Here is a 115272-nt window from a genome sequence, read left to right on the forward strand (position 1 = left end):
TAAATCCCCTCTCTTTCTTCAGATGTGAAAGTTGTGGACAAACCTGTCTAAGCATTGTGAAATTCCTGCAGCACAAGAGGCAATAGCAAAAATAGTAAGTATATAAATCAAGAAATTAAGTCGACATAAAGCAAAACTTTCAACTATTCGTCTAACCTCAATTTCCTATTATTTATTCACAGGACAACTGTAGTAGAAGGAGAGATATCAGAAGTCTGGCGATATATCAGTGACAGTGTGATTCCAAGAAATATAATTAGAATACTTTATAAATGTTTGCAATAGAAGAACAACCTATGGATGCATGCAAAGACATTTGACCCTCCGGTAGAGTTGTGTATGGCCCCTACATCCTGCAAGGCTTGAAGAAAACAACTAAAAATTCCAAAGCGTAAGATTGCATAAGCGGTCCTATTTGTGAAAAGGCACAAAACATGCCAGACATATTTAAAACAGCTTTGAAAAATGAGGATTACGGGTCACTAACTACACCTGTGTAATATTTGGTTCGTCAACTTTTGGTAGTAGCCTACTATAGAAGAAATTCAGGAAAGGGTATATTCATTATTCATGATAAAATACTGTTATATATTTTGGACAACTTCAATCTAGGCCAGGGATGTCAAACTCGCGGATCCAGACAACTTCCAGTGCGGCCCTCGAACGCTTAACAATAATTGTAATAGTATTTTGGAAGTTTTTTTTTATCTAAATGTAACAGATTTTTCACACTTTTTAAAGTGAAATTGAATATTCACACAGAAAACAATTTACTGAAAGTAGTTTTGAAAAATTATATTGGATCATTTTGACCCATTTAGGAATACACATCAAGCTAGCAAAAGAATACTTGAATAAAACACTTGAGTGATTAAATTAAACGCGAAGTACATGAAGAAGGTGGCATTTTCGAAGAAAATGGGAGTTGCAATATTTCTGCATTTCACAAAATTCTCTGAAGCACATTGTTTAATTTGTCATATTTCCATCAGTACAATGAAAAAACACAATAAGCTCAGCAGTCAATATGACAAATTCGAAGACCAACTTAGAACAGAAAATTTCCATGTGTTTGTATATTAATATAATTATACAACGACTTAGTTACTAAAAATCAATATCAATAATAATTCAAGCAATCATATGCCATGCAATGTGGCGCGAAATGTCTTGTCGAAAAAATCTGTCATTTGTTTTTTTACTGATCTATACTTGAAATGATAAAAGTAACTTTTTTGCATTACTGGAATTAATTAAACATTCGCAAAGATCCAGATTAACCCATGATCATGTGACCTCGTTAGTTAGAGTTGGTACTATAAAATCATTTCAGCCTGGTTAGTATGCTGGTGACAAAAAAAGATGCCAAACGTCAGGACAAATGTAATTAAAAAAACATTGAGTTTATACTGTAATATTTTTATTAATTTTAAGTCCATATATTTAGATTAAGTCATTTTTTTAGTGTATGTATTATTCTTTCCTTATCCAAAGCTTGTTCAAAAATGATTTTGATGGCTGTATATAGAATTTTATGATTTTTTGTAATAAATACAGTGCAATAATAGTGGAATGCAAATATTAATATGTAATTGCGTTTGAAATTAAAGAAAATAATAAAACTTAATCCAACTGTTTAGTTGCATCCCAATATGTGCCACAAACTAAAACTATCTTGAAAATATCTTTCAAGTATACATTATCAAAAACTGTTTGCGGCCCTTTTTACAATTTCCAACATGCAATGCGGCTCTCGAAAACCCATGAGTTTGACACCACTGAACTATTCTAGACGATTAAAGCATTGCTTTGGGAAATAATATCACTTCAATAAAATTGAAAAAAATCTCGCTGTATTAAATACAAAATCATTGCTATCATAAAGGTAAACCAATTCAGCAACTCGGAATATATTGGCCTTCACAAAGCAATGGAGGCAAAATTGAGAGTTCATGAGCTATGAACTTTTGTTCTTTACTTTGTCTTGAACTTTTCATATTCCACAGCCCCTATTAATTTTTTTTTAATTTTAATTACCATGTGATGGTCATACATATATTTAACTTGTATTTTCTGTCATGATGTATTATCTCAATGTGTCAAACTTTTAATTAGTGTGCATATTTTGCTTCCAGATGACATAAATGTATTGTCTTGTTTATTATCTCAGCTTGGAGTTTTGACAAGAAAAAGGTGCCAGTAAATTACGTAAATTTTTTTTAACTCTCTGTTATAATCAGAATTCACAATTAATAGGAATTATAAGCAGCCAACAATCAATGAGAATTATATGCGAAATCCCTCAGAATAAATTTGTCTTCTAAAATCGGAGGAAGGCAAAACATATAGTTAGTTTCCATTCACACAAGTCTTTCAAAAAGACTTGTTCGAGCCAAACTAAATGAGCATCGTCAGGTGATCGGTAAGGCTGCAAGTTAAATCAGCCCTGCAACCTCCTGCATAGAAGATAATATTAATTAGTGTGCTATGAGCTAAATTCCTGAGTTTACACACATACCTATCTACGAGGCATTATGTACCAGCAATGTTACCTACGATTAACTAAATATGTAATATGTCTAATAAATTCACCAACTAAAGCAAGTTCGATAGGTGCAAACTTTTTGTTATGGAATTGTATCACAGCGCCGTTAAGAGAAGTATAAACAGTTTTGCTGTTTTGTATGACACCCTCTTTAAATGAAATTTCAATGTTTAAACGCAAACATTAAAATTACTAACTTTGAACTTTGTCATTATCTGCAAAATGTCCCACACAAATCTTCACGCTATCGCGTTTGTAATCTTCTAAGATAAAAAAAAAAAACGTCTATGATGTCCAGAATTACTCTTTACAGCTTGTCTGCCATTCCGGCTTTCCAAGTGAGCAAAACTTCTTAGATATAGAGATTATTTACTTTTGTTACAGGCGCAAAAAGGCAGGTACTACACGTAAAGAAGACGCCGAGTAGCAAAAGCGTGCGGAAAACGGTCGCGAAAGGCGACGAGAAATATGTGCATTGAAGCGTATCATGAAATACAATCTTTCGCATGCAGTCTTATGGAGTGACGTCAGAGTTGCCTATCATGTTGTTTAATGTCATTGCTCAGACCAATGACAACAAACATTGCAAATATTTAGGCTTGTGTAGGGCGATAGAGTGGTGCGTTTCTCGTTTCAAAGGCCTTCGAATGGCATTTCACTGGTGATGGCGGTATTTTCGTGCTACTAAAGTTATAACATATTGTCAAGCGATCTATTATTAACGTTATTCCGTCTTCACATTGCCGTTATCGTACCTAACTTAGTTCCAAAAGCCTGTTTAACATACAGAAATGGAATTCACTCTGAGGTGGCTTTTCTATGACTTGGTTCTCCTTTTCATTGAAAGGTTATATTTAAACTTATATGGTTGAAAAATGTCAGAGGACCGGGAGACCTGCGTGATTACCGGTACCGCATCCCATGGTTCATAGACTAATAGGTACCGGTAGCGTCCAAGTTAGGACTAAATTGGTGGGTTTAGTATAGAAACAAATGAAATGCAGGGGCAGTTTAAAAAGTCTTTTAAATACATTCTTGGAAACATTGCACAAATTAAGCAATATGTAATTAGGAACTGATAAATATTGTTTCAGATTTATTAATGATGGTTCAGTCGTCAATCTTGGTTCAACGCTAGATTTCAAAGCCAAGTGCTATAGATAAGTTCAGGAGTCTCTGCCACCACATCATCTTCAAATAGTGGTGTCGCTGGATAGTCACCAGGTCTTTGATGCAATTTGTACATGCTAGGCACTTAAGTTTATGTCGTATCATAGAAACACAGATTTATTAACTCAGTAAGATGGTTGCAAATATACTATTGAAAGATTAGATTCATCAGGTTTATTGAGGTATTAAAATTGATTACATACCACATAAAATTACAGGAACAATAATGTTATAGTGATAAACATGGTTTAAAAACTGTTACATATTCATCAGAACTACTGATGCTTGTTGCCATAACGTTGGACTAACCAAGACTATCCAACAGATGAAATTGATGGGAATAAAAGATTTTCTGCTGAGCCATGAATGTACAGACCTTCCCCAGCATTGGTAACAACCTATATGAAGGGAACAAAATAGATCCAACAGTTTTGTCGTCTGTAGTTGCTGCTAAGCCCACAAAGTTGGATCTAGCCAGAGTTCCAATCATAAAGGTTCAACCAAAAACAGTCTGATATCTGATAGGTTTTACAATATAGTTTATTCATTCAGTGTAGAAATAGAGTATAACGGATTATATAAAAAAAAAGATGATGAAGGAACAAGCAAGTAAATCCAAGCAAAAGACTACAAATTATACAGTTTTCCAGATATTGTGTTGTATAGGATAAAAATACACACCAGATATATGCTTATATAGGCACAACAAACAAAAACCATGAAAGCAATGGAACGTCAAAATATTAGAATTAAATTCATTTCACAATTCCATTCACAGACGTAATGTATCACAATGATTTTACTACTGAGTTATTTTATTGAGCTGCCTGGTTTCATCTCCTGATAATATGGAAGAATTGCGCTCACTGAGCACTATCTCATTGTTATATAGACAGATGGGCAAATACCAACCACTTGGTTCGGTTCTAAAGTTATGAGGTGATTATGAACAAGTTGTAATTTCTATGACAGTGATGAATGCAAAACAACCTAGCAAAATAATGATATTTATCACACACCACAGTTACTACCAAGTGCAGGGCCAACTTCTGGTATCAGGAGCAGCTTGGTGTGACTTTGCAGTTCGCACAAAAAATGATATTGCAATCACCAGGGTCACACCGGACATGGCATACATGCGAAGCATCCTCCATAAAATAACATCATTTTATTACCAATGGATTGTAAAAGATTCTGCATCAAGTCACAAGTCTTCAATATTAATTTTCTTTTGTTCATCATCTTTACAGTTAGCAAATATGACACCAATGCTGGAAGAAGTATGTGTTTTCTCACTTTGAATTATGTTAAAAGTGTTGCCCGATTCTGAATCTTGTTAATTCTTTCGTGCCCTTTTATTATTATTATTTCTTTTTCTGTTAGGTAGCCGCGTACTTTTTGAAATCTATGTTAAGTTATGCTCAACTTCCAGTTTTCTCTGCATTTTGTTTGTATGTTGACTTTTTGTGTTGTTTTGTTGTTGAGGACCAATAAAATGATGATGATTGAATACATTTTTCTGCTGTCGGACAAAGCGCTGTCATTTTCATCAGCGGCACTTGTTTCAACTAAAGAGTCTGAGGGCAGATCTGGTTGGATCCCTGACAATCCTTTCTCACTTTCGTCAGATTCGCATGTCTCTGTATCAAATGAAGTATCTGGTGACAGATCCTGTTAAATTATGATCCAAAGTTAAATTATGATATACGTAATCCTTACCTCACAATTTGCTGGTGTTTTTTTGTTGGGCGACAAGAATCTGATATAGGGTCAGGGTATTCATCAGTTGGTCCATCGCCTCCATTAAAAAGCATGATAGAATGCATTGCTTGTATGAAAATTTATTTTATGTAAGAATTAACATATTGAATATATCATAGGTATCGAAAACAATATTTATCTTGGCCTACCTTGGTACAAACGTAGGTATTTCTGATGATTTTTCCTAGATTGAATTGACTGCGAGGCCTGTTGCATTGCTTTATCCACCTCATTGCTTTTTAGCGGTCAATATGTGGCTTCGGAAAAGGCATAAATCCTACTCCATTTGAACGGCAGGGGTACAGAAGAGGTTGCCAGACCGGCAAATACCGGTACCATATGCAAAGCGTTTACACATACCGGTAGTTAGTCAACCAAAATAATTCACTAATAGGCTAGATTCTGTTTAATAAAAATGCAACATCGTATCGAAGGCGAATTCTTCAGTACTGACATACGGTAGGCTACCGGTACCAGTACCCTTGATTGCCTCAGCATGTCTGTCTACTATTTTTTGGTTCGAAATAGCAGTTGGTTGACCTGTACGGTACCTTACCTGTAAGGCAGTAAGGTGCCCTTTTTTTGTATAGATAATTAGATTTCGTGAACGTGATTTGCAAAAAGAAACATACCCGTACAGTATTACAGCTTTCTAACTCTCGTAGCCCTGTGAAAAAAAAAAGGGACAAAGATCTGCCTAAACCGCCAGCAACCTGTGCGGAACGCGTTTAAAGTTTTCAGCGGAGAATGTTTGTTTACATCTGCTCGCTTGTGATTGGTTGAGAATACGGATGTTTTGATGTCGGGGAAAGGTCCATTCTGACATATGACTCTTTTCTGTAGTGAGTTATTGATAAAAACGTATTTTTTATTGTGTGTGAACGCTCAGCAATCTGTCTGAGTGATGTATTCTATGTTTTTGGTAATTTATGTGTCTGGAGGACCAAATACAAGAAGAAAGTTACATACAATTATATATCTCCCAAGTATTCGAGATTCGATTCCAAAAAAAAATTCGATTCGATTCTGAAATCATCAGGTATTCGAAAATGCCCAGCCCTACCTACCAGCAGGCTTGACCACGGAACTTGTTTGCTGATCACGTGATCAATATGTGTTTGCGGAATCGCCAGGTGGTGGTAAATTCTGATGACGTCATAGCTCAAAATAAAAACGAATCTCATGAAGCTCACAGGAATATTTGAAATTAATAAACGTAATAGGAATCTAAAATAAAATTCCCTCTTTAACTACTGAAAATTTCAAAGCGACGGACCTTTCCCCGACTTTTGACCCCCAAAAAATTCTTCCTATACTTTACCATTGCAAAATTTTTGGGGCTATTTTAAGAGTGGTTTTGCGAGTTGGCGCCTGTGAAATGGGGTATGTGTTTCAAACCATCATTATGATTCATCGCATACAACAATCTGTACCGGTAAAGAATTTTAGCCTAGTCTATCACAGCTTTTTCTACACTGATTTTTAATTACTGAAATTACATTAAAACTCCTAGGAAGACAGAGTGATCATTGAAATATCTGATTTATATTTAAGTTACCGAGACACAACTGAAAACTAACGAATAGAATTCAAAAACAAGGTAATGTTTACGACCATGCTTGAAAATATGTCCGAGTGAGAAAAGTACCTGAGCGGACGCGGAAAGGGAGCATTGTTAGGTCACTTTTGCATCTTGCTTGTTGGCCAATGTCACGAAGTAAACAAGGAAGTCGACGCTCGGGGAAAGTTCCATCGCTCCAGTAATCAAGGAGAAACGCGACTTTCAAAAACGCGTAACAGAACAAGAACATAATATTGAAACGATTGTTATGTCCACTGACGTGTCCAATAAAACCTCGGCGGCGTGGCGCATCGTGCTAAGCGTTAGGAATACGCTTGCAACCGGATCTGTGGGGAATAATTAAGTGCGAGAGGATTACAGGACTTCGCGCCATTGTAGGGTAGGCCACGTAGCCTCTGGTTGGTGTGACGTGTCGTTTACTACCTCCCCCGGTGAGCAAAAAAAAAATGACAGACACTCTTTTATCAATGGCACTGATTTTATTTTGTCATAAATACATTTTCTTTGGAACGAACTTTATCATGATTGGAAGAATGACGTAACAATATAAATTCAATAGTGACATAACAATTTCACAACAATGCTTTGATGACATCACACGTAGAAGTGATGTCACAAAGCCAAGATATGAAGATTAATCCTAATTTGGTCCAGTAGTAGTCCAGTTACGAAAATATTGGGGGAAGGTTTATTCCTAAATACTGCATTTTTAATACTACAAGATATATTTCATTCCACAAATTTCACTGGGCAGCCACACGCAAAATGATTTCAATTTATAATTCATTTTTAATTTGTCCTAAGCAAGGCCACAGGAACTCACTCAGAAGTAAATAAGACTCATCTCTGAGTAAAGTTACGGCACTCACTCAGAAATAAAGGAGACTTATCTATCTCTGAGTGTAAAGTTATAGGCACTCACTCATCTCTGAGTAAAGTTACGGCATTCACTCAGAAGTAAAGAAGACTCATTCATCCCTGAGTAAGGTTACGGGCACTCACTCGGAAGTAAAGGAGTAGTAAAATACGGATTCCATATGGAGTAAAAGGGCAAATAACACCAAAATTAAGAAACCCCATTTTTTAAAATATAACACATTCTACCTAAAATTTCATTTCACCAATTTCCGAAAACTAATTATATAGAGAAGACTTCTACAGACACGAAAGTGATTTATTTTTTCAATTAAAACATCTTTTTCTACAATTCCTGGCCCAATGGTGCCATCTAGCGGGAATACCCAAATTCCGATGCATCGTCAGCAGTGATGTCACCGTATCTCCAGAGATTCAGCTGTGAGAAAAAATTTATAAATATTAGAACGACTAGGATAGAATTTACATATTTATTCAGTGGGAGAAGAAGGTCGACAAGACGATTTAACCATATGACGTTTCTTGGCCTCTCGTCCAGTTACCAGTCTATGTCGATTATGGGCTTCAGATGCGTGGCCTGATTAGACTGAATACTTTATTTTTTCAAAAGTTTGCTCTGCCACAGACCATCACAAGCAAGACTCTTCTGGTTCATTTGACATAACTCAAAAAATATGTATTTGTTTGGGTATGAGGGAGATAAAAGCTTATATAAGTAGTTTAAAAAACGCCTCAATCTTAGAGTTCTTAATTGAAAAATGAAATAATTGAATTAACCTATCATAATTACACTAATCAAAGTGCTTTGATCATAGAATATTTAAAATTGGAATCAAAATGAATATGCCAACTTAGTACCGGAACCTAACAATATGGAAAGATCAAACTCGATAACAGGCATACATTCCTGATAGTCCAAAATTCGGCACTCCCGTAGTATGTGTACCAAGATGACACACAACCTGAATCCTCACCATCACCAGGTACACATACTATGTTTGAGTTGTGCGCCATCTTGGTACACATACGTCGGGAGCGCCCAAAATTGAATACAGTAATATTACTGAGGACACTAAAATTAAATAGTTCATTTAGGATACACGTTGGCAATGTTCCCTCTAATTTTTTGTGGTATGCGTGTGCAGAAATTTTGGTGTCTGCGCACTTTTTTGGAAATGACTAATATTTGTGTAAAAACCAATGAAGAAATTTTGGCGTTCTGACCAGGTAATGGGTGGGCCAACAACAAACTTTCTCAACATGCCAACCGAGAACAGTGTTACATTACATCGAAATACTTCTGTGCGCAGTAAATCTATGCGTGTGCGCGGCCTCTGAAAGCTGTGTGCGTGCGCACACCTTAGAGGGAACACTGCCCGTTGGATATCTTTAATAAACACTTTGGAAGTCCATTCGACTTTGAATAAAAATTTAGGGGTTTCGGCAAAAAAAGGTTGGGGAGCCCGGTATTAATATTAGAGGGCACTTTGTGTCTGTCTTAGGTGGGGGTAGAGGGGGAAGAAAGGGTGCTCAGAGTGAAGGGGGGCAAAAAAAATGGCAAAATTTGTAGATAATTATTTAGAAATCGAGGGAGGGTAAAGGGATGAAAAAAAATTAAAATTCTTACATGGGCCTTCTTTGCCTTGTCCTGTTCCTCTACATACTCAGCGACCAATTTCAAGAGACGTTTCTCCCGTCGTTTAGCCACTGTGCATAAACCTTCCGATATCAGTTTCTTTCCGACGTCAACTCGATCGTCCTAGATGGAAGAAAAAGTTTAATGAATGATTTCTCACATATTGTCACAGAAGAGGGGCCATTCCTAGACCAGAGCTACTCAACCGGCGGACCACGGCCCGAATCCGGACCATTAAGGTGCTAAATTTGGATCGCGACTACTTCTTGAGGTGATGTAAAGCATTTTTTCTCTAAACCACAGTGAAAAATTGTCATTGTAATATGAGTTTCTCAGAGCATCGAAGAAGATGTCAATGTCGGTATGAAAACTAAAGTTTTAGTGGCTTCTTGGATACATTTTTAACTGTTTTTTTTAGACATGGTGGTGAACATTAGCTTGTTTTTGTAGTATATATATTCGGACCCCGGTGATTTTAAAAGTTTGTGTACGGACTTTTGATGAAAATAGTTGAGTAGCCCTGGTCTAGACCACACATGGAATGCTGGCTCGGCGGTGTGCCTCATCATGCTAAGCGTTAGGAAAACGCTCGCCACATCTCCTCTGATTACCCTGCATGTGCTTGCAGGTTCAAAATCTCTGGGGAATAATTATGTGCGAAAAGTCCCCTTGTTGCCGTAGGGTGGTTCACCTAACTGCTGATCGATTACAGCAGAAGTCGGCAACCTACGGCCCGCGGAGTGATATAATCCGGCCCGCGACGCTTCACTGAATTATAGTAACAAAATAGCTGTTTTGACGATAATATTCATCAAGTAACAGAATTAATTGAGAGACACGGGGAGACTAAATTATATTATAATTTATCAAATATATAATTCAAATTTATTCGTTTAATGAGAGACAAATGGCAACAAAACGCAGAAAAGTTGATGCTAAGTGCAAAGGGTTTAATGGCGCTGAAAATATTCAAATGGAATTTTATGAGATGCAATGTGGAAATAAATGTATATTCTATTCGAGAGATGTATCACTGCTTGTTTTTTTAATATAAAAAGTATCATCCGTTCGGTTTTCAACTGAAAATATGACGGCCCGCCAATGACTTGCAGCCCTTATTTTGGCCCGCGAGCAACAAAAGGTTTCCGACCCCTATATTACATCTTCCTCCACCATTAAGTACATTCATCTGAAACAAATTACCAGGAATGGCTCCCCAGCATCTTCTTCCCTGGCCATGCTTATGCTCCTTTATCAAGAACTTTTTATTGAATTCTAATTGCGAGTCCTCTATAAAACCTATATTACCTGTCTAAGTAGAGTGACATGCTCTATCCCATTGTCGGTATACTCAGTGTTGATCACAAATTGAGTGTTTGCAGTCATGTCGCATAAATAGTGGAATGCATCAAGTCGACTGTCTTCCTGTGAATGTGAGAAATAAAGGTTGGAAAAAGCTCCGTCTGGTATGAGTAGCATTGGGGTGGGGGGGATTGTATTCGAATTTTCATTATTGGAGGCTAAAAATAAAAATTTACTTTATTGTGGGGGAGATTTACATTTTTGAGAGAGGGATCATTTCAGTTATTGAAAATTATTTTTAGAGGGGCAGGGGGGGTTAATGAGCGGGGAAACTTGAAAAGGGGGAAGACATTATTGCCGGGTGAATTCAGAATATGGATCAAAAGAAGACGTGATTTAGATTATTGAAAGGCGGGCTAATTTACATAAATAATGGGGGAGATGGGGTGATATCAATGGGGGGGAAGTGGGAGGATTTAATAATTGCAAATGTGGAACTCATAAAAAGGTTTAAAATAACCCATCAGGACTTCCATGATTTATGGGGTGGTAATCTTAAATTAATGAAAATGGGGAGGCAATTCACATAATAAGGTGAAATTCGGTCATGATATTTAAGCAGAAGTCTCAGTGATTATTAGCTTTTCGCACCACGATATAGCACTAATTGCAATTTTTTTAACCAAATTTCAAAACTTTCGCACTATTATGAATAATTTGCACCCCCCCTGGGTGAATCTCAGCCTATCCCTTGTTGAAAAAAGTTGTGAAAAATGACTTACATCCTCCGGAACATTGCACAGCGCAAGCGCAAACTCATGGGCCTGTGGGTAAAGTGCTTGAGTGTTGAATTCTGCTGGCAGGGAAGCGAGTCGAGCTGTTGGCACCGTTTCTTTCTGAAAATACGAGAAGGCGAAATAATGTTGGAATTGAAAATATAAAAGTGAACATTGAAAACAATCATGCAGACTGAAGTAATGACAGGATTTACATGTTTATCCCAGGTGAGAGGAAAGCTTATAAGACGGTTTAACCCTCTCGTCCAGTTACCAGTCCATGTTGGGTATGGGGTTAGTCAGCCAGTTATTTGTTTTTGGAAGCATGGACTTGATGGAGGAAGAAGAATTGGAATACTGCCGCACTAACTGTTTTATATCTACCCCAGGAAAGCAATGAGGCGAAATTGGTCAGAATAATCTCAATATTACAGAGTAGTAAAACTGCTGTCACTTCATGCTTCAACAAATAATACACTTACGTTTCCATAATCAATATAGACAACATTAATTCGTTCAGGCGATTCTATTTTATCAATTCGAGCTCTGTACCATTCCCCATCTGCAGTGAAGCGTGACAAGCAGAAATCAGCCCGACGAGGTTTGTAAGCTCCTGGGAGAGGTGGTTCAGCAGCAAGCATTCCTCTCATCTGAAAAATGATCGTTAATTTTTATAAGATTTTACACACTTTTGACTCTGATTAATTAGTCCACTGGTTCTCAACCTGTTTTCTTTTGTGGGCCATTTTTGTTGCACAAAAATTTCTGTGGCCCATTAACTTTTCATGCGAAAACTTCAAGAAAAACATAGAATTCTTTCTGCGAAAAAAGACACTTTAAGTTTAATAATAATTAAGTGAAAATTATCACACTGTAGCAAAAAACTGCATTAACCATTGCTACTACCATCAAATTTACGGCAACTAAATTTCTCGATAACTCTAGCAATTTTTAATAGGTCAGTCGCCCACCTGAAATGTATCTGTGGGTCATGGCCACCACTGGTTGAGAACCAGTGATTAAACTCTAGAAAAGCAGAAATTTTAAAAATAAAAGAAGCAAATCGATTGGGTTTCTACAAGACCAACTACTTTTTCGTTTTCTATACATTTGCGTCGGAGGATCTGTATGCATATCATGCAAGGATGCTGTAGCGCGAGTAAAGATAACTATCCTGAGTGATTCAATAAATAGGTATGTCTGAGGAAGTTTGACCTTGGTCAGACAGGAATATTTTTGTGTTAGTGTGCAGCAAGACTATGTATTGAATTAACTAAGAAAAAAGCAGGATGACATTTATGCATGAAAATCTGCGTCTCTGAACACGGCTTTTGACAAGATGCTTTCTACGGACTTTATTAGTCCGACATTGCCTCCCCAATTTATCAAACATGGGGTGAGGTGGGTTTAAACCCAGGAACCTGCGATGTCACACAGATAAGTCAAACGCTTCAACCACTAGACCAGGGGTGAGCAACCCCTGGCACGCGTGCCAAACTTGACACATAATCGTTTGTTAATAATTCGTTATTTCTTTAAATATTTTTTTGTCCCTTAATGACATAAGGCTACAAAGAAATACATTATTGTAACGATCAACCTTTTCCTTTTTTGAATAATAATGTCATGGGTCATTAAACAGCTATCATGATGTCACATAGATGTCACGTGACAAGAGCCCGCGTTTGACCGACTCAGACTCAAGGTCAGCCCGTTGTTTCAGGTTGCGCTTTGCATTTGGCAGCGCTGTTTTAGATTAGAATATTTAGGTCTCTGACTTTGCTTTACCGTCGGTATAGGCCATTTAGGTTCATTGATTAGTAAGTAAGCTCCTTATTTACTTGGTTTAATGTTAATGAAGCATGTTTGTCCTACAGATGTAGACTTGTAGTTGGTAGCCCAAAAAATTCTTTAAATATACGGTATACGGCACACGGAATTAGAATATAATATACAGTACACCGTATTATCTTTCGTTACTCAATAAAAGAACTGGATTAATTGGTTTCAAATAAATTTAACACATTGCAAGTCAGTGGCAATCATATTGGACGAAGGAATTTAGGAATACAGCCAGCTATATAGTCTACAGGCCGGCCATCTCGGTCGGGACGTATTTGTCGCCTTCAAATATCATCAGGTTAAAGGGCGTCACTTACAATTATGACGTAACAAATGAGTGAGCTCTCGGGGAAATTGTCGAGAAGAGCACAGCATTCATTTGACTACATTCTTACGTAATATAGTTCGTCTGTGCCACCATTTTTGTTCATTTCTGCTCGATTTATGAAGTTGTAGAGCTCGTGTTGGTTAGAGTTATTTGCTAACTTACTGTTATAAATTGATTTCGACAGAAATATACGAGATTAGGGGAAGGAATACAAGAGAGAAGTGCAGAAAACAAACTATTGCGTGATTGGGATGCCATTCCCGAACATTTTTCGTGTCTTATAAACTTTGCAACTGCATTACTTCGTGTATTTCTTTGAAAGTTACAAAAGAATAACCCAATGTAAAATTTCTATCATCGGTAATGCAGAAGCAGAAGTCTCACTGATATAGAATAAGAAAAGTAATCGAAACTATTTGCCGGACTGATATTTTCCAGAATAGTGAATCTGTCTGTTCCTATTTGAAAGGTTTATTTTTGCGTTGAAAGTAGCAAAGAATTGTTTTTTAATTTTGGTCGGCACGCGAAAGAATTTTGTCGTTAAATTTAGCCAATTTTGGCACGCGAGCCGAAAAAGGTTGCCCACCCCTGCACTAGGCCAATGCGTAAATTTCTCTACCTTTTCAGTGACTTTGTCTAATTGTCGATTGGCGTCCAATATTTGACAGAACATATGCAATTGTGGAGTAACCTCGGTAATTCCGACTGTTTTATACGAGGTTTTACGTTCAGTGTCTTCCACAACAGCAACTTCTTTGGGCTCTTCAAAATTTTGCCAAACCTGAAAAAATAATTTAAAAATCTTCGTTGAAAAATGGGGGGAGGGAGGGGGATTTTTTCTGAGAGATAGGAAAAACCTCACAAAAGTGTCCCATCACTAATTAATTAATACCTCGCTAATTATAAGACATAATTCATCCAAAATCAATAGGCTTCTGGTCCGAGATAGGATGAATGCACATGCAAAACTTGGAGCAGATTCAACTTGCTTTTGTGAGATATCGCGTAACATACGAAAGTGTCTAACAGACAGACAAATACCTATCAACATACTGACCGTTCGAGAACGATAAGTGATAACAAACAACCAATATCCAACACCAGAAAAACAAAAAAGTTCAAATACATCATCTCATTTTTACAGAAAAATTACTCCAAATCCAACAAGTCAAGGTAAGAATGGGAGCGACACACTGAGACAATCTTTCCGCCTCTCGTCCACAGTTGGTCATCTCTCCTCAAAGAAAAATAAAATCCCCCAAATCTTACCCCCATTCTTGCTGTTTTGCATTTCTCTTCCGCTTCACTAAGCTGCTTGTAGTATCGACTTCTTTCCGCGGTGAAATGAACCTGAAAAAACAAAAATAGGAGTTAGGATAGGAAAGCGCTGCGAAGGCTTAACCATATGCCAAGCCACGGCTTCTCGTCCGGTTACCATTCCATGTCAGATATGGGATCAGTAAGTCAGTTATTTGTTTTCAGAGGCATGGACTTGATGGTGGAAGAAGCCGTAACTGACTGGTGGCTACGTGAACCAGCCCACAATGGCAAGGAGTCCAGAATACTCTCACACATCCGGGATTCGAACCTGAGCAAGGTAATCGATGGTGCTGTGACAAGATTCCTATCGCTTAGCGCAATGTGCCATACCGCCGAGCCATTCCAGTTCTCACTCCAATGATAACATGGACACTCGGGATTTCATAGCTGTGCGGGGGCGTGTCTACAGGGGGCCTGTTGCTTAGTTCGATGATCCAGTTCATAATACAAACACTTCACACTTACTTGACCTTATATTTATGCATCCTCATATACAAGGTGTTAAAAAAGTTTTGCCCGATTATAAAGTCTTTATAATCAAAATTTTTTTTTTTTTTTGATTTTGAAAAAGATTTGTTGCCAACCTGTTTCTTATTGGATGTTATAGATGTTGAATGTTATAGTCTCCATTAATCATGCAACCAAATTTATTCAAATTTGCAATTGATATTGCTATGGAATCGGACGGAACTTCTCGGACATCCTGTATAATATCTATAATTTTGTTTAGCCCCCAAAATTTTTTGAAGAGGGGGGCGTTATTATCAGAAACTCGCCCCAGGTAGCAGAAAAGTTAGCCCCCCCCCCACAGAACCAAGATGACAAAGATCGGCGCTATTGAAGTATGTGCACCAAGATGGCGTACAACCTGAACCCTAACCGGGTACACATACTGTGTTCAGGTTGTGCGCCATCTTGATTCGCATACTTCTGGAGCTCCCAAAAATGCATATAAGATTACCTTAGATAATCCTCGTTGCACAAGTTCCAGAGAAACGTTGACACCGTCAACAATCATCCATCCAATGAAGTTCCCAGCTCTGTCAATTGCTTCAACTTCTACCATTACCTGAAAAATATGAAAAAATTAGAGGGAGTGAAGACAAACGAACATTAAATGCGATGACTATCGACAAAACAAGTTTTGTAAACATCAGTAAAAAAAATGCAGTAAACATTAAACAAGAGTATCGGTCGGAGACCAAAGACTTATCGATCGAAACTGTGGTTTCGATTCATGACTCTATAGTGACACCGTGTGTCCCATCACTAATTAATTAATAACTTGCTAATTATACAACATAATTCATTCAAAATCGATAGGCTTCTGGTCCAAGATATGATGAATGCACATGCAAAATTTGGAGCAGATTCAACCTCGCCTTTTTGAGATATCGCGTTCATCTAACAGACAAACAGACAAATACCTATCAACATACTTACCGATCTCAAGATCGATAAGTAATTATATGCCCATGATAAGCCCATTAAGTCAGTGATTCCTAATTTTTTATGGCTTGTGGCCCCCTTTTGGAGGCTTTTGGCACTCTTGTCCCACTGTTTATCATTCCGATGGTATTTATAGTGTTATTTCAATTGGTAGATTTTAAATCCCATTATGTTAAAACAATTCATGCTCAATAAAGTGCAAATACCCCGTGAAATAATCTTCAAGCAATGAAACTAAGAAGAACTGGGGAGTTCTTGTCCAGGGACAAGTAAAATCCTTTCTGCGCCTAGCATTGTGTAAAATAGTACCCAGACTTCCTTCTTGTCTAATACCAAACCATTAACGAATAGGGATTCCCTTAAGCAAACAGCAAAAGACAGGCAACAATCCCATACTCGGGAATTCAAATCAATAAAAACGTAATTTATCTCCGGCAAGCGCTCAAAATACACGCACGAAGAGAAATTAAAAAAATTGAATTGTGCCGGGTTTACATGAGCGCGGTAGGAGAAATACGAAGTTATCTACAACAATGATTACGTCAATTATGACATCACACAAATGATAATTACGATGACGAAATATGACGTTTCCAGGCACAATAATAAATACTATGACGTCATCACAAAATGACATAAAATATTACATAATCGTCAACGCAATAAGCGGCAAGGTTTTCTATAGACAATTTGCTTCAACACAGCTTCGCGATATACCCAACTCGGAACAGTGGGGCAAGTGGGTAACAAACGTGGGTCGAGTGGGGCACGATATTTTTGAGGCACTGATAATTTATTGTAAGTTGTTTATTTTATTCGTTATCTGGAATATTCTATGAGGAAACGATTATGACGCACCAATCGATGAATTAGATTAAACAAGATTGAGAAAACTAATTATGACGTTTGAATAACTGGAAAAGTCATTTTGGATTCGCGCCAGAATTGATTTGGCGGGACGCTAATATATATACCGCAAAGACTTCAAAGATGTATTAAAGTGAATTAAATATCCGTTGCTGGTGTAATAAAACTTTTTCCGGAGGGCGGACTCCTTCGAACACAATTGCTTATCATCGCTTGAGTAGGTACTTATAACAGATGATAGATATTTCACTTTAACTGTGACATCACATTAAGTAACCAGATAACACGTTGTTACGACTCAAAGCCTCTGCTAATTTATATTATGACATCACAGATAAGGCGAGAAAATATCGAAATTATGGCGGCAAATTGATCTTCGCGCGGTACTAAGTGGATGAATATGTCATATATGACAAGCACTTTGACGAAAAACAGTTTTTAAGCGAAGACTAATATTTTTTCCGGTCTTTCGGCGAACATACTTTCAATGATAAATGGTGTACATTGACCACTGATATAAATTAAAGAAGTTATGCAAAGTGGATATCACGAAATCCTAATTGTAAAATTTCGAAAATAACCAATTTCAGTTATATTCAAATATCGGCCATTTTCGGACATGTAGAAACTTAAAATATCGAATATCCGATTAATTCTAATCTAATTCGATTATTTGACAACTCGAATATTCGATTAATTCGAATTCGACAACTCTGCGTTTGTACTAAATGGGATATACAGTGTGACCTTCAAAAAGAACCCAAGGTCATTTGGAACATATTCTAGCGAGAACATAACTTTCGTGCAAAGCGGCCTAGGTTACTAAAGCTTTCGGATGCAATTATACAAGAACAGAAGTAAAGTATTAAATGAATTTACGAGTAATTACGAAATTTAACTTTTTTGTAACGCGTTTGAAAATGTTTAAGTACGGCGCACATTGGAACGGTAAAATTTAATTGATTTTCACGCTTTCCATCGGTCCTAGAATCTCTACCCTGAGAGAAATTTACCGTCTGATGACATTCACTAAGATATTATGAAGACCTCTTAAACTATCACAAATCGTTGTGGCGTTTAGAATGTGGTACGCAGCCAGGGATTTTCAAAGGACTCTGATATTCCTAATTGCCACGTTAGATCGTGAGTCAGAGATCGCCAGACTTTTTTTTACATATAAAAATGGGGGGGAAGGGGGGGAGGTGAATACTATTGCAAGTAACAAAGTACACGACAGACGGTACACGGGAGTCGGTTGTATATTTTACCCGACACCTCAACCCTGCTTGACACGATATCCTTGCAATCAGTGTCGTATCTACGTAAAATGGCGCCATGACAATGTTTAAAATGCGCGTTTACACATTAAAGCAGTCGTTCTCAAACTGTGGAGCGCGCTCCACAAGAAGGGCGTAAAACTAATTTAAAATAAAATTTTTGTTAGATTCGATCTTTCCCCTTTATTTTGAATATTCACGTTCCATCCACACATTTACGACGTGTTTTTCGAATAAAACATACTTACACCAAACTATCTGTTATTTGTAGCTTATTGTTAGCAAGGTATTTTTGAGGCGAGACTTGTTGAATTCTAAAAAAAGCGGCGTGGCTTAAAAGTTAGAGAACCACTGCATTAAAGCCATTCGCAAAATTAATTACTTCGCCGCTCATTCCATAACAATTCATCGCGCAGGTCTCGTGGGTGCGCGGATAAGCCAAACTAAGAGAATGCAGTAAAAAGAGTTTTCTTCGTAATTAAAGTGAGGGACTTATTTAAACGGATTTAAAGGAGGAGACATTGATTTTTATTTAACGACGAGTTACGGTCGATACTTTGAAGGTAATTGCTTCTAAGCTTATTGGGTGAAAGTAGCCAGGTAGATAGAAAGAAATTGGAACAGACAAAAATTGTTTTGGAATTAAGATCAAGGGATGTATTGTTTCAAAGGCGAAAATTTTATAAAAATAACCAAATCTCTTTCCGCGAAATAGCAAGTATGTGTTTGTGAGCTTCGGTTAGATTATACTCTATAGTTAGTTCATAGTAGGTCGCCGCTGATTAAGTTATATATTGTTTTGAAGAGGTTAGCTTTTATCTAACGCAGTGGTTTCCCAAACTTTTTAGCCGCCGTTTTTAGAATTTGTCAAGTCTCGCGCCCACCTCAACAATGACTAGCTAACAATAGGCTACAAATAACAGATAGATAGTAAGACTAAAGTATGTTTTATTCAAAAACCACGTCGTAAATGTGTGGATGGAACGTAAATAAATGCAAATGTAAATATTCAAAATAAGGTGGACAGGATCGACTCTATCAAATATATTTATATATTTTATATTTAAAAATTTATCTGCGTTTGTGAACCACTGATATAACGAAACTCACAAACATACTTTATATTTCGTGGGAAATTTTTATTTTATTTCTATTTAAATTTATAATACTTTCTCGTTCAAGCATATTTGTGGCAACGGACACGTAATGATACAAAGTAGATTGTGAATAAAGGTTGTTGCACAATACCCTAGTACGAAACTATAACTATGTATTTCGTGTAGCTCTACCGAAAACTGTAAAAAAGAAAAGGCATAGTGCTATAGCTGAGAGCGTCACTAGGTTGATAAAATGATGGCAACCACAGGAATATGCCGAAATTATTCGATAGAGGGGGAAAGGAGTAAAATGTACCGGGAAGTTTTTAGAAAAGTATAAACTGAATTAGATATGTTCCAGTGATTAGTTAACAAACTTTTTCGAGTGGGCGGACCCCTTCGAACACAAACTGAAATATCTAATTTCCAAGTCAGACCGTAACAGCTAGCCAGGAAACGTGAGTTTTCACAAGTCTCGAGAGTGTAAAATGAGTTTCGAGTTACGAAATAAAATGCTTTTTTTTTCTCGTTCCAAAAGGACGACCCAAACTTATCCGACCCAAGGAACAGAATTAATAAATCGCATCAGAAAGCCAGTGGTGGGACGACAACTCAAATCATCCGACCAGAAGAAAGAGAGAGACAGGTAAACATAAAGTTTTCAATAAATGAAATCCATCCATATTCGCAGAGAAGGGCCGCTGTCGTACGCTGCCAGAATTTTACTATGAATTAAAACGCAGAGCCTATTCTAATTCAGGTGGTCTAAACCCAGGCCCGCGGGCCACATGTCTACCATAATCTGTGGCCCGCGTTACATTTGCTGATATCGGTTACAATTAGTTGTAACAAAAAAATAGCATTTTGATATTGTTTCGTCATGAAAATAACCGCAAAAAAATCTTCTGACACATTGTTACATCACTATCGTCGTTAAATTTACTTGTGACATGGATAGCTGAGACAATCAGTGAACAAAAGTGATTTTGGTAGGGTAATTGAATAATGTACTTGGCCAGCCTCGATCTGTCGTATTTTTGTAATCAGCGAATCCTATATAACTCAGGTTATTGGGAAAAAAAAATCGAGAAATAATCTTTTTTAATAGGTAAACCGACAGTAAACGGGTGACGAACGACCGAGTTTGAAAATTTTGCGAAAACGTCTCCTCACAAAATCTTTAATTATCTATTCAATGAAAAATTCACGGCGAGAAAAATCTGCAATTCTGCGGACGCTAAACAGACTATAATCTGTAGGTACTGACACGCGAAATCCTTTTACGCGTGCCACAGACGACCATACTTGTTAGTCGCATACGACAATGTTTTTGCACACGTAGTGTACCCTATGGATCATTTTGTTATTATGTTGTTGTTGTTTTTTGCGGTATTTTCAATCCTTGTGAAAAAATCGCCTTTTTCATTTACTACTGGACCAATTGCTTTAAAATTTTCAGTAGTTAAAGATTGATTTATTCGCTAGGTTATTACTTTTATTTATTTCTAAATTTTCTACGATTTTTGATATTTCATCCAAAATTCGCTGTATTATTTTTTACTCATGGGGAACACTGATTTTAACTCTTTTTAAGCGGTTACGCGATCAAATATCAGGCCTACAGCTGCAGGTACTCGTAAGCTACCGTACCACATATGATTTTCGGGGAATCGGTGATAAAATATTTTGTTTTGCGTGTCCATATATTTGAGCATCGCTCTCTTTTTAATAAAAATAAAATTAAACCGACGGGGAGAAATCATTACCAATAGACTTAAGTAATTCTTTGTGTTCAACTTTCAAGATACAAGATTCTTTACAGAGCGAATAGACTAAAAATCGTTTGAGGTCCTTGTTATTTTCTCCAAGACGATTTTTCGTTTTCCAAGCATGGGAGAAGTATAAATACCGCCTTTTAAGGTTATTTTATGCCCTGGCCAACCTTGGTACCATCGAAAATTCAATCTATTTCCCAATTTTCTAACCGCTTGTCAGTTCTGAAAGGCCGCGAGGGAAATTACATCGAGACGTGGACGATCGATAGACATTCGTAAAGTAAAGGATTAAACATGTCAATTGTGAGATCATAATGAACTTAAGAAAAAAGAAAACGAATTTTCCCGCCCTTAACGTGATGAAGACGGCTTTTCCCGCCTATTCGACAGTAAAGAAGTTTATGTCAGCGAAGTCTTTGAAAATGTTTTTTTTTTATTGAGGGTGGGAGGGGGGTTAAAATAATAGGTAGGTAATAATATCGGTATTTGGAAGAGTAAATTCAAGTACATGGCGGAGTTTCCTAATCAGGGTAGAATTCCATTGCTTTTTTGAAGATCAAGAGTTTTTCGTATAAATAACGTCTTTTCGTCTTTTTTTATACGGTAACTATTTAGTATTTCAACACACGCATTATTAACTATTCCAACGGCGAGTTCGAGTTGTGCATAACATTAGCTAAGAATCTATTGAGGATTTACCAAAAAGCGGAATTTTCATGTATTGCGAGGGGTGGATTTAGATACGTAAAATTGGCGAAAGGAGAAATTTGTTGAAAAATGTCGGAAACAGCCCCACTATAAGGTACAATGAAAAGAGCATTTACGAACTACTACAATGAAACTCGAATCACTTAATGACTTAATTTGATTCCTTTCTCCACGGGACATCGCAACCCAGTAATCCTCTATGTGCGCGGGCTTGCTTAATCAAAAGAGATTTTGAGAAAAAATTGTACTTAGCAATCGCCAAGGAAATCAAATTTAGGGTTTCTCAAGAGCACGAAACCTGGGTAAAAATCCCAGACTTGTGACGGCGGCAATCAAAGTTCAAATATTTCCTACAAAAACGTTATGCTGTAATAATAAGAAGCACAACGTAACTATCTGGGTCATTATGACGATATTTTCAAGGGAGATTTATATCCATAAAAACTATAGTCGTAATTTCAGCTTACACAAGTGGGCCAGATGAAACATTTCGGCAGGCCGGATCTCCTTGACTTAGACCAGGGGTCTGCAACCTACGGCCCGCGGGCCGGAGCAAATGGCAACAAAACGCAGAAAAGTTGATGCTAAGTGCAAAGGGTTCAATGGCGCTGAAAATATTCAAATGGAATTTTATGAGATGCAATGAGGAAATAAATATATATTCTATTAGAGAGATGTATCACTGCTTGATTTTTATTATAAAAATCCGATCGGATTTTCAACTTTCTGAAAATATGTGCGGCCCGCTAATGACTTGCAACCTTAATTCTGGCCCGAGAGCGACAAAAGGTTGCCGACCCTTGACTTAGTCCACTTTCATATTTTCACGTTGAAATCCCAGCATGTTTTTCCTAATCCCTGTCTCCCGCTTTGACTCGACGATGTTGTTATTCGAAGCAAGTTACAAGCAAATTGCGACGGTGACTTAAAACTAATTTACTTCTTATGTTTTCGGGTAGAAATTTTTTCGCGCGTTTTTCTGTTTTTTCCCGCTCATTTTAGTTATCTATTATGAGTCCATAAGACTTTATGTGCGTGATAAAAAAATTTGTTGCCGCCATGACGTAGTTTGTGTTCACGTGGTAGGTTTAAAGCGGCTTCTGCGTTGAAAACTCATTACTGTGTTCTGGTTAGGATAGATATAACGCATGTGACGTCACAGTTAGTACTCCCATCGGCCGTGTCGAATTACTTGGGAAGTAACCGGATTCATAGTTTAGATGTTTTTAATAAATTTCGCAAATAAATAAGAATTTTGAATGCAGTTGTAAGATATTTCACAATTTTTCTAAGAGCAGGGGGCAGGGGGGCGCGGCCGCAGTGGGCCCATTTCCGAACTTGGCCGCCGTAACTCGGTTGAAAATTTCGGTACTCCGGTAGTATGTGAACCAAGATGGCGGACACCGGAACGTATTATGTGCACCAAGTTAGGCCATAATTTTATTCCATTTTTTCGTTCTATTCCGAGTTCGGACTAGCCAAGTGACTCCCGTAGTATACGTATGTATCTTAAAGTATGGCCTAACCCTAACATGGTACACATACTACGTTCCGGTGTCCGCCATCTTGGTTCACATACTACGGGAGTAGCGAAATTTCAATGTGACAATATTCCCTAATCGCTCACACGAGATTAAACTCCTGTCGCTAATGAGTTCGATATCGTCTCGGTATCGAGGGAATAGTGGGTCGGTGGTTAGACCTACTAAGCTAAGAAAAGCGATTTTTCACAACTAGTCTGCCAGGCTTGCTCCATGTATGGACCTATGGTATAATTAGTCGACCAGGCCTGTTTTATGTATGGCCATAATATGTGTATAACAAAAATACGGGTAATGAGTTTAGGCAAAAAATTGAATGATAGCAAAGTTTTCGTGATTTTATGTTAATTTTACCAAGTGCATTAATTTCAACTGAAGGGAAACAAGTGCGGTATCTGGCAGATGGGATCTTTGAGTTGCAGGGAATAAAAATCTTTGAGTTGCAGGGAGAGAGCAGGTTATAGAGGCAACATTTTGCCGTTATGTTGGTATTCGAGATACAGCTAGGGGTTGCTAATACTATATTATTTGATTTCTTTTAATAACAGGACTTTGTAATGCTTGATTCATGCAAATTTTCTCAAGAACATACCGTCACAGATTCTAGCAGACTTTAGTCTGCATTTTGAAAAAAATTGCAATTTCTTAGTTTTCTTTATAGAGGTAGAAACTTAAAATAAAAAGGAATCCAAAAAAAATAAAAAATCAGTAGAGAGGCAATATTAGGAAGGAACTTAGGTTAGAATATGTTAGGACAGGGCTACTCAACTGGCGTACCGCGGTCGGAATCCGACCCTTTCAGTATTTCATTCGGACCACACCTAATTCTTTATTTTGGATCATTAGCCCCACTTTTTAAGTTTCCTTTTATAAAATGACTTTTAGAGTTTTGATTATATATAAAATTAACTAAACACCATAATAAACAATCTTGATTAGCTGATAAACATTAGCCGGTCGCGGAAATGCGCGTTTGAGGATGCCGAAATATAATTCATGGAAAAGCCGGATCCAGATAATTTTGAAGTTTTGTATGCGATTCTTCGGTAAAATTGATTGAGTAGCCCTGCGTTAGGACAGTTCCTCCCAACCTTTTCCAGTTCGCGACCCCCTCTTATTGCTATTTCTTTGTCCACCCACAATGAGATGTTAATATATGAGAAAAAGAAACAATCCATCCCCCCCCCATTCAATTTACAAATTAATGCGAAATTGCATATTTAATATTACCAGATCAACGGTATGTAACATTTGGAAATACTTCGCGACCTACCTTGTATATAGCTTCCATACCCTCACTAGTTTTAAAGCAGGGGTCGGCAAACTACGGGTCACGGGCCAAATCCGTCATGCCGCGGAACAATATAATCCAGCCCGCGACGCTTCACTGAATTATATTAACAAAACAATTGTATAATTATATTCTTTACGTAACAGAATTTGTTTTGAGACACTAAATTATATTATAACCTAACAAGTATATAATTCACAATCACTCGTTTAATGAGCCTATAAATTGATTATAATTAGACAAATGGCAACAAAACGCAGAAAAGTTGATGCTAAGTGCAAAGGGTTTAATGGCGCAGAAAATATTCCAATGATCAGTCTCCCCGCGCTGCTTGAAATTTAACTGAAATCTGTGTGAAAAATGCGATTCATTGGCCATTCCCTTGGATTTTAACTTTTTAAAAATACGTGCAACACGCCAATGACTTGCAACCTTTAATCTTGGACCGCGAACGACAAAAGTTTGCCGGCCCGTTTTAAAGCAATAATGGTGTACTATTATATATTGGGAATAAGTAATTTTGAACCGGAAAGTTTCGAGTATTTCCTAGAACAGTTGCACTTTGCGACGCTTGCACATGCACTTAATAAAATAATAAATACTGCCTATAAAAATGGAAATATTACTGGTCTTTCTTTCATTTTAAGGTATTTTAAACCAGTTTCTTAAGTGTTAATTCTGCCGCAAAATACAGCGTGACATGACGTTTGTTTCAAAGCAGAGGTGTTGTACATTTTCGTCGGTGGGTGTCATAATCAACTTTAGACATCCAGTCGGGCAACAAAAATGAATGCCGACCTACTGGTTGGGAAGCACCGAGTTATGGTAACATCTAGTTCAGTGGTCCCCAAACTGGGGGGTGATTCCCCCCCAAATTGATAATTTGGCAATTTCAGGGGTAATCCAGACGTTCGCTGTTTTCACTATTTCTTTTGTAATCTCGTACTTTTGACAAGACTGCGGTCCTAGCCACCATTTCGTAGGGACATAATAACGTAGGTGTTAGTATCATTGTCATTGTTGGTCAAAAAAAAAAATAACGATATGACTAATGTCTTTTTCATGAGAGAGGTGATGGAACTTTTGGTAATACGATATAGGGGTAACAATATCAAAAAGTTTGTGAACCACTGATATTACCTTAACCTGAAATAAACAGGGTGAAAGGAAAAAAGATCTGGAAGGAACCTAACCTGAACGAACTTGATTTAAACAAACAAAAATTAGGGGCGGTGCAATAACGGTATAGTACAGTGGTTCTCAAACGATGGAACGCACCCCACAAGGGGGGCGTAGACATTTTTTTGAGGGGGGGGGGGTCGGATTTGACTTTTCCCGCCTTTTTTTAGGTATTTACATTTATTTATTTTGAATATTTACGTTGCATCCACGCATTTTCAACATATTTTTTGAATGAAATATACTTTTGCCTTACTATTTGTTATTTGTAGCTTATTGTTAGCTAAGTATTTTTAAGGGTTATTAATTATTTTAAGTGAGAAGAGAATTTTACTGTACGCCCTATAACACAAAGCATTTCTTTGACGTCCGATCCAACCAAAATCACACTATCGCTAATTTTTTTTGTAATATGACGTAATACGACGATTACTCTCGCCTTTTGCGTCGAACAAGACAAGATAAATGCAGTCACTGATATTTAACAGTATCTTGAAAAACCCCTAAGACTAGTATCGCATGGCTTATCGTTGGATATCGATAGCAGCTTTTGCACCGCCTTATTCAGAGCGAAAACTTGAATAATTTAAGATTCAGATTCTAAGTAACGAGGCAGCGGATATCACGCTTCATTATGCAAAGGAGGTATTTCAGATATAAACAGCAAAGTATGACTCGATGAATAATATTGCGAGACGAGACGTCAGGAGGGGCAAATGCAAGTAACTGGGTGAAACCCATGGCGACGGGCCACACCTTTATTTAACATAGGCTTTCCAGTAATTGCAGGCACAACAATTTACGGCAAGACATATCGGCGTATCTCTAGTATTGGTACCGGTACGGCAAGACATATCGGCGTATCTCTAGTACCGGTATCGGTACGGCAAGACATATCGGCGTATCGCTAGTACCGGTACCGGAACGGCAAGACATATCGGCGTATCTCTAGTACCGGTACCGATACGACCAGACATATCGGCGTATCTCTAGTACCGGTACCGGTACGGCAAGACATATCGGCTTATCTCTAGTACCGGTACTAGAGATAAGACATATCGGCTTATCTCTAGTACCGGTACCGGTACGGCAAGACATATCAGGTTGGGGTTATGCCATAATTTTATTCCGATTTTCCTTATTTTAGTTCTATTACGAGTTTGGGGACTGTTTGCTTTAGTCAAGTGAATATCGCCCTGCACATAGGTTTCAGTCCCTTTACACAACTTGATGTAAAGTAGGCGAACAAAATTAGTTACCTCCATATTGGTATACAGACTTCTGGAGCGCCAGGAAATGTAGTTAGTATCACGTAATCCCATCTGATAGTGAATTGCGTATTAATTTTTCAATTTTTTTTAACATTAATCACAACTTAAACCATCGGTGTGGAAGATATCCATTGCCGCCTGATTAGACAAGTCTTAAAATAACGGCGATCGTCAATGACAATTATTTCTCGTTGAAAGGAAACACGCGAACGTCGAGAGAGAGAAAAGAAATTCCCGTATCGGAATCTGTATACATATTAAGAGGGTTGATGCACACTAATATAAATATACAATGTGTCCGAAAAACTCCGTCCGATTTCATAGTGATAACAGTTAAAAATTTCTTTGTCTTTGTTTATTAATAGTTCCTATTGTGCTTGTTGTTCTCATTTATCATACAATAAAATTTATTTTAACTTAGAATTGTTATTTCGGGGCTCCCGAAGTATGCGAACCAAGATGGCGGACATCGGAATGTAATATGTGTACTAGGTTAGGGTTAGGCCATAATTTTAGGTATAAATACTACGGGAGGCTCTTGGCTAGTCTTCGAACTGATAATAGGACTAAAACAAGGAAAATTGGAAAAAAATTATCGCCTAACCCTAACCTATTACCCATGTTACGTTCCGATGTCCGCCATCTTGGTTCGCATACTTCGGGAGCACCGTTATTTCTATAAAATCAAACATCCTCAGACATACATAAGGTAATTATATCAGTGGTCTAATTTTTTTTGTTGAGTTCCCCCCTTGCCTATTTCTCCCTCGCTATTTAATAGATTCTTTGCTTGTGTTATTCGCAAAACGCAATCCCGCTTTTGTTCAGTCAAAGTGTTTTATTATGTGTTCATGAGGTATTGTAAGTATCAATTATCGTGTTAATATTAAAAAACTAAAGAATCTTAGTAATGCTACAAAGAATAAAAGGCGCTCCAGAAATGTGTGTACCAATATGGAGGTGTCTTAATTTTGTTCGCCTACTTCACATCAAGTTGTGTAACGGCAATGAAACTTATGGGCAGGGAGTATATTCACTTGGCTAACACAGACAGTCCCCGATCTCGTAATGGAAAAGGCACAGACATACTGATTCCCAATTATATAAAGAATTATCTGTGGGTCACGTAAAATAGAATAAGAGTTCAAAAGTATATAGTTCAGCTAGACAAATAGGATTTAGACATCGATCTTTAAAATACGATACCTGTTGAAAAAATAGGAAGTTCCACTAATATTTTATTGTAATTGCAGCAAGTTCGACGATGTTCTGTCAACCATGGGATAATATCATCATCAAACCACTCGAATTTTTTTTTATTTAAATTACTATGAGATTGTAGTAAATTTAGATATTTTGTTAATAGCCTAGAAATGGGGTTTTACTCAAGGCCAAGACGGCTATTTTTGTATATAAATTCGTATGCTTAATAACAAGCCTGTGCAATTTAATCGTTGTCTACCAAAAGTCTTGTCACGTAGACGGCCCATTTAAAATTATGTTCCTTCAGTTTAGACGTTTCCGTATGATTAATGTTAGTTTCATTATTCCAGCATAAATATTTAATTCTATAAACAGTATGAAGCTGGAATAGTTCTATCACCATAATTGCATCACAAAGGAAAAACGTGGACTTTATTTTGACAAGGGTCATCTTTTTCCCGCGCGCGGGAAATAAAATACCTAAAATATGAGAAGTGGGAGTTATACGTTGGCACGAATTGGCAATGAATATTTCATTATTACATCACAAACGAGGCGCCTCGTTGGCAGATCTGTCATAAGGAAACAGAATCGTTTCGGAAGCGTCCGCGATATTCATTCAGGACGGATAATTCGGTCGGAAAGACGTCACATCAACTACCTCAGAAGACAGAAAAGTCCTCAGTTCGAAACCCCAAGGAGAAGAACGTGTCGAAGCCTAATATATCGTTTCGAAGACGTCCGATATTCTACTGGCAACGAAGATCTGCGTTTCGAAGGCGTCGGAAATCAGATAGAAGATTCGCGTTTCGAGGACGCCCGACATTGTTCTGACAAAGACGAACTGCGTTTCGAAGACGTCCAAAACTGCATTCTGAACAAAAATTCCCGTTTTGTTCCGACAGAAAGGTCAAGGGGCATTAAAGAACTGGATTTCATTGAGGAACATTGCTTCGTTCAAAACTGCTTCAGCCCCAATTTTGAGAAAAGTCAGCGAAAACTTGACAAAATAGTTGTTTTGAAAAATATACAACGAAAAAGAGGAAAAGCGAAATTTCGTGTTTCATCGAGACATATTAAACTGAGCAAACCATTGCGGAACCGCGGATGTCATAAAATTCAATCGATAATTGGCGGGGGAAAGACGACGGTTAAAATCCATAATATTTTGATATCAAATGAATCATACTTTCAGTTCAAAAAGCCGAAAGTAGCCAACATAAAGCGGGATTTATTTAAATCAAAAAGCGAGATAACAATTGTCATCATCATCAAAAAGGCGGGAAAATATCTTGATTATAATTGTGATGTAATAATTGTAAAATATTACAGCGATTTCCACATCACAAAGGATAATTCAGGCTCAGCTGAACGACAGCGCCTAACCGCAGTCCGATCGATATTCCAAAACTCTTCGCTAAAAGGCAAAGATATCGCCAGGAAAAATCGAAATTCCTATTTTAAATCAGAAAGCGCATTAAATGGGACATTTACTTTAAGAATACTTGAAAAACGTCTATCAAGAGGCGCGAAAAAAGCGCCCGAAAATTACACAAAACAAGACACTTCGGAAAAGGCTGTCACAGACAATATACAAATAAGATTTGGCTGCGGTGAGATCGCAGCCTTGAAGTCGGAAGAAAACGTGGACCGCGTAAACAAAGTGGCTGCATACAGAAGATCGGAAATATTCGAAAATACTTCGAATTCGAATAAACTTCAAGAGGGGGAAAAGAATTATAAAATAAAAACCGGAAATATCGAGTCGAATTTACAAGAGAACCAAGAAAACCTGACGAGAAATTCGGATTCGAAGCAACAGAAGGCAAATAAAAAATTCGAAGAAACTCGAACCGAACTTTGCCGAACTCAACCCACATCAAAAGATTCGAAATTCACATCGAGAAGAACACGAAGCAAACGAATCCGAACTACTTCGACAATTTTATCGTCATACTGGAAGCTCATTATGGCGTCAATAGTGTGGTGGTGTTACGACACAGCCAACTGTGTGCAAATGAAACAACAACCGGAATGCCCAATGGATTGCGACTGTTACGACGATTTTCAGGTAAACACTGAATTAATAACGCTTAATATTCTAACATAGTTTTCCAACCACTATTTTTTTAACAAGCGAAGGCCATAGTCAAAAATATAAGATTGTAGATTTATTCCAAAATTCAAGTTGAACCGAATAATCTAAAATTGGGAAGACACTGATTTTGTCAGTAAGGACACCTTGGTCTATGCCAGCGGTTCCCAAACGGGCCCCGTGGCCATTCGAATGGGCCACAGAGCAGTCAGAGGGGAGCCACAATGCTAGGCGCAAAACTCGTTTGTAAATTCAGTCCAAAACTCTCTGTTATTCATAGTTTCATTGCTTGATAAGGTTATTTCACAGGGTGTTTTCACTTTGTTGAGCATGAATTGTTTGAACATAATGGGATTTAGAATCTACCAATCAAAATTTGCCATGAGTGCCAAAAGTCTCCGAAAAGGGGCCACAAGCTAAGAATGGGAACCACTCGTCTAGAGACTCTTTCCGAGCAAAACCTTCCAATGTATTACAGGAGATCTACTGTGATAGCAAAGATCTGCGGATGATTCCCCCGGATATACCAATAATGGCGCGAAAATTAAGCTTACGTAACAATAACATCGATGAATTAAGGACAAATATTTTCAAAAACTCTGGCGCCCTGGAAGAATTAGATTTGAGCGGGAACTCAATTGTGGAAATACCGGTGAGTTGAAATTTATTGTGACTCAATAATATTCGTAATATGACATCATAATTCCCCAAAATTTCACATTTATTCAATTTAAAGGAACATTTTTTCTTCCGCCACGCTTGTCCGCGATATTTTCAGTAAAATCGAACGACGTGCCCAGCGAAGGCTGTACTGGTACCGATGCGGTACCGTCGTCTATAAATATCTGAGCATCGCACTCTTATTATATGTCTAAGAAATATTCATAATTATTCTGAGACCGACAGGATCGATATTTCACTCATAATTTAGGTACTCCCGAAGTATGTGAACCAAGATGGCGGACACCGGAACGTAGTATGTGTAGTTGGGGTTAGGCCAGGTACAAATACTACAGGAGTCACTTGGCTTGGCCATAATTTCGATGTTTTATTTCAATCCATGGGAACCTTTTTAATTCCGTCAAGCTTGTCCGGCTATTTTTTAGTTGAATGCCGCGGTTCGCAAACGGAGATTCGTTAACTGCGTCCCGAAAATCAACTTAACTAACATATCATTGAATATTTTACATATTATTATCTTTGTTTTATTGTTTCTTATTTTGAATGTTGCCTTTCTATGTCGTTACTTTCTGTTATGATCACAAAATTGAGTTTTATTCAAAGTCAGCATCTTTTTTTCCGTGTATATGCGCCATGAGTTTTTTCTTTGATAACTCGGTGCCTTCGGTCGTAAAAAGTGAGTGTTTCTTGAAATTTCTTATTTTTACATTTCAAAAGGGCTCTTTTTTTTTAACAGTAATTTCGGCTCGAATTCTCAACGGACGAATCGTGTTATTGTTTTTTTGAAGTTAATTTAGTTCAACTACGTAGAATTACTTTGGCATTGGAAATCGATGAAGATTAGAATTATTGGAAATGAGTTAAAGTGAAACGAATTTGCGGTCTTGGCCTGGTGCAGACAAGCAAGCGGATCGTGAGATACATTAACAGGACACGGTTTACAAATCTAATACCAGCGGTGTGCAACCTTCAATATAGCAGGGACTGATATTAATAACAGGGTAAAACCGCGGGCCGCACCTTTATTTAACATAGGCCCTTAAGTAGTTGCAAGCACAAAAATGTTGGGTATTGATCTATTGATGACATGTGTTGTTCGATTCCCACAAGCTAGCTGTTAGGGCATTGTAACGTCATAGACATAGATGATAACTCGCACGTACTGGTTTAAACTAAATAAAAAACTCGTTTTTCTTTACGGGCCGCATTTGGCCCGCGGACTGCAGGATGCACACCCTTGATCTAATACATAACCTTCGAAACGCCAACTATATTGCTATCCGTTAGATGCCGTGCACGTTCCCCACTTGCGTTCACAATGCTTTTATATGGCGGATATTTGGCTCTTTAACACGACCGTGTATAAAGAACCAATGTTATTAGACGATACGTAAAAAGCTATTATGACGTACAAGGCTACAGGCTAGCCTATTATGACGTACAAGGCTTTGTACGATCAGCCACTGATATCCAACTATATGGGAGGGGCTACTGGGGCCGAAGTATTTTCAATTCGGTATTGTCGACCCATTATATTATTGTTACTCCCTGTGTGAAGTGGCGGGAATTGCATTTGAACTCGAGATGTGTAACTACGATGACAACGCAGCTATGTTTTAGAGCAGGGGTCGGCAAACTTAGCGGGCCAAAATTAAAGGTTGCGAGTCATTGGCGGGCCGCACATGTTTTTAGTAAGTTAAAAACCGAAGGAAAGGCCAATGAATCACATTTTTTCACACATATTTCAGTTAAATTTCAAGCAGTGCGCGAAGACTGATCATTTGAATATTTTCTGCTTCATTAAACAATTTTCACTCAGCATCAACTTTTTTCCGTTCTGTTGTCATTTGTCTAATTTTAATCAATTTAACCTCATTAAACGAGTGATTGTGAATTATATACTTGCTAAGTTATAATATAATTTAGTGTTTCAAAACAAATTCTGTCACGTAGGGCAGTGGTCGGCAACCACCGGGCCGCGGCCCATTGCCGGTCCGCGGGAAGATTACTACTGGTCCGCAGAAAGGTGACACAAAAAACGTACAATGCCCTAATAGCGTTGAACGTAGGAAACACGTTATACCTTTGTTTTTTGAATGTATTGTTAACATAACTTTTCTAGCGCATATAATTTATCAAATTACACCAGTTCGTCTGTAATTTGTACAAGGTGTTCCGCCAAAATTTTGGTCAGGCTTTACCGGTCCGTCACTGAAAAAAGGTTGCCGACCACTGACGTAGGGAATATAATTGTCAAAACAGCTGTTTTGTTAATAAAATTCAGTGAAGCGTAGCGGGCTGGATTATATTGCTCCGCGGGCCTGTCTTGGAGCTTAAACCAGTGGTTCTCAAACGATGGGGGAGACAATTTTTTGAGAGGACGTGAATCTAATTAAAAATAAAAATATTTGTTAAATTTTATCTCGTCCGCCTTATTTTGTATATTTCAATTTCTTTTTTTTTGGATATTTACGTTCCATTCACACATTTACGACGTGTTATTTGAATAAAACATACTTTCGCCGTACCATCTGTTATTTGTAGCTTATAGTTAGCTATTATTTTTGACGTGGTCTGCGAGACTTGACAAATTCTAAAAAGGGGGCGCGGTAAAAAGTTTGAAAACCATTGATTTAAACGCTAGCCTATCGCGCCCACAAAAAAGCTATCGCCATTTTAAGACATGGTGGACGAAGCTGTTTTGAGCTTGACATTATTGTTAGCGCATAATGTTAGATTGTTTGACGACAGGATTGTCAGGGGGTGGCTTTGGCAACCCGTGGACATAGATTATTGAAGCTCCACTGGATTGTTCATTTAATAGTAGTAGTTTCGATTCAAATATTATCCGATATTCTTCAGGGCTTGCATAATTATATTCCGGTTCTGTTGTTCAGTAATCTCGTGCTCCCGCGCAGCAAATTTTACCGAAGAATAGTGAATTTTAACATCAATGGCGGAAAGGCTGTATTTTTGTTTAGCGCCGGCAAACGGTAATGTAAGACGACTTTATAACCAGACATTTATGACCTAACAAAACATGCATGAACGAGTCACTGTTGGGTCACAATGTCGGCATTGTGACTCAACATCTAAAGCAATTTAGACAATTCTTACGTATGCATTATTTATTACACACAAGGTCGCATGTCAAATTAAATGGAAGCTTCGTTTATATGAAAGTAGAATGGTCGAAAAAATTGAGTAAAAACGAAATTCAAATCAAAAACCTAAAAATTTCCTATTAGAGTTGTGTATATATATTAAATTCCGCGTTTGATTGAAAACATCTTGCAATGCGTTTTGCTCCGAAAAAGGCCCAGACAAGCACCATTGATATTTATATAGATACTATGTTTCGAAGTGCGGGAATATTTTCCGTACAGTATCGTCTATCCAATTTGTTACACCCTTGGTAAAGTGGGGGTCATGGTATTTGAACCCGGGGATTTCAAAAATACAAATGACGTCACAATCGTCCAGAAATAAGGTCAGTCACGTCACTGGCAATTTGTTGTCAGTCCAATTTTACTTTAAACCTAGAGTTAGTCCTGACAATTTCGGTCCCTTCTGTCAAAATTGTGACGTCAAACGAGTCACAATCTTCAAACAATTCATACATTATTCATCACAATGCCTGCAGTTTGGCGTCGTTCGCAGGGTGAACACGAGCGTCGACGAGAGGCCAGCGTTCCTTAAGAAACTGTTTCGCAACAAATATGCCGAAAAAATCGTTAGAATTGTAGGTTTGTTTAATAGAATTGGCTTAAACACGATTTTAATTTGCAATTGGTGAACGCGATGGCCGAGCGGGTAAAACGTTGTACTTAACTGTGTTGGCATTACAGGCTAAAAATCCTGGGTTCAAATCCCCTGTTTCCCACTTCATCCAGAGTAAAATCGAAAAAAGTCCAAATCCTCCTCAACATATTAAGCTCCTTGCATAACATTAAACATCAGTGGATGCTTGCACAGGGCCCCCTTTTCACCCTCTTTTGAAAGCATCAACTGACTCTTACACTCCCGTTCTAGAATTGCTGGAGACAAATATAATTCTCATATGTAAATATCACATTATTTCAATGTTTAGTGTATCTGGCACAAGAATCAATTAGTTTTACAATAGCACAACCTTCAATATATTACAGCATATCACTTTCTGTGTGTTTACAGCTTTGTCCTCAGCAAAGAACTAAAAACAACTCATGAAAAATGCGAGAAAGCTAAATCTTATACCCCTTAGAAACACAAAAATTCACTTTTTTAAACCGCACATTTTTTGGGCTCAATAACCTAATTACGAAAACTAAAGGAAACTCCTTTTTGTTCATAGAACAGCGCATTATTAAATATTATACACAAGAAGGAAAAAATACACTTTTCCAAACAACCGCACATTGTTTGGGCTCGAAAACCAATTTATCTTTTTACTGAGTAATTTAATTGATTTTAAGTCTCTCTTTTTTCACTTCCGACAGTATCATGTCTCGATGATTGTGTGTATGTGTGTGTGCGTGCGTGCCTTAATTAATTTTTTTACTTTTGGGTGAGCGAACACGTACTACTTCTTTTATCAATACCTTTCCATCTAAAATCTGTATGCTTCAAACCTTACTCGAGGTTTTGTTCGCTCTCCCAATTCTATAATCAGTTACTTTTACTTTTGTTTTTATCTATTATTTCATCGTCTATTGCTGATTATGGAGTCAAAATAAACTTAAACTATTGCAAAGTTTTTTTTCTCACAGAACGGAGCAATATATGGGCTAAAACTGAAAATTAACAAAAATCCCCCTTTTTTTACAGAACGGTGCATTTTTCGGTCTGGAGAACCTCAATGATCTGGATCTTTCAGAAAATCTATTGCAACGAATTCCTACACTGGCATTTAAAAGTCTCAAAAGCATAAAAAGTATCAAGTTGAGACAAAATCCTATTGATCAAATTTTATCCTGGGATTTTATTCAAGTACGGACAACTTTAGAAAAACTCGATCTGAGAGAATTATGGAAATTGAAATTTTTATCCAACGGTGCGTTCCGAGGTCTGGATAAATTGAAGGTAATGTTTTATATGGTTCCATTACATTCGAACTCACGTACATCTGAACCCACGACAATTGCACCTGCATACTATTGCACCTACGGAAATTTTTTTTTTGTTTTACGGATATTTGAAACCATACTAACCCTAACCCATGGGTTTTAGCACCCGCATATAGATTGAACCCGAGGATATACGCATGGGTTCAAATGTACGTGGGTTCAAATGTACGGTCACCTGTTTCAAATAAGTTTACTCAAAAATGGGGAGGGGGATTCCCGTTGTTGACGGACATTTCACACAAGTTTGCTCAGAGCAGAGACCCAAAATCTTGTTTAAAGTGCAGTGATAAAATAGTTGTGAACAATCACTAACGTATCAAAGTATATCCATAGGTTTTTACTTATCGATTTTAATCGGTAAGTATGTATTTGTCTGTCTGTCTGTTAGATGCACGCGATATCTCATGAAAGCGAGAGTGAATCTGCGCGAGATTGAATCTGCTCCAGATTATGCATGTGCATTCATCATATGTCGTACCAGAAGCTTATTGATTTTGGGCGAATTATGTCGTATAATTAGAGAGTTATTGAATTTATTCGGTGATGGGACACAAGGTGTCACTATGGAGTAAGAGCGCTGTTTAGGGGATCCCCTAACTTTCGATCGACAAGTCTTCGGTCTCTGACCGATATTCTCGTTTAAAGGTTTGCTCAGTCCCGAGCCTTAAACTTAAAAGCGGAAAGAGTATCAATTAAAGGGTTCCGGGCTACTGCTGGAAGCTATAGATCAGGGGTGGGCAATTACTCTTCTTAATGGGCCGGTTCGGGATAATAGACTTGCTCACTGGGCCGGAAGCTCAATATGAAACTATTATTGAAAACAGTTTATTCAAAAAAAAGCTGCGTAACAGGCAATGTACAATAAACAGCTGGTGTACCAAGTCGCTGAATGATTAATTTGTCAAATTGCCCATTTAAATCAGGCCCGAAGATGCTATTAGTATTGCTTATCGGTATTGGCAATATCGGCCATTTTTTGGTATCTGTATTGGTTTTGGCTCAATTTAGACCGATATTTCCAATATATTCAGCTTTTCAATCTGATCCAAAATTTATAAAAAATAAGTTTGAATACGCTTGTTGAAATTAAATTTTGCGTGGAGGGATCATGTTCATGGTATTTGCCTCGTTAACTCTGAACAGAAAACGGCAACAGAATTCTGACCCTGTATCGGTGCTTTTTTATTGGTATTGACTGATGACAAAAGTGGCATCGGTACATCTCTAGTTCAAAGTAGGGTCTCAATCATTTAACTGTAAGTGCAAAGTGTACTATGAATTACAAGCAACAACCAAAAAGAGCTCAAGTCCAAAAAACGGCAAATATTGACGTATATAATAGCTGACAAAATAGGGTATATAATTGGAAAAAATCCTATTTACGGTAAGAAAAAGGAAAGCCCTATAGATTGGTCAAACAGAACAGCTATCATCCACTAGTCTGATTCAAGCATGAAAATATCCAGTTTAACACCGCGAGGACGATTGCCTGCACTCAATCAAAATTGTCATTTAAAACAATTTTAAATGTCAGTTGAATAAATGAGTTTTATGCGTGATAAAGTGCCGAAACTCTGACTTAGAAATCGAGTTTAACTTAATCAATGTCTTTTAAATCGATTAGATCATGCCATAGGCATTAGAAGGGGCGCTCCAGAAGTGTTTGCACCCGATAGGAGGTAACTAATTTTGTTCGCCTACTTTACATCAAGTTGTGTAAAGGGACTGAAACCTATGGACAGGGGGTATATTCACCTGGCTAACACAGACAGTCCCCGTATAATTGATATACACATGGTTTAATTGTGATAATGACATAACAATTGGCAGTATCTAGAACGCAAAAAACATGAAGTGTTATACGGTATGTCACTTGAGCTATGCGGGCCATACTAAATTGTTACTAATACCAGCCCACAGTTTGGGAAACACTGTATCAGAGTGATATACTCTTGAATATATTAAAAAACCTCATTTTTTCAATAGTTATCATTAAGCTGTATTATCAGCTTTCCCATCCTCCGGGATAAATATGTAAATCCTAAACACGCTATAGATGTTGGAAAGGATGTACAAAGTTGGGCACGCAATGCGAGGCGGATCTTGCCCTTCTCATTTTGGATATTTACATTTCTTTAGAGATCGCAATTTCATCTACATACTTTCACCTTACAATCTGTTATAAGTAGCTTATTGTTAGCTAGTTATTTTAAAGGTGGGACTTGACAAATTTAAAACGAGAATATCGGTCAGAGACCGAAGACTTATCGATCGAATGTTTGGGGATCCCCCAAAACAACGCTCTCACTCCATAGTGACACCTTGTGTCCCATCACTAATTAATTAATACCTCGCTAATTATAAGACACAATTCGCCCAAAATCAATAGGCTTCTGGTCCGAGATATGATGAATACACATGCGAAATCTGGAGCAGATTCAATCTCGCTTTCGTGAGATATCGCGAGCATCTAACAGACAAACAGACAGACAAATACTATCAACATACTTACCGATTAAAATCGATAAGTAAAAAGGGGCGCGCAGCTTTAGAAGTTTAGGAACCACTGTTTTATGAGCGTTATACTCTTAATGAATTAAAAAATCTCATTTTTTTAGGAGTTATCAATGAGTTCGACCCTCTCACAATTTCCAAACCTACAGCCGCTAAAAAATTTGAAACGAGTAGATCTCTCGAACAATCGATATAGGAGCGTCGACAATTCAGCTTTCCAAGATCTCACTAAACTAGAGTACCTGGACATCTCAGCGAGCGGTGTTAAATCAATCACAGAAGGGACGTTCAATGCATTGGAATCTTTAATGGTGAGTGTGTGTAAATAATGTATAATAATTAATCTAAATTTTTTAAAACAATTTGTTACAATGTTGAAGTGTTGGATCCTTCCCCCCCGAAATCAAGTCACATGTCATTAGAGTTTGAAGTCAACCAATCAAAAAGTTGTCTCTCTCAGTTGGTTTAACTATGTTGAAACGTAAGTACCTAAACAACCAGGTCAAGTCAGGTCACAGGCAATCGGAGTCAGTCCGAGCAAATCAACAAGTTAGGTCTCACTGTTAGTTAGTTGAGCACAAACAGTCATTTAATCTAAATCCCGAGTCACTTTGAGTACTTGATAAATTGTACTTGAGTTCACTCCGAGTTTGCTCAACATTTTAATGTCGTACAACTTTGTTTCAGGACATTAATTTATCCTACAACAATCTGACAAGTCTACCTGGAGGAACGTTCACCTACAATCAGCGAATACAGCGGGCACAGTTGCAAATGAATCCTTGGTCATGTTATTGCGACCTGTGGTGGCTTGTTGAGTGAGTCTTATAATTTAATCTTGGACCTCCAGAAGTATGCACACTAAGATGGCGCACAACCTGAACTCAGATTGTGTACCAGGTTAGGGTTTAGGTTATGCGACATCTTGGTGCGCATACTTCAGGAGTACCTTATTCTTAGTATAATATATGTGATAAAAATGTTTTACCAAGAGTATTTCCCCTCCCTCCACAAGTTATGATATCACATATAATTGAACTGTATTTTAGTATTTCATAATGAAATGATTTTAAGATATGAAATTTGAGGATATCTCCCCCCCCCCAAGGTTATGTTCTTTATGGAACAGTTATGTTGCCACATTTGTTGTGGTGTGGTGTTTTCCCTCCACTATCAAGTCCATGCATCTGAAAAAAATAACCGATACAAGAGGCCGTGGTTTGCCATATGATTAAGCTGTCTCATCAGCATTCCCCTGCTTGGAGATATTCATAAAATTTCAATCCTTATTTTTTTAGTTGGCTACAGAACAATCCTTACGTATGCAGCGGTAAAACGTGTCCAAAATGTCGTTACCCCCCTCAACATAACGGAATGATGTTGTCAAATCTCTCAGACATTGAAGACGCACCGTGTGGTTTAATGATCATTGAGGATAATTGTAAGTAACACTTCTTTTCGTAAAAGTACCGTATATACTCGTCGATAGGTCGGGCCACCGTATAGGTCGCACTATTAGTTTTGTGTTTTAAAAGTTTAATTTAGTGTTGACTCGCACATAAGTCCCACTGAAAATCTAGAGATTTAAAAGGCCCTTTCCCCAGCTTTTTTGCATAGATAACTTCCTATTTTTTTTTTGTAGAGCTTAATATAATCAAAATATGTTAATGACACCTGTGACTGTGAGCGATAATAAGTGCATGTACACAAGCGCAGACCATATGATTTTCATGAATAACCAACTGGCTACAAACCTGTATATCATTGACCCCATAAAATTAGGTCGAAAACTCCTGAAAATCGGCTTATTAGCCGGAAAATACGGTATTTGCAATAGCCGAAAACTTTCAATTTTGTTCCGATTTGGCGATTTGCACTTATGTCGAGCGGATTGGTCGCACCTATATATTTTTTTAAATATAAGGGAAAAATTGCGATCTATCTGCGAGTATGTACGGTAGTATCTCTGGGGACGGGAAAGCCAATGAGGCGACTAAATCATATAGTAAACAACGACCTCTCATCCAGTTACCAGTCCATAACAAGTATGGGATTAGTTGGGCAAAAAAGGTAGTTGGTTTTCATCAGAGATGCGGTGGAGAGTGCATTTCGAACTATCTCTGTAAGGAAAGATGGTACGATTGTTCAGGTTCGGAACCTCTCTTTCTGAAGTGCAAAAACAGCATTTCTCCTATCCTACATAGCAATGTTTCGTAGCTTGAAATGCTTTTAAAACTTCAAGACTCTTGAAAACTTGCGTTTTCCGACCTTACCCACTAACTGTTAGGGTCAGAAATTTCAGAACCCTCTCCCTCCCCCTATACAGTCAGTACACATTTTGAATAAATATTTTTTCAACAGACCCGCCCAGCGTGAATGCGTCAGTTGGCACAGGAGTTAAAATCCCCTGCCCTACAGTCGCCCCCACAGCAGACTCATTAACCAAAAATGTGATGTGGATTTTACCTAACGGAACAACATTGGAGCACGGAAAATACACCGTAGAAATCACTGTACTTGGTACAGGTAGGTGAATAGTGAAAAATTTGTGGTGGTCTCTATTTTACAGAAGTGACTTTGCTCAGAGATGAGTTAATTTCACTTCTCAGTGAGTGTGCGTAACTTGCTCAGAGATTAGTCTCCTTTACTTCTGAGTGAGTGTCCGTAACTTTGCTGAGAAATGAGTCTCCTCCACTTCTGAGTGAGTGCCTGTAACTTTGCTCAAAGATGAGTTAATTGCACTTAGGAGTGAGTGCCCGTAACTTTGCCCAGAGATGAGTCTCTTTTACTTTTGAGTGAGTGCCCGTAACTTGGCTCAGAGATGAGTCTCCTTTACTTCTGAGCGAGTGCCCGTAACTTTGCTCAGAGATGAGTTTATTTCACTTCTAAGTGAGTGCCTGTAACTTTGCTCAGAGATGAGTTAATTGCACTTAGGAGTGAGTGCCCGTAACTTTGCCCAGAGATGAGTCTCTTTTACTTTTGAGTGAGTGCCCGTAACTTGGCTCAGAGATGAGTCTCCTTTACTTCTGAGCGAGTGCCCGTAACTTTGCTCAGAGATGAGTTTATTTCACTTCTAAGTGAGTGCCTGTAACTTTGCTCAGAGATGAGTTAATTGCACTTAGGAGTGACAGTGCGTAACTTTGCTCAGTAATCGTTTTCGAGTGAATGCACGAAACTTCGCTCAGAGATGAGTCTTTTTTATTTCTAAATGAGTGTATGTGGCATTGAGTCAATTATCCTCATAAAAAAAAACGAATCATTGTGAAAAAGTCTAACATAAATACCATACTTTACATTCAACAGGGGCCCTAAATTTCTCGAAAGTCAGTCTAAGAGACAGAGGACATTATACGTGCAGTGTTGTTACTCCCGCTGGGGAAATCGCAAACTCAACCATATTCCTTGATGTTACAGAAGACATGAATCGTTTCACAAACACTTTTTTCTCGACGGTTAGTTTGTTTGATTATTCATATATCTTGAGAGGAAAGTTGATGTGACAACCTAAACATCCCTGAGTCACTGTATCGGATGTGGAAAAGTTAATATATTTACAAAAGGGGGAGAGGAAAGTCGAGAAGATGGCTTAATCATATGGCAAACGTCAACGTGACGCAAGTCGGGTTATAGGTCTAGGGGCATAGCCAGGTGGGGGGGGGGGGATTGAAGGACAGAACACCCTTCCTTTTGAAATATAATAAAAATCATCTTTCTGTATGATACATAGCAATTTTTCTCAGCTTGAAACGCTTTTAGATCCTCAAAACTCCTGAAAACTCATTACTACCCTCTACTCCCTCACTACTTAATTGTGAATAACTAATTGCGAATCTCATTTACCAACAGGAAACAACAGTTATAAGCAACCCTGACCCACCACCGCTGATCGTGACAACGCCAACTACGTCACCTGGACGATTTACGAAGGTAACTAATACTTTCTTATTGAATAAACCTCTCCGCCCCCCTTAGCGCATGGATATTGCCCTAAGTAACTTCATTTAAAGAGGTTGTGTCATTATTTATAAGTTTGCTGCACATTACGCAGGACAATTACAGCTAGCGTAACGATTAAATATGGCCCACCAAACTCGAGCAAAATAGTACAACACCGCTTTTTTCTTTCTGCATTCTAAATACTGCCAACTATTACATCATTATCGCAGTTTAAACATGTGTATATTAGCAACAATTTAGTTCAGTATCTTAATCATACGTATCGGTATAGAGCCCTTGCGGGCGCTCCCATCTGCCGACTCGCGAATATTCTTTAGCTTATAATTTTGGCCCGCGGTTAACTTTGGAAACCCCCAGTATAAACTCAATTTAAGTTATTTTCTAAATTTCTGTCATTTTCAGCACAGTAAATAAACATAAATACTATTTTTTTTTAGTCCCCAAGTACAACGAAACCAAGAAGGCCACTCAGAACAAGGCCCAAAACAAGACAGAGGACGCAACCAACAACTAGCCCAGTGAAACCTCAGTGGATGTACACAGGGCCATCTGGAATTAACATCAATCCTGAACTTGGGCCGCCCGGAAGCTCTGTACAGCAGGTAGTGGAAAACTCAAGTTTAGACTATTCACAATTTAATTTTTTCAAAAATCAATTATGTGCAATATTAAAAAAAGAAGAGATAACCATACTGTTTTACTGGGGAAGGTAAGTCACAGATAACCAAAGTTGGTTATCGAGCAGCGACACCAAAGGTGTTAACATATGATTAAAAAGGTCGAGAATTTATGACATTCCAATCCGAAGTTTTTAAGTTATGTGGTACGTGCAAGTAATTCCAAGCTCTTTGCAAAGCCTATACATGGGGCACATTTATAATCTAATCTATGCTTATGATGTTACAATGCCCTAACAGCAAGCTTGTGCGAAGCGAACAACGCATGGCATAGGATCAATAATCAAAATTTTTGGGCCTGCAACTATTATAAAGCCCTTCTGTATTGAAGGTTGAACACCCCCTGCCCTAAATTGCTAGCGTCCTAATATTTGAATGATTACTTCTGAAATCATTGCACCAACGAGTAAACACAGGGTTGAAGAAAATTGCAGCTGAAATGAAACTTAAAAAAAAACGAAGACTAGATTTCCACGAAATTTTAATCATGGATCCTTGCGACTTCTAGTCTATCCTGTTAAGGAAAATACCTTAATCACAAGTGGAGACCTAAAACATTTCCCATCAAAGAAATATGACTATTCACAAGTAGTATTGACATTCTTTCAAACGGGATTTTTTCTATTTTCAGGTTATGGAGACGACAAAAATCATAATTGGATGTTTCATTGGAATTACTTTGGTCGCAGCATTGTTACTTTTAATTTTTTACAAAATGAGAAAAAGGAATAACCCAAGTGGTGAGTATCAAAGAATTATCTACATAAGCTCTATGAAGGGCTCAAGATAAGTGGTTAATGACAGGAACGTAGGCGAAAAGGGGGGGGGGGGGGAATTTCTAATTGCCAAGTTAGACTGGTTCGTAACACGAAGCAGGTCCAACAAAGGCTGGAAAACATGAGTTTTCGAAAAATCTGGTCCGTTGGGTAATTCAATCTGGCCCGCTTGATGCTGCCACAACCAAATTGAAATTAAATTTTGATGTTTCAGCTGAAAATAGCTCAAGGAATTTGCTGAGATTGTGGTTAAATTCATTTTTTTGCACGAGGCGTATTGTTTTCCACCTTTGTTTTGTAATACTGTAAATATTGTTCATAAAATGTAACTTTTTACGTCACACTTTCATGGCCAGCCAGTCTAAGTGGGCAAATTTTTTGGCCTCTGGTTTAAAAACCGTGCCCACCTATGGTCTCGGGGGGCTTAGAATGCATCTCGGACTACAACAAAATTGATGTATATTATACAAAAAAAAATTTTTTTTTTTTGCACATTTCATAAGGAGAGGGTTACTAGGTTCTCAAAGTGCATCATAGAGACCCCAAGGGTTCTGTGAGAAAACCTAGGGGCTCTGCGAGTAATTCATTCACTTTGTTAACATTTTTTGGCGCTTCTTTAGTATATGCGCCAAGATGGCGGACACCGGAACGTAATATGTGTACCAGGCCAATTTTCCTCATTTTAGTTTTATTACGAGTTCAGGGACTAGCCTAGTGACTCCCGTAGTATTTGTACCTAAAATTATTGCCTGACCCTAACCTGGTACACATACTATGTTCCGGTGTCTGCCATCTTGGTTCACATACTACGGGAATACCCATTTTTTAAACAATTCAATCTGGCCCGCTTGATGCTGCCACAACCAAATTGAAATTAAATTTTGATGTTTTAGCTGAAAATAGCTCAAGGATTTTGTTGAGATTGCGGTTAAATTCATTTTTTTGCACGAGGCGTATTGTTTTCCACCTTTGTTTTGTAATACTGTAAATATTGTTCATAAAATGTAACTTTTTACGTCACACTTTCATGGCCAGCCAGTCTAAGTGGGCAAATTTTTTGGCCTCTGGTTTAAAAACCGTGCCCACCTATGGTCTCGGGGGGCTTAGAATGCATCTCGGACTACAACAAAATTGATGTATATTATACAAAAAAAAATTTTTTTTTTTTGCACATTTCATAAGGAGAGGGTTACTAGGTTCTCAAAGTGCATCATAGAGACCCCAAGGGTTCTGTGAGAAAACCTAGGGGCTCTGCGAGTAATTCATTCACTTTGTTAACATTTTTTGGCGCTTCTTTAGTATATGCGCCAAGATGGCGGACACCGGAACGTAATATGTGTACCAGGCCAATTTTCCTCATTTTAGTTTTATTACAAGTTCAGGGACTAGCCTAGTGACTCCCGTAGTATTTGTACCTAAAATTATTGCCTGACCCTAACCTGGTACACATACTATGTTCCGGTGTCTGCCATCTTGGTTCACATACTACGGGAATACCCATTTTTAAATACAATTCTGCAAATACAGAGTCATTGAATCAAGTAATTTTAGTTTTCTCTGGGACATTAATAATCTGTAAATAATCAAACTAAAAAAATTTTATTTTATTTCAGAAGATAACAGAATTGGAAATCAGCCAATCACACATGAGAATTCAGTTCCTTCAAATCTGATTGGTCGATTTGATGAACAGCAGGTATTTATCAGCGAACAACCTCCTGATCAGAACACTGGGCCACCAGCGAGGTGAGTTACATTGTTTCTTTCGGAGGTTTTTAGAGCGTACGTCCCCTATTTATAATTCCAGTGGTATTTATAGTGTAATTTTGATTGGTAGATTCAAAATCCCATTATGTTGAAACAATTCATGCTCAACTAAGATAAAACACTGCATGAAATAACCAGAGCAATGAAACTAGGAAGAACATGGGGGGATGGGGGTTCCCAAGGGAAAAGTAAAATCTGTTTTGCCTCTAGTATTGAGCCCCTCCCCCCCCCCACTAACTGCTCCATGGGCCCTTGCGAGGCCACAGGCACCTTTGGGGGGTCATGGGCCAGCCGTTGGAACCACTGCTCTATTATTACGAAGAGCCATGCTATATTTCGTGAGAACCAGAAATTATTAACTATGTACTGGAAATATTTCGGTCTGCAATTCAATAATTAGACCCTCCCTGCATATTGTTAGATATTAGTGGCTGCCATTGCAGAGTCTTATTCGGAGAGAATGGCGTATATAAGCTCTACATAAAAAAACTTGGAATAACAAACAAATTTATTGCAGCGTTCTAGGATTTGACAACAACCGGCATTCTGGGACACTAGAGGGACAGTGGAGTGATTCTTGTCAACCTTTGTTGATGAAACAATGCAATGATAATAATACAATTATGACTACACATATACTCCCTCCACCTCCAGAAGAAATGTTTTATGATGTAAGAATGGAACCCTTTGTGACAACACCATCACTTATCAATATGACATCACAACAGGGAAGTAGTTTGTCGTCAAAACCAATTTCAACTACGACAGAGACGCCGGAAAAAATAATCCCAGACCCAATAAAATTGACCTTTGATCCCATCGAAAGATCTGGTCCGTTGGAGCAAGGTTACGACAGCTTAAAGTTTATAAAACACGGAATGCCACCAGCGATGAAACCAATCAATGGCAACTCTCGCTCGACATTAAGTCAACCACAATTTTCCCTTTCCGATTCTCAGAGAGAGCTTTTGACGGACTTAGCATCGTCCTGCCAGAAGGTGGCGCAAAACAGAAGGCTGGGGCAAAAACCTCACCCCCCTCGATGCCCATTTGCCAGTCCTATCGATCCACATTTGTGCAAAAGTCGAAACGAAAGTGAAGACTCTTCCGTTAGCATCCAACGACCTTCAGAAATGGATAATAATTCTCAAGGTCAAATAATAACATTGAAAGGTCAAACTGCTAGAGGTCAAACGAACAAAAATCACCCGATCATACATCCTGGCGCTAACGGTGAATTGAACATAGACTCATGGAGTGCGAGCACTTTCGATTTCGGGAGGAGCACCCAGACACATGCAACTACGCTACCTAGTGGCCGTAGATATGGAAGTTTACAGCAGCCACTATCGAGAAAATTCAACAATTCCGCATCAAATTTGTCGCAATTCCGGCCAGCGTCTACGTTACCACAACCAAAGGGATCAAACTCCAGATATATCAATAAAAGACGGAGCTCTATGACATCACAATCCCAAACTTTTCCACTGGGATTTGGAGGAAGAACTCACATAAAAGGTTCGTCTATTTTAATACTCATCAGAAATACAAATTTTTACCCCTATGAAAGGAAATCTTAAATTAATCATATGGCGAACCACGGCCTCTCGTTCGGTTACCAGTCCAGGTCGGGTATGGGATGAGTTAGCCAGTTATTTGATTCAGGTGCACGGACTTGATGGTGGAGAAAGCTGTAACCGACCACTGGTTACGTGAACCCCCCCTACGGCAGCAAGAAGTTCAAAAATCCTCTCACACATAATTAACCCCACATGGGATTTGAAACTGCAAACCAACACAGGGTAATGAGAGGTGTGGTGGCGAGCGTATTCCTAACGCTAAACACGATGAGCCACACTGTCGAGCCTTGTATTTTTAAAGTCAGTGCATTCAAAGACACAAGGAAAGATCAGTAGTTAGGAACTACTATAGTTAACTCATATTCCTATATTCTGAATGTTTTAAACCTTGTCTAAGGTTTTGTTTGCTCTACTCATTCCATAATCAATATTTTATTTATTCGTTTTATCAATCATTTTATTGCCTGTTATGCTGATTATGGAGTCGAAATAAACTTATACTTATATAATACAGTACTTATAAAATTGATAAATATTACCTATAAATCCTAATTTTCAGGTAACGGAACTAACAAGAGTGCAACCTTGGAACCTTTAAGTCAAGGACAATCACGAAGAAAAATGCCAATCAAACTAGGAAGTTTCGATGGAATATTGACCCATAAAGAGACAGAGATATAGCGCTGTCACCGAGGAAAGCTAGATCAAGCATGAACTGAACAAAATATTTAACATTCTGAACGAATGATTAAACATTCTGGAATAATATTTTGAATATGAAATATGGAAACTTTTGCGAATGGTCTAAATCGGGTGTGTTCAACATTTTTGTCGGTGGACACATGGCAATATAACCAGCTTCAGACATGTAGCTCCGTCGCACAAACATTTCAACACGAAAGGCTAGAGAATGCAGCTGGCGCTTAGCCTTACATTATTAAATGCACCGCCGAAAGATTTAACAGAGCGACAAGTGCAAAAAAAACATGTTATTTCATCCATTTGAAAGCCTTTTCAAACAAACTATCGTATATTGTGATTATTGGGGAAATCTGAGTGTTGACAAGAGCCACACTAAATCGCCGCCTGTTACACACACCCCTGGTCTAAATTGAATACTTTCTGAAATACCATTTTGAGACCAATTTGGACCCAAAATGGCCGTCCTACTAATGTAGAACGACAGTATCTTGGGATAAAATCTTAGGCTGACCACTTCAGGGTGTAATAATACGAGTAGAACATGCTAAACCAATGTTTCCCAACTGGGGAGGTATTTTATTTTTTTGGGGGGTGAATTTTGCTTTGTATTTGCTGCGCTATTACTATTATTCTTAGTTCATTATTGTTACTATGATACTTTTTCATGCATAGATTATACAGGTATAAACTACTTGAAATGAACAAAGCAGGAGTGCCATTTGCACACAACTCTAGCCAAGACAGGGTTCCCCAACTGGGTTCTTTGGTCTGTGATAACTGCACAGGGGGTCAGCAAGATGATCAATATTTAATTATTGATTTTAATCAAAAAGCAATTGCATATTTTTAGTTGATATGGTCCTGAATTGTTTACACATATCAAGACTATTTATTTTGCACTATAATGCGGTTACCGAATAGCACTGGGCAAACCAATGGGCCCTCAAATGTATCCTTACTGTGCAACCAATATACGTACTACAAACTTTTACAGATGTAACACACATAACTGCTAGCCTATTTATCCTCTCAGTAAATGCTTAAATTTCATTTTCATTATTTTAAAATGTGTAATTAATTTATAGTGTCAGATTTTTACCAAAATAAAATCTCAAAAATATTTGTACCGGTGTGGTGTAAATTGGGAAAGCGAGAGTTCTCGATAAGTTGAGGTTTTGGAGATGTTCAATTAAGACTTCAAAATATTCATTCGTGATTGTTGCACTAAAGCACTAAGCGTTTCTATTCTGTGAGCATGCCATTTTCCTCTACTGAAGTAAGATTGCCGCACAGCTAAATGATAATCATACTACCAGCTGACAAGTTTTTCCACTCTGACCACAGCCCAAGAAAACGTAAATCTATCAAAGATTTTTTACTCCCATCACTAGCAGTCAAAATTATTTGAATCTGACCACAATTTGACAAAAATATTTGACTCCAACCACAACTTGATAATTATTTGACTCCGGCCACAACCTGAGAAATATTAGACTCCAACCACAACCTGAGAAATATTGGACTCCGACCACAACCTGACAAAAATATTAGACTCCAACCACAACTTGAGAAATATTCGACTCCGACCATAACCTGAGAAATATTAGACTCCGACCACAACCTGAGAAATATTAGACTCCAATCACAACTTGAAAAGTATTAGACTCCGACCACAACTTAAGAAATATTAGACTCCGACCACAACCTAAGAAATATTAGACTCCAACCACAATCTGACAAAAATATTTGACTCCAACCACAACTTGATAATTATTTGACTCCGGCCACAACCTGAGAAATATTAGACTCCAACCACAACCTGAGAAATATTGGACTCCGACCACAACCTGACAAAAATATTAGACTCCAACCACAACTTGAGAAATATTCGACTCCGACCATAACCTGAGAAATATTAGACTCCGACCACAACCTGAGAAATATTAGACTCCAATCACAACTTGAAAAGTATTAGACTCCGACCACAACTTAAGAAATATTAGACTCCGACCACAACCTAAGAAATATTAGACTCCAACCACAATCTGACAAAAATATTTGACTCCAACCACAACTTGATAATTATTAGACTCCAACCACAACTTGAGAAATATTTGACTCCGACCACAACTTGAGAAATATTTGACTCCGACCATAACCTGAGAAATATTAGACTCCGACCACAAGACTCCAACCACAACTTGAGAAATATTTGACTCCGACCATAACCTGAGAAATATTAGACTCCGACCACAACCTGAGAAATATTAGACTCCAATCACAACTTGAAAAGTATTAGACTCCGACCACAACCTAAGAAATATTAGACTCCAACCACAACTTAACAAATATTAGATTGCAACCACAACCTGTAAAATGTTTGACTCAGACCACAACCTGAAAAATATTAGACTCTGACGAGTCTGACCACAACCTGACAAAATTTTGACCTGATCCTCAAAGTTCAAAATTTGAGAAGTGTTGGTAAAAAAAACAACCCCCACCCCCCCAAAAAAAAATTTTTTGCCACATTTAACTCACCTCTCTATGCATGCACATGTCCTTGGTCAGACTTAGAGCTTCTTCTGAGAAGGGGTCGGCTTCTATTACTCCACCTGGGCCATTGCGGGCCCCACGGGGGCACTCGATACCTGGAAACAACACAATAACACCACATTATGGTCGTGATTTATATAATAAATCAAATATGATTCCAACGTCTTATAAAAACATCTTACCAGCAAGAAGGAACGTAATCAAGCAAGTCTCTTTTGGTAGATACAGCTTTAGGCGGGATCCCCCGAAAATGTATTCAACAACGGCTTCCGATCTGTAATGAGAAATGTCAAATAAAAGATTTCTTATTCATTGTCGGAGTCTAGAGCAGGGGTAGATAAATAACGGCCCGCGACCAGATCCCACCGAAGTGTTCCAACCGGCTCACGAAAATCACGTTGCCTCATCAACACGACACATACTGTACTAAACTCTTGCAAGGAAAATTCAAAAAACTCCTAAATAAAATATGAAATTTCGGGTTGGCTTCGGGCACGGGCCTGCAAATCCAGTTAATTGGTCGGGTTTAATACCCACGGGCCTGGGTCGGGCCGGACTGAAATTTTCTGGCCCGATCTTACCTCTAACTCTGATTGCTGATTGGTTATCATTACAGAAATGAACAAGGAAATCGGGGAAAAAATCCATGCTATTGTCTTTAAAGTTAGGCTGAAGACAAAGTCAATATTTTGTCTCAATCTGAATTTAAGAGTTCTGCAGCACACTAACACAAATGTGTTACTGTTATATTTTGTCTGACCAAAATCATACTTCCTCAGATAAGCAGTTTACAACAAGTTATCTCGCAACCTCTACTGATAGTTATACCAGCCTAGAGTCTGTTGTAAATCGTATATTGCAAGTTTCTCGAACCCAATGTAAAAAATTGGAAGAAAAAGTTTACTCCCATACCTTCCAGCTCTTTGTAAAAACGGCAAAAACTGCTTCGCTTTTGACACATCACCGGAGACGTCAGCGACACGATGAATCGGGATATCTTTCTTGCTGTTCACTCCTTTAGTTGTTTTGATAGCTCTGCAAAAAGGAATATCAGATTAACTGTGTTTCACTATCAGTACAATTGATTGCAACGAGTTGCAGAAAGGGATGTAGCCAGGGCTAGCTGTGACAATTAGAAATTTCAGTCCAGTCCATGTTGATATTCAGATGCATGTACTTGAAGGTGGAGGAAGCCGTAACCAACCAGCGGTTATGTAAACCACCCCACGGCGCCGAGGAGTCCAGCAATTCATCTCCAAGCGACAACAATTTATCAAAAAGTTCAGTGTACAACACCAAACTTTTACTGGTCTTGTGTAAATGGGTGGACCGTAACTGTAAGACACTTATTTTTCGGGGTGAAATATTTCTTTTTGCCAATTTTTTGAAAAATTCGACAACTGGATCAGGTTTAAACAAGAATGGATATATTTTCCACCGATCCACACTTTAAGTTTACTTCTTTTCATAAGTTCTTCTAAGAATGTGAAGATATTTGTTAAACATTAATATAGGGGCAGAACTTTGATTGTTTGGCATATTTGCGTTAACTGGGTTGCGTGCCAAGTTTGAATGAGAAATTGGCGCTCCAGAAGTATGTGCACCAAAATGGCGCACAACCTGAAAACCCTAATCTGGTACACACTACGTTCAGGTTGTGCGCCATCTTGATGTACAACAGTGGGAGCACCACAAAACTAGCATCAAAAACTTACCTCTGTTCGGCAGCAAGCAGAGCGTCATAATGTGCAGATCTGGAGTCGTCGTCTTGGCGATGTCGCACTACTTTAGCTAATCCTTTGCTCACCAATGCTTCGGCCAAATTTCTAAAAAAAAGGAATCAGGTTCACTCTCACAGCTGGTTGGTCATGATCAGTCATCTGCAACTGATGACATCACAGGTCATGCTCAATCATCTGGGAAAATGCCAGTTGCCAGAAATACAATAGAGACACAGTTAACACACAAGATCAGAAAGTTTGAAATTACTTACATTCCTCCAGCTGTAACCGTAGCACACAATCTCTCAGGAAAAGCAGGCAATGTGTCTGTAGCAAGAGTAGAAGGTTTCAAGTAGTCCACATTGACAGTAACCTGCAAAAATTCCAATATTCGTGTTGTTAATTGTGTTCTCACAACTGACGATGCTACTATTTTGCGAACTGTTAACCTGTGTTCAGATTTACATCATGTCCAGATGATTGCCATCCTGGTACATGTGCTCTAATCCTATGTATTTATGTATGTTTATTTGCTTTAAAAATGTAACAGTATCTGCATAATATTTAAACGGTATAAAAGAGACGGAAATACATGTTCAAGACCTTACTGGCCTAAGACATAGATGTGCGACATGCACCCCTAACAAGTATAACTGCAGTTTTCTATTTCCCACGTTTTGACTGACCAATGACAGCACAGCATAATGGTATGGCATTATGGGTAAAACCACTGAAGCATGCTCTTTGGGTATTAATACTTCCATGCTGGTCTCCAGAGGTCATTCAGTACTTTACCTTTTTTCCAATCAACTTTTTTCTTAAAAATTCTCGAGCCTCAAACATGTATGGAATATCATATAAAGGTCTTGGTCTTCCACCACCGGAGGTGCTCTCATTTTTTTCAAGTTTTGAGGGGTCCTTGTCCTTCAAGTAAGCACAATCATCCATTCTAGGAATAAAAAATAATAATATAGAGAATTATTAATTTTGACAAATTATTCCAAACAGGCACAAAATAGGGCTGGGCATTTAAATTGAATAGCAAATTATTCAAATCGATTTAAAAATAATTCGAATCGCCGCCATCTCCAAAATCGTGTTCGATGATTATCAAGAAATTCTAAGAAAGACTTCGTGCAAACCCCCTGATTCCAACACTAGGTGGAGGTAAAAACCCAAATAAAATTACCTCAGAGATAACTTTTATTCCATTTATAAAAACTGAAGGAATATAACTTGAAGTAACAACCGAGACAAGCTACGCACCGGATAAGGCAACAAGCATTAATTTCCTATGGGTTGTTTCAACGTGATTCCCACCACTAGGTGGAAGTTTCAACCCGAATAAAATTACCACGGGGTAAAAACAAGAACGCGTTCAATGATCATTATGACATTCTACGAATGGCTTTGTGCAAACCCCCTAAATGTCCCCACTAGGTGGCGATTTTTAACCCAAATAAAATTACCACGGGGGTAAAAACAAGAACGCGTTCAATGATCATTATGACATTCTACGAATGGCTTTGTGCAAACCCCCTAAATGTCCCCACTAGGTGGCGATTTTTAACCCAAATAAAATTACCACGGGGGTAAAAACAAGAACGCGTTCAATGATCATTATGACATTCTACGAATGGCTTTGTGCAAACCCCCTAAATGTCCCCACTAGGTGGCGATTTTCAACCCAAATAAAATTACCTTGGGGGTCTGATACTCGCAAGATGCACCGTTCGTATGACTCCACTTTGAGTTTTGACAGCGATTGCATCGGCGTTAACGATCTGAATAACCTTTCCGGTGAACTCCCGATCTTTCTCTTCGATGCCAGACTCCGTTGGTTTCCAATCCTTCCAGATACGAACATGACGCTCTTTCGCTGACCTGAAAGAAAAAATTTAAAAATTTGGTAACTCTTTTGTTCCGTATGACGAATATATTCGTACTACCATCCTTGGTCATAATAGTTATTTTCGGACTATTTTACGTTTATGTTCACGTTTTGTGAAGTATTCCGCACTAACTAAATCATTTTGAGCATCCAACTATGATCCGTGCTTGATCTGTCAACATTTTTTTTTTTGTAAATTTTTTATTTTACTACTAAGTGAATTTTATTTGTGTAGGTATTTCAAAGCTTAGAGATACACGAAAGTATTTGTCATTACTTCAAAAATAAGTCATTTGAACGAGCGGGAAACAATTTCGCGCACATAATAAACAAACAAAGATTCCAGACAACTATCGTGGACATGCTCTCACATATCATTGATTATTTCGCGTTTCGCTTCGCTTGCGAAGCTGAGTCTGGTTTTTCTGCAAAGGTGACGTAACGCCCTTTCAGAAGAGCGCTTGGAATTTCGTTTCTTTGTAACACGGTACAAAAATGGTACAAAAAGTCGATTGTATACAGCGGAAAAAAAGGGTTAATTTCCATGACGCCCCAAACACCTTAAAGTTGAACCAGGCTTCGCACCAGTGGTCCAACCTTTTTTTAAAGTATTTCTTTTTTTACCTCCCTCAATATACATAAAATTCCATTTCCGTCTGCTTTTCAATACAGTGATACCTCATTGGTCGAACATTTTGTTATCGATTTGTTGGTATCAAAACTTTTTTGTGATAAGAAATGATGGTATTTATTTTAATTTGTTTCTACACATTTCAAACTACCCAAAATTTTTAACAAAACTCTACATGCAGTCAGTCGGTAGTTTATTTTATCACATGCCGAAAGTACATAATAAACAAATATAATTATGAAAGTAAAAAAATGCATTTCAATGTGACGGGAGATCGCGCAGCATCCCCTATGAGGGAATGAGTCTAATGTTGAATCCTACTGAGAAAAAATCCACATATTGATAAAGGAAAGCAAACTTGAAAAACATAAGATTGACCTTGAGAAAAATTTAAAATAAAAATCTTACTTTTCCAAAGCTCGAAGTTTTTCGGGTCCTTGAGAATATGACGTAATGCTCCAGTCGACGCATCTTGCGAAACCTTCTTTCAGAAGAAGCTCGGTTATACTGCCATTCTGTCAAAAATATTGCAAATTGTTTGAAATAGGAGTATGTAAGTTAGAATCCTGGGTGCTCCCGAAGTATGCGAACCAAGATGGCGGACATCGGAACGTAACATGGGTAACAGGTTAGGGTTAGGCGATAATTTTTTTCCAATTTTCCTTATTTTAGTCCTATTATCAGTTCGAAGACTAGCCAAGAGCCTCCCGTAGTATTTATACCTAAAATTATGGCCTAACCCTAACCTAGTACACATATTACATTCCGATGTCCGCCATCTTGGTTCGCATACTTCGGGAGCCCCGAATCCTGGGCCGAAAAGATTCGTTTCAATTGTGTAATGCATATTTCAAGTCAAGTCAAGTTTATCTTTTCCAACCAGTAAAAAATACAACACAAGCACAAATTACAAGAAAATGACAATACAGTTTTACTAGGAAGGAAGTCGCAGTTGGAAACCAGCTGGTTAATAAACAGCGACACCCGAGGCTCTAATATCTAATTTGAAAAGTTCTAGAGCAGTTTTGAAACTACTCAACTTCAAACTTGAGAGCTTTAGCCCTGAAGAGCAAAATATAAAAAGCTTTTTTAAGTAAAGGACAAGAATCTTTTTGATGTTCAAACTTCTGTAACTTTTTATTGAAATAATTTTTTGAATATCGCTTCAGACTATGATTGATACCAACTTATAGGGAATTTGTTCTTCTTAATATTAACAAATGAGTTTTTCGAAATTTCAATATTCATTCTTTTGTCATATTATCATATTATTCTCATAATATTAGATTAGTCACTTTAATAAATAGGTGGTCAATGCATCAAGCTCCAGAACACCTGAAAGTCTAAAAAACAATTTTCCTACCGGATGAAGGATTGTTGCAAGAAGTACGTTTGCGTTCGAAACTCCCTCGAGAATGAGCTGTACATCACGTTGTAATAATCGAGACTCTGCGAAAAATTTTGCTTCAGCTGCAAACGGCTCTGCTGTTTCTTTTTTCGGGTCTTCTGCGTCTCGACGAAACATCGGGCATTTTACACCGCTAAAAAAAAGTGGTCACCAAATAAACATAATGGAAAGAGTGCAATGGTGTAGTGCCGTGTTTCTTAAACAAGTTCTTTAATTTAATGTTTACGACACCATCACATAAATTTCGACGTGGAAAATAAATTCCTTATGGCCTACAGATATTTTTGAAATAAATAAGAGTAGTAGTTTCCCTAGCGATAACAACAATCTTTAACTAAAAATTCTATGAAATTTGTCCAGTATTTGGAGAGAATGACCCAGAATCAACGTTCACAGACCACTGGTCTGTCGGTTCACGGACGGTGTCGGCCACTTGCGGGCACTTCCCTCTCCCGAACCGCAAAAATCATTCTGCTTCCGGTAATTCAACTTTGAGAATCACCGCCTTAGATGCTAACAATATTCACACAGACCCCTAACAATATGACTAAAAACTTTAAAACTCTTGACGCTCTGTACAAATAAAACCATTACCTCAACATAAAAGTGACATGGTGAAAAGATGGCAACAGGAAAGCTCTCATGGTACATCCATCCCGCACATGCTCAATGATAGCTGGAAAAAAGAAAAAATGTTTACAATTTCAATGGTTTGTCTCCTCCTTTCAAAGACTAGCATTTATGATTGCTTGCAATCACTAAGAAGTTAAGGAGACTCATCTCTGAGCAAAGTTATATGACCCGCTAAAATTTCAATATTTACTGAAAGCATTTGGTAAAAATGGTATAAAACTGATAAGAATTTTTATATTCAAAAGCAGACTAGCATTTATGCTCTTTTTGAAAAAAAGTTTTAAAAAAAAAGTTTGCTTTCAATGGGTTCCCATCTGCTATATTATGCGTCACATTTAATAATAAATTACTAACAAACGAAAAAGAATTTTATGCATTTCAGCCAAGAAATTCAACATATCACACTCTTTTTTTTTTAATTAGAATAATATTTTAGAAACCCTTTGCATGTGCTCCTGAGAAAACAGGTGTGGCGCATCATGCTAAGCATTAGGAATACGCTTGCACCGCACCTCTGATTACCCTGCATGGATCCGCAGGTTCGAATTGCAAGCAGGGATAATTATGTGCAAGAGTATTGCTGGACTCATCGTCGCTGTCAGGTGGTTCACGTAACCGCAGGTCGGTAATGTATCCCTCCACCATCAAGTACATGCTTCTGAAAACAAATAACAGACAAATCCCATACCCGACATGGAATGGTAACCGGACAAGAGGCCGTGGTTCGCCATATGGTTGAGTCATCTTATTGCCTTTCTTCTCCCCCGAGATTAAATTTTTTTATTTTTTTATTGGGATTTTTATAAAATAAAACACTAATGTAATAAACCCCCGGGATAAGTATCCCACCACCCCCTGGCCCCATGGAGTAGCCAAAGACCCAGTTTGGGTAACAGTGAGTATTTACCATTGACCGGTTTTCCGCGGAAAGAGTCAACAAAATTCCTCGGATTTTCGATAGTCCATTTTACATCTCTGATTGCGTCTTCTGATCTTGATTCCGTCCATTTTCCTTTTCCTGCGGCTTTTGCTTGGTCCTCTAGCTCTATCAAGTGGTTGTGCTCAGTGCTAAATTGAAAATGAAAAAAATAATAAACATCAGCTCCAAAAATTTTTTCACTTCTATCTATCTTCATAATTAAATGCTCCTAATGGGTCATTTTTAGGTGCTCCAGAAGTGTGTGTACCATGTTAGGGTTAGTTCATAATTGTATTCCGATTTTTCTTGTGTTAGTTCTATTACAAGTACAGGGACTAGCCAAGTGACTCCCGTAGTATTTGTACCTAAAATTATGGCCTAACAGAATTTAAATTTTAGAATAATTCAACACTTACTTATCAGCTCTCACTCCAACCTTTCTAACTTCCGCCAACCCCTCAGAGATGAGGAGACTTCCTACGTTTTCACCGGTATTGTCTGTAAAAAAATGAGTTAATTTTCAGGTGAATTAACAGTAATTCAAATCTGTGATTCATTTATGATATATCTAGGAGTCTGGATTGCTGTTTTGATAGGAAATAAATACAAAAAATTTCAATTTTTGGATGACAAAAATAAAACCATTGGGTGTTCGGGTTTGTGAATACTATAGGATAAGAGGCAATGAAGTCCTTGAAGCCATGAAGTCATGAAGTCCATGAAATTCTTCAAAATTGTGACGGGAATTTATCGATACCATGTATTGTTTTGGCCCTCACAGATGTATTAAATAAAGTAAAACTACTTGAACTGATTAAAAAACAACAAACCTGGTTAAGATATAACGAGAATTGGCTTCATAACAAAATTGAAAAGGGAATTTATCGATAGTCGATACCATATATTGTTTTGGCCCTCACAGATGTATGAAATGAGGTAAAAATACCTAAACAATAACTGATTAAAAACAACAAACTTGGTTAAGATATATCGAGAACTGACTTCATAACAAAATTGAAAAGGGACTTTACGGACACCCACTATTTTAGGTAAATTTGTTTAGAGCAAGGTCACGAGAACTCACTCACAAATTTAAAAAATGATCTCTGAGTAAAGCTATCAATATAAACAGGATAATTTTGACAAAGGCTGTGGAAATGAGGCAAATTTACCATCGATGCATTTTGCTATAGAAATAAGCACATTGTTTATAAAATAAGCACCAATCTTACAAATGAGCATGTTATGGTAACCCTGGCTATGGGCGACCACTATAACGTCAAAAGCTACCGGTTGTCACAAGACTTGAAGAAGTTTGTGTTATACAAACAGGATAATTTGGACAAAAGCTGTGAAGTTTAAAGAATTTACAATCGACTTAGAGTTCATTTTATGAACATATTGGGTCCGAATGAGGCTCAGAACTACGAGATAATCATTGTTATGTGAGCATTCTTAGGGCGGGGTGTATTAGATTCCAGTTCTTCTCAGAACATCAAGCTCTCACGTATCAATGGCTACTCCTGCTCGCACAGAGATTTCAGAGGTGAAAGGTAAAATAAGCTCATAAAAAAATTTAAAAGATTTTAAATCCAGAATTAAAGGCTGGAGTTTTATTTCAATACAAGTGCAGTCATGCATACAAGTATCCTCCTCGTTTGAAAAACAAATTACAAGAATATCTCACCTTTTCCCAGATATACTGTTCCGTAACATCTATCAGCAGAAGGAGCATATTCGATTGTGAAAAATACTTCTCGACCAATCAGTTTCTTGCGAAGAAATTCACGAGCTTGCCATGCAAAAGCCTGAAATGAAAAGATCGAATATGAGATCACAATATTTGGTGCTCCAGAAGTGTGTGTACCAATATGGAGATAACTAATTTTGTTCGCCTACTTCAAGTTGTGTAAAGGGACTGAAACCTATGAGCAGGGGGTATATTCATTTGGCTACCACAGACAGTCCCTGAACTCGTAATAGAACTGAAATAAGGAAAATCAAAATAAAATTATGGCCTAACACACACTACGAGAATACCCAATATTTTGGCCATGAAAGACGTGACTTTTGAGGAAAAACGTCTGGTGACATTTGGAAAAACAAAATCATGACAGGTGATTTATAAAAAATTGAAAATCATGACTAATGACTTTTGGAAGCCTGAAAACAAGGCCCGTGATTTTTTTCGTGTGCAAAATTTTCATTCACCTTAGAGATTAGATATTCGTCGACCCAAGATCAGAACAGTCGAAATTAAATTACATTATAAATAATTATAAATAGATATTATAAAAGATTATCAAATATAAGATAGTATTAACAAATTTATCCTGGGAAAGAGAAAAACATAGGGTTCGAACCAGCGAACTCACGCAGGGTAATCAGAGGTGCAGTGGCGAGCAGGTTCCTAACGCTTAGCACAATGCGCCACACCGCCAAGCCAATATAAATATTCTAGAATCAATTCAGTTCTTGGTTTTAGAAATCAACTCACCTCATCATTAGTGGTAACAGATTCAGCGACATTTGGATTTGCCCGACGAGCAAGTTTCGGTGCCGTTATATTCGAGAGGTTAATTTGCTTTTCGGGGGGTGGGCCCCCTTTCGGTTGGCCCCGGACAATGATAGCGTCTCCTGATAACACCTGAGAGATAAAAGATAAGAAGATATGAGTATTGATATAAATGACAACAAACTGTGTTAAAGACAAAGTATTTAGTTTTATATCAAATTTCACTTTTGCTCAAAGCAAGTTCATTCACAATCTCTGAGAGGTAAAGGAGAATCATCTCTGAGCAAAGTCACATGCAACTAAATTAAAATCTCAGAATTTACAGAAAGCATATAGTACTCATTGAAATGGTATATAATTGCAAACAATTATGTTATTCAAAAGCAGAAGGCCACTAGCTTTAAGAGTCATTGGAAGGGAGCCAGTATACTCTGGTTGCTCAGATCTCAAGCTAATTTGAGAAATAAGAAAAGCGTGAAAAAGCAGTATTATTGGTCCTATTTTATAATGAGATTATTCTGCTCAGTCATGCTTCAGTGAGTTCTTTTGTGGGAAGATTTGGTACTTTAAATTAAAGTAAGTCTAGACAAGTGGTTATCAAAATTTCCTGGCTCTGCTTTAGTGCTTTCAACACATTTTCACCATTTATTCTGTATTCCATGCCAGAGAATTAATTTAAAAAATTTGTAATCATTAATATCATCTAGTGAACTCTTTTGGTCATGGCACTTCCCTATGGCTCTCTATGAGGGCCGAGCGCAAAATTTAGGAAAAAAACTATTTTTATCAGTCGTGTCTAAATTATTTCGACTAGTGGCGAAGTTATATTTAACCAAATTAGTTTACCTGCTTGACGATACCTCGTCCTTGTTTCAAAGGTGCAGGAGTCTGGACCTGACCTACGACCCCTTGTTGTTGTTGCTGTTGTTGTTGTGGAATTGACATTGTTTTATTCTTCAATTTAAACCTTACGATTCCTAGATAACTAAATTTTTAAAATTCTGAACGTTTTTTGCTTAGATCAGCAGATTCTGTTAGTAAGTATCAAGGATGCTGAAAATATGAATAGCATTTATTGATAGAAAGTCAAGTACTACTGACATATGGGGACGGGATTAGGGTAGGGTCACTGGCAGTCGCCCGCCGCATTAGATATGTCAATCAATCCTAACCCTCACCTGACCGCATCATCCAAAAATTACGTCACTACGATGTCACAGTGGCGCAACAAGGCCCTTCAAACTATACAACTGTCATCGAAGACGCGCAGACGAGCACCCAAAATCGAGCAAGCTATTCCACTCGGATTTTCGTCGCAAAGATCTCGATATGAGAGAGATCGCTTCCATCAGCGATTTCTTTTATCGTCTGCGAAGATGCCATTTCGGGCGATCGAAGTTATACTTTGGCAAGCTCTATGACTTCGAAGTGAACTAATATTTGGATGGTGTAGTCAGTTCAGCCGGTGGGGAATAGAATTGAGGATGTTAAAAAATTGTTATGCTATGTTCACTAGAAATACGATAGGTACGAAACTACACGAGACCCCATCTCTGCATTTCTATCTCCAGCTTCAAAGCTTTTGAAATGAATACAGGAATAAGGCTTCAAACATTGATCAGCTCAGAAATCTAAAAATTATATAATTTTTACTAAATTTCAACGTTCGTTATTTTGTATTGAAACCCACAAGTGAGGTACAGTACCGGTATACAGTTCGATCTAAACATACTATATTTAGATATTAAATAACATACTGACATACAGACATACGGTATCTAATTTCAGAATTTTGAACTCTCCTGAGGCCTGGAATCATGTGAGGTACGGTAGCCAACTACCGGTACCGGTACAGGTACAGAATAATTACAGAATTAAAATACACAAGACACATACAGGATAATAGTCGAAGCATATAATACGGTAACTTAACAAACACCAATCCGACCACAACTTTAAACGTACTGGCATTTTATCATTTACAATAGCCTACAATACATTTTCAGATTTTATTTCGATCTTTTCCTTCAACCCACAGACTCAAGTCCACGCATCTGAAATAAATAACTGGCTGACAAATCCCATATCGACATGAACTTGTACCTGAATGGAAAGGCTGGGATAGGCCATATGAATAAACTACCCAATCGGCTTTCCTCTCCCCGGGATACACACGAAAATTTGTTTAACCCAACAAAACGAAAACCCAACCGGCTCGCTCAGCTGACATTCATTGAATATTATTTACTTTTTTATGACACGTGCATCGACGCGTGTATTTTGACGTCACTACGTTGCTTCGTGGCGACGTTGTGCGTGCCCTGTGGCTACGTCTTTCGTGCCTCCTGGCGACGCAAATGAAAAGCCAGGGGCCATCAAAAATGTGGATTGGTAATTTACATTTGCGATCCGTCAAATTATTAAAACGTTTTACAACGTCTTATGCATATCGAAGAAAAAATAATCTGAAAAGCAGTGCATCTGATTCCGTGGGTAATAATCATGTGCGAAAGGATTGCTAGACAGTTTTGGTTTTCTTTTCCCAGCAAAACTTTCATTTTATTGTAATGATTAATTCATTTTCTTGCAAGAATAATTTTCTTTAATACTGACTGAATGGAGTGTATATATATATTTATGAATGTCGGAACAGCCCTTGCTATAATTATTACAACTGAATTGGGGAATTCCCCGCCCAGCAGTTGGTTTTCCGACTCTTTAATGCAATCCTAAAAAACTAACTATTTCTATTAGGCGATATTAGCTTAAAATTTGCGCACCTGCTGCCTTCCTTGGATGTGGTAGCCGTTTCTCAGGCTCCCTCTCCGGAATCGAACCCTCAATCCTCATTTTAATGATTTGTACGGTAGGCTACTGACTGTCAAAAACGATAGTTCCCTAACACTAAAATTTTACTTGGGTGTCACTGCTCAATAACCAAATTTGGTTCCCCGCGGTTTTCCTTCACCAGTAAAAATGTGTGTTGAATATTATTGATTTTACAATTTTGTATGTTATTTTTTTTTGCTGGTTGGAAAAAATGAAATTGACTATGACTATGACTTTTCCAGTAAAACTGTAATTTTCTTTTTTTTTCGTGTAGTTTCTGTGTTTATTTGATTTTATTTATTTACTGGCTGGAAGAAATAAAATTGACTCGACTAGACCCCCCGCTTTCATAGAGTGTTTCAGGTGAGCGCTGGTCGTTAACGGCTTTTCCTGCTACCAAGTACATTCATCTGGATGAGTGCTTAGCTATTCCTATTCCCTACATGAAGTAGATGCCGGACTTCTCGCCGTAGTTCGCCATACGATTATGCCAGCTCATTGGCATTTTTATTTAACCTTGCTGTTTGTAGCCTACACTTCACATTTCAGTATTTTCGATATGTGAAAAAATTTTGAAATGAGGAGACCGGTTAGTGAGTTCGATACAACGAATAACTTGTTTCAACACCTATTATCGGCCTATACCCTATTCCTATACACAACTTGTGGCCTGTATATTTCAGCCCAATTTGTTATCTGTGTGGGAAGCCAACCAAGTAATTATTAGGACTGTTTATCCCTATTTGAGCTGTAAGGAAACCGAAAATATTTTACTGATCATTTTCTTGGACGTGATTCAACTTCCGTATTCGTGGCCTTCCGTATTTGGAAGGTCATTGGAAATCACAGGCTCTCGTTCCGGAAGTTCTCGTGGTGTCTTAGGCCTTTCACTCGGGTCGTAGTCTTTGAAGAATCCCCAGTTCCTCTTTCTGGTTGTATAATAAAATCTAGATTATGTGCGGAAATAAAAATGATGTTTCTTATTGTTACGTCAGGCTATACATCAGTAGCAATAAACTCATAACTATCTTCATATCGTTCCCGGACTAGAAAACCAGGCATAAGCTTTATTATTCATTGCTACTACAATCAAAATTAACGATAACGATTGTGCACAAATAACAACAGCAATTTTTAATGGGACTGTGGCACACCTCGAAATCTTTCCGTGTCTCGGCAGTGGGGGCACTGAATCTTGCGAGATTTGAAGATGAATCGGAACCGAAAATGCGAAAACTTCGATTACTCGGCACCAAGCCGTCGCCGGGCGATAAGTGCCCACTTATTAAACAGCAATCAGACGGCGGAAGAGAAATTGCGCCATAAACCAACGTAACTTCGTCTTCGGTAAAGTGATTAAAACGACAGAAAACAACCAAAGAACGAAATTTCGGACGATACAAAAGCTTCGAGGACCGGCACCGGTCCGGGGAAAAGCTGGGAACCACTGGACTAGGCGACCATATTATTTCTCTCCACATAAATGCATATAAAAGATCCCCATTTTTATGAATATATGGAGATGCCACCCACTTCAATTCTGTGACAAAGCTTGCTTGGGCCAACCGTGTGCGAATAAAATATGGCCCAGTGAATATTTGTTACGTCATCAGACACCATCCGTAAAATACCACACTAACAATAACTCGTGACGTAATAATTACAACAAAGTTCTCTCAGATTAATGTAATGGAAATAAAAGATAATACATAAATTAGGTAAACTTTACAATTATGATAACACAAATTAGGTAAAATAAACAATTGTGATGACACAAAGTAGATAAAACTTAACAGTTATGACGACACTAATTAGGTAAACTTCACAATTATGATCAAACAAATTAGATGAAACTTGTATTCATGATAACACAAATTATGACATCATAAAATAGAAATAGACGTAATCAACTAAACTATGACGTAACGATATAAAGTATTATATTATTTGGAATGAAATTTGTGACGTCATAGGTATACATCTAGTACTACTAAATCCTGTGTCACAATACGCTTTCAATGCACCAGTATGACACAATATCGGAAGATAAACGGGAGAATTAAATTAGGCTTGATGTAATTGATGTACCGTAGTTAGAGGTTAGTTCGAGTGACTGCCAATATACCAGGGCTATGAAGTCATATTTTTCACGGCTCAAAATAAGAAAATTAGTAAGTATCCAGTTTGGGTTAGAATTAGGAACGATTTGAAAATTTGAATTTCCGACGTAACCTGCGTTGCTAACTGGAATGTTCCATTTAGCAATGCAGGTTACCGCGAAAATTCACTGTATATGTACTAATTTGTTATTTTAAAACGTTCCGGGGTGTTTTTCTCAAATCTCACATTTTTGCATTAGTGTCGGGGGTATTGTACAAAAGATCCGAAACTACTCGCTTAAACTAAATTGTGGTAATTGAAGTAAAATTCTCGGAGTCGGAACAAAAATTTTGTTCAACATAGTGTTCTCCATAGCCCTGCAGGTGACTAACCGAGTATAATACAAAATAAAAACTTTCAAAAATATGAAATATAATTCCGTACCATGTGGGCTAAAATCAATTTGATGTTTTACCAATACATTTGAAACTCAAAATGAATGATAATAAACAATAAAGGGCGCTACCATAGTATATTAACCAAGATGGCGAGATTCAAATATCTCGTCACTCTCTAGTTTGTAATTTAGTTTGTGATGAATGAAAATAAGTCATACCCTCCAAAAATAATTTGAAAGAAAACTAAAATTAGACACTGTCTCATTATCGGGAAAGCACGGTATATATAAATTATTTCCGCGGAAGAGATGACAATAGTTAGGATTGATACGAGACTTGAAAAGATTGAAGACAGTGCTGTCAAGGAAATAGCTAGTATTTCCACTACGAGTATGCATAACTCGAAGCGATTCGGGGAGAATTATGAAGATGTTTCACAATTACGTCATAATGGGTTCCAACGTAACAAAGCAGAAGCAGCGCAGTCTATTGTCATATAATTGTGGCGAACAATGATAATTATGCGTTAATAACAGACGAATTCAGTTCCCATTCTTCTCTTTCTGACGTTACAATCAAATAAATATTCCATGTCGGTCATTTTTTGACCGATATCTGTCGTGATTCGACTTCCGTATTCGTGGCCTTTCGTGTTTGGAAGGTCATCGGAAAACACTGGCTCTCGTTCCGGAAGTTCTCGTGGTGTCTTGGGCCTTCCTCTGGGGTCATAGTCTTTGAGGAATCCCCAGTTCTTCTCCCTGATTGTATAATAAAATCTAGATTATGCGAGGAAATATTCAGTATTATGGGACCCAAGAGTTTCACTGTATGCTAACGCAAATATATTTCTTCAACGGTGAAATTCAGCCGGTTCATAGAGGTTCTACATAACCGTCTCAGATAATTTTATGAGATCAGCGAACCGGTTACCATTACTGGTTACTGTCAATGTTCTGTTTGTAACAGAACCGGCTGAAAAAAAATATGACATTGTGAAGGAACCGGCTGACAAAAAAATTGAATCCCACCATTGGTCCAAACTCCTTCAGAAAAAGATTTATTGCCACAAAAACAAAGTCAACAGTATTAAAAACATAATTCAATATGGAAAAATATTTCAGCAGTAATAACAGTGATTAATTAATATTTTGTGCGGGTCGGTGTGCAGGTCCGATCAAGGTCATCTAGGCCAGGGCTATTCAACTGGCGGAGCGCGGTCCAAATACGGACCTTTCGAGGATTTGATTCGGACCGGACCTAATTCTCTATTTTGGACCATTAGCCCCACTTTTTTGAGTTTCCTTTTAAAAAATGATTTTTATAGTTTTAAATATATTTAAAAAAAAAAACTGTAACATCATAATAAACAATCTTTATTTGCTAATAATCATTATCCGGCCGAGCAGTGCGCGTTTAAGGATGCCGAAATATAATTTATGGAAAGACCGTACCCATGATCTGATCAGCTAGGCACTTGTGTATATGCTGCATATAAGAGTGCTCCTGAAGTATTCGTACCAAGATGGCGCACAACCTGAACATAGTATGGGTACCAGGTTAGTGTTGTTCAGGTTGTGCGTCATCTTGGTACGAATACTTCCAGACCTCCCATATAAACTCATCATGGCATAGTATAGTATAGTTCAAGTCTCGTGTTAATAGGTAAACTAATATATACTATCGGTATACACAGTAATCGGTATTACTAACGCGTAATTTACGCTATAAATTTTTATAGTTTCAGTGGCTTTTGGCACTTTAGAGATCGTCGCTACTGCTGAGAAATGCGTCTGCTATACTTTTACTTTTGAGTGAATGTGCATGCCCCCGGTTTAGCAATTTCTTCTATAAAAAGGCCTTGTTTGAGAAAAAATCGTTTCATGAATAATAAATAACTTAAAAATTTGTGCTCACGGCGAGGTAACCTTTCGCAATGCGCGATAAAAATTTGAGAGAGAATCAGTGAATGCGAGAGAATATACAAATGTAGACAGTAATCGAGTGGATAGTCTTCGCTTTCCTCGTTAGTATAGTGGTGAGTATCCCCGCCTGTCACGCGGGAGACCGGGGTTCGATTCCCCGACGGGGAGCACCTTTTTGAACATTTGTATTAAAATATTTCTTCCGGAAAAATAAAACGCAAGCGCAAAGGGAATAATGAGTGAAAAAAGTAATGGGAAAAACGAAACGGAGAGTGACTTTGACGCAGGGATATGCGTATATTTTGGTAGATTTCACGTAAGCCCGAAAAGGAGTGAATTAATATTTGTAAAACACTCGTCTCTCACAGACACGAAAAAAACACTAAACAAGGAGGCACGCAAGCGTGTGTAATTTGACTTAATAACCGTCATAAAGTCGATATACGAGCGATAAAGAACAAGGAAACGTCAGAAAAGAAAAGTTATGATTGAGATTTTTAAATAGATGGGACACGTTTTTATAATCAAGAGGTTGTTACACTGCAAAAATCTAATTATAGAAAATGACTGCATAATGCTTTCACGGAGATATAAAAGGATCTATCAAGACATCAAAGCGAATTTCTGAAACCAATGTGACGTCATAATAGTGTACTCAATTTACATCATATCATGGCGTCACAAATTATCAATTACTATGGATTATCTTCTGATGACATCATGGGTATCCGACTGTCGACATGAACTCGTAACCGTGCGAGAGGTCGTGGTACGCCATATGAAAAAGTCGTCCTAACGGCTTTACTAACCCCCGAAAAAATATTCTATTATCGCCTTGGAGTGGAAGATAGAATTGTTTTTAAATTAACCGCGACAGCAGTTGTTATCGGGCGTGAATATTCCGTGATCCTTTTCTTGAGTAGTATGACAGACTGATAAATTAAAAATTATGGCAAAAGTTACCCACCAAACTCCAACACCTTTCCACTCTCCCTCTACTCTTTCCCGCCAAATTTTGTTCTGCGCAACTTCATTGTGATCGACAGTATCCTTTCTTTTACCGGATGTAACGGGTTTCTGTCCGGATGCCTTTTCACTGACACCGCGATAAGGAGTTGAAGTTTGCCCAATAGGTAATCGATATCCGGCCGATGTCGTTCGTCGTTCCATTGTGATGAAATAAAGAATAATGAACGAATAAATTAAAAATATTACCGCCTGTATGACAAAATACACAAGAAACAAACAATAAATCACTTGTGCTAAGGTCTGCCGTGTTTCCCCGAAAATAATACTAGGTCTTAATTCAATTTTTTTCCGAAAAATAACACTAGGGCTTATTTTCGGGGGATGTCTTTTATTTTCACCTATCAAAATTACAGAGTAGTGAATTACGAAATTTTCGAATGTACAAAATATGAAAACCGGATCCATCCACTAATAAATAACACGTTTTATTTAAAAGAACTGCTAACATGGAATATTAATTATTTAAAACGCGTAGGAGAAATTTCTCGCTATCGACTAGGTCTAAAAAAAAATCGGGCTATCGACCAGGTCTTATTTTAAGGGGATGGATTACATTAAAATCATTATTAAAATTCTGGCTAGGTCCCATTTTCAGGGTAGGTCTTATTTTCGGGGAAACACGGTATATGTAGATTTTTTTAGGCTGCAAGTTTCCCCAATTTACGGTAGTCGAACACCAACTAAGAGCGGATATATATTGTATTTAAGGAACAATCATTGAATAACTATATATTAGTATTTGCAAGCGCGTTTTACATAGGGTCCCACAAAAGCAAATGCCGGTCCAACTTAAAGCCAATGGGCTTTTCATTCGAGACCCCATTAAATCATTTACGAATGCTTGAAGCTTTTTTACACATGGCCGAGACAAGCCACAACACAGGAGCGTAGCCATGACTTTTCAAATTGAAGGGGGGACGGTCTGAAATTTCCAACTACCGAGTTAAACTGTACGGCTAGCCGGTCCGGAGGCCGGGAACGTGGGTTTTCAACAGCCTTGACCGTCTAAAAAGCGTTTCAAACCTGCTAGACACCACAGAACACCGACCCGCGGGCTAAATCCGAACCTAAATGGAAAGACCTGGACTCGTCGTCACTATAAACGCCAGAAATACTCCGGACACGATCGCAACACGAGATTTAGAAACTTCTACCCCCAATTCTGACATACACCACTCAACTTTCGCCGCAGTGTTCTTTTTTTGTTCGTTACATCTGCGATGCGCTAATTATTGTTCACCTAATAGTCAGAAATATTTTTCTAAAGCTATTTGACGCACGAGCGACTCTCAACTGTGCGCGGACTCCCTCGAAATTGTTTCTCTTCGCGAACAAAATGAAAATAATTCAGCGGTTAAAAGGTCACTTGGTAACAATGGTTCTCTTGTTCTTTTTGAACAAAAACTACGACACGACTCTTGTCGCGTCACAATTGAATATTGTTTTGTGATAAATGTTGGTTTGTTACGTAACAGTAGGGTGAATTATGAGTGTTTATTTAGACTTATTGGGCAAACACAAAGAGTATTCGATTCGATACCACGAAGGTATGGAACGCCTTTTGGGAATATTCAATAAAATTTCTCCCGAGAAGCCTGATACAATTTATGCGAAAAATTATGCTTCTATTCTAACAGGTATGGGATTCAATTAACGAAGACCTGTTTCTCTGCCCGCGTTAGCTTGACAGGATGATCTCTTCGAGATAAACAAAAACATGTGAATCCTAATCTCAGGTGGAGGGAACAAAAAGGAGACTCTTCATTACTCGACAACTTTTTATCAACATCACAGAAACGATACTTTTGCTTATCTCAGTTAGGTTATAGAACTGAAATGGACAAGCTACGGCCCACGGGCAAAATCCGGCCCGTTGCGTAATTCAATCTGGCCCGCCTGATGCAGCCACAACCAAACTAAAAGCTAACTAAAAGGAATTTGCTGAGATAGCAAATAAATTAGGTTTGGGCATGGCGCTTATTGTTTTCCACTTAAAATGGAATTAAATAAAACATGTCCTACCTTCCTCTAATGACTTTTATGTAAAATTATTTTTCACAATTTTATTTCGTCACAGATTTCGAGTATTTGAATATGACCGCCCATGATTTTGAACTATTGTATTGCCTGTTACAACAAAAGCATATAAAAAAGGAGGGAACAAAGTAACAGAAAGTGAATGATTTATTAAGTAACAATTATATTTACAAAGCGTGATTTTGTTACGTCATAATTGCGGATCTGGTCTCCTGTTTACACAAAGAACTTGAGTCGTTGACAGCTTTAAAGTGCGGCGACGCTTCTCAAGTGTTGACCGCACAGCAGTAAAAGTTTGAATTTATTCGAAAGTCGTTTGATGCCACTTTCTATCTGACTAAAATTCCCGACCTCATAACTCATATTATTACATATTGTAATGTTGATTGTCGTTGCTTGATAACCAACCTTGGTTCTATTTTAGATTAAAATTTTGTGTACAAATTTTATCCTTCCCGATTTCGTACGCTAATGCAAGTATGATGCAGCCAGACTAAACACGACTATTTTATACAAATTCAAGATTATTACTGCACACTAACACAAATGTATGTCTGTAACGTTTCGTCGAATCAAGGCCAGACTTTAGCAAACAAGCAGAAACAAATACATTTGTGTTAGTCTGCAGGAGGACTCTTTAATTGCGTGGTATGGACATTTTGGTTGACAATTATTTTATTATGTCGGAGAGCGAGTGAAATTTTAGTCAATCTGGGTTCAGTTATTTGAACACCACGGTGTCGGGCCTGACTTTCCCGACTGCACAGAGTATGAATATAAAGTCAGAGTCCAAATTTTTGTCAATTCGAATTAAGAGGCATCTTTGAACAGCATGCAGTTGTGGAGAATATTCTCGGCTGAACAAGTGTCTTTAAAATATTTCGAATATTCGCTAACGGCTCGAATCCTAGAATTTGACATTTTTTTCTGATATTGATATCATTATTGTAAAATGTTCCGACTCGAATTTTTGACCTTCTGTAGTGGGAAATTAGGATTTAAGAATTATAAAAGTCAAAACTAAAAAGTCTTGTAAGTAAAGATTCCGTTTTAATTGTTCCATAATCCCCGATCTGGAAACTAGAGTCGCAGTCAAAAGTATTGTAAAACCGCCTCCGGAAACAATTTTGATCTGTCCGTAGTCGGGCAGAACTTTCACGACCACATGGTTTTATATTCGAGCGCTGGCAAAATAATTCGAATATTTGATATCGAATCATACATTTCGATTTTGACACTTTTTTGTATTGAACTCATTTTTATAAAATGTTCTGGGAGCTCCAGAAGTATGTGCACCAAGATGGCGCACAACCTGAACTTAGTATGTGTGCCAGATTAGGGTTTCAGGTTGTGCGCCATCTTGATGCACATACTTCAGAAGCGCCCATTTCTGAACCGTTTTAGTTCGATTGAATCAAGAATAAGAATTGGTAAGAAGAAGTCTGTTCGAACGCATTCGTCCGAAATTGGGTATTTGCTTACAAAATATTATCCGTCTACATCAGGGGTCAGCAACCTACGACCCGCGGAGTAAAATAATCCGGCCCGTGACGCTTCACTGAATTATAGTAAAAAAACAGCTGTTTTGAGGATTATATTCTTTACGTAACAGAATTCATTGTAAGACACGTGTAGACTAAATTATATCATAATTTAACAAGTATAAAATTTACAATTACCCGTTTAATGAGCCTATAATTTAATTATAAATAGAAAAATGGCAACAAAACACAACAAAGGTAAGTTGATGCTAAGTTCAAAGGAGCCAAAAATATTCAAATGCGATTTTTTACGATGCAATGTAATGAGGAAAGTAATCTATATTCTATTCGAGAGATGTATCACTGCTGGATTTTCATTATAAGAAGTATCATCCGTTCGGTTTTCAACTTTCTAAAAATATGTGAGGCCCGCCAATGACTCGCAACCATGAATTTTGGTCCACGAGCTACGAAAGGTTGCCGAACCCTGGTCTACATAAAGCTATCTAATAAGATAGTAAATATTCTAACTTGTCTAACACATTTTCGAACATACGTGACCAAATTTTTGGGGAAATAACAAATAAGATTTGCTCGAAATAGAAACACGCTCAAATTTATTCCTCTAAAATCATAACCTTACTCAACGACTGTGAATCTACGATAACAAGGTATTTAGGTTCCAATTTTATCTTCACATCTAAATGTCAAATCCGGACAAAGTTCCAGTTCCTTACTAAAACATAATAACCTTTCTATAGCCTTGTTCGGATTTAAATTGTGAAAAAACGCCTCATCAAAAATATTTAGTCTCTAACGCTGACATGGGCAAATTACGGCCCGCGGGCAAAATCCGACCGGTTTGGTACTTCAATCTGGCCTGCCTGATGCTGCCACAACCAAACTAAAACCAAATTATGATGTTTTAGCTGAAAAACGCTCAAGGAATTTGTTAAAATTGCGAATAAATTCAGTTTTGGCACGAGGCTTCTTTATTTCCCAATTTTGGTTTTGTAACACTGTAAGTATCGTTGATAAAATGTAACTTTTTACGTACATGGCCCGCCAGTCCAGATGAGCAAAATTTTTGAACCCTGGTTCAAAAACCTTGCCCACCCTTGCTTTAATAACGTCTAAAATAAAATAAAAAAGAATAATGGGTTCGCTGATTATCGAGAATAAGCTACACAAGTCCCAATATCTCGCATAAACAACAGGTTATAAATTCTTATCCAATAACGTAATACCATTGCTCAGTATAGTTTTAATAAAGCCTTTCACAACTTCACTCAGGAAAGGCCAGTCACTTATACATAAAATAACTACTACTATTTGAATTGACTGGGATATTTCCGATATAGAACTGCACAACAAATTGTATCACACTCTGGGCTAAATGGCGGGCATAACTTCATAGTCAAGTTAACAACACTATCAAGTCCACGTATCTGCAACAGATAATTGTCTAACTAATCCATTACCCGACATATACTGTTATCGGACGAAATGCCGTGGTTCGCCATATGATTAAGCATCACCCAAGATAACTATGTAAATCCTATCCTAATCAGGCTTCTGGTTCAATAACTGCTTAACTAACCCCAAACCCAACATAATCACATACACTGACAATCGTGAGGCAGTGAGTGCTTTGCCATACAGCCATATGATCAAGTCTTCTTATTTGATTTTCTCACCCCTGGGATAAATATAAATCCTAATCTTAATAGTCGAGTTTTTCAGCCTTGAATACGCTACCTTAACGACCTGCTTAGCGTAATTTGTACTTATCTTTCGACTGTCAACAGTGTAACGATATCAAAGCTATGCTCACGCCTCTCGCCCAGCACCATTTGTTTACTCGGTTGACTAGGTAACTAGAGATTGTGATTTCAGAATGGAATAAATGAAGCGATTCGGATGACACAATACGGTAGGTGGGACGAGGCGTGGATTGATCATACTACGTCATAATGAAACACAATGGTCACTAAATTTAAAAGTCGCAAAACGCAACAAAAGAGATCACTGTGACATAACAAAGATCTTTGTTCGCGAACAAACCAGACGTCAATTCGTGTATCAAATCTTAAATAAACAATGAAATCAAATAATCGGGACGCTGAACTGACTAGCAAATAATTAAAATATTTAGCTTAACCCTCTACACCCGGTAGTGCCGACCATTAGATTCATATTATCGTTTTGTATAGCGAATCGTATTATGATTCTTCCGCAAATGAAGGCAATGAATGGGTTAATTAACGTAATTCTCGAGCGTTTGCTCAAATCAGCTCAGAACACCTAAAATAATTTTTCGGTCTGCGCGGACCCCTTCGTTATCTGCATAAGAAAACTTTATTAAACAGTAGAAATGAAAAAAAAAACGCAACTTTAATGTGAATGCTTGTTGTGTGTCTTGAACAAAAAAGATCATATGCGTTGTCAGGGGGTTGGTGGGTGAGACCCTTTTTTGCCGGTGGTGAATCTAATTGGAAATAGGGATATTTTATAAGTTTGATCTTGCCTGCCTTATTTTGGATATGGATATTTACGTTCCATCCACGTATTTTCAACGTGGTTTTTCAAATAAAACATTCTTTCGCCTCACTATCTGTTATTTGTACGGTTAGCCATCATTTTTGAGGTGAGGGCGCGAGACTTGACAAATTCTAAAAAGGGGGGCGCGGCTTAAAAAGTTTGAGAACCACTGTACTAGGACTGCGACACAATTTCACAACATACGCAAAGCGCGATTTGGTAGAGATCTTTTGGCACCAGTGTTAACCGTCTTTAACGGTTTCGCAGATCAAGAAAATTGATAATAACTGGGGGTTAAAGCGGAATAAAAAAAGGTTTTTGGATCAGTGGCCAAAAATATTGCCCACGTCGACTGGTGGCCCATGTAAGTGTGACGTAAAAAGTTACACGTGACCGCGCACGAGGCAAAAGAAAGAGGCAGGAAAAGCACGCTGTCGAATCGTGTAAAGGAGAAAAGTGAAGTTTTGCATATCATGAAAGTCTGTGGCAACAAAAAATACAACTTACACAGACTACGATCATATTCTAACAAGCCTATTGCAGGGACAGAATGAATCACCGGATTTGGACCGCCGGTTGTAGTTTGCCCATGTTAGGGTTTAGAGAGTGGTATCAAAGTATGTTGTTGTCGCAGATCCAGATATTTATTGGACACAAAATGAACCTACGAATGGTTTTGTTATTATGTTTTCGTTTTGAAAAATTTCTCTACGACTACGGAACCAGTGAATTTTCACTGATTGTCGCTCGTTGTTGTCGCTTGGAAGGAAATTTCTTTCATTCATTTCACAAATATCTGTGGGCTCTATGGATTTGTTTTTCAATTCGAAAATTTGTGTAATGACGTCACCAAAATTAAAAATTGCGGGCCGTGGTTCCGTGATCACATCTAAGTGATCTGGGCAGCCTACCGGTACTGAAAAATATTTTATACTACTCTGTTTTGACTTTCGTGTCCTTATTTTTGAGAATTGCTCTCTTTTTATTTATTGAAAAACGGTGAGTTGTAGGCGAGAAAATTATCGGTAATAATATATAATTGATACTCACGCCATTGGCGTTGCCGCTTTCAAATTCTTGATATTCTTTGCCGCCCTTTTGTGGAATCGAGGTAAATTTAGATAAGAGCTATACTGTAAAGAAAACGCAGATATATTACATTCATTTTTGGGTGTGAACTACCTCCAGTAATGGATAATATTGCAAGAATACCAAAACAAAGTGAGTTAATTCTGCTTCGATCAAATCAGAAATCAAGCAGTCCAATATCAGTAGAACTTTTTGCCTAGAGCAGGAGTCGGCAAACTTTATGTACTCGCGGTCCAACTATAAACATCTCCGGTATAGCGTGTGGTCCGCAATATTTTCCGCCTTCGAACAATCGCTACATTAGTCTTTAAATAATGAAGCACTTGCACCTTCTATTTCTGTGTTAAAAGCCTGCCAAAATTGAATGTGTATGTGGCCTTTTCAATATATTATCAAGCAATACATTACGTTTTCAATTACTTATTATCAATGTGACAAACCGTACACCGTACAGCAGCACTTGTCACCCAATAAATTCTGATTGGGGCAATAATAAATTTAATATCAATTTTTGTTTCATGCATTGAAAGTCGGGTCGTTCGAGGGCCGCAAAAAATTGGTTTGCGGGCCGCATTTGGCCCGCGGGTCGCAGTTTGCCGACCCCTGGCCTAGAGCTTTGACATAGTCAGCGAGAAATAGCCGTGTTTGCTACCAACTGGCAACTCTTTTATTAGTACTCTTTCCATTTTTAGTTGAGGGATTGGAACTTTGCTTTGTGCAAACCTGCAACTCTTCTATCAGTACTCTTTCCACTTTTAGTTGAGGGCTTGAAACCTTGCTCTGTGCAAACTTGCAATTTCGTTATCTGTACTCTTTCTACTTTTAAGGTTCGTAGCCTGCTTTGGGCAAATTTATAAAACAATAATTAGTTATTTCCAAAATTAAACTCTCCCGTCGGCTGCTTGTGTCAAAATAAAAGTTGTCATTATGTTAAAGCGTGGACCACGTATGAAATTGCGTAATCACACCGCTCTTGTGATGAAATGATTGAATACCAAACAAAAGCTTTGAATGTATGAGTTTGTAACCACCACAAGCGCTAGTTCAATTAAAAATAAGACTAAATAACTTAAGGCAGAAACAGGTGTGCTTCCGTGGTAATCTTACCAAGATGGCGCACAACCTGAACATGGTATGTGTACCAGATTAGGGTTATCGTACTATGATGGCGCACAACCTGAACAGGGTATGTGTACCAGATTAGGGTTATCGTACTAGGATGGCGCACAACCTGAACATGGTATGTGTACCAGATTAGGGTTATCGTACTAGGATGGCGCACAACCTGAACATGGTATGTGTACCAGATTAGGGTTATCGTACTAGGATGGCGCACAATCTGAACAGGTATGTGTACCAGGTTAGAATTAGCAGGACATGCACAACCTGAACATGATATGTGCACTCCACATCTAGCCAGATGATGGTCCTCATTTGTTCAATAATTCAGTCGTTTTTTTTTCGGGATAAAAATGTGTAACCTCTACTTACTCAGTTTTAAAAGTCCAGAATTCCGACTGCAACCGATATTACAATTTTCACTACGTTTTTTAACGCCAGCAAAGGCACTAAATTTTGTGGCAGTTTTTTTCAATGGTTTCAGTTTATAATTGGTACTCCCGTAGTGTGTGTTAGGACTAGGCCATCACTTTATTCCGATTTGTCCTTATTTCAGTCCCATTACAAGTTCGGGAACTGTCTGTATTATAGCCAAGTGAAGTCCATAGGTTTCAGTCCCTTTACACAACTTGTAGGTAGTAGGCGAACAAAATTAGTTACCTCCACATTTGTACACATACTTCTGGAGCGCCAAAAAAATCCTAAAAACACCAACCTAGCTAACCAAGTTGACTTACAGTTGCCCACTCATCGTCAACATTACAGACCTTTCCCAGCTATTACAATTAACGTACTAACTGTATGAGCGAAGCCGCCGTTTCATAGCATAAGCAAGAGTGGCAAATCGTCCTAGGTTTGGTATGGGCCAGGCATGTGAGCGTTATATGAGCAGGGCCCCATGCTAGGTAAGCAGTAATGCCATTTTAAAATGTCTCCCATATTGACAAAATAATTAGAAAAAAAGGTAAACTTTGACTGTAATTTTGGTGTAAATCATAACATATTATATTATTTGATACCAATACCCATAGAAGCGTTTGTTTTAAAGACAAAGATATACCCTACAAAGAAAGACTTATTTATATGCAGACACGGATCTTAGAAAAGAAACATGAAAATATCCAATAACGTAGAAATATTAGTTTATTTTACGAACTTTCACAAGTGAAAGTCCTCTACTTAAGTACTAGGGTAATTATAACCAAACTATGCTCTCCAGCCAATCGAAATAGTCACGTTACGCTCTCTCAGCTTGAAGAGTCCTTAAAAGAATTATTTTGAAAACTTAAAAAAAAAAAAAAAATCGCAAAAATATCGAGCAGCGGTTACCAACTGGGGCCATGCCCATCTCCCCGGGGTCACAGAGCAGTTGGAAGTGGTCGCAATGCTAGTACTTTTCCTGTCACAAGAAACCTTCCCGTTCTTCCTAGTTTCATTGCATAAAAAGGGTATTTCACAAGATGTTTTCACTTTGCTGAGCATGAATTGTTTCAACATAATATGATTTTGAATCTACCAACCCAAATAACAGTATAAATACCACGGAAATGATAAACAGGGGGGAATGAGTGCTAAAAGCGTTCGGAAGGATCCTGCGAGCCATAAGAGGTTGGGAACCACTAATATAGAATTTTCAGCGTCTTTGTAATTGAATGGAATGTATTCAGTCGCATTATTAGCAAGTAAAAAGCTTCGAGATCAAAACAAAGCGATAAAACGATATCAAGCTCTGAGAGCAAAACAAAGCGACAACCATCGTGGTCGGCGTGTCGTGCAAAGCGTTAGAAAAGCTCTCGTCACCGCACCTTTGAATCGAATATTTTTTTCGAATCGAATCTCGAATACTTGTAGTCCGGCAGAATCGGGCATTAACATTGTTTTGGGACATAAAGTTTTTTTTATTGTTTAGATATAATGTCGATGACATAAATAATGATACCCAGGTGGGTGTGGAGTATATAACGTTGAGCAATTTTTTTTAAATGGATTTTAAGTATTCCCACCAAGATGACGCACAACCTGAATCCTAACCTGATACACATGCAATGTTCAGGTTGTGCGCCATCTTGGACGAATACTTCGGGAGCACCTTTTCGTTAAAAACAATTATTTCATAACTACACGGGTTAGTTTTGAATACATAGTAACATTGCATCTCCTTACAATGTCAGAAATTCATTTTTAGTAGATTAATGGTAGTTTATTTCACCAATATAAGCCAAGATCTATCGACAGCATCTAGCCACTTTCTTTTGCTCTCGTCAAACTACATTTGTGTTGCTGCGGGCATTTCGTTTTCCTGATTAAAGCTTCGGGACTTAGGAAATATTTTATTAGTTGAAATGGATTGGAATATTCGACCTCGTCTCTCACTCCGAACAAGGCCATGCAAAACCATCCACTGGTATCTAACGATGTGTAACGTGTTTTCGTTTGGAAGAACCGGAACCTTTCAGGTGCAGCATTGACTTTGGCCAAATTATTATATCCTTGTGGAGATAGAAGGTATGCGTATGCGAAACCGAGATGTGCACCTGTTATGCCAACATAGATAAGTCAAACATTTTGATCACTAGTACATCACACACATTTTCCTGCGTGCTTCGGTGGTACATAATAACGCGCACATTTTTGCGAACATGCATCAAATTCCACTTGTTTATTGAGCTATAGGTTTCTTGAAGAGCTTTTGTGTATGATTTCATTCCATAGAATTTGTATGCTGTTTTAAAGAATACTAGTTTCAGCTTTTTTATTCATTCAAACCGCGTGTTGGAAGTAAGTTTTGTAATACCGCGTGTTGGTTTTCAAATGGTTTATTTATATCCATTACTTGACATCCTTAAATCGGTGATGCCAGTAAATCTTTAATACAAAAAAATCAGTATCATCTGCAATAAAAACAACAGTACCTACTCAAATGACAGCTGGGGGGTGGATACTCATATTATCTGCTCCATCGCGTGCCGCTCACCAGTTTACATGAGTGCCAATTGGTATCTAAGCTCAGCCAGAGACAAAAAGTTTCGGATTGCGGTTGGCGCGACGAATTGTTTTTAAATATATATTCCACAATAAGATTATTTGATGCATATTACTGAAAGTTACGCTTTTTATGTCTTTTCCCATTGCACTCCTTATTCCTTTACTGATATTCAATAATATGACGCTCATCTGACATAGTTTTTCAAGTGTGTAGAAAGGTATAATCTTTTCCACGCTGTTCAGATGGGAATGCGCGAATATATCTGAGAATCGCTAATATTGGTTTGCAATGCGATGAAATCCCATCTTGGCATTTCTGCCTCTCGCAATTGCTGCGTATATTTATCGGAGAAGTTCTGTGGCGTGGTTATCAAATGAAGAACACATGGAAGTATTTTTTCTACTTCTTCACTACTCTCAAACCTTGACATTTTGCCAAACCTTTTTTCCATGCAACCTTTTTTTTGAAACATCCCCAACAACCACAATTAATTCTGTCATGAAACTTCCGAAACAAACAGATAAAATCATCAACAGATGCATATCACCAAATCCTAAGTAGATATTGCTGAATTGATCTTCATTTTACCATTTTTCATGTAATGCTTTTTGGTAAACCTGTTATCTATCGTAAATAAAGCACATTTGGCTAGGTTGTAGTGTAACTTTTTTGGCCTCACATTTTTGATATTTGTATTCAGATCTCTTGGCCTTGGGGCTCTGTCAAGCAAAGTTACTTATAAAATATTGGTTGTAAGTTGCAAAACATGATCATGTTGCTGGAATAACTCGGCATATTACCACCCGCATATATATATCATTCATTGTCGAGAATAATAAGGAAATCATAAAATCTAAAACCCGTTTTCGTGAATTTTTTGTTGTAGCTGAATTCCAGGGACAGCATGACAACAGGCAAGAGAAGCACGGTAGCCTCTTATAGTTTATGACAGGGTTTCCTAAACGGGGACCCCGACCCTCTTGGAGGCCGCTGATCGGTTATCTGGGAGCACGAACAAACAGATGGAAATGCGAATATATAATAACAATGTATTTTTATAGAAGAGAAGAAGCAAAAGTGTTGAAAGTCTTTGGTAGTTTGAAAAGCATTGGCATGGAACATAAGAATGAACTACATTCTTTCCCAGGGATATACTATAAAATGTAGCAATTATCTCATTCTTGTTCTCGTGATAGTATTATCTTTCATTGCATCGTCGTGATCATCCCGCTGCATAACAATTCTCGCTAACAAATAATTGACTGTTCTCCACCGGGTATATATCCACTTGAACCACTGCCTGCTGCATTAGCAGGCTTGTATTGTTAATTGCAACAAGAGCGGGTATTTTTAAATAGTACTCTTTATTTTACGCGCATGTTACAACAGTATTTCCATATATATATATGGGTCGCGACCCAAAGCTGGGTTCAAAAAATACCTAAAAGTTATTGATTTTTATTTCATAGTAAATTTGGTGCTTCCGTTGTTTGTGCACCAAGATGGCGCACAACCTGAACATAGTATTGTAACAGGTTAGGGTTCAGGTTGTGCGTCATTATGGTGCACAGATTTAATGAAAAACACTAATACAAATATCGAGCCGTAAAAAAAATTGCTCAAGGCTGCAAACTCCACACCCATGTAGAAATGATGGGCAATAACCCCAAGATGAATAATCACAAATAAAAAAAACTTTCTGTCTGAAAACGAGGTTGAGCCCAAAAAGGCCCCTTATCTGCCGGACTATTGGGAGTCAGTGGGAGATATAAATATTTTTTTATTGAAATTGATTCTGTCAACAAATGTATTACTGAAAACATGAAAAAATAACTAAGACATATCGCGGAGCGTTCACACACAATGAAAACACTTATTTATCAATAACTCCCTACAGAAAGTGATATATATTTCAGAACTTTATTGAAAAAATATGGCTTTGATAAAAAAAATTGAGTAATTCACCTCGATCATTGGCGGAAAGAAAAATACAAGATGGCGGCGATTCGAAATTTTCCTCTGAACCGATTCGAGTAATTTACTATTCGAATCGTTTCGAATATTCGATTTGGAGTGCCCAGCCCTAGTTACGGGACGTTCTACCCTGTGGTGTGATTCAATTTTTTTGTCAGTCGGTTCCATCACAAAAGTCATATTTTTTTCAGCCGGTTCTGTTACAAACAGTACATTGACAATAACCAGTACTGCTAACCGGTTCGCTGATCTCATAAAATTCCGTGAAACGGTTCTATAGAACCGGTGCAAACTGACTGAATTTCACCACTGGTTCTACCTTTCCTTCTGCCACGGACCATACCGTCTGTGTTTGTATTGTGTTAATATATTTTTGTATATCTCTGCATGCTATTTACCAGACCTTTGATTTAGGCAATTTTGACCGGTTTTGGACTCCGATCACCCACGAGGTGTGAGAGGAAATACTTAATGCTCTCTTTATCGACCGCTGTGCTGGAGGGCTGCGTTTTGTTGTGTTTGTGCTGTGTTATGTGTTAAATTGCGGAGTTGCCGTTCAATAAACAACCGGAATCTTCGAGTCTTCTGATTTATGCACCACAGTGACAAAAACATGACTGTGACACTTTATCCCAGGGAACCATATTATTCTAATATTATTTTAACTTAGACAATCATTGGGTGAGAGTGGATGACCATATGGTCGTCTCGTTATCACCCAGTCATTTGCCGAAAACTGCATTGTGTGTTGTTTTATTATTATTATTACTTATCGATCTTTAGATCGGTGAGTATGTTGATAGGTATTTGTCTGTTTGTCTGTCTGTTTGTCTGTTAGATGCACGCAATATCTCACGAAGGCGTGGTTGAATCTGCTCCAAATTTTGCATGTGCATTCACCATATTTCGGATAAATTATGTCGTATAATTAGCGAGTTATTAATTAATTAGTGATGGGACACGCGGTGTCACTATAGGGTCATGGATCGAAACCGCAGTTTCGATCGATAAGTCCTCGGTCTCCGACCGATATTCTCGTTTGTATCATTATTATGTTTTCTGGTTTAAAAAAATAAATAAATTTTCTCTCATCCATGACATGGAAACAATACTTCTCCTAATACTCCGCAGGAACATGTTCAGTTGGGCCACAGACCTATTAAAAATTGCTAGTTACTAAAGTTAGTTAAATTTGATGGTAGTAACAATGGATGATGCTGTTTTTTTACAGGGTGGTAATTTTCACCGAATTATTATTAAAGTGAAATTGTCTATTTTGCAGAAGAGGAAGAATTCTATGGTTTCCGTGAAGTCCCCCCCCCCCCCCCCCCCCCTTTCTAGCATGAAAAACTTAGTGGGCCACAAAATTTCCGTGCAACGAAAATATGTTTTTTTTCTCTCTCCCAAATGCTACCGTATATGAATATTTATATCACTCCCTGTTTTGTTGGTAATTTTTTGAATGATAAGTTTATCTTTGTATCCATTGCTTTCTTTAATTGCAATTTTTACTTTTGACTCGTCTTAAATCTAGGTGTCGCTGACTTATGATGACCATTTCTGATGAAAAACTTAGTGGGCCACAAAATTTTTGTGCAACGAAAATGAGCGCGAAAGAAAAAAAAAGGTTGAGAACCACTGTCCTTACTCTTCTGGCTAAAATCCAATTATGATAGGTTTCGTTGAAAAGTTTTTTTTTATTCTCATCACCTTTGGCTTTAATTTTTAAATATATCAGAAATACCTTTGATACGTAACAATAAAGTATTTGACATAAACTTGTACGGTCACATTTTTGCTAAAATATCCATATTTTATCAAAGACGCTTTTAAAGATACTAGTATATCGTTTATCATTTTGCAAAGATTTCTAATCATTTTTCGGGGCTCCCAAAGTATGCAAACCAAGATGGCGGACATCGGAATGTAATATGTGTACTAGGTTAGGGTTAGGCCCTAATTTTAGGTATTAATACTACGGGAGGCTCTTGGCTAGTCTTCGAACTGATATTAGGACCAAAATAAGGAAAATTGGAAAAAAATTATCGCCTAACCCTAACCTGTTACCCATGTTACGTTCCGATGTCCGCCATCTTGGTTCGCATACTTCAGGAGCACCCATTTTTCTATATACCAACTACAGTATACATACACATTATAAGATAAGCTTCATTTATGAGCATAGGTTTATTTTGACTCCATAGTCATCATAAAGACTATAAAAACAAGATTATAAAACAAAATAACCAAAACGGATTACAGAAAGCGAAAAAAATCTTAAGTAAGGTTTAAGACGTTCAGATTTTAGATAGAAAGATGATGTTAAAAGAAGTGGTACGTGTTCGCTCACCCAAAGTATTAAGGTAATTAAAACACGCACGCACACACACGCACATACACATAAAATCACACAGACCAAATGAAATTGAGAGAGAACATGAGATATCGTGTTTCCCCGAAAATAAGACTGGGTCTTATTTCAAACTTCTTCCGAAAAGTAGAACTATAGCTTATTTTCGGGGTATGTCTTATATTTTCATTTATCAAAAACAAAATTTTAAAGTAGAAAATTACGAAATTTATGCACAAAATATAAAAACCAATATCTATTTACTTATAAATAACACGTTTTTACTCAAAATAACTGTAAAACATAGATTATCAATCATTTAAAACGTGTAGGAGGGATTCCCTGCTATCGACTAGGTAAAAAAAAATTCACGTTATTGACTAGGTCTTATTTTAAGAGGGGAGGGTTTATATTAAAATCATTTTTAAAATTTAGTCTAGGTCTTATTTTCAGGGTAGGTCTTATTTTCGGGGAAACACGGTATTACTTGGTAAAAAGAAAAATATACAAACAAAATAAACAGAAAGTAAAAATTTGCCACACGGTATTAATATTTTCGTAATGATTGCCAAACTGGGGACCGAATGGATGTTTCCCCCGAGCATCGATTTCCTGTTTATTCCGTAACAATTACAATATATGCCGCCGCTCAGACATTTTTTTCGCTCAGACAGAGATATTCAAGCGTGGTTGTAAACATTGCTCTTTTTGGTAGTTTTGCGTGTTATTCATCAGTTTTTAGTTTTGTTTCCAAAAAACCTTTAGTACTGTTGTGATACACATACCATAGCCATGCATTCCATCCTATCAAGGTGTATTTATTAATTGGAACCCACCGAGTGTTTAGGTTACACAAGTTTGACGCTCGAACGATACCCGTTCGTGTTTTTGTCTTTTCTATTTTGAATATATGTTTGTGTGGCAACATGGCAACCGCAACCGCATGGAATCAATAGAAAAGATTAAAACTCAAACGGAGAGGGACTTTAACGCAAATACAAAACCAAAAGACAAACAGTACTATCAAAAAAACAGCAACAATACAAACAAACATGGTTCAAAAGCAAACAAAGGAAACCACACAAATAGACGAGCTTCAACCCAACCACATCAGTTAGACCGACAGTTCGGAGATGATATGGATTAAATTACCATAGCGTCTAAATCAGTTATAGAAAACTTAATTTTAAAATAAATTAAATTCTTGTGATCTTTATATTTACAGTTATATCTTGTATTGTTTGAAGAAGTTAGACCATGATCTAACGAAAGCTCACAAATATACTTACTATTTCGTTAAAAGCGATCATGTTATTTTTACTTATTAAATCTTTATAAAAGTTTTTTCCCAATCTTTTGTGTGTTCATTGTTTGTGTTTTGTGTATGATTTTTTTTCTTCGGGAAAATCAAAATATACTTATAATCAAAAATTGAAACCGTTACCGCAAACGATGCGACAGACTAGCCGAAAATTAGCGAAACGTTCATTAGTTACCAGTTAGCAAGGGTTTTAACAAAGTTTTTTTCTCAATTACAGATATAGAATCTAGACGAGGATATGAGAATAATCGTTGCTATTACAGGCTTTCCTTTTCCTGGGGAGAATATGAATTTCTGTACTATCCTAAATACAAGAGAGCTATGCTCAAATATATGGACACGTAGAGTCACATAATTTTGATGACGTCATAGCGAAAAAAAAAAGTAATAGCCTTCTGGAGAAAATTTTTATCTTTAACCACTGAAAATTTCAAAGCAATTGGTCCAGTATTCGAAGAGAAAAGCGACTTTTTAAAAACGTGTCAAAGAACAAGAACAACAACATAATATTGAAACGATCGTTATGTCCACTACGTGTCCAACAAAGAGATGAATTCACGGCGGTACCGGTACCTAACGTAGGTGCGGTACTGAGTTAGCAGTCAGCCAGCATCTTACCTGTACACTGTAGGCCATATACGGTAATTGATCACAGAACAGTTGTTCCCTTGCAAATTTTATGTTGTTTACACTTTAGGACAGATAATTGATCACAGAACAATTCTTCCCTTTCAAATTTTATGTTGTTTTCAGTAGACTCTCATCAAAATAAACAAATATAGTAGGCTACAAGTGCTACAACGCTTGCATTACTGCACTGGTAGGACCGTGAAAGAATAAGTTACGGTAATTTCATTGTGGTAAGACACCGGTACCGGCACCAGTACCAGTATCGTACTTACGTACTGAGCTACCAGTACCGGTACCGAACCTGTAGGTCTGATATTCCGTTCCGCATACGATAGGCTATAAAACTTGCATAGCAGCATTAGTAATACCGCGGAAGGAATAACGGTAAGTCAATTTCACTGCGTTACGGTACCGGTATGGCAACTTACCAGTACCGACCTACAGTAGCTGTAGTACTGAGCGAGACAATCGATCGCGAAACCGCTTGAAATAAGTGTAAAACAGTGTTCCCATGAGTAAAAATAAATACCGCGAAATTTTGTATGAAATATCATATCTCATAGGATTCATATAAAATTTAAGAATAAATAAAAGTAATAGCCTTCTGGGGAAAAATATAATCTTTACTCACTGAAAATTTCAAAGCAATTGGTCTAGTAATCAACGAGAAAAGCGATTTTTTCATAACGATACCAAGAAGAAGACAAATAAGAACAAGAACAACAAAAATACCAAAACGATCGTTATGTCCACTAACGTGTCCAATAAAATTTTGCGAAGACAAAGTATAGAGGACTTGCACGGGTCACGTGACTTTGTTTACTGGACGACAAAAAAATAAAAACGTCCAGCTGGCGCCTGTCAGTTGCAAGTAGGATTATACGTTTTCGTTTTGGTTAGCTGTTTAAAATGGTTATTTTGTATTGTTTCGTTGGCTGTACCTATAGTATATACAACGAAATGGATCTTCAGTTATATTCTACTGTTTCCAAAAGATCCGGAATGTCGCGCAATGTGGATATCATCTATTGCTGTATTGGCAGGACTGCTAGGTGTCAAGTCCAAAAGCCATCTCGCTTGTGTTTCACTGTTTGCGGACAGCACTTCGTTGATGGTGAGTGATAATGTGCCGCTATCAATTTCTTCAAATATTCATAAGCCCTCTCATTTCAATGGAAATCAAATGACAAACTACTGTTATTGGAAGGCGTAGGCCTACTTGCAGACTTGACTTGTGTAAGGAATTAATCATCGATTGTCATAAGGTATTGTTTCCCTAGCAGGTAATCTATTACAAAGTGTAAAAAATTGACTAGATAACTAAAGTTTAACAACACCAGTGGTCCGCATCTCTGATCATCCTGGTCTGCTGGTAGTTATGTGCGAGAGGATTGCTGCTTTCCTCCCACTGAGGATGGTTCACCTCGGTTATAACATCCTCCACCAGCAAGTCCATGCTTCTGAAAACAAATAACTGGTTAACTAATCCCGACATATAATGGCAATTCAACATGTTGCACCTGCATCCCCCCTCCAGATAAATCCTATTGTGATCAGAGATGCAGTAGCGAGCGTATTCCAAAATGGCGAATTCAATTGAATTCTGGTTATTTTTTGCATGATCACTGGCGTTAAACTTATTAAACTTTTCACACTTCACGCCTAGGCCTACCAATAACAGTAGTTTGTCATCTGATTTCCATTTAAATGAGGGAGCTTATGGATATTTGAAGAAATTGATAACGGCACATTATCACTCACCATCAACGAAGTGCTGTCCGCAAACAGTGAAACACAAGAGAGATGACTTCTGGACTTGACACCAAGCAGTCCTGCCAATAGACAGAATAGATAATACCCACATTGCGCGACGTTCCGAATCTTTTGAAAACAGCGGAATATAACTGAAGATCCATTTCGTTGTCTATATACTATACGTACAGCCAACGGTACAATACGAAACAACCATTCTCAACAGCCAAACAAAACGAAAACGTATAATCCGACTTGCAACTGATAGGAGCCAGCTGGACGTTTTTTTTGCCGTCCAGTAAACAAAGTCACGTGATACACGCAAGTCTCTATAGCAGTGGTCGGCAACCTTTTTCAAGTGACGGACCGGTAAAGCTTGACCAAACTTTTGGCGGACCACCTTTATACAAACGAACTAAGCCTATGCAATAAATTATACGCATTAGGAAATTTATGTTGACAATATGCTAAAAACGACGGTGATGCTATTTACTGTGATGTCTGTATTTGTTTGATGACCATTAACTGTTCCCATATTCGAGATATGGTCGACATTGACACACGTAACGTGTTTCTTACTTCCAGCCTATTTCGATATTTTATTTTTGTAGTTATCAATATTGAAAACCAGGCCTCACATTAAGATTTCGGGAAAGTTAACAATGCCTGTATCGCTTTGTCGGGATTTTAGTCGGACTGATGAGAGGCATTCTTATACGGGCGTAGAGAAAACAATTGACCCAGCATTATGGCGACATACTGACATGACAATTGTTTATGAAGTCAGACATGCTGCTCAATAGTGTTGTGCAGTGGTCGGCAAACTTCATGTACATGCGGGCCAAATATAAACATTTCTGGTAGCACGCGGGCCGCAATATTTCCGCCTTCCAACAATCGCTACCATAATAAAATTCAAATTATGGCGCATTCGCATTGCTACCCTTCTATTGCTGTGTTGAAAGCCTGTCCCAATGTGATGTATATGTGGCGTTTTTTCTATTAGCCAGCAAAACATTGTTTTTATGTAGCCTACTTATTATCAATGTGAAAGATGATGTTTTTCTGGCAACTTTACGTCCAAATGATGATCTGACAAGCGAGTACGAAATTTAATCTAAGTGTAATGCATTTTAGATAAAGATGCTCAAGGCCATAATGTTCTTCCGAACGTGCACATTACACGTTTTGCACTGTCGCACAGATGAACTGTGGCGCAGTCCCGGGTCTCGGGGTCGAATTTTCGATGACTCGTTCCGTAACGAGTTTAACATTGAAACCCTTAACAACTGCGATGCTGACTGGGCATATCGAGCAAACCGGTTTTGGAATGCGCAAGAAAGAAAAATATTTTTCCGTTCAAGCACTTTGAAATGCTCGACCCGCGTCGCTCCGTTTTCCAGACATTTTAAAATGCAGAATTACCTCGAACGACCTACAACTGACGATACTTGCGCCGTACAGCAGCACTTGTCACCACATAAATCCGTGTAGAGACAATAATAAATTTGGGATTAAATTTTGGTTTCATTTATTAAATGTCGGGTCGTTCAATGGCCGCAACATATTAGCTCGCAGCCTCATTTTTTCCGACCCCTGATGTTGTGTTTGTCTGGTTTACTGTTGGGTGCTGTTTTTTAATCGTAGGGTTTGTGGTTAGATTGTAGAGGTTTTATTACGGCCTTGTCCGTTTTTGTGTCACCTCTCTACGGATAGGCAGTAACTATTCCGCGGACCGGCTATGAGCCGCGGCCCGGTGGTTGCCGACCACTGCTCTATGGACCTTTCCCCGACATCAAAACATCCGTATTCTGAACCAATCACAAGCGAGCAGATGTAAACAAACATTCTCCACTGAAAAGTCGCTCAGACAACTCTGGACGCGTTCCGCGCAGGTTGCTGGCGATTTAGGCAGATCTTTGTCCCTTTTTGTTTTCTCTACAGGTCTGCGAGAATTAGAAAGCTGTAATACTGTATGTTACTTGTTGCAAATCACGTTCACGCAATCTATACTAAAAGGATGTACCCGTTGCAGGCACCTTACAGTTAAGGTACCGTACAGGTCAACCAACTGCTATTTCGAACCAAAAAATAGTAGACAGTCATACCGGTACCGATGCAATCAAGGGTACCGGTAGGCTACCGTATGTCAGTACGGAAGAATTCGCCTTCGATACAATGTTGCATTTTTATCAAACAGAATCTATTAGTGAATTATTTTCGTATACTAGCCTAACTACGGTATGTTTAAACGGTGTGGTATTTATTTGTCGGCCTGACAACTTGTATGATACCCCTGCCGTTCAAATGGAGTGAGATTTGTGCCTTTTCCGAAGCCACATATTGACCGCCAAAAAGCAATGAGGTGGATAAAGGAATGCAAGAGGCCTCACAGTCGATTTAACCTGGGAAAAATCATCAGAAATACCTACGTGTGTACCAAGGTAGGCCAACATAAATATTGTTTTCGATACCTATGATATATTCAATGTGTTAATTTTTATATGAAATAAATTCTCATACAAGCAATGTGTTCCATCATGCATTTTCATGGAGGCGATGGACCAACTGATGAATACCCTGACCCTATATCACATTCTTGTCGCCCAAAGCACTATCGAATAGTGAGGTAAGGATTACTTATACCATAATTTAAATCATAATTTAACAGGATCTGTCACCAGATACTTCATTTGATACAGAGACATGCGAATCTGACGAAAGTGAGAAAGGATTGTCAGGGATCCAAACAGATCTACCCCCAGACTCTTTAGTTGAAACTACCTCAAGTGCCGCTAATGAAAATGACAGTGCTTTGTCAGACAGCAGAAAAATGTAAGCAAGCATCATCATTTTATTTTGGTTCTCTGGCATAAAACAACACAAAAGTCAACATACAAACGAAATGCAGAAAAAACTGGAAGTCGAGCATAACTTAAAATAGATTTCAAAAAGTAGGCGGCTACCTACAAGAAAACGAAATAATAAGAATAAAAGGACACGAAAGAATTAACAAGATTCAGAATCAGGCAACACTTTTAACGTAATTCAAAATGAGAAAACACACTTCTTCCAGCATTGGTGTCATATTTGCTAACTGTAAAAATGATGAATAAAGAAGGAAAATTAATATTGAAGACTTGGGACTTCATGCAGAATTTTTTACAATCTATTGGTGATAAAATGATGTTACTTTATGGAGGATGCTTCGCATGCAAGCCATGTCCGGTGTGACCCTGGTGATTGCAATATCATTTTTATGCGGACTGCAAAGTCACACCAAGCTGCTTCTGATACCAGAAGTTTGCCCTGCACTTGGTAGTAACTGTGGTGTGTGATAACTGATAAATATCCTTATTTTGTTAGGTTGTTTTGCATTTATCACTGTCCTATAAATTACAACTTGTTCATAATCCCCTGATAACTTTAGAACCGAACCAAGTGGTGGGGGTTTGCTCATCTGGCTATGAGCTGACTATATAACAATGAGGTAGTGCTCAGTGAGAGCAATTCTCTCACATATTATCAGGAGATGAAACCAGGCAGCTTTAATAAAATAACTCAGCAGTAAAATCTTTGTGATGCATTATGTCTGTGAATGGAATTGTAAAATGAATTTAATTCTATTCTTTTGACGTTCCATTGCTTCCATGGTTTCAGTTTGTTGTGCCTAAAAGCATATATCTGGTGTGTATTTTTATCCTATACAACACAATATCTGGAAAACTGTATAATTTGTAGTAACTTTCTTGCTTGTTCTATCATCATATATTTTTTATAATCTGTTATATTCTATTTCTACACTGAATGAATAAACTATATTGTAAAACCTATCAGATACCCGACTGTTTTTGGTAGAACCGGTATGATTGGAACTCTGGCTCGATCTAACTTTGTGGGCTTAGCACCAACTACAGACGACAAAACTGTTGGATCTATTTTGTTCCCTCCATATAGGTTGTTACCAATGCTGGGAAAGGCTTGTACATGCTTGGCTCGGCGTAAAATCTTTTATCCCCTCAATTTCATCTGTTGGATAGTCTTGGTTAGTCCAACGATATGGCAACAAGCACCAGTAGTTCTGATGAATATGTAATAATTTTCAAACCATGTTTACCACTATAACATTATTAGTCTTGTAATTTTATGTGGTATGTAATCGATCATAATACCTCAATAAACCTGTTGAATCTAATCTTTCGATAATTTGCACCCATCTTACTGAGCTAATAAATCTGTGTTTCTATGATACGACATAAACTTAAGTGCCCTCACCGTGCCTAGCATGTACAAATTGCATCAGAGACTTGGTGACTATCCAGCGACACCCCTTTTTGAAGATGATGTGGTGGCAGAGCCTCCTGAACTTATCTATAGCACTTGGCTTTGAACTCCAGCGTTGAACCAAGATTGACGACTGAACCATCATGGATGTATCTGAAAAAATATTCATCTGTTCATAATTACAGATTGCTGTAGTTTGTGCAAAAAAGACTTTTTAAACTGCCCCTGCATTTCTATACTAAACCCACCACTTTAGTCCTAACTTGGACGCTATCTATTAGTCTATGAACCATGGGATACGGTACGGTACCGGTACCGCTAGTCATGCAGGTCTCACAGTACTCTGACATTCTTCAACCATATAAGTTTGAATATCACCTTTCAATGAAAAGTTTTGTATCCTCCTCCAGCTGGTGGAAAGAAAAGTTCTTGGAGAACAAAGTCATAGAAAAGTCATCTCTGAGTGATTCCATTTTTGTATGTTAATGAAGCTTTTGGAACTAAGTTAGGTACGGTAACGGCAATGTGAAGACGGAATAACGTTAATAATAGATCACTTAACAATATCTTATAACTTTAGAAGCACGAAAATACCGCCATCACCAGTGAAATGCCATTCGAAGGCCTTTAAAGCGAGCAACGTACCACTTTATCGCCCTATACAAGCCTGAATATTTGCAATGTTTGTCTGAGCGATCAAAATCAAAACAATAAAGGTCAAAGGTCGGGGAAAGGTCCATAGGTAGAACCAAAGTCCTTATATACCTGGGTAGAACTTTACAGGGGTCAAGGGTCAGGACAACACCGGGATTTTCAAAAGTGTGCTGGCTGTCTGGCTGTCGGTACCGTTATTCATGCATCATTTTAATTTAATTCATACCAAGATAGTGAATAGAGAAATGCCAAAAAACCCACTTTGGCTGTTTTCTGATTTTCTGTCTAATTTTCTATTTTCTAATTTCCATGCAAAAACTAACTAAATCGATTAATTATTGGTAACTATATATAAAATGTGTGCACGAATTGGATGACGACTGATAATATGGATTAACCTATATTCAATGGATATAAATTGGACTATATATGATACAAAACTCCGGTAATGGTATGATTTTATATTTTAATTGTTACATATATTATTGAACTTGTGGGCAATGTGTTTTGAAATTATGAAATTGTTTTAATTGGGTGCAAATTATACTAATTCGACAATAAAATTAATATACGAAAATTCCGTTTGGCATTGGAATTTATTTGGCAAAAAAAAAAAAAAAAAAAAAGGTACCGTTATTCAGGAATTTCAGGTGTTACGGCAGCTTTTTGCGGACTTTTAAAAATAATTTTACACTGGTGACAATAACTCTTTTGGCGATAATTTGAACATTATTTAAGGTCATATTTACTCACCTGATTCCGTAATCGGTCTTGATTTATTTTTATCAATTTTGCCAAGCCCATCACGTCCATGCATCTGAAATAATTAACTGGTCAACTCTTCCCAAACCAGCAAACCCGACATGGGTGTTCGTAAGTGGTACGCCACATGATTACAGAATTTTGTCATCTTATACTGTTATAGGCTTTTCTCTCCCGTTTAAGAAAATAAATATGAAAATCCTATATTTTCTGTTGACTATGGAGTTGGAATATACTTATTCCAGTATTCAAATGTGGCTCGTCATGCAACAAGATAATATATACAACTTTGGCTTGTATTCTTATTTTGAGTGGAAGTGATGACTCCTCTACGGCCCATGGGCCGGGGTCGCGGCCCATCAAGTTGTGTAAAAGGACTGAAACTTATGGCACGGAGTATATTCACTTGGCTAACACAGACAGTCCCCGAACTCCTAATACTGCAATAAAACTATTATGTGAAAAATCTGAACAAAATTTTGTCCAACCATTACCTGGTACACATACTACAGGAGTATCCTTTCCTGTAGCTTGGTATTTTGCTTTATTTTTATATAAAGGCTTATCGTAAAAAAAAAAATTGGTGGCATTTCGCGATTTTTTTTGAATATTGACAATTTTGTGAAAATTGAAAATTTTGGTAAGATAATTGAATTTTTCCTAATGGGGCCTCGGCTCATGTGGCCCAATTAGATGGGCCGTGGCCCCGGCCCATGGGCCATAAAGGAGTCACCACCCCTGTACCTTTTTTTAGCTGTACCATACTCTCACCATACTGCCATATTGATATTCAATTAGGCAATGGGTATAAAACTATTATGCTCTCATGCTAATTATGGAGTCAAAATGTACTTATAATTACACATATCACTGGTCACTTGCTTTGACAGTTTGAGCAAAATTAAATGATATTTTATTATTTTAGGTGTTGTAAACCTTACTCGGAATCTATTCGGTCATACTAGTGGGAGTAGTGACTCTAGTCACAGTATGTGCTCATTAATGGGATTTATATCAGAATTATCAACGCTGTGTCCTGATTTTGGTAAGTAGATTAAGATAATTCTGTAATTAGAGGAAAATTTAGAAGAGGAAATTTAGTGCTTTATTGCGAAGAGATATAGCCCTTACAGCCTGACAGCAGGGGACGGGAATGCCGCCCGCGACGCTTCACTGAATTATAGTAACCAACAGCTGTTTTGATGATTATAATCTTTACGTAAACGAATTCATTGTGAGATACGCGTAGACTAAATTATATTATAATCTAACAAGTATAAAATTCACAATTACTAATTTAATGAGCCTATGATTGAATTATAATTAGACAAATGGCAACAAAACGCAGAAATGTTGATGCTAAGTGCGAAGGGTTTATTAATGGCGCCAAAATTATTCAAATGGGATTTTCTGAGATGCACTGCAATGAGGAAATAAATCAATATTTTATTCGAGAGATGTATCACTGCTTGGTTTTTGAAATAAAAAGTATCATCCGTTCAGTTTTCAACTTTGTAAAAATATATGCGGCCCGCCCATGTCTTGCAACCCTCAATTTTGGCCCACGAGTGACAAACGGTTGCCGACCCCTGCCTTACAGTATGGCACAGTTTTCCAATTTCAAAAATAGCCCCCCATTAAAAGACATCAATTATAACAGTGAGTGCAAACCCCTCCTTCCCGAGACAGTCTGGGCTTCCGAAAAAGCAAAAAATTACAATTTTGGTAACATGATGGCCGACGCATGTCACGATTGACTCAAATTATTATGAAGGCAAGCATGGCGTGCAAGATGCCCTCGTTTCAGAGACAACTAGTGAGTGTTTGTTTCATTTAACCAAATGTAGGGACACCTTGAAATCGGAGAATTGTGCCCCACTGCCATATGCTCATTGCTTCAAAAACTACAGGAGTGGTGACTCCTCTACGGCCCATGGGCCAGGGCCACAGCCCATCTAATTGGGCCACATGGGTCGTGGCCCATCAAGCTATGGGCTGCGGCCCCATCAGGAAAAATTCAATTATCTTACCAAAATTTTCAATTTTCACAAAATTGTCAATATTCGAACCAAAAAAAAAATCGAGGGATGCCACCATTTTTTTTCGATAAGCATTTATATAAAAATAAAGCAAAATACCAAGCTACGGAAAAAGATACTCCTGTAGTATGTGTACCAGGTTAGGGTTAGGACAAAATTTTGTTTAGATTTTTCACATTATAGTTCTATTATGCGTTCGGGGACTGTCTGTGTCAAGTGAATAATCCCTTTACACAACTTGATGGGCTGCGGCCCATAGCCTGATGGGCCGAGGCCCAATTCGATGGGCCGTGGCCCCGTCACATGGGCCGAAGATGAGTCACCACTTCCACTCTTTGAAAATATATGGTTCATGCACCCAAGGAAATAAAATAAGTTGAGTAATATTTTCATCTTTGGATAATTCGATTATGTGGCCACTGCAGGTACTCTCTAAAATGCATTGTTTCTTGCAGCTTTTATATCAGTATTTTAGCCAAATTGAAATAACGGCTTCTCACTGATAACTTAACTTAGATTTATAAGGTCTTTTACTGTTTTATTTTCATTTGTCCTCGACTTGAAACTAAAAAAAGAAGAACTAGCAGCACTCAAGCTTGTTTGTTTACATGAGATCTTTCTGGCCAGTCATGCTTTAATGATTCCATCTGGGAATCAATATTCGCGATCTATCATAACTTGATCTCAACTAAACCAAATTACTATTAAGATGGGATTATTCTGTCTAGACAAGCATCAATGAATATTATTTAGTGAAAAAATCGAATGAGAAAATAAAGCAAACCAGAATTCTGAAAAATATATTTAAGTTTGATAGTGTCATTTCCCCACACCTAATAAGAATTGTAAAATGATAAAATATGAACTGTACAAAGGCGGGATTGTGACACGCACATAACAATAACTAAGGACCCATTTAACATTGAATAAATAAAGTAAAAAATAAAGACTTCTAAAATAGGCAAAGGGGAGAATTTAACAAAAAAGGCTTGGAACTAATTAGTACTGCAAGATTTAGACATTGATGCATGACGTAGGTGTGATGTATAATATAAACTAAAAGTAGGATTCTATTCATATTTAATCGAGCATGGTCCGTACATATTGTCTATTTTTAATGTGTGGCCCACACATGATGTGAGTAAAACTATATTTGGGTATAGCTTCCGTGTTTAGAGAAAGGAAATTTGTCAGCTGGAAAAATAAACAGTTCATTGTTTTTGGGGTCAATAATGTGTCAAATATTAATTCCAAACTTTCAAATTTCAGTGGAATTTATCAGTAATTATTATTTTGTAACTACGCTATTACTACAATACTAGACAATGCATGGCCCTGGGGTAAAAAAACATTTATATATGATTCAAGCATGGCCCGAGTATTGTATGGCCCGGTTTCAAATGATATGCTTTATACATAACACACAGAAATGCAACTAATTTATATTTTTTTTAGCAGGTCTGGCTTCAATGCATCTACCATTCACAATGTCATACGCAGTGAGTACCTTGGGCGGGGTGGACGTGTATGTATTCAATCTGAATTTCTACATTTTGGAAACGAAATTATTCAATGAAGACCATTCAGTGGATTGGAGTTCTACTCCTCATTGGAGGTGGGTTGAACATTTTCAGCTTTTTTGAATATTTTTGAATCCTGGGCTCGGTGGGGACATGAAATAACTCGTCAATGCTAAAGCCCAATTTGTTTTATCCTAATTCTCAGAACAAGGCTCTATGCAATCATGCCATGCTATTATTACGGTAGTTTTGCGAAGGGTTGAGAAATATCTTCTACCCCAGGAGTCGGGAACCTTTTTGGTCAAGAAAGTCAAAAAAAGTACATATTTACAATTGCATTTCCGTGCGAGCCATATAGCCTTTTTGGTTCAGGCCTGAAATTATTTAAAAGTCAACACATATACGATGTCAATATACATCTAATGTGTCTTCTGATGCTGCATGTTGTCGCTGCGGGCCTTGAGCGGCTGCTCACATGCAGCACAAGTTGAAATCTACGATACTCATCACTCTTCTTTTGTTTAGGCATCACCGTAGTATTTTAAAAACTAACTTTGCTAGTCCGATCTAAATATGACAAATACTATAAGTAGTACGTACAAACGGACGAAAAGCTTTTCTCTATTCCTCCGCGACTAAATCGCTTTGTGATGTCACAAAATATGGCTATAAAAGAGTTTGAAATCTCGTAACAATAGTAAGCGAAGCCTCAGAATATTAGATTTTTCTGGGAGCCATATGCCGTCACTGAAAGAGTCATATATGGCTTTGTTCTACCCCATAACTGATGGTAGTCAGCCATATTAGCCGTCTTATCAGTTTTCCTCACCCACAGTTTAACAATTTAATTAATATAAACAAAATTTGGCCCTCCGGAAGTATGTGTACCAAGATGACGCACAACCTGAACCCTAATCTGGTACATCTACTATGTTCAGGTTGTGCGCCATCTTGGTACACATACGTCTGGAGCACCCAAAATTTACTAATATTACAAGTGGCGGGCGTGACGTGGGCGGCGGCCCAGGGTTGTCCAAAACGAATCGAATATTCCAATGTATTCGAATACCTTTTCAGCTGATTTTGGAATAATTCCGAATGGTAGCCACTTTTCGCCGTAAACACGGTGTTTCGTTTTACCGGAATCTTCAAACAACTTTTTACGCTTTCTCACGTATTGTAATGACGATGAAATAGAATTGGCACTTTGCAAATAATTTTGATAGTGATAGGTAAAAGTATCGATCCTTTACCAGGATGATTTTTTGTTGCGCAAAATAATCCAATCCATGACCGATACCAGCATTTAAATTGTCATGCCATATTAATATAATTCTGTTCAACGTAACTCAGGATTGTATCGACAATCTGTGGACATAAAATGTGCGGTAAACTGACCGATATTTGAGTTATGTTAATAGAATTAAATTAACACGGTGAGGCATATTAAATACTGGTATCGGTCATGGATTGGATTATTTTGCGCAGCACAAAATCATTCTAGTAAAAAGTCCATACTTTTAAATAATTTTTTGATTTGTATTTTTGTACTCAGGAAAAAATTGTCACAAGTCGGAAAAATAACTTGTACTTTATCCCACTTTTTGGCAAATACTTTGAATAATGGTTGGTATTTAAAAGTATGGGCGTTTTACTTGGATGATTTTGTGTTGCGCAAATATTTAAATCCATCACCGATACCACTATTTAAAATGCCTTGCCATATTAATTTAATTCTGTTAACATAACTCATGGTATATAGGTTGTAAATAGCAAGTATTCCATTGTTTATTGTATGGAAATTCTTTCATACACTTAGAAGAGCTTCTTCAACTTGATTATATTTTTGAAGTATTCAAAATTTCATATTCGAAAATAATAATTTCGAATGTATTCGAAATAGTGAACTATTCGGTATTGGCCATCCCTACAACATATGGAATTATTTTTCTAAAATCAGGAAATTGGTCATTTTCAACAAAGAAATGTCTAAAATTGAATTTTTTAATCCAGAATGTCAGACTTCTAGTCTGACCATCAAATGCTGACAAATCTTCAAATGGAGATACAGCTCATTCTGAAACTTGGTAGTATTCAATTTAAACCGTGAGCAAGACAGCCTAGGGTTGAAACTCAACAGTTAGTATCACAAATTACATACCTGAGTTCTAAACCCATGTACCCCACCCAGCAGCACAGCCAGGATTTTTCAAACGGGGGGTTACAGTGAAATTAAAACAGTGCGTCAAACGACGGCCTAGGGAATGCCGAAAGATCATAAAATGGTGTGTTTCAAAATTGTGTGTCATTCATAGCGAAATGGTATTGAATAAATTCTAGAGTTGCGTGTAGATGCATTCATTCGCTAGATATCGTTATGTGAATGATTTGCTGGTTTACGACCCATGTAACTCCCCCTCACTGGCTGCGCCCAGACCCCACCTCTTCAGGAATGTAATAAATGAGGTAGGCATTGCTGAATGCAAATTTTTTTGTCCTTTCAAGAATTCTAGCTTCTTAAATTTTTTGAAATATCAGCTGTTGCGTAGCCAGGAATTTTTAAAGGGGGGAGGGGTTCTGAAATTTCTAATTACCAAGTTAGACCATAACAGCTAGCTAGCGGGCCGGGGGAAGGGAATGCATTTCAAGCTACTAATAATTGATATAAATGATATAGAAAATTGCTTTATTTTTTTCTCACTTTTTAAGGGGGGGGGGGGGGGGTCTGACCCTCAATACACCTTCCCCCTGGCTCCCAGATTTCCAAGTCACTTCACCAAGTTTTCTCGCTTCTAGAATGAATATGAAAAATCCCATTTTATTTGGCCACAATCACAATGTGTGCCTATGAATTGTTTTTGCTATATTTTGTTGATATTCGGGTTTTTCTTTTATTTGTGAAACAAGAAAACTATGCTCAAATATATGGACACAGAGCGCCACATGGTGGCTAATTTTGATGACGTCATAGACTCATAGCACACACAAAAACGAATTCCAGTTCACCGGAATATTTGATATAAATAAAAGTAATAGCCTTCTTGAGAAAAATGCAATCTTTAAGCTCTGAAAATGTCAAAGCAATTGCTCCAGTAATCAAAGAGAAAAGTGGTTTTTCAATATCAATAAAATTCTAAAGTTCTTTAAAGAACAACAACAACATAATTTTCTTTGCGACTACTAGACCTATTACCAATACTTAATGAATGTTGAAAGAATTCTAGAAGGCAAATAATTTTTAGTTTTTTAAAAGTACCGTACTCCAAAATCCTATGAAAATGGTCTTCGAGTTTTGTAACCTGATTGTGGACCAATTGCCTTTAAATTACCGATAGTTGTAGAATATGGAATTGGAATGGATGGCTATTACTTTTTTTTAATTCGAAATGTTTCATTTTTAAAATTCTCTCACCGGTTAACTTGACCAAGGTCGTAGGCAGGGGGTGGTTTTGGGGGTCGTAACCCCCCCCCCCCCAAGACTCTTTGTTTCCTTTGTTTCCATGTTTTCCGGCGCTCGGCCAGACCCCCTGGCTGTTTCAATCTAAATTGGCAAATAGAAATTTCAGAACCCCCCCTCCCCCCTTTAAAAAATTTCTGGCCACGCCTCTCAACTTGACTCTCATTCTGTTAATTTCAGGAATCTCATGGGTGAATGGACAGAGTTGTGGATCAACCGTATCAAACTTTAGTGCAGAAATCAAGTCCCCAGCAAATGAAAGTGAATGTGACAACGGGAAGAGATGTTCATGGCATTTTGTACTACCTCAACAAACGATGCTCAGATTGAATTTCACAACAACATTTATTTCACAAGGAAGTTTCAACATTGACCTAACAAGCCAAGAATCTGGTACGTATTTCATAACATAAGTTAGACTATGATGTTCGGAGACCTCGATGGGATTTGATGTTGGTTACACATAGTTTGTCTCGAAGTCAGTCAAGGTGCAAAAATGACAACAATAGGCATAAGTTAAGCCATAAGCCTTGATACCAAACCAGGGAATTCTGGAAAATTGTCAAAATTTAAAAAATAGGGATCGTTCGACATAAATGTAGTCACAGGCAATCCCACCATAGAATATATCTAAAAGAAACACTATGAAACAGGCATAAAAACTTGAAACGACAAAAATAATTTTTAAAAAGTTTATCAAACACGTGAACTAACATATTATCCGGAAACACAATGTATGTTTTGTTGTAGATTCGTGATTTTGAACCATTATATTTTCACTCACTGTTAAGCAGTAACTATTCAAGAACTGTAATATGAACTTTTGTAGTTTTTATATGTCAAATACCCATGTCATGCTGAAGAAAACAATCGGCCATTTTAACTTAATTATTCTTATCTTCGAGAATGTGCAACTGCCTCCTGCCGCCCTGGGGGGAAGTTAATTTCGGGTCATTCGACTACTGATGTATCACTGTTATTTTCTCAACTATTTTAATCAAATTGATTTGTCCAAATTATTCTCATGTTGAATGCAAAACAGAATAGTTCCACCTAGAGCTCGACCGATATATCGGCCAACCGATATATCGGGCCGATATTGCGTGTTTGCCGATATATCATATCGGCCCAACCCGCCGATATATCTGGCCGATATATATCAGCGTTAGTCGCTTTTCCACGTTCTAAAAAATGAGTATTTTTCCCCGGGAAATATCTGCGGCCGAGCGTTTTCCTTTTTTACGCTTCTCTCATTTTGCCTTTCAATGAACAGAGAGTTCTCTTCTATATTTCTCTCTTCGTGCGGCGCAAAATCCTCGCCTTCGAATATCTTGCGTCCCCACTAGGCTTGCACGTAATCGACAAAAATCAATTCCGTACTTACGGAAAAATTGATTACGTAGTGACCCCGTAATTGCGATATTATTTCACACGTTTAAACCTATCATAAAAACCATTCGAATCCACTTCTTTTCCGAATGGGACATCAAAGTATGGTTTTCATATTACCGACAGTACTACACGCCGGCGACAGATGTTAAAGACAAATACCAAGGCCTTTTTTAAAACCGACTTTCGTATTGAATAAAAATTTCGGGTTTCTAAGTTATTAATCAACGACAAGCGTATTTTCTCGTTTGATTATACCTGCGCTTGCCTCGCGACGAAGACTTGTTATTGCTCCGTTTTTTTACATTATCCGACTTTGCTACCTAGTTAGCATTTTATAATAATTATTGATGCTGAATTATTGACGATATTCCGATTACCATGCTCCATTTTATATCAAATCATTTCGCGGCCTAAATGTTGTAACATTATTTGCGATAAATTTAAATCAAATAATAATTATTTAGCCAGTGATAAATTCTTACCCGTAACTTGTTGTAAATTAATGCTAATAAATGCTATTTTGTTTTTTAATGCGCTGTGATTTGTATTAATAAAAGTGATTGAGTCGGGAAAAGAAAGTAGCCTAGCCTCCTCTCCTTTTGAGCGCTTATAGCGGCGGTAAAATTCGTTTCATGTCTGTTTCACGGAGAGAAAGAAAAATACGCCTTCCGGAATTACAATCAACTATCACACATTCTTATTTATCATTATCAGCGCCGAATAAAAAAGATACCAAATCGTGAAGACAAAAAAGTCGGTCGGTGCTAATTGCGTTACGGTGATAACGCTTATAATAATATCGTTTTGACCGTGAAACCAAACGCTCAAACGGGGTGGCAACGCGTCATGCCGGCTCAAAACGGCTGCGAATACCGGAACTCTAACTTCTTCTACTTGTTAAACTTTGATTTTTTACAATCGACGGAATTGACTGCTTGGAAGGAGCACGTTTCAAACGCGAAAGCGCTCTACCAATAATTACGACTTTACGTAATTTGTAACTTCCCTTCCGTAACTCAATTCCGTAAATCCGTAAATTACGTGCAAGCCTACTCCCACCTACTACTGTATGGATCAAAATGGACCTATATAAGCTTTTTACTGACTGCCTTTTTTCTCTTGTGCATTAATGTATGTTCTTATTATTTGCTGCGAAACTTTTATTAATGATGCAAGCACTGTGTAGGACTGCTTTATTTTTCAACATAAACTTTTGATTGAATGAAACTGAATGTTTCTTTCTATTTGTATTTACTGCGGGTTCGAGTTGTATATATCGGTATGTCAATATCGGTTATCGGTCACTAGTTGGCCGATATATCGTTATCGGTATCGGTGACAAAAAGTGATATCGGTCGAGCTCTAGTTCCACCCTATAACCAGGGCTGCCATAACGTCCTTATTTCTAAGATATGTATTTATTTTGAAGGTCTTTGTCTTAGAAAATATTTTTGTCCTCATTTCTAAGAAACGCCATTATTTTGACATGTGTCCAGGCACTTAGATTGGTAAATTCGAATGACTGATTTGCTATAAATGATATTTTACAACCTCATTGATTGCTACGCGCATTCATTACGTAATAACAGCAAATTAATTGACACAATGACAAAACAATAGCCTACCGTCAAAGATCAGTTCGTGTAACTTGAATCAAAATACAACTTGTGAGAAGTGAGATGGAACAGATAGTTTCTAAGAATAAAACACTGCTGGAGCAAATCCTTTCTATTGGAAAGTATGACTAGTCGCACTGGCATGAATACATTTTGGTTCTTATATTTCGTTCCTTGTTACTTATTGATCTCGATCGCTAAGTATGTTGATAGGTATTTGTCTGTTTGTTTGTCTGTTAGATACTCGCGATATTTCACGAAAGCCAGGTTGAATCTGCTCCAAATTTTGGATGTGCATTCACCATATCTTGGACCAGAAGCCTATTGATTTTGGATGAATTGTGTCGTATAATTAGCGAGTTATTACGGTAATTAATTAGTGATGGGACACGTGGTGTCGCTATTGAGTCAGAGCGAAGGATACACCACGCTAGATCGATATGTGGGCGGTATTCGATCGCTATCTCGTTATTCTATTAGTATGTTTCTCTGATGTCCTTATTTTTGGGTCAATATCGGTGGCATCCCTGCCTATAACGCATCCATGGTCAGTTTATTTATCTTAACATACTTTATTACAGATATGATGTACATTTCCCCCATCACACTTTCATTAAACACCGACGAGGTATGTTGGATAAACCGTGAACCTGGTAATTGCTTGAATGAAGTTAATACGACATGTATGACTACAGACTGGGGTGAAGTAACGGATATAAGGGTTAACAACGAATGCAAGCCTTCTAAGTTTCAATTCAAATTCACTTATGAATACATCGATTGTAAAACAGGTGAAACTATTTCTTATTTGGAAAGTTGCAAGATTGTTCTGAACAAGGCTCTCCAATCAAGCATCAATGATAAGTTACTGTATATATGTTGAAGGATCAGTATCTCCCAGTTTAACATTTGTTCCTGCTCACTGCAATAAATCTATTTGAAGTTTTTCATTTTCAAAATAGGTAAAATTGAAAAGTTATTTGTGTTGAGCACTTCTAGACTTTCATTAGAATATGTTCGATATTTGAAAATATTCCATCAGAATCGTAGATTATTCACCTCCAGGGAAATCATGGCCTCACTGCTCTGGTTACAATGAATTAACTGTTCTGAATATGTGTGGTCTCTGCAAAGCTATCATATGTATTTATTTGGCCCTATTTATGTGTTTATCTTCATTGGCCGATATGTGAGGAATTGTAAAATAATAGATTTCTATCTTATATTTCAGGAAAAAGACTTGAACAACCAACTACCACGGCCCTACAGACTCCCAGCCAATCAGTAACCGTACCCCTTAATTCAACCAATCATATTGCACCAACTACCCAAACACCAATCTTCCATTTTACCATATCCAACAAGACTACCCATGCACCAATGTCCTATTTTAACATATCCAACCAGACTACCGATACACCAATGTCCCATTTTAACATATCCAACCAGACTACTCATACACCAATCTTCCATTTTAACATATCCAACCAGACTACTCATGCACCAATGTCCCATTTTAACATATCCAACCAGATGACCTCTAGCCAGGTCGCTACCGAATCTTCCATGATAATTTTGCCAATAGTTGCATCCGTGATGGTAGCAATGATAGCTGTTGTGATTGGATTATTGATTTATTGGAAATACAGGTGGAGTAAATTTTTCTATCAACCCCCCCCCCCCCCTCCCCAGATATTTTATATCTCAACTTACGATATTTCTTTGTTACAGACAACAAGGCGACGGGGAAAATATCGCAATGTTGGCACTAGAGCCCGTTTATGAAGAGATTGCCGGACCGCTCGGTAGTTCTGGACAAAACCCCCAAATCGTGCCCGAGGTAGATGGAGAAGGGTATCTGTCCCCAATGCCCCAACAAACTGTTCAAATACAAAGTGTTGAGGGGGCTTATGAAATCGCTTATGCTGATATCCAAGAGCCCGATTATATTGTCCCAGAAAATATTCCTGCCCCCAAACCACCAATCCCAATACAACCTTCCAGGAAGCCACCAACCCCCAAGACTGAATTGCCTCATGATGCTGAAGGATATGCCGTACTTACCTCCCCATCAAACCCTAGCATTGCTCGTCAAACCCCGATTGCAGAAGTTGTGTATGCCGGGGCTGAAAATGATGCTGCCCCGCCCAATGCGATTTATGATGACACAGGGACTGCCCCGCCAGAAAATATCACTGCCCCACCCAATGTGATTTATGATGACACAGGGACTGCCCCGCCAGATCATATCACTGCCCCGCCCAATGCGATTTATGATGATACAGGCACTGCCCCGCCAGATCATATCACTGCCCCGTCTAATGCAATTTATGATGACACAGGAACTGCCCCGCCAGAAAATATCACTGCCCCGCCTAATGCGATTTATGCTGATACAGGGTCAGTCATGACAAATGACCATGACAAGTCAAAAGTCACTGAGATGGGGAAGCGCTCTCGTCATTCTATTTAGTCACATACTATGTGCTGCTATTCTGCTTTGTGTTAGGATGTTGTAATTGTGTTCTAACCTGACTGTTTCTGCTAACTAAGATGTCATCTGTAATAAATACTGATAGGATGGGATTTTCAAATTTATCCCGCCGGAGAGAATAGAATCAAGTAACTTTGAAAGTTTTAGACAAACTTTATTTGAAAAAAAATTAAAAAAAAAATATAGAGTGTTGTTTTTGTTTTGTTTCATGTAATCAGATTTTTTTTATTGATTTTGAGTGAAATATTTTGTTCATTTATGCTCTGTGATTTCCATAATAATTCAACCATGACCAAACAAAGCAATCTAAGAAAACTGGTGGTTCCCAATCCTTTGCCTATTTTGAAACGCTTTATTCCTCTTTGACTATGCATGAAAAAAACTTTAGTTACCGGTATTTGTCAATCTTCTGTAGCTAGCCATGACCCACTACTGCTCCACAGGAACATCTTTGATTTTTTCAAATATTTATAATATTTGTTTTAGACTTTTTGATAAGTTATCGTATTTCCCGGCGAATAAGTCTCTTTTCTAGACCCAAATTTTTGGCCTGATTTTTTTGGGGGGGGGGTCGTCTTATTAGGCGAGTATGATATATTTCATTTTTTTGTTGTCGCCTTATTATGTATTAGGTATGTTCTTTTATGGTGGACGCAATCGTGAGTTAAACATACATAAGTAGATTAAAATTTAAAGACAGTTTGAATTCCCGTAGTTATTATGGATTGAAAATTATGCTACAAGAAAACGTCATTATAAGCTATTTTAAACCAATGCACAAACGAGGCGCCGCTCAAGAGGCATTGCATGGTAATTTGGGATTCCGATGTTGATGCGATTTCACTACCCCGACTTATTGGCAGGTTATATGCAAAAACCCATTTTTTCAGGCTTGAAAATGGGCCTCGTCTCATTGACCCGGCAGACTTATTCGCCAGGAAATATGGTAGTTAAATTTGATTGTATTAGAAATGAGTTGATAATTCTTTTTTTGCTACAAATGGTTATTTTCATTTCAATTATTAAACTGAAACTGCCTTTTTTTGTTTTTCTTGAAGTTTTTCCGTTGTATATAAAAGTTAATGGGCTACACAATTTTTTTTCACCACATTTTTTATTACGATTTGTCAGATAATGTCATATCAATGTTAATGTTTAGCTTCAAGCTAATTGCCCCCCCTCCCCCCACCACCCGAAAAATAGATCATAGATATATTTGCTTTGAAATGCTTAACAATATTAGTCGAACAACACCAAATACAAAGTGAAATTTTTTTCTTCAATGGGGGGGGGGGGATTCTACCCCGTTTGAAAAACAAACATTGTGTTAAATGAACTGACTTTGAGCTGAATGGAGTTTAAAATGTTTTCCTTTTTTATAATTATATTGATATGTTGTTGATTACGCTACATTGATGTTGATTTGATGTCAATAATAATTTTTTTAATATAATAGGATTTATTTCAAATTTATTAATTTGACAAGTGAAACTTTTTTGAATTTCCCATAAATTGATGAAATTGAGGATTCCTCCTTTTTGAACAATCATAGAGTTCGAAAATATTAATTTGGAATCTTTATACAGTTTGGCTCTTATCAAAACGTCAATTTCCATATTTTTATGTCAAATATTTTGTTACACGGAAAAAAACTAAGAGGGGGGGGGGGAGGGGGGTGTTTCCAAATTTGGGGGAAGGTACATATTTTATTGTTAGTGATAAAACTATTTGTAACTTACTAAAGCCACTCCTGAATATTTTAACAAATTTTATTTAGGGGGGTCGGGGGGACTTTTGGAGAGGGGGTGTAGGGGAATCACTGTAAAAAATTGTAGCTCATACCCTCACCAGACTTAGCTCCGGTTGAACGAGCAATAAGTAAAGATTTATATTGCCTCATGTGGATAGAAAGGCCGATAGGGGCTCCCGAAGTATGCGAACCAAGATGGCGGACATCGGAATGTAATATGTGTACTAGGTTAGGGTTAGGCCATAATTTTAGGTATAAATACTACGGGAGACTCTTTGGCTAGTCTTCGAACTGATAATAGGACTAAAATAAGGAAAATTGGAAAAAAATTATCCCCTAACCTGTTACCCATGTCACGTTCCGATCTCCGCCATCTTGGTTCGCATACTTCGGGAGCACCGGTCGATAAGACGACTTGGATTTGAAGAAAACATGGCGTAAGTTTGAAAACGCCAGTGGTTTTGCATTACATAGGGTCATAATTTATCGTACATATTTATCTCATAATGAACATAGTAAGTGTACCAGGTTCGGGTTGTGCGTCATCTTGGTACACATACTCCGGAGCGCCCTTTATTCAATCATCATTATGCATGAAAACGCTGTTTCAGTCATCTGTTCAATCTTCAAAGAATAATTGGCGAGTACTATGTGCGATTTCATTTCATAACATGGCAGTGTGGCACATTGTGCTGAGCGTTAGGAATATGTTCGCCACCGCACCATTGATTACCCTGCGTGTGTTCGAATCCAATGCAGGGTAAATTATGTGTGAGGGGGTCAGTGGCGTATTTACGTAGAATGGCGTCCATGGCAAAGTCTAAAAATAAGCCCCCTTGATAGTTGTTTGACAATTTAGAATGACTCTTATTGAATTGAGGTACTTGTACGATATTATTTTTTAGTAAAAATACAAGTTTCAATTATTCCCAATCTGAAATTATTTTATTGAAACTGTTTATGATTAATACTTCTTTGCAGTATTTGCGCCCCTGTTCAAACGGCGCCCATGGCACGAGCCATGGCTGCCACACCCTAGATACGCCAATGGAGGGGGTTACTGGACTCCTCGCCTGCGTGTAGGGTGGTTCACACACATAACCCCTGGTCGGTTACGCGCAGTGGTCTTCAAACTTTTTGAGACACGACCCCATCTACAATATTATTACGTATGATAAGCACTCGCGACCCCAAGTTATATATATATATATATATATGTTCACCTACAGACACGAAAAAAATATTTATCAAATTCGGAAATTTATTAAAAGAACCCAACAACAACCATATTTAACCAGTGTGAAGAGTCCAACGAGATCTTGCATTCGTGGCTTAATGTTGCTTAAGCTCAAACGCAAATCGTGTTCTACGTTTAATCGATTTTGGTGCTTTGATTTTAGCAGACTCATAGCACTAAAAGTCAAGCTTTCAAAAAGATTGATCATACGATATTTTTCTTTTATGTTTATCAGCCATTTAGTAAATGGTAATTATCAAAATGACGGTAGCCTGGAAAATGAGGCTTAGCAGTAAAAGAAACGACCACTGTACAGTACATTTAAGACACAATAACGATTTACTTTAAATCCTTAATCTACGTTCGCTATTATTTTCAATGACCAGGCCGTTTTATCTTTTCCTCTTTATTAGGTACATTATATAGATGTAATAGTTTGTTTGTATTCCTCATTAGACTCTACCAATTTTTCGTAAGTGTCTCCAAAATTGCATTTGCTGTAAATATTTTCGATTTACTGTTTGCCTTATATTGCTTTTAGTTGCATATTCCGCCAAACTATATTTATATACCCTTCCTATATTTTTTCCGTGCTTTTATCTTGCTTACCTCGCGTTTTTATTAGTTGTTAGTAATTATTCCGTGAAAGTTACATTTTCTGTTTTACTGTTTCATAATCGCATACATTTCGAATGTCGCTGTATTTGTATCAGTTGTGACTTATTCCTAGGTTTTATTCATTTTATCCCTCCTTTAATTATGTTTATTCTAACTTGTAGCGCTGTAGGTGTCGCTGCTTGAAGACCTTTTTAGGTCCCTCGCGACTCCAGTCACGCAAAAACATGATTAGTACTGTAATTTATTCATTGTGCCATTTTGTGTTTGAACCAGTTTTTTGTGATGACAAAATAAGCGATTGATTGATTGATTAAAATATAAATTACTGTCGTTAAGCAATAGCCTTATTATAAAATAAGTCACTTCAATTCGAATTATCGAAACTTTCTAGCTTATGTAGCGTTATTCAACTTAACAGTGCAGACTACAAGCTGTTGTGTATTTATGTCATAGAACACTGTTTTTCACACGGACTAAATTTGTGATTATGATGTCATAATTGATTTATCGTAATTGCTCTTGATATTACCTGTCTGCGTGCTTGTTATTCATTCTTTTGTTTGAAGTATCTTGCGTTAAGCCGAGAAGTCACACACATAATGAAAATAATAAAAGAAAAGACAACGATGGGCACTCGGCGACCCCAGAAATATTTAAGGCGACCCCACTTGGGGTCGCGACCCAGACTTTGGTGACCACTGGGTTACGGCATCCTCAACAATCAAGTCCATGCTTCCGAAAACAAATAGCTGGTTAAACCGTAAATATATACTACTACTAATCACATAGCCGACACGGACTGGTAGTAAATAAGTGCGAGTGCATATTTCGATTTTCCGTTAGAACAAAACAATACATGGTAAAACAAACAAATTTACGAAAAATCGGGGAAGTGGGCAAAAAAGATTTAGGACATGCTGATATACGTGCCCACTTACCCCAAACAGCGAATAACACAACTAGGCCGCGAGCTGAGGCCCTGAAAAACGCCTAGAAAGTGAGTTTCGTAGCGCACATCAGGTAACTACCTGAAAATGATTTTAAAATGTTCCTTAACAATTTAGTAACAAATATTGCCTTGTTCCCACTTCCAAAAGTTGCACGTTTTACGGAAAAGACGCTTTTACTACAAGAAATTTGTGCTACGATCTGTCCTATATTCTCTACATTTTTGGCAATGAACAATGACTTCTGCATGACGTAGCAATATAATCGAATCAGCTGTTAGCGAGCGGATGAATATTAGTTATTACTGCTCGACCTTGCGTTGAGTTGGGCAGCCTTTCCATAGCCCTGTTTAGTTATTATTAGTTAAGTTATGCTAAGACGTTGTTGAAAAATGTATAAGTAAGTTATTAAACACTTGTAGATCCATACCACGGATATGGGCCGTGAGACGAAGCCTTGAAAAAGCCCAGAAAATGAGTTTCGTAGCGCACATCTGGTAACTAAATAAATTCTTGAGTTTTGTGTGAAAATGAACATACTGAACGCATTACAGCCTGTTTCACAATCCTGATGCGAAATTGAATATAAGAGGTTCCCGGAAATTCAATAACCATAAGTTTACAACACATACATAAGAACTATGCAATTCGAGAGCCCTACAGCACACTAACACAAATGTATTCCTGTAATGTTTTGCCTGACCAAAATCGGACTTTCTCAGTCAATCATAATTTATTAGGTAGATTACGAAAAATATGGCATACATGTAATCAGCAACAAAAAATACTTTAATTGTGTGACAGGAGTCGGGAGTGATCTCGAAAGCAGCGACACCAACAACGACACCAACAACGCTGATTCACATTAGCGAATAAATTTTATGTAATAACCACAAGCAGTTTACAACAAGAACAGCATAAAAAGCTACATCCATTTTATAGAAGCTATCAAACGTATTTATTTTTAAGCAATAAAGTCACAAATTAACATCGTGAGCACGAAAACACAAATAAATCAGTTATTTCTCACTTAGAAATTTACCGGAAAAGTCAAGAAACTTAAATGAATGTACAATATGTACATAACATAGAGAACAGAAATATTACAATTAGTCTTTTTTTTAGTTTATGTGGTTATGTATGTGAACAAAGGCAATATTATTTCTAGAAACAGGACTACGACACTAACAAATGTTCGAAAAAACAAAACAAATAAATGATACTTATTAAATCAACTGCAATATCTAATTCACTTTCTTCTGAATTGTTTTCGAAATCCACTATCTCGAAAATCGACTTTTCCTCTATAGGTGTTCTGTGATTTTTGCAGTCAATACAAAAACAAAAATCTGTGCAATTTAAGTCGATTTTGGCACACTTGCATAAATTATTTTGACTATATTTCTTACACTTGCAGTTTGCCAACTCAAGAACTGATTTGAGGGCCACATGCTTCTTCAGTGAATCATTGTTGGGTATAATCCTTATGTTTGCCAGTGTTAAATAGACGTGCCCTGGTATCATTTACATTCTTCATATCCTCTTCATACAGTGAACAAACAAATTCCCCAGCTTTATTTATCAATGCCTCGTTAACCTCAAAAGATCTTCATAGTTGAGAAAAAAATGAATAGAAAACCTCAATCAAGTCTCCAACATGAGTTTGATGGGCAGTTCCAATTGCAGAAAAGCGCTAAAGTATTTCAATATGCATAGCCCATCTAAGCTGTTTGCAACTATTATGATTCTCATATACCTTTACGCTTCAAGACTTCTTGTTTAATCCACTTTATAGCACTGATAGCAGCAGGGATTAGAGCCTGCGTTAGGTCGGATTGGTGGAACATTGCCGTTTTTTTTTGTAGTACAGTATCTAAAATGAGGAAGAAAATCATATTTGGAACAGCATAAGTGTAAAAATACCACTAAATACTAACTAATACCGCGAATACATAATGCATTTTATCTGATGTACTCAATATAATACTATATGTACTATATATAGTACTCATATAATACGATGTGATCATTGTAGTATCTCGGTGTTTATTTCGATTTTATTTTGTTCTTACTCTGTATGATCGAGTTTAATTAGGTAAATATCTAACACTCCATAGTTATTATGACATCCTGTATTTTATTTTTCAAACTTTGTTGTTCCTTTTTGTGATTGAGGCTAATTAAGTGAATGTTTAGGTAACTTTTCGTGGTCATTGTGGCATTCTTTTTGTTGTCCCTTTTATATATATGATTGTGTCGAATTTAGTGACTATTTAATATTGAGTTGTTCGGTTGCTATATTTGCTGCTTCAATGCAGCTACAAGGTGTCGCTGACTGGATGACTCTTTGAGTCTTTCGCGATCAATCGTCTATTGCAACAAGCCGATATCTGTCTTCGTAATTTGTTATATGTCTTTTTTTATTTTTTCATATCGTATATTGGTTTTGCATGACGAAAATAAAATCTGAATCTGAAATGAGCGTATATATGCTCATTGCATGTACTACAGTCCAGCAGTGTTTGCATACCTTTACTAGACTCTATCTACACTCAATTTTGATATATCACAGTCTGATATGCCCTATGACAGTATGAGTACGGACAATATTTTAAAACATCAACTGTCTGTCTACAATTTGATTTCTCACCTCTCAATCGTTTCCAATGCTACTTTCTTTCCACTCCGGCATAACTTATCATTGCTTGCCAGGTTCTTGTCGACTCTATGAATTTAGATTTAGACCAACCGACATTAGTAAAATTGATTATTTTCTTCTCTTTCACACAACCGTGCATTACAGAAACAGCCATTAATTTCTATTTCAATATATGCTGTGGCCTATATAGTAGTATAAGTCTGCTGAATAGTCAAGAAGAGCCATTGAATTTAATCATAAACATTTCATGCAAGCCAGAAAATATCGTTGTTTGTGACATATTATTCTAGGTCTAGCCTTCCTTGGAGTTACCGCACCGTACCTATTTAACAGCGTCCTATGAGCTAGTGCTCAACTAAAATTGCTATTTATGGTAAGGATATACAAGTGTTTAATATCTTACTTATACTTTTCAACACCTCCTTAGAATAACTGAACTAATAATAACTGAAAAAAACTATGGAATGGCTACTCAACGCAAAAGCGAGCAGTAGTAGTACATCTTATATTCATCCGAGCACTGGGGATCCAGCTACAGCTGACTAATTTGATTGTTACGTCATGCAGAAGTCTGCGTTCATTGGCCCATGATACCGTAAAAGCAGAGAAAATAGGACAGATGGTAACACATATTTATGGTAGTAAAAGCGTCTTTTCTGTAAAACGTGCAACTCTGGGAAGTGGGAACAAGGCAATATTTGTTACTAAATTCCTAAGGAACATTTTAAAATCATTTTCAGGTAGTTACCTTATGTGCGCTACGAAACTGAAAGATAAATGACCTCGGCTCGCGGCCTAAAATGAAGTAACCGAACGAGATGCTGTCGTTCATCATATGATTAAGCCGTCTTATAGGCTTTCCTGTCCCCGGGGATAATTACGAAAATCCTATCCCTAATCAAGATCAAGCTTTTTGCTCAATTAATCTGAGCAATCCCTTTCTCTCTGTGTTAGCGAAGATTTTATTGATTTTTTTCTAATCATGTTGCAAATCAATAACCTTTAACCCTTTGCTTAAGCATTTTATTAGTTGGGACGATTTTTGAACTTACCTGGGAAGGGTCATCTTTTGGATTTCCAATATTGAATGTATGGACCTTTCCCCGAGCATCGACTTCCTTGTTTATTCCGTGACGTTGGCCAATCACCAAGATGCCAAAATTGACGTAACAATGCCCCCTTTTCGCATCCGCTCAGACACTTTTCTCACTCAGACAGATTTTCAAGCGTGGTTGTAAACATGACCTCGTTTTCGCATTTTTGAACTCTATTCGTTAGTTTTCGGTTGTGTTTCGGAAACTTGAATAAAAATCAGATAATTCAATGATCACTCTTTCTTCTTAGGAGTTTTAATTTAATTG

At 37.6% G+C, this 115272-nt stretch overlaps 5 protein-coding genes, 1 long non-coding RNA gene and 1 other non-coding gene across 9 annotated transcripts; 4 read left to right on the top strand and 3 right to left on the bottom strand.

The window, feature by feature from the left end:
• Positions 1 to 4420: 4420 nt before the first annotated feature.
• LOC144419930 (uncharacterized) lies at positions 4421 to 6046 on the bottom strand. The gene is made up of 2 exons (XM_078110181.1): positions 5626 to 6046; positions 4421 to 5386 (listed from the first exon to the last, which is right to left on the bottom strand). Exons 1-2 carry the CDS (start codon positions 5707 to 5709, stop codon positions 5126 to 5128), a joined length of 345 nt encoding a protein of 114 aa, XP_077966307.1. The 5' UTR covers positions 5710 to 6046; the 3' UTR covers positions 4421 to 5125.
• Positions 6047 to 7514: 1468 nt separating this feature from the next.
• Positions 7515 to 61992, bottom strand: LOC120335731 (staphylococcal nuclease domain-containing protein 1-like). The gene is made up of 23 exons (XM_078119518.1): positions 61771 to 61992; positions 60907 to 61056; positions 60097 to 60217; positions 58826 to 58907; positions 58398 to 58558; positions 57452 to 57533; positions 56813 to 56990; positions 55858 to 55964; positions 54629 to 54811; positions 53723 to 53876; positions 53200 to 53300; positions 52922 to 53032; positions 52119 to 52241; positions 51389 to 51480; positions 51192 to 51301; positions 16100 to 16207; positions 15088 to 15168; positions 14438 to 14599; positions 12131 to 12298; positions 11655 to 11768; positions 10879 to 10995; positions 9562 to 9693; positions 7515 to 8352 (listed from the first exon to the last, which is right to left on the bottom strand). Exons 1-23 carry the CDS (start codon positions 61867 to 61869, stop codon positions 8287 to 8289), a joined length of 2802 nt encoding a protein of 933 aa, XP_077975644.1. The 5' UTR covers positions 61870 to 61992; the 3' UTR covers positions 7515 to 8286.
• Positions 29053 to 49588, top strand: LOC120335738 (uncharacterized). 2 transcript variants are annotated; one of them, XM_078119513.1, is made up of 14 exons: positions 29053 to 30867; positions 31370 to 31543; positions 36379 to 36633; positions 39296 to 39502; positions 39879 to 40009; positions 40490 to 40632; positions 41553 to 41717; positions 42495 to 42643; positions 43038 to 43118; positions 43586 to 43750; positions 44457 to 44565; positions 46218 to 46347; positions 46886 to 47886; positions 48508 to 49588. In XM_078119513.1, the coding sequence occupies exons 1-14, from the start codon at positions 29284 to 29286 to the stop codon at positions 48627 to 48629; spliced, it is 4416 nt and encodes a 1471-aa protein (XP_077975639.1). In that variant the 5' UTR covers positions 29053 to 29283; the 3' UTR covers positions 48630 to 49588. The 2 variants fall into 2 exon arrangements, with proteins under 2 accessions (XP_077975639.1, XP_077975636.1); XM_078119510.1 differs by having other exon boundaries at positions 29055 to 30867; positions 46215 to 46347.
• A 3432-nt stretch (positions 61993 to 65424) lies between the features above and the next one.
• Positions 65425 to 76394, bottom strand: LOC120335797 (ciliary microtubule inner protein 5-like). Its single transcript, XM_039403420.2, has 3 exons — positions 76312 to 76394; positions 69141 to 69269; positions 65425 to 67009 (listed from the first exon to the last, which is right to left on the bottom strand). The coding sequence occupies exons 1-3, from the start codon at positions 76314 to 76316 to the stop codon at positions 66778 to 66780; spliced, it is 366 nt and encodes a 121-aa protein (XP_039259354.2). The 5' UTR covers positions 76317 to 76394; the 3' UTR covers positions 65425 to 66777.
• Trnad-guc (transfer RNA aspartic acid (anticodon GUC)) lies at positions 68270 to 68341 on the top strand. Its single transcript has one exon. It is a non-coding gene; the product is annotated as a tRNA-Asp (tRNA).
• A 13999-nt stretch (positions 76395 to 90393) lies between the features above and the next one.
• Positions 90394 to 92915, top strand: LOC144419837 (uncharacterized). The gene is made up of 2 exons (XR_013474294.1): positions 90394 to 90926; positions 91154 to 92915. It is a non-coding gene; the product is annotated as an uncharacterized LOC144419837 (long non-coding RNA).
• A 1922-nt stretch (positions 92916 to 94837) lies between these two features.
• Positions 94838 to 108347, top strand: LOC120335745 (uncharacterized). Of its 2 annotated transcripts, none has more exons than XM_039403364.2 (6): positions 94838 to 95227; positions 97677 to 97836; positions 101379 to 101591; positions 104788 to 104997; positions 105438 to 105855; positions 105938 to 108347. In XM_039403364.2, exons 2-6 carry the CDS (start codon positions 97794 to 97796, stop codon positions 106677 to 106679), a joined length of 1626 nt encoding a protein of 541 aa, XP_039259298.2. In that variant the 5' UTR covers positions 94838 to 95227; positions 97677 to 97793; the 3' UTR covers positions 106680 to 108347. The 2 variants fall into 2 exon arrangements, with proteins under 2 accessions (XP_039259298.2, XP_039259299.2); XM_039403365.2 differs by having other exon boundaries at positions 97680 to 97836.
• The last annotated feature ends 6925 nt before the right edge of the window (positions 108348 to 115272 follow it).

The sequence above is a fragment of the Styela clava genome, chromosome 2, assembly GCF_964204865.1.
Source record: "Styela clava chromosome 2, kaStyClav1.hap1.2, whole genome shotgun sequence".
NCBI lineage: Eukaryota > Metazoa > Chordata > Ascidiacea > Stolidobranchia > Styelidae > Styela > Styela clava.

Excerpts from the sequence above, each read along its gene's own strand:
- LOC144419930 (XM_078110181.1), bottom strand. The coding sequence starts at position 5,709 with ATGAGGTGGATAAAGCAATGCAACAGGCCTCGCAGTCAATTCAATCTA. Across the intron at positions 5,387-5,625 it reads ATACCTACGTTTGTACCAAG|GATCTGTCACCAGATACTTC; the intron begins GTAGGCCAAGAT and ends ATAATTTAACAG.
- LOC120335738 (XM_078119510.1), top strand. The coding sequence starts at position 29,284 with ATGAGAAGTGGGAGTTATACGTTGGCACGAATTGGCAATGAATATTTC. Across the intron at positions 41,718-42,494 it reads AATCACTGTACTTGGTACAG|GGGCCCTAAATTTCTCGAAA; the intron begins GTAGGTGAATAG and ends TACATTCAACAG. Across the intron at positions 44,566-46,214 it reads AAAAAGGAATAACCCAAGTG|AAGATAACAGAATTGGAAAT; the intron begins GTGAGTATCAAA and ends ATTTTATTTCAG.
- LOC120335731 (XM_078119518.1), bottom strand. The coding sequence starts at position 61,869 with ATGTCAATTCCACAACAACAACAGCAACAACAACAAGGGGTCGTAGGT. Across the intron at positions 53,877-54,628 it reads GCGAGTATCAGACCCCCAAG|AATGGATGATTGTGCTTACT; the intron begins GTAATTTTATTT and ends TTTTATTCCTAG. Across the intron at positions 53,301-53,722 it reads AAAAGTTGATTGGAAAAAAG|GTTACTGTCAATGTGGACTA; the intron begins GTAAAGTACTGA and ends GAATTTTTGCAG.
- LOC120335797 (XM_039403420.2), bottom strand. Across the intron at positions 67,010-69,140 it reads TGGAAAGGTGTTGGAGTTTG|GGAGAAGAACTGGGGATTCC; the intron begins GTGGGTAACTTT and ends TTATACAATCAG.
- LOC120335745 (XM_039403364.2), top strand. The coding sequence starts at position 97,794 with ATGAAGACCATTCAGTGGATTGGAGTTCTACTCCTCATTGGAG. Across the intron at positions 104,998-105,437 it reads ATACATCGATTGTAAAACAG|GAAAAAGACTTGAACAACCA; the intron begins GTGAAACTATTT and ends CTTATATTTCAG. Across the intron at positions 105,856-105,937 it reads TTGATTTATTGGAAATACAG|ACAACAAGGCGACGGGGAAA; the intron begins GTGGAGTAAATT and ends TCTTTGTTACAG.